This window comes from Sinohyriopsis cumingii, chromosome 12 (genome assembly GCF_028554795.1).
Source record: "Sinohyriopsis cumingii isolate HCF-2022 chromosome 12, ASM2855479v2, whole genome shotgun sequence".
Classification (NCBI taxonomy): Eukaryota; Metazoa; Mollusca; class Bivalvia; order Unionida; family Unionidae; genus Sinohyriopsis; species Sinohyriopsis cumingii.
Genome location: NC_142972.1, coordinates 63,553,865 through 63,698,043, shown reverse-complemented (window position 1 = coordinate 63,698,043; position 144,179 = coordinate 63,553,865). Strand labels below are relative to the sequence as shown.

Here is a 144,179-nt window from a genome sequence, read left to right as displayed (position 1 = left end):
GTGGAAGGGAATAAATGGTATCTGGAGGGACAATACATGAGAAATCTATGGTTGTGTATGTTAGTAAAACTTAGTGAAAGACCAAAGTAACCTACTAATTGAAAATACAAAAGAATTCAAAATTATGATCATGCTGATCATTTATTATTTTCCCGCCCTGGAATTAAAACAGAATATGATCACAAATTACTCAAAAGCTATGAAAATAATAAAGACGTCAATGTCACTGTATATTAATTGTCCATCGACTTTTTAAGCCTAAATTATACTGAATACATTTAATTATAAAATACATCTTTTGTCCCCCACCTGTTTCACTATTTTTGCCTCTATCTGTTACGCCAAGTATGTGTGGACTACTGTCCAGTTCCTAGATTAGTGAAATCAGATGGGTTGACCTATCTCTGTAATTTTATTTCTTTTTCTAAATCCTTTTATATTTCAAAGATATAATTTTCTTTCACCTTCTCAAACAAATCTTATGTTTCATCTACAACTCCCGTTCACTACAGACTAATCAAAACAAATACAGAAAATCTCAAAAACATTTGCTTAGAAGGACAAATAAAATAGCAGTGCGTTTAATCGCAGGACCCTGACACGGGTTTCTCAAAGACAAAATACTCTAAAATACCAAAAGCTGCTTTTTATATCACAATTATTTTCAATATAATAAATCGGCATTTGTAATTTTCACAAATGCTGTTAGTGATTGATGTGGCAATACAAAGCCAAATTTCAACAAAGTCATTAAAGTTGATGTCTGCAAGCAAATGCCCTTTTAATGGACTATCTCCAATACATATTACACACACACACACACACACACACACACACACACACACACACATCTGTTGGTAAAGAAGTAGCTAATTTTAAGTGATTTTTGAATACGTCAGTTCATTTACTTCTAAATTCTTACTACCCAAGACAATATTGATACGTAATTAATCACATTCAACTAGTTTGAAACTAACCCAATGATAAGTGATCCTTCTTATGATTGTTATTAATGATGTTTACTTGAAATTAGTTTCGCTCTGTAAACTGACGTTACCTGCCACAATGTTGCTTGTTTAACGAGCTGATTAAAGGATATGTTGTTTATGTACACATGTGTGTCTCTGCGGTTCGGATTTGATCTTAACGAAGCTATTCAATATAGCTAACGTTTCGGGCTATGTGTATATTCTTTGGTTTTCTTTTTATATCATTTGATTTCATCCTCCCATTAAAATATAATATATGAGATTAAGTTGATCAACTTTGAGTGTACTTGATTGATGATAGATTCATGTAACAATGTCTCTATTCTTTTGCCCAACCCTTACATCCAGGCATACTATTAATCGTTGTTTTGAAACAAAGAATATGTCTTGTTGCTGTTTATCTTTAGTATACACTCGAGTATTATGCAACCATACGAATACGGATTTCATTATGCTCGTATGTCTGCACGTCCACACAGAACCCTCTGTTTCTGAAACAAATCCCTGGTTCCATGCTAGTTTCAAGGAGGCAAAATTTTCTACCTGAACGTTATGATAAATGGTCGTAGTAAGAAACTTCGTAGAAGGAATCTAAAACTGAAGGGCAAATACACTTTGTGGAAACACTGGATCAGCCCATTTCACTTGTATCCCAGGTCAGCAGATGATGATGAGACACACTCTGCCTGAATGCTGAATTTCAATGCTTTATTCCTGATGGAGAGTTGTCAGGCAAGCTTACATTATTGACCCAACCTTAAAAAATGTACGTGTATATGTACTTACGTATTTCATTATTACATTTATACACTCAAACGTTGGAAATGAAAATGGATAGAATTAAATGAATAAAAATAAAAGTTTAAAAGTTGAAGAAGGTATTTAGTGTGTTGTTTGTTTGATCCTTTCCTCTTTCTTCCACGTGCTCCATTACTATTAATAATATTACAATTACTTTTCTCTTTTGTCACTGCAAGCAACATTATGCACCGCTACGTCCTACAAAGACAAATATTTGCGACAAACTTCGATAAGAAAATGTATTAGGATAGCAAAGTGTAGCGTGAAACATCGACGTTGATTTTCAAATAGATCACTCGGGAAGATTGAAAAGTTATTTCCCTTTTAATATTAAATAGTACATATACATTTCACAGATAAATTGTACGCAATGATGCAGACACTGTTTTCCTAACCATGTATGTGTATGCTATACAATCACTCGGAAGTACTTAGAATATTATACATATACGTCTGGAGATCTCCAAAATCCTACAAAATATAATTTGTGAGCCTTGCAAAGTATTTAATTCTTGACCATGTGAGGGATTATATTTTAACTCCCCAAACATGATTTGGATATATTAGTATTGACACTATCAAGGCATCCGCTGAAACACATACTAATATAAATCTAGAGCTGACAAAAGACTATAAATTCTAAATTAGTAACCTTCTTCGTACACCATCCCAAAGCACAATACAACCTCTTTGCAAACACTTGTAATGTTATCTGTAAGCCCCAACAATAATATCCTTCTCTGGGGTAACGAATGCATCATGTATACGTTGGAAATGGCAAATTAGATATAATCGATTATAAAAATGATTTTTTCAGATTTTTACTCTGAGTTTGTTTTAAAATGATTTAATTACATCACGTTACACTTTTGATAGCATTGTAGGATGAATGTAATAGAGAAATAATGGTTGGGTTCAATGTAATGTGTCCTAGTAATGGTTCTGATAATGGTGAACATGCACCCACAGTGCATAACCATTACTAGGACACGTATCTTTATTACACCCATTGATTGGTTATATGCTGATTCAGATCACAGTCATGACTGTTAAAAATATATATCACATTTAGTTTAGATATAAAAATCGTACCGTCTACAATTTGAACCCTGCTGAATGACAACGCTACATTCTTTCGTACAGGTTTTAGAGTCCTCGTTTGCCAAGGGAAAACAAAAACGATGTATTGAGTATAGCTGTGACACGGATATATAGGGATCAGGGAACACTTGGCTGTCAATCAGTTCTCTTGACATAATTTATGACACATAATTATTTCCTGGTGGGTTCACACGAATGTAGCCCAAGAAGATAGTTTATATTTGGCCATATTTTTGTACTGGCCATTATTTTGGCCATATGTTTGTACACGTTGGCTTATTCATACACAAAATATCCTTTGAAACATGCTAGTGATTCATTACTAATATAATGTATGTATTTCTATACCATCTAACAGTTACAATGTGGGTTATTTTTAAATTATCTCAGATAAAATATCTTTGAAATTCAGAATGAAGTGGTGTTTTGTTTCAAAACACTTGCATGTATGTTATATAACTAGTCTTATGCTTCCTATCTGAATTACAGTAGCTATTTATACACATAGTTACATAGTAAAATATCAGAGTGTGAAAATGAAAATTGTATAGTGAACCAGTCTCACGGCATCTAAAATGCATTAAAAACTATCAAAGAATTAACAGCTGTGAAAGATGTTCAAATCAAACATGTATTTACCTTCTCCTAATTACATGGATGGAAGCAGAAGAAACATGACGCATGTCTAACACAAAAAACATATTTTTAAATTTGCATAAGACATTACCTAACTGAGTGCAGCATTGTAGCAGAAGCTCATATCACATAGACTGAAGCATTCTAATTTAAGCAGTATTAAGCAGTATTATTTTTCTCTAATAATAAATGTTAACTGATCCTACAAAATACACCAAAATCTTTCGAACATATCATTCCAATTACTGTTTTACATGAGCAAATATTCATGGTTCTATGGTTATGTGGAATTAAAAATTGCACATTCGGTAGATGCTATAGGCTCTAAATATATAAATAGTGCTTACCATAAGCATTAGAAATACCCGAAACTATCATTTACTTCATTCACTTAGGTTCATGTTACAATTGCTTGTGAGTGTCACCATGTCAAATGTCAAAACCACTTCATGTGCTTGCACACGTAATGCCAGTTGAACATATCCATACCTTGCGTCTTTCCACGTGTCAAAAATAATTTATTGGTCAAATTTTGTATAGCAATTGTAACATTCCTGTTTTCAATTTATATGAAAATTAGTTTTACTTGTAATACTGTCTTTGAGATTGAAAACTTGATTGAAAATTACACTAAATCGAAATTAATAAATGTTTGTTCTTCTGGAGACACATTTCTGATACAAATTATCATTTATTATAAGTTGAATTTTAATGTATTCATATATACTTTAAGAAAGATATATCAAATTTAGGTTTTTTATGTCAAAAGAAAGTGGTCTACTAAATGAATCTTGGTGAATACTAGCACGGCATCTCTTCTGACACTACTTGTTTTTCATAGCATGAGTTAGGTGGCATGGAAATAAAACAGCTCAGCTAATATTACATATATATAATTTGGGCTACTAGGATACAGTACGACATAATTATTACTTTCTATTCACTACCCATCAATATAGTTCTAATTTATATTTTTTCCTCTATCCTTTAGTGGATATTATTTTTGAAAACCATATGATTTTCTAAGCTTTTTGACATTCCAGAAATCTCAGTTCTGACAAAATATATGTAATAAAACAAGTGCAATTCCAAAATCATGTTACTACTTCTGTCAAAGAACCTCCTTCAGAACATATTTACATCGATAAACCATTCCGTTGAGTATTGTGGGTTATTACTGGTGATGGAAAAGAACCAGCTATGCTACGAAAGAGTAATGTTTGCCAATTTCAACATATCGTATTTTTCAGGTTCCTTTGAGCTTTGCAGTGATTTTGAAACGGTATCGTGCAATGATGATTTACCATCACCATTTGTAAGTATTGTAATGTTTCTCATTTCATTGACAGAAGTTTCGTTTTGTTATCATTACAACCTGCACGTAACATTATATACTAATTCACGGAAGCGATTTTCCTATGATGTCAGCTGCATTAACATATCAAATTATTAACTGATATATTAGTCAAGACCCGTTTGTCCCATGTATATGGATACATGACAGGGAGTAGTGGAAAGAACCCACACCTTTCCAAGTTATCACTGTAAGAAATACAAATAAAGTGTCATATGTCTTTTGCTGGCATGAAGGTTTGGAATAGCCATACTAATTTAATTGTGTGAGATAAGTTTGTGAACTGTTTGAAATATAGTTGCTTCAACAACATATTTCCATATTTACATGAAAATGCAAATAAAAATGAAATGTTCCATATATATATATATATATATATATATATATATATATATATATATATATATATATATATATATATATATATATATATATATATATATATATATATATATATATATATATATGTTTGTATCCATTTATATTATCTAATGTGGCCTAACTAGGTACAGGAGGGTATAGATGTATGTATACATGCAATTATCAACATTAATTCTTATGGAAATCTAAAATATTCTTCATCCAGTAGAAGATAGTGTTTGTTAAGTTCAACTTGCATAACCAACGAACCATGTTCCGCAATATAGTAAATATATTCTTCCTCTGTAACGATGCAAAAGTAGAAAATCACACACGCAAGTGAAGCACACACCACACTGGAAGTATATATCACTAATTCGGGTGAACAAGTATACACTTATTCATACTAACAAACTAGAGTCAGAGGCAAAATATGGAAATCGGTACCTCATGCTCTGTGTTAGAAATAATACATACTTTGAAAACTCATCTCTAATATAACAAACATTATTTGCAATCAAAAATGTTCCTATATGTGAGAGATCGATGAGGGGTTCGGAATAGCAAATCTGTCTTCGTTCAAAGAGATAGGTTCAACTACATTTTTCAAAAACATAGTTGGACCGACTAGTGCATTTAAATTCTGTGAAACAGTTTGTGTTAATTGCTACGTGCATTGCTAATTAATATGTGGAGTGTATTTCTTTGTAGAAATAAATCCATAATATAAGAGATAGAGGCATGTACAATGAACAATAAATCGCACACACAAATGAACAAAACACAATCATGGGACTATACAACACTTGCTCGCTTAAACAAACTTACACTTACTCCTCCTAACTCACTTAAGTCAGAGGCTAAAGAAAAGAGAAAATGCTTTATTGATTTATTCGAAGCAACTCCGTTAGTACACACATCACATAAGTATGTATATTTATGTTTGAAAGATATACTATTGGTCTCAAATCTGTCTACAAAGTAAGCAGACACAGATTAATCCCCAAATAGACGTTAATATAAATGTATGCATACATTTTGTTGTAAAATATAAACGATACAAACATAAAGGTTTATAAGAGGAATATCGGCAATATTTAGTTTCCTTTGTAACAATCTTAATAGTGTACATTATACTTCAGATAAAAACATATTGGCAATGTTTTCAACTGTACATTATAGTTTAACAGGACAACTGAAGATAACTTGTAACAGGACAGGAAAAGATACAAGTTGTGTCACACCGGCTTAATTTTATTTATGTTATACAATTAAAATTTTTCCGGCATGTAACTTTATAACATTCTGTTTTATTCTTTGTTTAAGGCTTTAAATCGTCTAAGACATAGAACCTCCGGACTGGTGGAAAATTCCGTCAAATCGGATATCAGATATTTATATAAATCATAGTATGAATATAGCCAATAGCTCTGGTCATCATCTGAAAAGGTAAACATTAAAACAATATTTTGCAATATACGTCAACATCATTAGGTCTTATTTGAGACCCTGATACAAGTAAGCAACAGTTTGCAAGACTAATTTACAGTTTAGATAAATATGTGATTGGGACCGATGACATTCCTAGACATTTCGAATGCTAGATCATACAATCTTTTGTATACTACACTTTCAGTTCTAAGAACCTCAGAAAAGTCAGTAGCACTTCAACTACCATTACTAATAATACAACTACTCCAGTAATACTACTGCTACTTCTACTACTACTACTAATACCAGGTACAATATGCTCCATTTGATCATGGCGAGCAAATAAGCGAACAGATGGATTACACCATGGGTCATGCCATTAAAGCTGTTATTAGCATTGAAATTTACAAGATTTGCATTTAATGAATAAAAAATAATGCTAATTTAATATAAGCTCAAGAAAATTATATAATGTGAGTACATTTTACACCTATATACAATATATATATATATATATATATATATATATATATATATATATATATATATATATATATATATATATATATATATATATATATATATATATATATATATATATATATATATATACCTATTTGTACTAACTGTTCTTGCAAACATAATACATCACAATATTCAAGCGCTACTGCTTATTAGACTCTGAGCGGAAAAAAATAATTTCTAAACATTAACGTAAGCAAACTTTTCCATCCATTTCAGTGTTGAAAAGATATGATTTTGATGTAGAAATATTAGTTTTGATTGAAAAAATAACTGGGTTTTCCTGCAAATTCATAGTCAACAAATCCAACACGGACACGACATCAACTGTAACTGCATTTGCTTCCAAATGTGGTGAGCCGATATGTATAAACTGGGTGGGTAGACCTGACATAAATTAATTGTCATTGTTCCATTTTATTTCACATTGTAAATCATCAATAAACGTCCCCAAAATATTCTTACCGTGTTGACCCAAAATATTCTTACCGTGTTGACAACTAACGTGTTGTGCAGCATAATATGCATCAATACACTGAAGAATGTCTAAAATTGTTTGGAAAATGAAAACCCTTTTCTTAGACATTAACGTAAGTGAGAACCAAACATTGATCAGTATATTCGTCCAAATAAATTTTCTACATAACGGTGCAAGTCCATTGTTTGAATCGTATGCATTTGACCTAGTTAGTTGTTTTTATTGGTGGGATTGGTAATAATTGAGAACACTGGTTCTTGACAGACGTTGGTTTCATGTAAATGAAAGTCATTCTTGAAGTAATATTGTTGTCGTAATCAGCGACACATAATTGTTGTCTGCTTGCAACATTGAAAGAATGTGCAACATGATTATGGCGCTAGCGACCAAAAGTGTCTTCTCTATACTGATGTCTGTTTTGATAATAATATTGTAATGTCAATTCTCTTAAAGTTTAATTTGCCCTATCGTCACTTTCTCAGATGGTCACACCTATTATTAATGCTGCCTTCAAGTTCCATATTTTCAACACTTTTGAGAAAGCTACAAAATTATGTATAGATTAATCTAAAATCATGTTATTGTAGCATTGCCGTTCAATGTCTAGACACATATTGATAATACCGTTGTTGATGTTGTTATAGGGTTTAACGACAGGTTTCAGCACAATATAGGCTATACGTGGCGGCCAGTATAAATCATGGAGGAACACAGGAAAGGACCATCGCTCCATGAGAAACTACTGGCAAGGTTTATCATATACCCATATTGGCCGAACAAGAAACTCGAACCCACGCATACAGAGGTGAGATGGCAGTGATCCGTAATGGTGTGCGCTTTAGACCACTCGGCCGCTTGGGCCCCGATAACACATTTGTAATAAAAAACCAAGCTCGGAGCTAAAGTTTTAGTATATACCTTGAGACACGTCATTTAATAAGATATAATGGTTTGCGATACTAGCAAACACTAAATGAACTCTCGTAAACCATCCACGTAATAAACTCAAATGCAAACTTTGGCAAGATTTCATATATATATATATATATATATATATATATATATATATATATATATATATATATATATATATATATATATATATATATATATATATATATATATATCTTTCGAGAAAAGGCAATCTGATAGAAAGTTTAGTTTAGGGAAATAGCGTGAAGAGGAATAAGTAATAATTATAGTTTTGCACAATACAACTAAACGAAACTTTATAGCGCTAATATTCGTATTAAATACTTGCATTCACCTAAAGGCATAAAGTAGTTTTCTTTATTAATAATCTTTGCTATATTCGCTGAAATTGGCAATGCTAACATGCAAATGACAGAATTCGTTTCGAGAACCTGAACTGGTAATATAATAAAACAGCAAATATTGATATGAGATTTGACCTTAACTTGTATAACCAGCTATAAACTTCTGCTGTGTGCGGCAGTGTTTAATCATATTTAGATTTTATTTGTGTAGGAATAATAATCCTATAATCACACAACGACTATTTTGGGGTACTTTTAAGTGAAGCAATAAACTAGACAGTGTTAGAATATAACAAAACGAAATACCTGCAAATTATGATGTAACTTGTGACATGGTGTCTAATTGCATCATGCAACGCAATGACATTATTCAGATGTGGTATTTATATGTCATCTTCAATGTTTAGCAACAAAGCGGAGAAATGATTCAACTTTTTTTGCATTGACTGGAACAACTGTAGTTGGTCATTATTCTGATGTAAGTCTGTTTCCGTGCGTAGTATCCATGTACGAGTTGAATTTATTTTAGACAGAGTGTCATTTTTCAATGTATCAAGCCACGTAATATAATGGTCTTTAAAGCAGTCGGTTATGTAGCCTTGAAGATGATTTTCCGATATAAGTATATCTATGATTTGTTTGGTCAGTGTTGTCATCCTTTCGATACTCCTTTTCTTGGTGTTAGCAACTTGATTAATAACCCAGGCTAGTCCTGGGATTAGACCAGCCACAAGACCAACAACCCGAAAGGTTATCCTAATGAGAGACGAGTCAACAACGAACGCAATGGTCTTGCGAAATATATCATTTGACCACGTGTCACTTAGGTCTGAACTTTTTTTCAAGCTGAAACCGAGATCCAGATGATTTAAGTTACAGATCATCAAGTCTATTTCAGATTGCATTCCACTGCATATTTTTGCCATCCTGGCCGATGCCTCTTCTAGTGGGCCGGTTTCTGATGTTGCACACTCCATAATAACCCATTTAAGCCGTGTAATAATTAGTGCAGGTCCATCTTCTTCCACTTTACTTAGTTCTGGGGCAAAGTCGGTCCAATCAAAGTGTTGTCTTTGCACTTCGTCACTTTTTAAATACTCTTCCAGGTCTTGTAATAGTGATTTGGCTTCCTTATCAATGACTGCCTCAACGTCGCTGCACTATAAAAATTAAAACTAATGATACAAATAATAATAATTATAATAACTATAGTTTATGCATAGCTGCATATTTCCACATGTATTTATTTATCTTGAACTATGTACCCCTTAACTGTGATCTATGAATAAATAATGTTTAAGATCGTCTCGCACACCTTAATACATATAACAATACTACTGTAAGGCTTAAATCTTATATTGAACAGTGTTTGATATTTCAATACATTACACGTGGACAAGATGCACCGTAAAACAAATAGTAATATTAACAAAAATGCAATTGCATGAATGGTATCCAAAGTACTCACGCACATACTTCCCTGTCCTTTATGTGTTGCATTCCTCTGTAACGTGGAACGTTTCTAGATTCAGGCTTATTTATTACAATGCAAGTTCATATTCTGTGTCAAACGTCATAACTAACACATCACATTTATGAACATGTCAACGCAACATTTAGTAAATATAGTACATGATTATGACCAAACTTTGTCGTTTGGAGACGGTCAAGATGATTTACGATAACCTGTTCGATACACACACACACACATACTAACACACACATGCACACACTCACACGCACACACCATACACACACACATATACATACATATACATATATATATATATATATATATATATATATATATATATATATATATATATATATATATATATATATATATATATATTAATCTGGAACAACATTTGTAATTGATTTTTAGTGCACAATAAGTTAAGTGTTGAAATATTTTATGATGTCAATCGACGAAGCAACTGGATACGCTCGAAACGTATTATCGTCGAAATCAGTTGCTTTTCTTGGATCGCATAACTCTGGTAACAAACAATAAGACGGCTGTGTGCCAAATGTTAGGTCCTTTATCCTGTAAAACATGATCTGCCATATGCATATACCAGTGACACGTAAAGTGTCAATACACTGCCGTTCATAGACAGTAACCGATATAAGCCAATATTTACAATTTTCAGGCGCTATAAGAACATGGACAAATTAGTGCTAAAAGTTTGAGAAAACCTTGCGAGGATTTGGCTCACGTGATAGTTAAGGAGTTTACACAGAGAGTGTGAGCTACTATGAAGTCATTACTTATAGTTTGAACTCAGGCTAAAATGAACACACGATTTTGACACGCTAGTGACCGATATATACGTATGATGATGATAATCATATCACATTACATGTTGGTAACCAATGTACATGTTGTTTTGCATCTGACAGGGCGCAGGTTCCAGACCGAGGAGGTTTAATGGTGTCAGCGGTCGAAACGAACACCCAAAAGGCACACTATTATATGCTCCATCGGGCGAGGGGAGGGCAAGTGTGGACTCTTTATGTTAGAATGCATGAGGTGCCGCATCGGATAAAGTCGGTCCGTATCAAATTGCCATTGGTACATTTGAATGTATGTCGTTCATGAACACTGTATTCCTCTTTCGTCCATAAATGCGAATATCAGACAATAAAAAGATAGGATAAATATTAATCATAGTCAGATTTCATGTAAATTTTACAAACTTAGTACAGTTAATTTCTCCAATCTTTTACAATTGTTTAAACACATTAAAATCCTTCCAAGGTTTTCCTTTAAGTTTACACTTACAACCATAGGATGTAGTTTCTTTCGAATATCCTTACATATTTAAATGATGCAATAGAAAATCAAAAACCCTTTACGTATTGTTAATAAATGATTGAATATAATAATGGGTCTGGTTGGGCATTGTTTTTTTGGACAATGATGTGAAGATGGATAAGATCACACTACTAAATACCCACAACAAAACAAGGATTTGTCTCAAGACTATCCCCTAAGTTGTAATACTTGCATAGTAATTATTCTTGAGTAAGGTGGCTTGAAACAAATATTTCAGGATAAAAAGGCAGATAATTCTATTATGCGTTAGTTTTATATAGGCTGTTATTATATTTAATTGTTATTGTTATTATTATTGTTGTTGTTGTTAATATTATTGTCGTTATTAATATTTCATTTTGCATAATCAAAAAGATATGTTGTTGACTTGCGAACTGCAGAAAATAATAATTCATATATCGTTTTGATCCAAAGATGATTCATGTTTGGAACAGTCATCGTTTTAATCATATGTGTTCTTCTGTTTGTCAGAATGTTCAGACACTTGCAAGAACAGTAATTTCCAATGAACAGAAACATTATAATTAGTGGTGAGCAGCTACATAGCGAATAGGTGAAGCTTTGAGCAAATGTATATTGATAATTAAGATGAAATAATTTTGAGTGGCACACATAACCAAATCTTTACATTCAAGAAAAATCAGATAACATTTTGCAGCTGACAAAGGCGAATTATTGGAAACAAAATAAATAAGAAAGGCTTGAAGCTGGAAAAACGACAAATTGAGGACAAGGAAAAGCATGCCGCCAAGTCATTGTAAAATTGACGATGGAGAAATGATATTTGGGTAGGACAGATTGTTAGGAAACGACTTCGAACATGGACCGGTGTTGGAATATACAGAATAAATGCTATATTCGGCATTATTCATAATCGAAATTATGTATCAGAGCTGTCCTGCTCCGCATAGTTTTTCCTGTCCACTGCGAATATTCCGTGGCAAACTTGTTTCCTAATATAGAGCAAAGAAGTGTGGCTATCTCAAAAGTATAATTGCCGTCCACGTGGTTTTAATATTTTCTTGCTGTAACAATGTTAGATCCTCCATTTCTACTAAGGGTATATACATAGACCTGAACTATCCACAGCAATCCTCTGCTGCAGTGTATTTCTCCACACACATACACACACATTCGAAAATACGGCTTTTCATTTTCCTGAGAGTAAGGTCGAAGCCAAACTATATTCAAGAAAGTTTAATTTAGTCGCTCTTACATCACATTGTAAAAATATTAATGTTGAAAAACTAAAACGCATTGTATGGTCCTTCCGTAGAATGAACTGATTGTTGTCAAGTCTATAATAAAGGATACATTATATTTCCCTTATAGTAAATATGTATAGGCTAATTCATTTATCGAAAAGTATAAAGCAAAATTCAAGTTTTATTTAACATTACTAAAATGGTCATATTAATACAGTTTCGTTGAACAGAAGATCACGTCATCTTCAATCTAAGCAGTGTAAGCCAATATATACGTTGAACCTAAACTATGATGAAGCGTCCGACAGACATATACTACATTAGGTTCGAATTCGGCGGAACATATTGTATTGTTTATTGTACTACCCCTTTGAATGTGACACATACTAGATATTAATCATAAGAATTCTTCATTTTTGGGTGGATGGAGGGGACAGTATATGTCATGATAGTGCGTACAGGTGCAGGTACATGTATCTCCCTTTAGGTAAAATAGGTATCTTTTATAAATATTTGCATTTGCGTTTTCAAAAAGTTATGGAAAAGATACGATACGTGTTACAGTACTATACTTATAATGTAATTTTCTATCCATCCAATAGCATAAACAGTTTCGTTATGTCCATCGGATGACTCTCTGTATTTGAATTTTTCTGTCTCCATCTAATTATTTCTCTCTCTGTTTCACGCTGCTGATAGTGTTATAACAAACATGACAAGTACTATTTAACACCTTATTTTGCAAGAGTTCTAAGTTCAAAGGCGCACTCATGCTTCAGCAAATAACAGCTTTTGATTTTTTCCTTGACCAGTTATAAAGACTTTTGCACTCATTTATGAATGGTTTAATAGCGTTGACATCATGCAATAGACGAGTAGTTGACTATTGATAAAGCTGTCCACTCTTTACACTAGAGTGCAGGTTTACACCTGTTTAATTATAAGATTACAAGTGCAACTTCTACCTGGAAATTAAAAGTACTGCTATGAGAAAGATTACAGCTGAATTCTTAATGTACGGTATTTATCTCTTAACTGAAATAGATCATATACTTCAGTTCTCAAGTACAACATTTTAGATTTTGAACTGTCGTATTACTTTGTAGTATAGAAAATGTGTGAACATGGGTTTGATAAAACTATATCAAACGTAGAGATTTTGTTATCTTCCTCATTACACATAAACCAAAATGGCTTGCTTTTGATTTTCCTGATAGGATACAGACTACAGCAAAATATAGAAGCATATTCCCCTTTCTGTGTAAATTGTGAAGAATGAGACTCGCAGATACGCTCTAAACGACAAAGGTAGGCTTTCTAATTAGTCATATCAGCCACGATTAGCAAAGTTCCAATGAGTCACGGTTTTAATGATAAATGTGGTTGTCTTTCTTTACAGCGGAACTAACCACAAGTGTATGTTGAGTTATAAGCTTAATTTGTTCATCATACGTTAGTCTGGTTTATTTCGGTCTTTTACATGACAAGTTATGACCTTGCTACATGCAACATTATACCAGTAAAACAAATACAATTAATAATGTAATTAATAATGTAATTTTAATTTTAGTGGATAGTTTCAGAATCAACCATAAATACATTTTTAACTATGAAACATGTCCACATCTTTTTTGATATTTTAAATACAAGGTTTTCAGCACTTGAACAAAATTAGTATGTTATAACTTAAACCAAACCATAACATACTAATAATATACGTAATTCGGAAGACCTCTGGATAAGGCGCAGAATTAGATATATACCCTGATATAAATTGCAATACATTTTATTAATTACTGAATGAATATATCTAGGTTTCCAAATTAAATGTAAATACATTTTGTACATTATCAATTTAGTTATATTTTTTAAAAACATTTCGGATATTGAAATCAGATAAATAGTTTACACTAGAGAAAGTATGGCTAAGAATAAAACAATAACAAGATCCAGAACTCTACTTAGTTCACAGTGTTATGTGAGAAAATGAAGCCACTCAAGAACCTATTTTATTTTGCTACAATGCCATCTTATGAGAAAATCGGCTTCGGCTGAGGTACCTGATGTTGACAAACGTTCAGTGAGAAATGTAATTTTTTTTCCCAGGGCGTATATACAAAATTTTCTTAGTCTATTCCATGCAACTTCTTTGGCTGGTTACATGATCTTGAATAAAAAAAGTTGGCAAATCATTCGAAATGCTGGAAACAAGTGCTCATTTTAGAACAAAAGCTGCTTTTGCTCACTCTTTCCTGTAGCTACAGATGTGGAAGTTGCTCGTCCAGCATTTTCACCACGAAGAAATACACTATCGTGACTTTAATATTGCAGGTTCCACACTTGCGAAACATCATCCACACATCATAAGCCTTCTCAAATATGAATTTTTGAAAAAAAAGATGTGCACTATATTCTGGTGAATGACTTCATAGAATCAAGCAAATGTCATTGGAGTTCACTATGTACTATTTCGCCGATACTAGATATTACTTACTTTATGTGTACATACTACAGAACTGTGAACAGTGCGACCAAATCAGATTCATTTCCATTGCTAAGAATTGATGACTGCATCGGAAAAATTGGAAATGCAAAATATGTCACAACATTTGACCTTTCAAATAATTCTGTAAACTTCCACTGACAGAATGGGCAAGGGAAATGTCGCCAGATTAACTCCAAATAGACTATATCGCCAGAACGTTAAATTATTTGCAGTGAATGTCTGCCTTGTACTTGTCAAACATTTAATTACATTTGGTATATATAATCGTTATCACAAATCACTTATATTCATTTATAATATGAAAAACAAACCTCAGAGAGTATTATGGTGAAGTTTGATATTGAAGGAATGTCAAGGTACATAAAACAAAACCATAATCTCATCTAAGATGAATTTTCACGAGGATTGACGTGTTATAGTATTGCATGTATATCTAGTATAGTTCATTAGACGTCATCTTATGCAATTTTTAATCACATGTATTTTGACCAATAGTTACAATACAACTTTCTTGAAACAATCTTTATTTTTCTTTATGAGACGGAGTGTTACGTATATCTAGTTTGCATTGTTTGTTGTATTTTTCTCATAACATATATATGTATAATTGTATTTTGAAATTGACCTTATCCCTAAGTCAAGAAATTTGTGTACATGACAAAGTAAATTTATTTATAAACATCATACATGACAAATATTTCTCTGTGATTATATAATAAATATCAGAATCATTATCAATGGTGGTACGCAAGGTGATCTTAATCTGCATCTATGACATTGAAAGTCCCCCATAAAATCAATTGCAAATGATGTTTGCCAATTTCTGTATTATTATTTTGGTGATAGACCGATTTTTATTTAATAACTATAATGTTCCATAAAAGAAATTTTGCGCTTCATCTTGATTCTACGTTTGTGTTTTAGTTTTTCATATAATGTTGATTACTTGAAACTAATCATTCTTCCCTTAAGGTCTTCTATCAGAGACAAGTTGGTGTAACTAATGTTCTTTATTATAATTTTAGTAACATACAAAGTCTTTCTGACAGGTTATAATGTTTAAGAAATGAACGTTTGAACCACAGCGTTGTTCTATTGTGGTGCTTTAATTTTTTTAAATATATTATTGCTGTTTACCTGAAAGAGTACCCATTTTTGCTGTAACATCTTGACATGGATAGATTATATTGCTGTCTTGAGTTTTTCATTTGTGTGGAATTATTCATTCAAATTAATATTCACTGGAATAAAAAGTGCTCATCAATATAAATCTTGAAATGAAACAATAATTTGTAATTATAGTGAATTTATGCAACAGCATTTTAAATTATAGTTTTGTGAAATATCAAAAGAATCATCACACTTCATCACACTTAAGGCTATATCTCATTACCAATTTCGAAACTAGATGCATATCAGTACATTCAATATTGAAACGTATTCGGAATTCAATTGCTACTTAATACATTTAGACTGTGATAAAACGTTTAGGACTACTTGAGAATGAATTCACATTGCTATCCAGAAAAAGTGAGTTCTTTTCAAACGTTCGCGTTGTATTAAAGAGAATTAAATTATTGATTGAATTTTACAGAATGTGTTAGTTTTCGTTTTTTGTCTTCTGTTACTTAATTGAAGGTCATGGATTTGTAATGTGTTGAATATGTGTTGTTGCTACTGCGGACTTTAGTTTTATATGCCGAAATGAAACCTAGTTATATATTGATTTTTAAGTCAGGAAATGGCCTATCTCTTTCATTAAAGAAATAAAATCCACTTAGGCAATACATTTATTACTTAGTAACATGACAAGGGGATATTTTACATTGAGCTTCTAGTTAAAAAGGTTAAACGAAAATAAGAATCCCTGATTGCGAATAATACATCAGTCATGAGGCAACAGGATGTTGGAATTTTCTTATCCATTTCCTTTTCTCTGTAATCGATCCTTTCTTCTTAAGCTAGTATATTGTGTGTTTCAGAGCGACACTTCTTTATAGAGGTTATACCCTTCCTACCGGTAACTTCATATCGTTGAATGTATACAACGATTTTTTGCCTAGAGGAGTTTTATCTGGAACAGTATATCTTTACAGTAGAGTTCTTCAATACATTTTTAAATGGATTTAATTATTTTAATGATTTGATACATCCCGAACCTTGCAAATGTTTAAACGTTCTTTCTCATCTATGTACCTGCACTGCTAGTTTATTCTGCTGATCCCAAATTGCACCTGTTTGTAAATTATTTTATTGTATACTTATTTTAATCGCCTTTCTACTTTTCTGTCTTTCATTATTTTAGTCATTCATTCACATCATATTTTACTGCAAGTGTGAGAAAGTGTTATTGTTCACAGACAACATTGTGTTCACGACCTCAGTACAAATGGGTAATACGACTTTTGTATGGCTTCTTCTTTTCTAGTCATTTTGAGCTGAAATGTTGTATTTATTTTATATTATTTTATAGTATTAGTTTGGATTCTGTTAAATCAAAATTAATATTCTGTTCGTACATTCAGTCTAGTATTACTTTTAATAATTAGTTCGGTTTCATTTTCGTTTCATTAAATACTGTTAATATATTTCATGGTAACTCATTGCCGTAGAAAACGTACATGCAAACAGGGCAAACAGTCTATCTCCAAAATTTAGGCGTAAATTTCAATTCATTTCTTATTTATTTTAAGTCACTTATTCTGGTAATGCTCAATGCGGATAGTGTTATAATTTAGTTTGATATTGCAGTAATTGTTTGAAGATTTATTGATTGTAGGAGAAATATATAATGCGTAAATTAGAATAAAACTCAACCCTGAAAATGAAGTGAATTGCCATGTCTCATTTATTAATAACTCTTGCAATTTCTGAGTACTATTAACATTCTGAATTAATTCATCAAACAAGTTACTTTATACGGTACTGTACATGACAATGCTGTACACATTTTGTCAGCACCTGTATTTACAAAGACATCATTAGGTGTGCAATTACAAAATAAAATATAGAATTTATAAATGGTGCTGTTAATAAACCTCAATGCGGATATGCGGCGCATGAATTATTTTTTGTTCAGTAATAATTGGATTTTAAATGATAGATGGATGCTGTAAATTATACAGCTTCCAAATTTTAGTCATGTACATAAATCAACACACACATACACACACACACACACACACACACACACACACACACACACACACACACATGTGTGTGTGTGGTAAATAAAGAGAAGCAGAAGAATATGACAATTTACTTTAAACGATTTAGGACAAGACGTCAAATACCTAGGATATATATTAAAATAACACTGTATCAAATTCCTCACTTGCTATGCCGAGTGTAAATATAGTAAAAGTATCATGGAACTGAAACAATTAAAACCAATCTGTGACAGTTATAGTCTTACTTGATATATATGTCAGGAGAAATAAAAGTATGGATACTGGATTACAAAGAAAGCCTTTTGACCTTTAAATAAAATAAACAATAACGAACGAAATAATGCTTCCGATGGTGGTTACATTATATTACTATATGGTAAATTTTACGAACGTTTAGATCGAGAATAATAAAGATATAGTAGTATTTCATATTATGTATCATACAGTAATGGTATCAGCGAAGCGGCTATTGCGATGACAGTTCAGTCGTTCAGTCAATTATTTACTTTGCTTCAGAATGCGATTAAATAATGAGAATAAAGGAATTATATTAAGTATGAGAATAAAGTCCTTGATATCGGATTGATAGAAACAGTATTTGTATGAAATGAAGAATGTGCGTGTTACCAATTAAAACATGATCCCAAAACAACGGGTGTGTGTTTCTATTTTAAATAACTATTTTAATAAATACGAAGACTGAATTTGCCTGAAACACGTCCAATGCGTCTTCGTTAATCGCCTAATGTAAGACTAATCCATATATTAAAGCTGCGGTAGTTACGAAGTATATCGATACGGCTGACAGTTCTACAGTACCTAAAACGAACGAAGGCTAACGACGAAAACGTAGGTGTCAAGATGGAACTCAGGTACAAGGGGATGACAATTTGAAATTAGCGAGAACAGACTTTGTGTAACATACATTTACGTTTGAGCCTAGGTAATGTAATATTGTTAGACTGCGTTTGTTTAGCGGTGATTTAGCTTTGATTTCAAAGCCAAATGACAGACCTTGTAAGTATCATATATTCAATAGACATAATGTTATATGGTGAAATTGAATTAGATCTTGTATGCAAAAAAATAAAATTCAAGTGGGTAAACATGTTGTATCTCTTTAATTATACATTAGTAATCCTATATGAGATGTATATCGATTAATTTAAGCAGTATGCAGTTTTTCTGGACGCTCATGAAATGCTTTTAATTATTTTTTAATCTTTCTGGATTTGCAAAAAATACATTTTAATATCATGTATGTTTGTACACGAATTGTATAAATAAATGCTCAGTGCTAAAATTACTACAAGTAGGTTTTGCGATTAGTCGATTTGTTTAAAAAGGTAAGTCTCACGATTCTCTGTTTCAATATAAAAGTTAAAAACGTGTGAATGAATCTATTCAGTGTATATTTATATAACTTTTTTTCTACGTTCTTTTTCAGGTTATATAGAACACTACAGATTCAGTACTAAATCAGTCGTGCATAAATACATTACTTAAAAATATGGTCAAGGGTTTGATTGTTTATATTTCAGTAGGTACAACCTGTTATAGAGAACTGTTATTTCAACCTTCACATCGAAAATTGGTGAAGTGATACAGAATTAAATTTTGATAACAAATGTAAGAAGAACAGAAACGATATAGAATTATCAAATATAAAAGTGGTACCTTTCATCTGGCACATGCAGTTCAAAACAAACAAGATTTTAAAATGACGATCAAATGATACAGAAATCAAAATGGTTGAGCTTTAAGCATTTCAAAATTATATTATTTGTATCCTCGAATTGACAACAATTTACAAATGTGTTTATTGATATACATACACGTTCTAATCCTTTTGTAGCTAGATCAAGCTCATTTCTCGCTTCGTTTATTGCGAGCTGAATGCCCTCTTTCGATAGTTCTGCCACATTCATCCTCACTTTAATGAATCCCAGGAGCTCCGATACGAAAGTACGAATCCATCTTTAAGTGAAATGTAAGATCATAAATTCATCGGAAGAACACGAATATTGTTATAATTATTAAGATGTTATATCTGACCAATTATTGCGGTTGATACTTTGAAGGCACTAATGAATCACTCCTGACAACAAAATATATGAATAACTGAATTATTTCCAGTACGTAAAATTCTTTTAATTGCGATACCGTTTTTATCTCTTATTCCATCTAACATACCGAGAAGAGAACAGTTATATCTATCTATCTCTCTATCTATCTCTCTATCTATCTATCTATCTATCTATCTATATATATATATATATATATATATATATATATATATATATATATATATATATATATATATATATATATATATATATATATATATATATATATATATATATATATATATATATAGAGTCGATGGATCATGTATATATTTATTTACGCGAGAGTGTGAGTTAATGAAGGAATGGGTAGATGATCAGAAAAAAATTTAATAAATATAGAGATGGTATGATTAATAAAAAAAATGCCAATAAGCGATTCATTTTAAAATAAATAATAGCTGCCAAATTTAATAAAAATAAATATTTGTTACATTTTATTAGTGACATTAGTAAACATGAGAACCATACCCTTTAGCATGGCACATCAACATAACTATACGGATTTATTCTGACACTGACACCAAGCGAAGTATAGTTTGCTTTTGGTTTTTTGTGTATCCCAAAATGCAATGAATAATGGTTGTATAGTGCTAATAATTTTATTTCGGTTTGACTATGTTTTTGATATACAGGCACAGGCACAGTCGGCTAGGTGCGTGGCATTAGGCATGATTAAAGAGGAAGTTTCCAGTGCGCCTGTACATTGCATGATGACTCAGATACGTCGATACGTTGATCTTGTGCCCCTGCAGTTACAGAGTTGGCATCTTCAATTTGTCCCGTTTGTCGTTACTTCTGTCAGTCACATCCCCCGTCGCAAAAAGCTTGTGAGCAGATTTGTTCAAACAGAAGACAATTTACAAAATGATAATCATCATTGTACGAATATATACATGACATGATCAGCTGACTTAGATGATGGTCAAATTTTTACGATATTTTATAAAGTTATGGTTTCTGAACAGTCTTCTCACTAGCTCAAGAACATTATTATATTCACATTTGTTGCCTGATTTTTATTACATTTCTTGATAAGCTTCTCTTTAAGTTTTGTCTCAGTCTCACTGCTATATGGGCTTTAAGCATGTCAGAATCGCCATGCATCGGAAGGCCTTTGTACATTTGTGCATGTTGATCTTGTATTTAATTTCGACCAAACTGCATGTAAACGTTTCATCTAAGGATGATCGAAAATAATCTTGAATGTAAGCAGATATTGACCATATATTTAAAACTGCAGCATAATTGTCTTTGGAAAGAAACTGGAAATTTATGACAGAATACATGTAGAAACATGTACTGAAGAAAACTAGACTTTTCAACTTCACATATGTACATGTGGAAAAAGTATGCAATGTTGTAAACAAATTCAACGTCTGCGAAATAGAAACCAATATTTAAGAAAACAAATTGTAATTGTAGTTTTCTAAACCATATCTGTAAATCAACTACCCACTATTGTAATAATGGTTACATATTTTTTCCAACTGGGATGGAACGTCTAACGATATTACGAAAATGTGTCGATCGCTGTACAATGGAGACCAATACTGTAAACAAATTGTGAATTATCTTTGCTAAAACAACAGCAATGAGACGAAAATAGAAGACTTCATGTTCTTTCAGGGCCAGTTGTAACATATTGAAATATTGTTTAAACTTTTATTTGAAACCATAACATTACTAATACTTTGAAATGTGAATTTCTAAAACAAAAGTAGTAAGACGGATCACTATAAATTCATATGATTGCTGTAATACACCAACACCGTTGGACAAGTATTAACACTGCAGTGAAAGAACATCTATTGCAATATGTATGAAATTGTATGTAGTATAACCACTATTATAAGAAAAGTAATAATTATTGCATCAAAGTTGAACATCACGATTTGTTACATAAAGAAGGAAATAACTGCGTGTAACTCATTTCACAACACTAATCCGCTATTTTTATAATAGCACAATAATCATTAGACCAACTGTGTAATAAGAACTACTGTGGTTAAAGGGGTTTTAATGAAATTATTTATTCCACTAGGGTGAGATTAAGTATAAGAAGTCAGTATCTTTCAAAGCAGTTGTTTACTAAAATAATGAAATATTTATAGTATCTACAGCTGCCTTTTAACAAAACTGCTAATATACTATAATTTATTAAGTAATGTGGGGAGAAAATTGCTACATAAGGTGCTGGCAAATATGCAGCATTGTAGATTTTAACCACCGTCGATATTGTATTGAGTCAGATGCATTTGTTTTTTTAACAAATTTGCTGGTACAATTCATTGTATTACGATGAAAGTATGTTTTGAGCACGTATTATAAGGAAATTACTATTGTGAATATATTTATCGGAGTAATTTTGAAAGCAAAGCCATGATGGTAAGATAAAGAAATGACAAACATTTTCAAGAAAACTTTGAGTTCAAAGTCAATTTATCCCATCGATGGTAATATTAGTAAAAGTACAGTTACAAAGTATACAAAGTAAGGCTGCACTAGATGAGATGGTTGAATCTGACCGCCATTTAACTGCAGCTGCATATGCTATAACATTTTTGGGCTTATTCATGCTACATTTCAATGCAAACTATATATGTGTGTGTGTGTGTGTGTGTGTGTGTGTGTGTGTTTACGGTAAAGAAAAACTGTAGCGAATACAATGAATCTCTGTGACAATATCACACCATTTGATTAGGATCGGTTTAAAATGCTGTACACTGACGCTAAATTGCTGGTGATGCATATCATCACTTATTCTGTGTACGCGGTCATTGGAGAGCAACGTGTCGTGAAAGAATCTGGTAATAGTAAATATCCTAAACAACATCTGTTGTTTAGTAAACGAGAATAAAAGATGATTTGCAAGTTAAAAGACGAATGCTCGAGTAAACTAATCCAAACATATGTGGGACTGCGGCCCATTGTGTGCTTTACTGTGGTTGGACACAAAAACATACAAAAGACCAATGCTGATTGAATTTAAAAAAATCTCTAGCACGAAATTTTCAGGAATATTTTCTAGACCTATTTGAATACACACACACGGCGAAAACAATCTGACTCAAGAAACATCGTATGGATTTACACTGGTCCACATACGTGAGTTTGTTTTGGCTTGGTATCAAGCTAGGTATGCGACCAGATAGAATCACCATTTATACGTTTGGTCATCGTGCTGCTGTGAGCTAAGATCCGATTTATACTGCTAAACAAAATTTGATTTCAGTTCCTCATTTACTGGAACAAAGTGCAATTCCTCCCGCGCAAATGGCTCCAATCGATAAGGTGTTGGGTATTTTAGAGTATCAATCAGTTCTGAAATAGCGAATACATCCATAGACCACACGGGTTAGTTTCGTGACTTTAATTCCCACCTCCCACTGCTTCATTTGCCACCAAATAACGAAAAGGACATGATATGACTAATGGAAGTCGTGTTACCAAATCGCAAGACAAGTCTGCGGTCCGAGGTCTCTCTGGCCTCATCGAGGACCATCTGTGCATTCCGTTGACTGTATGACCTTTCTACATGAATGTGATTAAATCGTTCCACATTATCTTGATCACGATGTACATTGACATATCCGGCATGTACTCGCATATAGTGTTTAGGCAGCATTACTGCTACACATTCGAAAAATGATTCGCCAGGAACGAGATATAAAATTCGTGGCCATTAAGGCGCTCGCGTGCATCTGCGACACTAGCAGAATCTTTCAATGTCATCGGCTCTTCTTCTTTATATATGCTGGCCACATCGACAATAGTTAGCACGTACTTGTATATGCGTAATCGGCCTTGTCAAGCACATACACTGTCATGTCGAATAAAGAACCAATAAGCCTGACCAACATCATTTCGTGTTTGGACAATGAACCTTACCCGTGAAAGTTTTATTGGTACAGGTAAAAATGAAATCCACATCGTTTTCTTTTCTCTATGCTGTGAGCCAACATACAATTTATATTGCTAAACAAAACCTGATTTCAGGTCTTCATTTACTGGAACAACGTGCAACTCCTTCCGTGCAAATGCACGGCTGGGGAGGCGTTGATCTATTATGCTTATCTGATGATTATGGCTCCAATCGATAAGGTGTTGGCTATTTAAGAGTATCAATCAGTTCTGAAATAGAGAATACATCCATAGACCATGCGGGTTAGTTTCATGACTGTAATGCCCATTTCCCACTGCTTCATCTGCCTACAAATAACGAAAAGGACATAATATGACTAATGGAAGTCGTGTTACCAAATCGTAAGACAAGTCTGCGGTCCGAGGTCTCTCTGGCCTCATCGAGGATCATCTGTGCATTCCGTTAATTGAATGGCCTTTCTGCATGAATGTCATTAAATCGTTCCACATTATCTTGGTCACGATGTACATTGACATATCCTGCATGTACTCCCACATAGTGTTTAGGCAGCGTCACTGCTACACATTCGAAAAATGCTTTGCCAGGAACGAGATATAAAACTCGTGACCATTAGGGCGCTCGCTGGTATCTGCGACACTTGCAGAATCTTTCAATGGCATCGGCTCCTCTTCTTTATATGTGCTGGCCATATCGACAATAGTTAGCGCGTCCTTGTATATGCGTAATCGTCCTTGTCAAGCGCGGACACTGTTATGTCGAAAAAAGAACCAATCAGCCTGACTAACATCATTTCGTGTTTGGACAATGAACCTTACCCGTTAAACCTTTATTTGAACAGGTATAAATGAAATCCACATCGATTTATTCTCTCTATGTTTGGACAATCTCATCAGTGACCTTGACTTCACTGGCTGATTATTACAAGGCTTTACCACTCCAGTACGCACGCTGACTGTAATATATTTTGAATGACATCTGTCATGGTGGTTATATTGTATAAGTTTGCTTTGAATGAGTCGACTTTCCCAATATTTGACATGGGATAACCTGTGTTACTTGATGGAAGCAAAATATATTTTTAGCACTACTCATATCCAGGCCGACACTGCATTAAACTAAAAATAGAATTATAAGTACTGGCAACATATAGGGATTTTCGTCTATATGGGGCAGTCTTGAAAGTTGAGGGAAAACTGATAAGCGAGAATAACATAAATTACAGTGCAACTATTGTAGTGTGATTTGTCAACAACTGTATCATGGCGATATTCAACAGTGCACGGTATTCCAACGATCGAAAAGAGATAGAGTCAATTTGGGTCTCTTCAGACACAGCAAAGAGCAGACAGGAACAGCTCGCCCAACAATGACGTTTGTCAAAGATGCAACCGGTCATGCAAAAAATAGAGATAATGTAATTAGACGAACTCGAAAGAATGCATACAGTGATAACGTAGAACTAAAATAGTTCACGGTCTCTAATTATATTAATAAATATGGATTGAGTAACGTCTATCACAAACCATTGGTGCTTTATTAAGATTTTAGTGTCCCATTCCCCTCAGTCACATCTCTGAGGTCTGCAAAGATGTTTGCAAGCTTATATTTGGAGCTAAAACATGGACGCGTTATTTCATGAAAACAACTCGAAAGTGTTATTTGGCGTTATCCCCTTACCTAAGGTCATAAACATGTTTGTTATCGTGATTGAAGCCGGGAACCACTTTACCGTTGTCATGTCTCGCACAGACCAGGTACATGGGACAGTTTACTTGACAAATACGTATCCAACATTATTGAACCAAAACATGTGTTTTTGGTGTTTCACCTCAATGCGCGCGAAAATGACCACGCACAGAGTAAGATGATATTTAAAAATATAGAACTGGCCAAGGTCTCTCTGTAGTTAAACGGCCATCAAGAAACCTCTGAAGAAATTCGACTTACCTATACAGAAAAGACTGATGGAATATTTTCATTGCTTGCAGCAATTCCAGAATTGTTACCATCAGCGGTTCCAACAGTTACAAAAGCTCCAGTGGCAGGAGCTGTGGGAACTGTCAAATCGAATATATTTAATTTAATTGTTTGTAATTTGTTAATTTCTTAAAAATTTCATTACAAGATATTGTATTGCAATAGTGTATGTTGGACTTGACCTTGTCCAAATTGAATTAATTTCTGCTTGACCTGATTTACTTTTTAAAATAAAAATTGTATTTCATTCTATTTCAACAACTAATACATAGCTAATTTATTCTCTTAGCGTATGAGTTTAACATGAGGATTAGTATTAAAGTAAACAATAATGAGTAGATATGTATTTGGGTTGGTTTTTTGAAATTTCCTAAGTGAATTTAACGGGTTATTGTGATTTGGATCTGAACCGATTTGCCACTAAAGCTAATTCGTCTGGGTTTACCAGGATGGTTGTTGGCGTTGACCAGGTGATCGTGGTATTCTTAATAAACATTGTCATACAAAGTCTAATGTTGACATTTAAGAAATGATGCATTTATTGGGCAACGAACATCGTTAGATGCTGGCGGTGTGTTTTGGAATGAGTGGACCACCAGAACTCACAATCGTCGGAGATTTAAGTATTCCCGAGGCAGGTTCTTTTACAACTGTACTTATTATTACTGAGCTAGCAAATTAAATAACTGGATATAAGTCTTTGCCTATTGCACCTGACAATGAGGGTGAGACAGGACAAGGACTGTCTCTCAATCAATTAAACTACTCGATTGTATTATTAATAGAAGAACTGTAATGAGCTCTCAGTCTTACAGACCTAAAAATTGTCGAAGTGGAAGAACAGCTGCTAGATAAAAGTACCTGGAGAACCACGCTGATCGTGAAATACCAACGAGCATGTTTGAACGTAGATGCTATTTGCGATTTTGCTGCAACAATGACTGTTGGCATTTGTGTGATTAGAACCACAGCCAAAACAAGTGTCGCTAGTGCCGCAATAATTGTAATAGTTGAAGCTATATCGATACCAACCGGTGTCTCTTGTGGTGCTAGCAAATCAATTTCGATGCGAATCCATTCAACTGTGCGCGTGCAATCCGAATGGCTAGGTGCCACACCAATCAATCTCAGACTTACAGAAAGAGCAACACTAACAGGAAATTGTGTCCTCACGAGGTGAACTGATTTATCGATCTAAACATCAGCTGCCATTGTCACTTGCCTAGGCAGCGTCGATCGGTATCGTATGCATTCAAAATCCACAGAAGTATGAAAGGCTTAGGGTTTGCTGTTTTTGGAAACCATATTGGGCACTGACATTCGTTCAATACTCCTTCCCCATGATTGGCTTACACAAGTTTCTTGTGTTTCGTGTGAATGCCTCCGTGCACCAAATTAAAAGTGATCAGCATGCATGGATCACTTATAGGCTAAGTATGTCGTAGGGGTAGAATCCAGGACGGTTAGCATGGACCCAAAGGATACGAAAAGATAAAAGCATTTCTTTCATCCTACCCATGAATATGTATACTGAGTGCTTGTCAACAATTGTAATAATTTAAAGACAGAAAGCAAATAACTAATGCTCTCTTGTTCTGTTTAATTCAGCATATTAAATAACCTTTTTCACGGTGCAGATAAATTCTAACCAAACAAGATGTTCATTTACTTTTCCTTCTTTCACGGAAAATCTATTTATTTACAATTTAAAATTCATCCTAACTTCCCGAAGGTTTGCTTGCTTTTTGGGGTTTTTTGGTGGATGCGGGGATTTGGTTGTTGGTTGGTTGACTGTGGCTTTTTGTGTGATGGTAATATTTGATATTGGAACAGTATTAAAACTAGAAGACAAGTACAGAGGAAAGATGAAAGGAAACCAGGTAATGTAATAAGGAAGAGAGACATATTGAATCGAGAAAGAGATAGATCGTATTATTAATTTCAAGGTAACATATCAACATATATGAAAATAGGCTTAAATCGTAAATAAATATATAAAAGAGCTCAAAGCTTTTGCACTATTATAGATACAGCTGTAAAAATCGCTACTCATTTTCTTTTATCTTATGGAGGTTATCTCCTTTTACTATCCTTCCTAATGTGTCAGGCGGTATTTTTTTTCAGGAAATAGATGCGCTAAATCGTTATACAAGTCTTGCTATTTAAATGATTACACTGGTTGTGGTACGTGTAATGAATGTCGAACGTCCTCGATAAGAATAACTGTATTTAGCAATAAGATGTTAATCATATTGATGTTTTGTAAATACATCGAATTTTTGTATTTTGAAATTATACTGTTAAAACCAAGCTCATATTGATGATTTTGCATGATGATATGCATGGTGTTACATACATATGCATGCATGAGCACGTTCGTGTTATATTTCCAGACATTATTGATGCTATTAATGACAATATCTGTTCACATATGAATGCGTAGATAAAATGTCTCCGACAGACTCGTTAGGAATCAATTTTCTAAGGGTGACGACATCTTATTTTTTGTGAACTTCATCAAATATCTGTACGACATAAAGGATACTAATGTTTATAACTCTGAGATCATTGCGCTGACCAAGCGAAATCAATATAATAGTATAGATGACTTCGTTCGAGAGATAAATGGCTCTACAAATATAATCAGATGTGATTGGAATAATTATTGAGGGGCTGTGATGGTCTATATTTGAGGAGTTATTTCTAAACAATGTTCTTTCTTAATTGCATGTGATCTCGAAGGCTTAGCAAGATAAATATTTATCAAACGTTCGAAATTAATTTATCTCGAATTGTCTGCAATCCATGTGTATTGTCCATAGACTGGGATTGACTAAATTTAAACTGTGAGCAGGCTTCATAGTTTTTGGATCAAAGTGTAATGTTGAATAATGTTAATGTGCTTAACATTCAATATCATAATCCGAGATACGTCATTATCATACAAAACATGCGAAACAAAACTGAAACGACCAGACCGTCTAACCATTCTTCAATAATTTATTCTAAACTAATTTCTCCGACTATATACTTCTCACAAACTTGAGCTATTTCAATGGAGATCACAATAAATCATCATAAAGCAACTTGTTTCACACGGTTACATAACTATTGTACGCAATGTCTCAAGCAAGACACTACGTGATATGAAACGACCGAATTTGAAATTGTTCATATTTTAATTTAGGGCATTGATTGTCCATCTGATATAAAGAACTGTACGGACATAAACATATAAAAACATAGTTTTTATAACTTATATCCAGTTAGCAAATGAGTACCTAACATTCATGTCGGTATCTATCAGGACAATAGACGAAGATCCCTAGGAAATACATCCAAAAGTTAGATATGAAAGGTTAATCCGTATCAAGAAGTTAGCCATGAAAGATAAAATTCAATACCACTAGAATTATATATAGATAGATAATGCAAATTAAAAAAAGATTCTTAAATACGGCGGCTACAGAAAAAGTATGCAAAGATTTCGAACATGTAATTTTTGTAAGAAACTCGACATACTACCGGAAACTGATTTTCTATGTTTTGAAAGAAACTAGCGACACAACGATTCCGCCCTTTGTGTGAAAGAACGGTACTAACTACATTACATGTTCCGATGAAGAATAGGCCGACCGCTTGAGTATATCTTGCCTCAAATAGCAAATGCTGATACAAATATTAGTTTACACTTATATATATAATGTTTATTTCATTTATATTTTATATTTTTATTTTATGAAGTGAATCCAAAATAGACACTATAAAGGTCAATGAAAGTCCAAATGAATGAAAAGTCCCTTGTGACGTTGTCCAGATGGCGTTGTCCAGAATTGCCTCGAATCATTTATAACAGTTCCAGAATATCATAGTACAAATAATGCTCCTTTCATATTTGCTCTGGACAGTCCAAGCAAATGTTTTCCTCTCAAAATTATATAGATAAAACGCAAATTACGTCTGTAGACTAACAACAGGAACACAATACGTGTGAATGACTCCAAAAAATCAGAATGAATCTCACTGGTTAATTTTCTTCTTATGTATACCATATATTACTATTGTTCTACGTATTGGACCGAGCGTGACAGCATACACTATTGATTATAGGTAGAATCAAACATATTCACATAACCATGCACAACCAATGGGAAGGCACGGAACTATTTAGGTAGAATCAAGTATATTCACGTAACCAAGCACAACTATGGGAAGCCTCTGAATTTTTCAGAAAATATCGATATCCCACCAGTTACTGAGAAACTACGCCATAGGCTTGTCTTATTATTAAGATTATTCTTACTAATTATAAACATAAACTTTAACATATATGTTTAGATCTATACAATATTATACTTAAGTCACGTATGCCAGTCTTAGCTAAATATATTCTGTACAAAATAAAGCCATGAATAAGAATTATACAATTTTCAACAGAAAACGAGAACACTGTTATTAACGTAGCTGGTAACACAGCAACGAAGAAACCAAGGACTCTTGACTAAACTGAGATAACAATAGACTGTAGCGAATGAACAAGTTACTGTGTTGGTAACGAATCAGATGTCAGAATACATACAAACAGAAGGGAAGAAAATAATGAAAGCTCTGGAGTAGAAAGCAAATCCACTATGAAGCAAATGTGACGGATTTTAATTTTGAGGTAAAACACGATGAGGATAAACAACGATGAAATAACTTTATACAAAGTTTAGTACAAAGCCTCTTTCACAAATATACTACCCTAAAAAGGCAGGCACATATTGTGAATTTCAAAGTGGAGACAAGTACACTTTAAATAAACGTTTGCTAAATGCGCAAGAGGTCAAACACCCACTGTATAATGTATTAGAAGCCATTGCAACAGTACATTAAAGGATAACGTTCGAAAAGGCTCATAACCATTCCAGAGTAAGGAATACATTTGCATGCAGATGTTGTCAACATATTAAAGAATAAATAAAAAGTTATAAAGAAGAATAAAAACAGACAGACGAGTAAATACCCTAAGCACTTTGTCAGCTTGGAAGAATGGGTTGATTGTACAGGATACAACATGGATAAACAAGCAAGAACAGTGGAGAACCAAGCAATATCTCAGGATGATCAGTCAGTGGCCCTGGGAAAGATGGCACAGGTCCAATACAATGACAGTAATACAATGTATAGCTGGTTATTAATTACGAAATCGCGAGATGCTAAGTTATGATATAATTGTTTGGATATGCATTTTGTGGATGCTGTCGAACTTGTAATGATACCTTATTCACAATAGGATTGTTACAGTAAGACCAAAGAAATGGAAGGATAGGTAAATTACCATGCATGATATAAATAGTTTTTTGAATACGAGCCAATCCATCACATGACCGAGACTTTTACTATATCAATCACATTCTTTACTTCTCCATCAACAAGCTATAATCCATTTCCTACGATAATATACTTCTCTTTCATATTAGATATGAGAAGAAGCACGTACATTAGCATGACAAACTAACTCACTTGTAAATTAAAAGAAAGCGTTTCATTGTATGAGAGAAGCAATTGTAGAATAGTGTTAGAGAAGGACCGAATATTGATGAAATGGTAGATATAATGTAAGACAAAACACAAGACGTGTTATATCATGGCGTATTAAATGCATTGTGTAACAAACAGAAACAAAAATGTAATATCATTAATGGAATGAATCTTGTTGCATTTCAAATGAGTCAAACGACGTGGTAAACAAAGAATATGTTCAACACGCTAATCATATCGGAAAGCAATGTTTGTTACAACGGATAACACTCTCGTACAACACCTAACATAGTCTGAATAACGAATATAATTTGTGATGCTAATGTGTATCTCTTCATGGCTCTATCCATTGATAAACATCTTGAATATAAATGGAGAATACCAGTTCTACATCATTAAGTTCATCATTTCTCACATACATGGTTTAACGAATGAGTTATTGTTATTCCAGTTATGTGAAATATATAATGGAGGTGAATGGCAACGAAACAGTTAAATATCAATCCGTGCAAATTATATTTCACCTACCTTAATATCATTATTGTATGATAGTTGTACTTGTTCTGGAACAAATACTTCTTGTGCAGTTTGAAAGGATGAGCTCTACTTATATTTCTCATCGTGATTTATCTATTTATAATTTTCTGGTTTTCTTGGTGTATTAAACACATATATCACTGTGTATCACAAATTCCAGTAGTTGCACATTGACCAGTGGCATTCGTTGACATCATAGTTTGATGCGTTCTTTACAAATATGCATACAAAACATTGTCCAAGTGGTAATAAGGAATTCATTTGTATCCACTGCTAGCAGCTTTAATTCATTAATACATCATCATTATACTCATGATAGAAGACTTTGAGCATTAGCATTTTGATTAACCTGAATAATATAAGTCCTCTGTATACTAGCTCTGCAGGTTTGACTTTATTTTTACATGATATACTCCTGTGAAATACATATTCGTGTTGCATAGGATAACCTCTAATTAGGTTAATATGCAAGGACCTGAAGCTATGCCAGACGTCAGTCGTTTATAGAACTATTCACGTTTGTTCATAAGCAAGGAACCGTTCAGGATTTTGAAGAAGAGTTTCTCGAAGTCATTGGCTGTTTTTGTTCCAAACGAATATCCTGGTCAACTTATTCTTTTATAGATGGCTTTTGGTAACAATCACGTGTCTGTTTATGGTGATTTTTATTTTTGTTCTTGCTTTTATAGTGTCATGTATATCAAGGTTTCAGAACAACAGAAATCGTCTCATTTCCATGCTCACTCAGATCTTCTTGCATGTGTTAGTTTATAATAGTACAGAAAAAGATAATTTCAGTTGGTAGTTGTTAGTCTTCCTAAATCCAGTAGTTTCACTAAACAAGTCTCAGAACACATTCAATGTTCCTATGATATTGTTCCGACTAGGTGTGACTCGTTTAAAAGTGTTAACAGACAACGGATGACACATAGCCAAGTCGTACAACATTTTAAAACTATGATTTGTGATTCTGGATGTTGCTTCGACTCATGTGTTAGTCGCCTTTTGAGTATAATCATATTATCCTTAACGCAGTCGTTTATTACGATAGCTCTTAGTTGTATGCAAGCATCTTACTTCAATGCTAGTACTGAAAAATGGTGCGTGGAAGCACGACCGTAAGGTTGAATGCATACATTGTTAGATTCCTCTACGACTGCCACTATGAACAAAGCTTCTAACGTGAGTGTACTGGTCATCTTGATTTGAAAATTCTGATTGCATCCAAGCTGAGTAGAACCGGTATATTATTAATTTCATGGAACCTTGCAAACGAATCGACATGCATATATCTATACACATCTTTGTTCAGATACCTTCATTCAATCTTCTTGAAGGCATTTTGTAAATTTGTGCTCACTAAAATGCTTAGCCAGTTGATCAAGTGTTTCTAAGATGTGACATGTTGCATTAAAGTTAAGACATAATTCAAGTCCACACACTGTTGACGTTATGATATTAAAAATTAGTTTGGTTTTTTGCGCTCTGAAATAACATTTTTATTTGAACAGTTCTGCAGGTAGATGGGAATTTATAGCACATACAATGTTACGTATTTCTTTACAGTAGGACGTTTGTTTTTACGAAAGCGCGACGATATAGAAGCGCATACTAACATCTTGTCTTGTATCCTGTCTTTCTCTCTCTCTCTCTCTCTCTCTCTCTCTCTCTCTCTCTCTCTCTCTCTCTCTCTGACACTCTCTGTTAAAGAAACCCTATATTATATTCTCGAATAATTTTTTTTTCCGACCGGCACACAAGAATATCTTCCCATGCCCTTGCTTCATGTGGTGTGATATATTTTGAACTTAAAAGTGATGAAATATTTTGGGCTTTCAGCACTATCCATTTTCCGTTCTTTTCTGCTTTTTTCTGATCATCGTAATTTTCCAAGGATTTTGATATTTTTCTTCAAAAACATAGATTCATTTTTATGTTAATGAAATGTGTTGTATTTGTTTAAGATAATCCCAGGCAAACGCACTCATATAAATCTCAGAACTTGAGCCCTACATGCGTAATGTCATCTTAACATTCAAAGCCTTTATCTCTTGTTCGGAAAATGTACCAACATGCATGTTCAAAATAAAGTAAAAACATCAAAATTGGTAGTTTTTGAACAATTGATAATTGACACATGTGACCTAATTAACAACTCATCTCATTTTGATTGAGCCATTACAACTACTTGCCTGGACTAAATGTGTCTGATTGTATATTTGGTTCTGCGTATCTTATTGAATCCTAATGATGACAAGAGGCAGTGGTAAATTTCAGACGTAGTGTAATATTATTCTAAAGTTTCAGTTAAATAAGGTAACAGGTTTAGAAGATTAGTAGCTTTCTTAAACATTGAACATGTGATCTTACCTTTTAAGCCACCATCGTTACCATATTAAAGGCTATACTTGTATTTAGCCATTCTAAGGCGACACCGAGACAATGATAATTAGAATAACAACAATAATACTAAATTATTATTATTATTATTATTATTATTATTATTGTTATTATTGGTATTGTTATTATTATTATTATTATTATTATTATTATCATTATTACATTTGATCATCATCACTTTGATTATCATCGCTTTTATTTTTATCGTTATTATCATCATATCTCTCTTTATTTATAACATACTTATGACTGTCGTTAACATTTGTAATATCATTATCGTAGAGCCTTTATTGCATTGTCATAATGTTTATCATCGTCATGAATTAAATAACTCTCATAATCATTGCTGCTTTGCTTTTGTGACAGTTGTATAGATCTTGCCGTGAGCAAGAAGCCAAAAGCATATTAAATATTCGAAACATAGCAATCGGTACCTTGAAAATCAACTTGCCTATACTTGTCTCTCAGTCGGGTTTCTATTGTACGGATCATCAGAGACTCCAGGCTTATCAGCAATGTTTTGAAAGCATCGGTCGGATTGGCTTTCCATTCTAGAAGTTGCAGCTCCTGAAAGGTTTTAAATGTATTGTTTTAGTATCATATAAACTCTAAATTTCAAGGATATCTAATGTAAAGAAGAACATATGATATAATTAGAGCTGCCGCCGATAGTTTAATATAGACACGTATTTAAGCGGAGGTTTGGAAAGATATTACATATCAAATAAAATCCATTTAATAGGTTTTTTAAACCAGGAATTACCTGAAACAACATTCAAAACGCTTCCTTAAAGTGAATTATGTATGATGGACGTGTCCGTGATAAAACATCTTCGCTAGCCAAGGTTCCGAAAACACTATCTTCGCCATGACGAATTCAACAGATATATCGGTGCTGTGCCCTTGCGACATCTATTTGAATTTCATGTGTTAACTCTCTTAGTATGTAATGGCAACTAACCAAAAGCACGGTTCATTGTACATGGCCGAAAACAGTGGTGGCAGTGGATGTTAAATGTATACTTTGTATGATTAATATCGACAGTATGACTTCCCAGATGGATGCCGCTACAGATGCATTTGAGTGAAATGTATTTGTGCAAACATGGACCGGCAATGGAAAAGTGCTTATTTATCAGTCCATTCAAGTTGTGTTCTCCGATTGTCTCGATCAAACAGGAAGATTGTTCAAATTTGAACAACTTCATTTTGATTGGATGCGGTGGCTTGCCGCCGCATCCAATGAAATGCATGGACCCGAAACACGGAAATGTCTGCTCGATATGCCATTGTGTTTATAAGATTATTGAAACCTTGGCGAATGAAGATGGTGATAAAATAGAAATACAATAATGAATTCAAAAGTATGTATAAAGATAGCTGCACATTGAACTGAAGCGAATTCTAAAGTTTACATTAAAAACAATATAACAATAACACCTTAGTGAATACAGACAATATTTTAAATGCTTCCACGTATATTTTATGCACATTTTTGAACGGCACATTAATACTTAAATATATCTCAGATAGGTTAAGAATTTGTCATAGACTTTAATGTGATTTCGGAAGGACATGTTAAAATTATGCCAACAATAGAAAATTTACCTTTACCAAAATCGGGTAAAGCATCTTGTCGATTTGCAATGTAATGCGTGAATATAGTGTATTTCCGATGTAGTTTGAAAATAAACTCAATTGTTAATTATGTTTAATATAATCATGAACATCTGTTCGCTTCACGGAACCGAGCAATTACAAAACAAACTAAATGTACTTGTCCCCAAACGTATTTTCTGTCCTGTTTTCAAATAGTCGGTGAAGCTATTTTCCCATAAATATCACCCGATATCGAAAACAGGGTTGGCGACAACATTATCCCATGTTTTTCGAAGAATTGACAAAACTGAAAAAGTAAACATGAATGTGAGGGTATATGTAGTGCCGGATGTCTATATGGAGACTTTGCGTATGTTGTTTGCTCTCTTGTACTGGGAGAATGTCTCAACATATATAATAATAAACAACAATTGATCATATTCACCTCGGTCTATGCAATTTCTGATTTTGTTTTCTATATTAGGGACACTGGCTAGGTTGTGGATGTACACTCGGGACCTCAGCTTGACCACTACTAGGACAATTTGCAAGTGGTTGATCTGCTATGGGGATGTATGCAAATGTAACGCTAATGTTCACTATGAAGACTAATTGGAATGCTACGTTACTTTATGGCGATATATGATACAATGTTAATTTAACATTATGGATATCATTATGCACTATATCGGGAGTTTAAAATTAACAGATGGGGCTCAATAGACTTTAATAACACTATACTATAAAGATGTCGTCACTATAGCACCTTTGGAACTTTTGACAGGGTGTATACAAAGACAGAGAAACCTAATTTAATAAGTGGAACACAGCAGAATTTCTGGAAAATGATTTTATCCTTATAATATGTTTCTATGACTTGGAAATTCCGATTTTGCATTTTTACAGATCGTCATAAAGTTTGACCTTATTCCAAAAACTCAACTGCAACATTAAATCAACTTCTTGAAAGTCAACATTACAACTTATCCATTGATGGTAAAGTTTCCTAAAATTAATCTGTCAACGTGTTAAAATTTGAGTCATAATTCTTGAAGTATATAATGGTTTATGTTACACTGAAATTATCTATAGTTCTATATGAAACCGAAACATGTATCTACCGCAATCCGAAATGAAGGACTCAGGTAAATGTTAATTAAGATTTGCCTTTCGCTTCATATAATAAATATGATATAAATTTAGATTCTCACCAGATTGCCATGAAATGTTATAATCTGCCAGTCGTCCAACTGTCCGCAGCATTTGCTTATTTTTCTTCTTGTATCTTCCATCACGGCTGCCCTGTCCTGCACTGGAACCATGTCCCATTTGTTGCACACGAAGAGCATGTTGCTAAGACCCTTTATAAGACCTTCCTTTGAGGCAGATACTGCTAACGCCTTGATCCATTTTCTAATCTGAAAAAAAAAATGTATTAATTTGGATTTTTTGGAAAACACGCAACTTATCTATTTTGTAAAGTTGCAGTAGTATATCATCCGTGACATAAATGTTTAACATGTTTATTTGCCGAAATCCATTTGTTTTGACACTCATTAAATCCGCAATAAGACACTGTTGATTACAACACAACTATGTTAATAAACTCAATTTTTTCCTCAATTTGAATTTAGTACAATATGTTTCTGATAAGTATATATTCACTTAAGTTGGATTTACCGTATGAGTTAACGTCGGTGTCGTACAACAATTTCGTTTGCTTTGTTATAATAACACACTTCACGATTTCCGTTCTGTAAAGACCTGTTTATACGAATAAATGAGCAGATAGCAAGTATTCCAAATATATTTCGTGGACATGTTTTGAACAAGACGAAGAATAAGACGAAGAATATTATTACATCATCTTTACTACTGTTGATACGCTCACACAAGCTTAAATGGTACGAATCCAATATACAATGTAATGTATTCAAGGAATTTTGTAATATAGCCATCAAATTAGATATTAAATACGCAACCGATCAAAATGTTTCAAAGATAAAGATTCACGATCACTGAGAAGCAGGCATAGTTGTCAAGTCAGCATATTAAAAAATACAGATGGATACAAACATCATATCTGTGATAGATTCATTCAAAAGTGGAAACAAGATGGTAGATGCCATATAGGATGCCTTTTGTTGAATATTAACATAGAGCGAATACTGTATTTCGAAATATGTAGTGTACTGAGGGGCTAATAATTCTGCTACAGGAAAGTTAAGGATTGGTCGGAAAATACTGGATGCTTTTCCTTTTGTCAAATACAGATTTATTATAGTGAACGGTTTACCATAACCTAAAGAATAGAATATGCAGGTTTGTCCAAGGATCAGAGAAAATTACACTGGCTGAAGCATTTAATGAGGAAAACACATAAAATATAAAGTTATATATTTAGGGATATTTATAAAATATGCATAAGGTATTCATCGGTTCAAAATATATGAAAAGGTTAAATGTCAAAACACAAGACAATTTTATAAAAATGGTATCTCTCTAACTTTACTAAGAGAACGTTTAAAATCAGGCAAATAACTGTATGGAATCTATTCGTGTAGAAATCAAACTACTTGAAAGGAAATTATATACAGGGCATGCCTTACCAGCAAGAGTTACCTCTGTACGATACACAATAGACGTATAGACAATTGAGAGACGGTAACAACATAATGAACGACAAATACTACTTATAATGTCGAAACAAAATTATACGATTTTAAAGTAGACCATATACATTCTGTGCCCAAAACATGGATTGAAATTTAATAAGATGTACTCTCCAATATTAAATATTTGATGACTGTTAAGTAGTCAGTGTGTAAAATGCCAGGCATGAGTATAACTGCTGTATATCAATATAGGAACGTTAACATATTTGATGTGGAAGAAAGTGCATGCAAAAGTGTACTAAACATGGGTATGGCAACTTTGTCAGCTGCATCGTCATCTATGTATTTTTTCAGAAAATATTTTATAATATGTACATTTGCATTATTCATTAAGATCTATAGTTACAAAGAATACTTACCAAAATTAACACTTTATTTGACATAGAAAGAGATTTTGCAACACATACATGAAACACTAGGACATAGCTTTAATGGTGTGTGGATATGTCATTTTGAAATTGGAGATGACTAGAGTAACAACAATTTTATATTCAAGATGGCGAAACCTTTGCACAAGTTGAGTTCATGCTTCGAAGCCCAAACTATAAATGGCAAGCATAAAGTGTGGACAAAACCTAATTTTAAATTACCAACAGTGAATATAATCATTAATTAATCAAACAATAACTTATTGATGTTGCTGATTGCTTGAGTCGATATGGTAAACCTCTGGACATAGTTGTATCATTGCCATTGCATCTGTTACATACCTGGTCAATAATGGAAGTAGGAATCATATTTATTCCAAAGAAATACTTGTTTTCATTATTTAATTGATTTTGGTGGACTACGCTTTAGGAGAAGGTGTGTCTTAACGATTATTGTTTATGTAATAGAGTAGTAGTAGTAGTAGTGTAATTCGTCAACAGCAAGAACACATTTTATGTTTTCCTTTTAATACCCGATAAGCTTGGGTGCGAGTTTAAAATATCCCATCGGAGGGACATCATCAAAAACATCCAATACTTAGCTCTGCCTTTGTTTTAGCACGCCATATATGATATTTGGTTTATATTAGAACTTATTTATGTACTCTGTCATGATGAATGTTACTCAACCCAAACAAAATCTAAATTAGCATTGTCATAAACATATTGAGTTTGTTTAACAAGTGAAGTAAATGCCATGGCAAATTGAGAAAGGATTCATTAAAACCATAATATCAATAACACCTGATTCTGCAGAAATTAACGCATACATATAGAAACTGAACTCAGACATATAGGAATTGAATGTAAATAGAACAGAAAAATACGAATCCGTGACTATTTTAATGACAAAATGGGGTGGAGAAGATCAGTGAACTAAAATTAAGGGCAAATAAAAAATGTGTAGGTTTTGAAAACTGTCACAGTTTGTTTATAGAATGAACTGCAAGTTCACTTCACAGCATCAAGCATAATTAGATATGTGTTGTCATTTAATTTGCCACTGTCTGCACTGAATATATATTTAATAATTTTCAGACATTCACATACAGACAGAAAAAGAGAGAAATCCCCTCCCCCATGAAGTCAAACACTCCCTATCCCAAAAAAGAGACAAAATTGAAATAGATGACTAAGTTGAATATGTTTTCTTAAAACAATCGATAAACTAATCGAGTACTGATTGCCTTAGTCGTATTACATGTATGTCTATAGTACTTATTGTTATAACTTACTTTTTGGGGTAGATGATTATTATTTGATGTGGTCTTTTATAACGAACGAATTAGACAACAATACTCTACTTTGCATCATTGACGAAGTTAATCAAATTGAACGATTCAACTTTACATGTGTTTCTATCTCTTTTGATGCCATTTCATTTGCTATCACAATTCTAATGTTTGACATTTGGAAACAATTTATTTCTTTGTTAACTAGGCTCTTAAAAAATTAAATAATAAACAATGAATGGTAAGGTCAATATAAATACCATCTTCACGCTTATATTCAGGTTTAGAGAAACTTCGCAAACTTTAATGAAGCACAGTAAATCGAATATCGCATACTATAAAATGTCATGTCTAATTTAATAGTGTCTAGTACTTACATTTTACATATAATCAGGAAGAGAACAAAAGGTGGCAAGTATAGGAACAAGTGTTAGAATATTCGTTTATAGAAAAAATATAGACTTTTAGAATAATTTATGATTAAATAATTTTTTGAAAAATATACACTTCAAATATATGTCAATGAACGTTTCTCAGATTTTGATCATAGTGGTATTTTCCGTTGATTGTGGTGCTTATTTCATGCTTAAAGGTACGTTTTGAGTGTAACAATTGGTTTGGATTGTAACAAACACAAATACTGAAGACGTTGTGAAGAAGATGAAATGTCAACAATTGCATATTCGTTTACCAAATATTGTTACCCAATAAATAACAGCACTGTTCTGCTGGTAGATAACTACTTCGGGACCAATGATTGCTATATATCACGTTTGCAACAAAAAGTCATACAAATACAACAGTGGGACATGAAACGTCGAAATATATCAAGACCAATATAGTCACGAGCTGATAAAACTGGTTGTCGCTACAAATTATTTTCATATACATAAATGAATTTAAGGGGAAAAGGTAATTCAAAAATATATTGTTTATTGTCTATACATAATAGCATTAACTGAAGACTGCAAATAGGAACTAACTGAAATAAAATTTGATTAGAACGATAAAATACTATGCAGGTCTTAGCAAAGTTTTCAATTGGCCAATACTCTTTAGAGTAACTCTTGGAATCTCATTTGCCAGATTAAATGTTGCAGGGTTAAGAAATGGTGTTTATGTTTATTGGGCAAGCACATGGCTGATATAGTCTGTTACAAAATATCACAGAGAAATGGTTTTTGACATAAGAAAATATTAGTAAATGTCGCTACTTAGTTGAACTAACTGATGAGAGTATATACAAAGCGATCAGCGGCAATGATGACAACCATGGTGAGATTGTATTTATCACCAATTATTTGAGCTTGTACAAAGAACCCAAAAATAATGCTACCAGTAGAGAATGTACGAAGACAGAGACTCACATAAGGTTGGTGTTATATATCTGAACAGATGTTTGGATGTCGTGAATAATTTCACAAAGAAAATTGTCGACAAGCGTGTGAGAAGTGTGTCTTCGTTACACAGACACGGATTATCCCACATTAAACGATAAAGGTTAACATAAAACCCTAACCCTTGTTTGCATTTTTGTCTAGAGAAGTTGCGTAGCAATTAACGGATGACCTGATAGGTAAGTCTATAACATTAAAGCCAGAGATTGTGTGCAATCTATATAATTTCATATAACTAGTTTATCTGTTACGTTACTACATGCGAAATTTGAAAAAGTATAATTGACGTTAATACCTTGAAGTAGCAACTGATCATCAAGGTTTAATGGTTATTACGACCTTATGGTGTACATGATCAAAGTAAAAAAGGGATTGACAGCATATGGTGAATACTAACATATGGTAAATATTGAATGTTTATATCACTGCACATTCGGTAACACCACTCTGATGGTTCTACATTTTACAACTTTTCCGATTCGGTAGTGGTCTAGATCTACGTAGGATTTTTAGACTTTTGAAACCTGAAAAGGTTTTCATTCATCTCGGTCAAATGAATAACTCCCGAAGTTAGTCTTATACTTATTATTTTAATTACCTAGAGTCACGTCCCGTTAAAAGGCTCCATGCTCCGGATTTCATTAATACAATGTTCATAGTTCTTAGAAACATCTCCACAGAAGTACTATTCGGAACATGCACATCAACATCAAATATGAAACTTTGGTTTGATAAACGTTCACGGAATGTTTGCAGAATATGTTATCACGACAGATCAATTAAGACAATATATTTAAGGCAACATAGTGAAGTAGGTCTTCCTCTTAACACTTAAACAGCAGTAAAGGTGATAAATGCAAGAGTTCGTAATTACCGATTTAGACCTTATGAATAACTGCATTAGCATTATCGCAGGTGTGAAACAAACACTTGCTGCGTACAACAGCACAATCGTTAAAAAATATGTAGAAGTCAAAAGCTAACGCATCGATATACATGAGGATAGAAATAAGCTAAGAAGAAACTATGCAATGTGTTACTGAATGAAAATAAACAGCTATGAATACTAAAATCTGCATAACATGATACCAGGTAAGAACGAAAACATGATTTTAGATACAATATATTTATTCAGACAGAGACTCGATGTTTTATCTACCGCAATTCAGGCCTTGTAAATAATAATATAAAAAATATGTAATAACTAATATTCACCCAAATTCACATTCAATCATGAAACATAAGCTAAACTGTGATGCCCCAAAGACTAACTTTCACACATAATAACAAGAATTCTCTGGTACAGGATCGGACTTATGTGGTGGACAATACAAATTTACAAATTTACTATCATCAATGAAACAGTTACATAATGAAATAATGACTTTAGAAAACGACCAAGCAATTATCTATTCAAAGCATTATTGTAAGCGTTAGGAAATTTTTAAAGTAATGTATAATAATAATAATATATATCTATTATATATATATATATATCACAGATTGAAAGAAAATTGTCATAGGTATTTTAAAGTTATATACAGATTGTTTATAAATATTCAATGAAACATTCAAGCTTGGAAAAGGGACTTCGTCGTCATTTTGTATACAGGATTAGAGTTTAGCAATTAACCCACTGGATGTTGGAAATAATAGACTGTACTCTGCACATAGTAAATGAACATGATTGAACGTTACTTATCGTGTAAAGAATAATACAAACAACATAATCAACCGATAACTGCAACGTAGGAATAATTGTTTATGTCGCAATAGTTAACAATCTTTTATTTACAGAAACCAATTGCCTTTTCGAATTATTTGACTACAGTGGAACAGAGACCAGATGTGGACATTTACAACAAATAATATTAAAATCCTTCATTGAAGGCATTAAAAGAGAATAAATCCAGTTTTGTGGTATAATGAAGATGTATTCTCTTATTTGATCTACTAAATCATAACGAAATAAAATGTCAAATGAGCAATACACATATGAACATGAAAAGGCAGCAATGAACACAGACGGTATACGCATCATTATACTAATATCCTTAGAAAAGTTTTTTGTTTACTCAATTCATGGCGATATGACGTGTTTGATAGTTTGATAATTTTAAAATGGAAATAACAAAGCTTTAAAACTTAACATTTACTGTTTTATTCGATGACGAATAGTTGTTGAGTCTAAATCTTAGTTGCTAGATTCGACCCAGTGGATATATATATATATATATATATATATATATATATATATATATATATATATATATATATATATATATATATATATATATATATATATATATATATATATATATATATATATATATATATATATATATATATATATATATATATATATATATATATATATATATATATATATAAGTGGAGATTCTATAACGTTTCCATCGTACCATTGCACGTAATTCATAGTTACTCTCACGGAATATTTAAAGTAGCCTTCTGAACGAGGAAATAGTGTGTATATAATAATAATAATAATAATAATAACAAAATAGATAGATAGATAGATAGATAGATAGATAGATAGATAGATAGATAGATAGATAGATAGATAGATAGATAGATAGATAGATATACCTCAGATTCCTCAATTCCGCCGGCGCGAGAGCTATCGACGATGAAGATACACCCAGCCGGTTTGGGAACAAACTCAACAACTTGGGCAGTAAGCGCATCTCGCTCTCCAATTCCCGGTGTGTCAACAAGTACAACACTTTCCTGATGAAACGCCAATAATTACGTGATCAATTATATAATATATCGTACACAAATATTATATTAAACTGAAACATTATGCAGTTATTTCCCTTAAGTATATTGTTCGCTACTTTGGATCCTCGAATCCCTTTTTCACACGTAGAAGACAAAAACGAATAGCAATTACAACTATTAAATGCAGTCGAAATGTTTATTTTCCTTTTTGTTCAGCTATATATACTAAACTAAAAAGCATATAATCCGTGGACACCGAATACGCTTGGCTAAATTCATAGACAAGCTGTACCGGGATTTGTAATAATTTCTCACTAAATTTTCCGTGATATAAACAGTTCATCAAATATTTGTTGTATTGGAACATCTTGCTATCGGTTGTGAATCCATCCTAAGCGATTTGTAAGGGCATAATGCTTCCAAGGACAATTACATGAAGAAGAAATTAATATAATACAAAACTATACTTAGGTATTAAAACAGTGAATGAAATGGAAATAGATGGTTCGGCACAATCTGTAACGATACATCTTAAAAGGCAGGGGAAATATTCCCTCAAATTGACTAAGATTGATGACGTTAGCAAGTAGGACAACATTTATACATTTGTCCCATCGAATATATTGCTTTGTGTAAAGGTTGCTGCATGAACTGGTAAACTTTAAAGTTATAAAGCTGTTTTATAGCTGATGTAACTTATGCAGATATGAAATCAAATATATGGGACTTTGGTCGCTTATATTATAAATAGATTGCTATTTATGCACTTATACAATATGGGTTCCTTTTCTTTTATGCGTATGTGGTGGAAGCTGATAGCTTTATAATCCAATAAGTTTATTTTTATATTTAGTGTACATTCTTTATTTATTTACTTGTGGACGATCCAATGTGGAGTACATCATTGAAAGCGTAGGCACTGGTTTTCCTTCCATGTTGTGTTATGCTGATTTTTGGGGGGGAGAATCTTTCCAATACAGTATACCTTGTTTGTAATAATATATACAAGCAAGGTTGAACTTCAAACTGTACACGTTAAGTGCTGCACATTTCAATGAGTTTGAATTGCACAGTTTATAGCTAAACAGCATGTCATGTAGATTTTGTACAATAATTACGTTTTTTGTGTTTAATAATTGTCCAGTGTGGTTAATCATCACTGGTAATGATATGTATGCATACCAACCCCGTGCTCTGTTCCATGCAGTGGTGGTCTAAATACAATTTAGTTATACTATATAAGCTTTGTTTGATACACAACAGCTCACATACTGTCAAGATAACTATTTGTCTCTCGTCCAGTCAAAATGCTGCCGAAACCGTTGGTTCATTCAGGGGTCAAATTAACAATAAATAGAGTCACATTTGTAATAAAACCACGTGAAGGTCTCGAACCACTACTACACTATTCGACATTTTGGCGTGTCTCTCAAGATGATAGCGATTGAATCACACACACACACATATGTGTGTGTGTGTGTGTGTGTGTGTGTGTGTGTGTGTGTGTGTGTGTGCAAAATGAATTGACACAACGCTGGAGCGGAGGAAGGAAGCTAGTAACGGTTGATATGCGTTTTGTTGGGGGCGAGCAAATTTAGAGAAGTTTGAAGATCTCCTAAAAGCCATCACTGATTTTTTTATAATATAATACCGTAATGCTTTTGTATCCATTTATTAAGACCGCATAATATTCGGTCTTAAATTGCACTAAAGTTTCCCGCTTGAACAATTATACAACTTAATTGTAAAGATGGTGAACACCAAGATGGCTGCACGCACATACTTCTCATATTTCCCCTCATCAACATGAAATAGCTTACGTGCAGTGAGGATATTGGCCAATATATATCAATAGTTTTGAGGGGTTCATGATCTCCATCTTGTGACAGTAACTTCTTCCTCATTGTTTCTAATGTTCTCCTTAGGTCATTGGAATCCGCAGTCATAGTTATTTTGTCGACAATTCTCTTTTCGACGACGCATTCTATCCTCCTATTCTCGCTTTTGCGCAAACGATATACGTTTGCGGTTGTATGCAAATGGTGCGATGGTAGTATCCTCTCTCCCAGAAGCACATTTAGAAATGTACTCTTACCAGAATTTTTTTCACCTGTATTAAGAAAATGACGAAGAACATATTAGTGTAAATTCACTAATTTTTAAGAACGGGTACTTCATTTACTAAATGAAACCTAACTGCTAAATCGTGCGCATGTAAAAGACCTTACGTATTGAATTGCTTCAAGTCATAATATATATATATATATATATATAAAGTTTCAGAAGAAACTATGTATTGTGATCGAAAATGATCTAATGCGGAATCCATTTTGACAAAAGTTAAATTATTTTAGTATCTTCCACAATATCGCCCGTGAGCAGTATTAAAAAATAAATGTTAAAACATGTCGCCTCCAATTACACAGAATGATGTGTGTTGCTCTCATATAAGTTTATGATGATTTGATGATATGCTGCAATTACTGGTTGGATTGTAATATCGGAACTGTCTACAGTGTCCAGCATGATAAAACACGAGAAGTATAATGTCATGTCCCCACAATAATTTGAAATATTAAAAAGTTTGAAATTGATATTTTGAAAGTGACTACATCTGATTGTTTTTCCCTTCATGTTTTAGCGTAACTGAGATAAGCATGTATCTCCTTTTGTATTATAATTAATTAAATGCAAATTGCAACGATGATGTTCCTAACTGTTTACCTAGAACAAATAACATAACTTATCTTTCAATGAAGAACATGTAAACATTCAGTACACTACTTACCAAGGATATGCATATTGAGAATTGATTAAAAGACCCACTGCTAGTGCAAAAAAAAATTTGTGCTGCATCTGATCAACTGAGTACAATTTTCAAGTTGCACTGTCCTTATCTCATAATGTTAACGTATGTCGTAAGGAATACGTAAAAACGCGATATTAGTATTTTATTGTTGATTGTGAATGTCCTGTCATTACGAATTGGTATGTGATAAAATTACAACGAATGAAACTGTTATTTGTGCTATAAATATAGATGCCGTGTTTGATAAGAAGCGAATTATTTAGATTAAATTATGGAAACACTGTGTACAAAGTACGAAATATAAATTGGCGATTGAGGATACTCATGCACAGCACATGCGGATAATCTGTTTTATTTCTAACTAAAACGGTCAAGTGTGCATTATCATGAGTGTGCTTACTTTGGGTTTACTTATTATAAACATATTGAAATGCTTGTTTTTGTTGATTCGCTTACATTGCAAGGTTGATTATTTATGTTGTAATATATTGAAATTTATTAATTTATTAATTTTGGGCCGCCACTTGGTATTTAACTAAGTTCATTCATAACTGCGAAACTTAATGATTTAAGCGACATAAACATAACAAATATGTTGCAGGAAAAAAAATGTTCATTTTGAATTTATAAAACTATGCTTAATGTTTTAACAAATAAACTTATTTCAGTCAGTACTTATGCTTAATCACCTCGATGAATGTTACATGATTTGTAACGTCATAAGTAGTTTCCGGTTTTCGTTGTACAAAATCAATAAACGTTAGTATGTGCAACATATCTCCGTTACAGATTTTCAGTTGTTGGTTGATTCTCTGTATCATTAATATATAGAGGACACATATTAGCATACTGTCTTAGCCTATTGTTTAATGAGTGTCAATCTTATATATTAGGAAAAAAGTGTTAACCACATCTAGTCAGAAAGAAGAAATACCAGAAACAACAATTTCAAATTCCTCTGTCATGTTCTGCAGCACTGTCTTAATGGTTTGTAATTCCTCCTCATACTGTGGGAACCTCATTTATATCACCTCACCCATATTGTCCTTCAAGGATTCATTCTCAACAGTTGTAATTACGTCAGAATAAAGTTGTAGCAGATTCGTCTTTAAACCTTTGTACTTTTGTATTGTTTTATTAAGTACATCTTTAATCTGCAGTGAAACAAAGTTTAAAATATTGTCGTACAAAATAATAATATCGTTTGCAAACCTCAGGTAATTAGTACAACACACACACACATACACACACACATACACACACACACACACACACACACATACATATAAGTAATCCTGGTAGAACTATGCCATCCACTTACCCTTTTGAAAATCTGATACACATCATAACATATATCTCCCATGACGAGACAGGCGATCTGAATGATATGCTAAACATATAGCTGATCAGCATTAATAATATACGAAAAGTGAACAGAGGATGGTGATAGAAGTTTATGACGTGTAACAGAGTATAAAAGGGCAAAAATGCTAAAACGGCCAGATCAACACTACTCATACTCACTATGTACAAACCATGGAATGAATGACAAGCTTTTGAGACTGTGCAGATCATCTTAACAAATCTGTCAAATCGTTAGACAGCTAATTATGGATTGACCAATACTAGCCCAGGCTACTTATAAAGTTTGCTGTTACTTTACAACTGATTCAGGTTGCATTAAAACGGACAATCGTTCATGCGTTTAAATTAGAAGAGAGGTAAATGATTTTCATTTAATCTACATCAAAGTACAACAGCTTCTTCTAATATCAAAAGATAACTAATTAATGTCAGTGAGGGTGCTGAAATATGCAATCAGTCTACAACTGCTTATCATTACATGGGGTATATAATAGTAATGACGTATTTTTCGACATGGTTGTACAAATTGAAGAGCCCAGCACGTGGTTTTCATTTACATTCTCTATCCAATTGATATCCTTGAGAATTAGGATCCTGTACTGTCATACAGAAGATCGCTGATTCGAATCAAAGTCTGAGACAAAATATGATTTTATGAATATGGCGACTACTGGATCAGGCCGGTGAAATTGAACTCTCGTGATTATAAGAGCGATTTCAATAATAGATACTTGGCACTTGTACTTTTTGAATCGCATCCGAAACTGATCTGGATTGATCACATTAGTTGACTGTAAAACATCTCAAGCTTAAATTTATTTGCGTGCCAAAGATTAAAAACAAAACAAATAAACTAACGAATGACTGTAGCACATTATGGCGAAAATTCAGATTGATGGTATTAATATTTGGAGGGATTGTATGGAGCAGAGAAACTTCGAGCGCTGTATCATTTGAGTAGATCATATATGTTTATCTAAGAATAGCCAAAGATTATACATGCCTTTTCAGAGACAAATTCAGAACACATTGATGTAACAGTTAAACGAATGTGGCCTTAAAAATGGAAAGAAATAACCCAAGACTGGATTTTGTGGAAAACACGAAATATGGTTAAAAATAGTAATGTTTCTGAGGAGATCGCACTCCACACTGAAACAAAGTTTGACGATTTTAGTAAACGTTGCAGCTGTAAAGTTGACGACAGGTCAATTAAACATTTGTTTCGTGGTATTAGTTAGGTATGGAATCTGAACAGGTTTTCAAACAGATATACCTCGTGTCAGTTTAAAAGTAGCGCGAGCATACTTGGTAACGGCTGCTTCTGAACGTAAACAATTTAAATGTATTCATGAAATTTGCAAGACGTTTGATATTGAGTACGTATGTCTGTCTGTATGATGGTATTGTATTCATGGATGGGACATTTGAGATCATTGATGCCCACTCCTTTTCAAACTATTTTTTCTTGCGTTGAAAAGGAATTTCGCTATGGGGACAATGAAATATGTGTGCTTAATTATTTCAAAAGGGCTGATTTTCAATTTTATTGTAATTAATGCGTTTGTGTATAACAAAGATCTAGAGGCCAAAAACGAGATACACCGCCAGCGGCTGGAAGAAATATTGTCATCCACTTACCCATTGTCGGAATATTTTCTGTTCAGAGAGGCAAAATCCATACATGAGATAAACAAAACCTCCATTAGATGTAATGCCCCAAACGGTAGTATGAAATTTAATGCTATATTAAGTGATGGATGATTTGAACTTATTTCGGCCGAGATGAACGTGGGGACACATGTTCCATTAGTTTATAAATTGATTTGTTAAGTGTATTCAGATAACTTGACGGTTGATTTATAAAACCATTCGGTAGTAATTCAGATCAAGATCAACGACGAACTATCTATAATGTGTGTTCGTTTAGTTAGATAACCTTCCATATTTTTGTAAATCCCAATGTCAATTGGACTCAAATATGCAAAGGCGTATGCCTTGGAAAATATGAACTCTGCGGCAGACCCTACAACTAAGACCACAGTAAAACAAATATGTGAGTGTTACATACTGGCCCAGGCCCTCAACCATGTTTTACACCTGGAACTGGAGTCACATAATCACTACTTGTAGCCATGTGGATCTGTTCCTGAATGTTACGAGGCGCGTAAAACAAATAAACACGTTTGATTGCACATATAAAGAGAGAAAGGAATATTTGATTTAATAGATTGGACTAAAACAATTGTAGTTTCCAATCCTGGTACAAAAACTATACTACGTTACTGACCGTGCCTCATCTGTGGCAAATAGCGAAATAACATGGAAAAAAACTACCACGATGTGTGCAAAAAGCTGACATATTTTAATTATTGAGATCCATATTTACACCCAATCTAACTTCGGTTACTAATCCACCGCCAGTTGTTAGTATAAAAAGCAAGAGTACAATAACTAAAACAAAATGCATGTCAGCGTAAGATAAACCTACAAAGTGGTGGAAGAAACGCTGACATACTAGAGATAATATACTTGTTCGAACAAAACCATTGCTGTATTGAGGATGACAAACTTCGTCGTGGCATTGAACTAAACCGTCTTTTATATATGTTGCCGCTACTGCATCTGCTGCGCATGTTCGTGACAGAGCACCGAAATAATAATGACCTGAATTCAGACTTCATACGCTTAGAGATAAGTTAGAAAATCACTTAAAACTATTCTACCCACATAGAAGCTAGGTAAGGACGCTTGACCGCTGTTAACAAATATGATGTAAGGACTCACATCAGTGTCTAAATCGTGTGTACATTCTGGAGTTAAAGCAGATATTATCCTTAATATGCATATTTTATGCCGTTTTGTTGTGACAAGTATGGACTTACAATGACAATACTGTGGGCTCACAGCGATGCCCGTACAATCCTGAACGTTAAAAAACCAGCACCACTGGCGATACAATTAAAAAGAAAGTATTTAAGGAAATTTAAAGGCGTTAGAGAAACACAACAATGCAGGATCGGAGTGGATCATCGATATATGTATTTAAGACTAAGCACATTTCTCGCCATATCAAACTTTTCGTTGGCCCAATTACATACCAACGCCATAATTTGCAACTGAATAGGTAATTCAATTGGCGCTATATCCCGCTAGTGACAACAAAGACAGGACTCGATGTACGGGCAGTACCTGGGTGAATTCAACTTAGGTAAAATTGAATTCCCGTGCAAGTTGCCCCAATCCACACTGAGCACATTTTGAAACGCATAACCCGGGTGTCGCTGTTAATGAGTAACATGGACGAGTTAAGATTACTTCGTTGTTGAATGGTATGTTTGGTTCAGAAACGGTAACTCTTTACCAATGGATAAATAATCTTGCTCGGTTACTTAAAGCAGGAACATCATAACTTTCCATGCAGACGTTGCATGCACGTATGTATGTAGAGTTGAACTAGTTACAACAAAACATGAATGTTATTGCTCTTGAATCAGTGGACAACAGCAGCTGAAAAATGACTGAACAAGATGAAAACATTCTCAAATGCACTGCGGTGCAGCAAACGAAGGTTAGAATGTCTCATTGTTCAAGTGAACGCCATATTGTCGAGCCCAACAACATAATTTGTTGATCAATAACCTTGCTGATTTCGTAATATTGTATTTAGGTGCGACGAACGAACTGAGCATCCATTATTATTGCAACTTGGCAGGAGCACAGTTAAAGTATTCCTTAAATTACTCGCGATTAATGCGAACTTTATTCGCCAACAGCACTCTTCGCCGGGGTTAATAATTATGAGGCCTTGGACCAATGAGAATGTATCGAAATAAGCAAAGATTCCTGCAGTTTCATAACTTGTGTGGGTATGATAGGCCACTTAATAATGCAAGCAGTAGCCAGTGCATCAATCTCGCCGATAAGAGAGATCGCCCACAACATGGAAAAATACTGTTGAGTTGATAAATTCGTCCTTGGAAAAGTTAATTGGCAATCTAAATGAGAAGAACATGACATTATCTTGTCCTTGTGATCCAAGCAGCACATATGGCCAGAAAAGGTGTGTCTGTACGAGTACATGAGTGAATGGGAAAAATTTCTTGAATCTCAACTGCGAAGTGTTTCATAAATCCTTGGATCGAGAAGGTATCTAAGAAAACGTACAAGCATGCGAATAAGGTTTGATATGCATTTAACAAAAATGGAATTTTAATTGCACATCACATTGCTAAGCCCATAACGACATCATTGAGTCCATCTCCGTAAATCGCATTGTTAGTTGACAATCGTGCGTTTACTAACGTAACTATTACATGACCACTGTGATGCAGTGTGTATAATCATTTTTATATTACATGCTGAGTAATTAAATGTTTCAGTAACTGTAAGAAACATCGGCAATTTCATTAATAAGAGAATGACAAACTGTTACGATCCATAACACCACCTGTAAATAATTTTCGATAAATATCAAATACTTCATTAATAATTTCTGGATAATTATTTCCGAAACTTTTTCTTCCGATCAAAATTTCTCGACGGTCAAGATCGGCATGAACACTGTCAGGACAATTTCCTAGACCATTTCGTTGAGTTGAGAGATCACTTTCAGTGGAGATGGTGCCAGGATCTGTATTATAATATAATTCTTCCTCACTTGTTTTTCTTCTAGTTGCTCCTCCTTTCTCACTTGTTGTTCTTATAGTTATTCATTCTTCCTCACTTGTTGTTATATACGTTATTGTCTTAATTAGTGAAGAAGGTAATTTCTCCCTCCTTTTAGTGTTTTCTGATTTTGGTTTTCCCAATGGCTTTTTTTCTTCTTCCTTTTTATCCTGTCTTGCTTTACTTTTCAATATACTCATTCACTTCCTGTTCAAAGACGCGGAAATTATAGATATCTTCCGCAGATATGATTTGAATTGTTTAAAATTAGTGATTCGAAACTATATCCGTAACAGAATCATCAAGTTTTAGAGTTTTTGGTCTCTTTCATAATATACATAAGGAGAAATAACTATGACTCGGTCTTCGATAATGACAATACTTTTAGGCGTACATTTATCTATAATTTTAGTTATGACTCTTGGCAAAGGATATGGCTCATCAGCTTTATGTTATGGTTGAGGAGGTTGCTGTGCTGGTGGTTGAGATGCATGAAAATGGCCAGCAATATCAACAGGTAATGTTTCAAGATGTCCTTGAGTCGTCTCAGTTGCTGTAACGATTTGCTTTGTTTGTTCGACAATTAGTTGAAATAAATGAACCTTCTGCAAATTCAGCTTGTGCGTCTTAGCATTCTTGCAGTTTTTGTTTGAGAGCATCAATAAATTTTCTAATTGCTTCTACACTCCTCTTGCTAATCTAGCAGTATACGACTCTATAGCTGGTGTCATTATTGATATAATAATGGTCTAATTATAGCAATAGAGAGGGCGCGACCTCAATGAAAAGTCCAGTGGGTAAACAAAACACACAAACACATTTAGAAAAACACAAAGGACAAAACATGAAGCAACAAAACAAGTCAACCCAATTAGAGAAACCCTCGATAAAATTATAGGTTTCGCTTGGGCGTTAGCGACCTTTTTTTTTTTTTTGGTTTGTATGAAGCTTTATTTTTCAAAAGTGCCGTTTCAGGAAAAGGCCTATTCACCCTTTCTGCTGCTGTCTCATGCAGGAATCCCATTTAATTTTGTACGGCTTAAAGAATTTCATCCGGAATTGTTTGCCATTAAATCATATATATTATTATAAGAATAACAATAATTAAACACCTTGACAGAGTTTGTTTAGTCCCATAAATCTTCATTTATTCCCACTTGACTCAAACTTCTTTTTCTGTCCTTCAATTGTTCTTTGATCACTAAATCTCTCCAGTTGGAGTTATAATAATACAGCACGGAAGGTTTCTCTGTTGATCCACTGTTGTCCTTCTTCATTACAAATTTTATTAGGGGCATGGATCGACGACCAGTATTTGGGTGGTGGTGGAGAAAGTGATTCTTGAGGTTATCCGACGTCACTTTTTCTTGTTGACTTCTGGTACCATCTCTGGCAAGCATGTAATGTCCTCAGAAGTTGCTTCTATTGCTTTTTGATAGCCTTGGTAAGTATAGCTTTTTACTATCTGGACCGAGTACTCCCTTTATTCCAGAAAGTGATGCCACTTGTTGTGTTGACGCCTTTGTAACATTTTTAATGTCCTGGGTACGCTCGGTGATTTATTTTGCGGTTCTAACCAATGGTGCTCATATTTGTTCAAACCCCACCATGAGATGTAATAGTGCTCTTTGTCTCCACATATATTTGACATTTATGCGGCCTTCTATCATAACACGAATTAATTCGAGGTTTTAGAGAGCATTTCCACACTCTTATATGGTATCGCTGACATAAACATTGTATGTGATCCATGTTGGAATGTGAAACTGGCGCATCCAAACCAGCTCGATATTGACCTCCTCGACTAAACTTTCAGCCAATCAATCATGTAAGAACTATACGGGCCCGGTTATCCGAACAAACATGTCACGATGTTCATTCAGCATGTGGTCAGAGGCAGACTAAATCAAATTAATATTTCTACGAACATGCTCTTCAGTGCTACGAAATATCATTAGCATGAAGCAGTTGTCAGTGAACACCTTTGGTACATGCGTCAAAACAATATTTATTTTTATGCCGATTCCGTGAAAAATATTTCTGACCGACTGACTTGATTTTCAAGCATCACATTTTCGTCAACATTAAAATTTTTTGTTTGCATCAAATTTTAACGGTTCATTATTCTACAATTGTAGAAAAAATTCAGCGGAAGCATTGCTACCACTTCTCAACGATCTTTTCTTCCTTAATATGTTTATAAAAAAAATAGTACGGTTGATCGTAAGCTGAAGCCACAATGACGTGCAACCTATCCCAATAACAACCTCTCGCAATGACGTACAACCATAATCAGAAACAATTGTACATTCCTGTATCCAGTAGAGCCATTTATTAGAACATGCAAGGAGTGTGAAAATATTGTCCAGTCATCATGTCTAAACATTTAGGTTAGTATGTTGCGCAGAAAGTCATGACGGAAAAATCATTGCGCTTCCTCTTGAATTTTCTTTTGTGTGATGCCATTAAATAAGTATCTGTCGTATACTATGAGTATGTCTGTATAACGTGTGTAATGTCACGGAAAAATACGTAACGCAAATCCAAATCGAGTTCAAACATGTAAAGGACTATCAGCGATTACGGGAACATTTCACGTTTACAAGGAATGCCGAAAACGGGTTAGCATTAGCAAAGTCACCAGAGACACCCTGGAGCAAATACCTTGTGAAAATATATAATTAATGTGGATCTGGTACAAGGTTTGATTCTTATAACCAACCAATGCTGGTGAAACACATATCAACCGCATCGATGCCACATGATCATGACATTGCTTATATTTATTCCATACGATCTTGTCCGTAACCGACAAGGCGAATTGTGTACATTTAAATACGTGCTAACCATTGCCGATGTGGCTAGAATATACGAAGCAACAATGCCATGAAATTCAGAAGATTCTGCAAGCATAGCTGATGCACTCGATCAAATTTATAAACGTGCCACACACGTTGCCATGGTTGTTGGAAGCTGATCAAGGCAAATATATTTTAGGACATGTGGCTGTGATGCTAAACAAACACCGTGTACAATTACGGGTCTGAATTTTTCAGTTTACATCGAGAACTGGCTATAGGGGATCGAGTTAATCATATTCTTGCAGAAAGGGTTTTCGATCTGCTATGCGCACTAGAATTGCAAACTAGGCTATAGTGGCCACAGAGTCATATTTGGTATTTGTATGCAACCGGAGGTTTAGGAGTTGGACAACACCGTTCTGCAAATGACCCAGTTCGGTCCATTGATGCATTCACGATTTCGGAACGGATTAATACTCCAAGACAGCTTGGAACGTTTTCACTTGGTGGGCCAAAACATCCCAGCCGTGCATTGGAGAGAGCAGAATTAAAGGTCGTAACAGCAAATACAGATCTATCACCAGGGTATGTTATTGTTGCTGTTGTTGTAGTATGGTTTAAGGATATTTACAGCACAAGATAGGCTATACATGGCGGTAGGTATAACTGGTGGAGGAAGAACTCCAGGAAACCCCGTGAAGAACCGCCGACCCTCGAGAAGATACTGGCAGGCTTTCTCACGTACCCACCTTAGCCAAGCCTGAACCACGTTGATGCAATGTATATGATGGATTCAAAGGCCGGGTCTGCTTTGATCTTCCAATGTTTGTCTTACACACTATCACGTACATAATCTACTAGGATACGTTTGCGCAACTTCTCCATGGCTTTCCCAAACACGGTATTGTTTCTGAGTTTGTAAAAGTTCTTCTCAAACTAACTAGAGATACGTATTCATCTGAATGTAAAGAGCCATCCAGGCTTGCTGGCAAAGTCAAAGTACTCGATGGATCTTGATACACACATTATCAATCGCAAGAACAATTGCATATTTTTCACCTGCAGTTCATAGTTGTATTTGGTCCTAAGAAGTATCAATAATTTAGTGCTTTCGGTGTATTTGTAGGCGTATTTATCAATGATAGTGCACTGGTACCGACAGCACCTCAGAGATCAGCGATTAATCGTTGTTTGGCTCGTGTAAATGCTCTGCATATTCAAGAACTTAAAGCAGTGTTCGTGGTCAATAGATAAACATACACATATCAATGTCGTTGAGCAATTACTCTCGATTTTGGTTTTGAGCTTGTACACGTCCATGTCATTGTCAAGAAATTTCTCAAATATCTCACCAAACAAGAACACGTCCGTATGTTGAAGCAGTCGCCATGATTTTTGCACTCGAGTATTCATCAAACTTTCTTTGCTTCAGAAATTCTTGAACGAGAAAAGGATGAATAAAACGCTTCGATCGGTAGCAAAGGAGTTCCAGAAAATGTTTTCTATTCATTTATATAATCATAGGGAATCACACAACATTTTTTCATCGAAAGATCTGTGTTTGTTGGTCAGTATCAGCAAAGTGTTTTGAAGTTTTTAACCGTCAGACTACTTGTCAACTTGCGCATGGAGGAAAGCAGAAGCTGTATAACATTGAGCATCTGCAATTATCCCATCCAAAACTTCATGTATTATTGCCATGTGGTTGGGAATCACGCTTATCGGTTAGTTTGATGCCGTGGCTACTAATTACATTACTAATTGGACACCATACGTAGTTTATGAATCACCACTGTGATTTTGGTTTGTGTGGTATATTTTCAACTGCAAAGTACATACGTGGAGTGCAGCTGCTCTGTAAAAGTCAGTGATGTGACAGTGATCACGAATTCTGGAACCAGGACATCTAATTTCATCGTTGGTGGGGCTTTGCTCATTATCAATGAAAGGAGTTTGCTCTTTGTCAGTGAAAAATTCTTCACAAATCCAGCAGTGAGTGGCTGCGAAGAAATCATGCAGGTTATTTCAAGTCATAAGTATGCGTGCCGTAAAGAGTGATGCGGCGAAATCCATTTTGCTGTAATTTTGATGGATCTGAGAAATACCCTAGCTTTGTTTAGAGAGCTAGAACCCTGGACACGATATTAATCTGTTTTACCATCACATCGTATCACAACATATTATAACCATATAAATGTTTAGCGATTTACACAAATCGATCTATATCATGAAACATTATTTGATTTAGAATCCTTGTGATGATATATGAGATTTTCAGCTTGTATTTGTACTACAGTAAATTTGACTGATTTTACCAGGTAATGCTATGATTGTATTGTGTGGTGGTTCACTGATACCACAGCAGGAAATGCATGACTGGTGACCAGTTCTTGTGGTAAATGCTTGCATGGAACGTTTTGTGTACGTGATAATTGCGTCGGTTAAATAGATGAGGAAGATTCTTTATCCCTTCTTATGAGATGTCACTTATGCTTATGTGTCATTTCACTCAGCAACAGCAACTCAAATATAATTTGCTGATCAATGATCTCTGTTAAAGATGAATACATTATCATTGATTGTTGGGTTAAGTGTTTCAAATTTCTTTAGTGTTAATTTGGTAACCTGCGCTGGACACTCAATATCAATAAAGATGAGTTTACCCAGGCGTCGCTGATTTTCTATGGATAACCTTTGGTTGCCACTAATCAGATATAACGCCGACACAATTGTTTATTTTGTCATAACATATGTTGTCACTATTTTTCACATTTGTAACTCACCTTGTTGGTACCAAGTTGTGGTGTTGCTATCTAACTGTATCCGCGAAAGGGCTGATACGGTGACAGAAGGACGCCGACTTGAGAGTCCAACAATCACTGAATATAGCACCAACATCAATTTTGTTAGGATGTCATATGGACAGAATAATGACAAATATCTTGTAAATTTTGTTCACATCTTTGGGTGATTACAATTTCACAATAGCGTTAGCTTATGTTCTTATGCACTCGCACTTCCAGTCTTGTGCATAGTCCAATACTGCTCTGTACAATACTATGACCCAAATAAATTGCTTAATTAACCTGCTCCTTAATATCTTGTTAATAATGTAATAAATTAAATCATTCGATTCAGACGTAGTGGGAAAGTTAAGTTTATGTGGATGGTGTCCTCTTTAATGCACTATATTCTTCAGAGTATTTTTAGGTTTGTTTGCCTCAAAAATCTGCAAAACATTATTTCGTTCTAGTTGTAAGGTTACTCTGAGGTCGAGGAATTGATCAGTGTGCTCTGGTTTGGTTTTCGACAATGTGTTCATCATCATCTGTGTTTCTGTAATAAGCATGTATGATGCATTCGAACGATACAACGTTCTATAATTTTAATCTACAGTTTCGATACTCCAATCATTTAGCTGGTTTATGCCACTGTTTCTAACGTCCATAAAGATTTGCACCGCTAATTAAACGAACACAAAAATGATACACGATGATATTAAAATGGCCAAAGACGAGTAATAACGGCAGAAGTGTCAACGCTGATGGAATCATAAGAATAGTCAAGCTAGGAGGATAGCTAAATGATATCAAAATGCAACAAGAGAAACCGCAGCGACTATTACATACTTGCCTCAGACGACTGCTGAAGACAACGAGGTAGTTGGTAAAATTAAAAAGAGGACAATATAGCAAATAATCTAAGATTTCATTGAAAAGATGCAACGACCACCAGAGTATATTTCAGAGATGTGACCACAAAAGCAACATTTTTGATGACTACAGTCAACATTAGAACTTTGAAAATTACATAAGTAAAGTTATTTTTATACACCCATGCTGGGGACAACACATATTATGAAAAAGGTATGGACCAAGTGATTATACAGGGAAATGACTGGGTTTTAACAATTATCTGGTCAGATGTTAAGTTCTACGAAGGCATGCCTCTATTGGTTAAATTAGGAGAACTTAATGAAGCACTTGAAGCGATGAAAGATTTTATGAAAATCAGGTAAAGGTATCTTCTAGACCGAATAAAGCTTCCTCCTAAACCAGAAACACGGGAATCAAAGTTTGCATTTTACCCCAACCTGAATAGTATGAGCCAATTAAATAGACATACACGGATCAAGCAGGGAAAAAATTCATCCTTGCTCTTTGATGCATGAATTTGTTAATACAACGAAGGAAGTTGGTACACAGATGATGAGTTCTGGAACGACTGAGACACTCCGCGTCTTACATGAAACTTATGCTGCCATTTAACAGGTTGTTGTGCATTCAGCCCAGAATGGTATAACCATGATTAGAATCTCATCAATAAATCCAGACTTCCGTGTGACCTTTCTGCACGCTGGTGAATCACACTGACTTGGGATGTCACTAACGTAGCTGAGAGTTTATTAGCCTAATATCCAAACACAATCGTTTGCGAGTCTGACAGAAAAAAACTAATTTATGTTTCAGCAGACACTAATGCCATTTGGAATACTATTGAAATGTCTGCCGGCGCATACAAAATGAAATAAATCGAGGAATTTGTTTTTAGGAAGAATCAATTTGGTTCCCGACAATTACTCTAAATTTTCCATTCGAGCCAATGAGTCCACACTTAGTTTTGTCATCGCAATAAAATTTGCCGGGTGGTTAAAACGATCAGTTTAATGGTCAGCCTAACGAAGTTTCAGATGTTAAACCATCTTTGTGCGTCTTGGAAATTGTTGGTTTGATATAGATTACGCAAACAACACCTGTTTACCTTTCAGGTCATACTCTGTGATGTGATGTGATTTCGATTTTTAACGTAGCTTTAACAATTTTTCAGTCATATCGCTACGATATCTGCAATGTGGCAGTTTATAGTGATGTCTAGCACTGGGGCATCATGCCGCAGACATGTAGCATGATGTCCCACCCAGTCACATTATCCTGACACCAGGCCGACCAGTCCTAACACTAACCTCTTAATGCTGAACGCCAAGCGAGGCAGCTGTTAGTACCATTTTTTAAGACTCTGGTATGACTCGGCCGGGGATCGAACCCACGACCTCCCGCAGCCGAGGCGGACGCTCTAACCACTAGACCACCGGAGCGGCCATGTCAAAATCGGTTGATTCATATTAATTATATCATTGTAGATCAAGGCGGACATGTTATTGATCTGCGCTGTGCAATATGGATGATACAATCAATTGGTGCAACATATTTATGTAACTGGTCTCCACAACGTTATTCGTAGATTGTTTAAAGGCGCACCAAAAGACATTGGCCTTGCGTGATGCACTAACAGCTAAACAAGTTGCAGTGTGTGGATTAGACGAAACAACTGGGATCAAATGCGGCTCAATTGTTTTGAGACGTACTACGGTTATTAGTGACTTGAACGCCATAAAAAACGGGTAAGCCGTGGTTTGATTCTCAATTAAGCATAATTATTAGGTATAAAGACAGAAAACGCAACGGTGCTCTTAATCATGACCAGTCAATCTTTTGAAATAATTTTAAATAAATCGAAAAAGAGTAAATAAAAGGATCATTATGTGGATATACCCGGTACACCAATTCTGGTATAATTAAGAATGTTTCCTTTTGCATCTACAATGAAAAAGAAAATACCGACTCATGAAATAAATATTTCACTTAGACATCAATTGAGTATAATAGCTATGCCTCTCTCCCAATTTTATATAAACCTTCTGCGATGCTGGAAAAAGAATTGCAAACTTGTAAAACGGAAATTGAAGATAATAACATATATATTCAAGCTACTGTAGCGCATAGTATATGTCAGAGACTACCTAACGGCATCCGACAGGATTTAGCAGCAACATTCATAGCTTGTTTTAATATATTTGTACATGAAAATAAATTTCTTAATACGTGGAAACTGTCAACTGTTCATCGCAATTGCTAACGTTGATCTTACTAAACAGCTTATTACAAACCAATATATATACTTAGCTAGCAAACGTATTGTAAGATGCACTGAGAAGTATTGTCATTAAAAAAGAGTGTTAAAAATTACTTTCTGGTCACTCCGATTTGTTTTAGATTAGTAAACTATATCATGATATATGTAATTGATTGAAAATATATCAATATTATTGATTTTCATTTTGTGAGTTATGAAAAACATTGTATATCGGCGTACAAAGGTGGGGACAATGACTGACCTAACATTATGCTCTGTAAGTTTAATATAGAAATATGAATATGTACCAGAGGGAAGCCATTACAGGTGTATTTGAGTGAACCTGTTTTGTGCAAAAACGGAACGGCACTGGAAAAGTGCTTATCTATCAGCCCGTTGAAGTTGTGTGCTCACCTTGCTTCGATCATATAGGAACATTGCTCGAATTTAAGCAATATCTTTTTGATTGGATGCGGTAGCTTTCCACCACACCTTAAGCACAGAAATATCTGCTCGATACGCCAAGGTGCAGATAGGGTTATCACAGCGCAGCTTCAGTAAGCGAAGATTCTATCTCTCTATCCAATCAGTTTTTAATAATCACTTTTACAACTCTCATGTTGAACTATATGACAATAAGTGTATAATGCAGGGCGAGAGCTAATTCTGTTACATGAACTTGTGGCTCATATCATTATATCATATATTAACATCTACATATGTTGAAACTATAATTTAACAGCTTTCATACATGTGTTTATCCATTAGCCTTTCACGATCTATACGTTCTCATTGTTTAAATTCAATATATCTTATACTTCATTTCTTCTCGCATACATTGGTAACCGCAAGGTTTCAAACTTCGCGACAATATCAGAATCATTCATATGAAATATATCATCACTAACTTTAGTTGCTTAATAGGTATTCATCAGAGCTTCTTTGCAACTGGATTGTTCTCCTTTGCTTTTATATCGTTTCCATCATATGACAGGAAAGAGCTACCCGGTACAGTTACAATGGTTCCTCCGTGCCTTTCTAACATAAAAATATTGCTAAAGTTTCCTATTATCTGTAATATTGATCCCGCAGTTTTGTTTTAAAATTGTCTACATTTTGTTCTTTTTAATTTGTTCCCAAACGTTAAGGATTAGGCTGGATGAAAGCATATATGTCCCCACAATTTAGCCATAAATTAAGGTTGTTATAACAATATTTGCTATTATATCAATTTCAAGATTAATTTCTAAATGTATTTGAAATACAAACGAGTTCACTTTTCATCTATGATTGCATTTAATAGGGCCACATGCTATCAATATATAATAGATTGCCTATTAGCATGTCCGTCAGTTCAGAACGTTAGGTCTTGTAATAGGAGGAATTTTATTTTTCTACAAAAAATAATACTAAAAACTCAGAAAAATATAAAAGGCACTTTTATTTGATATTGTTTTCCTGTGCGATTTATGACATGGTTCAGTCATTGCATTTGTGTCTGTAACAAGGAGTCATCGAACTATGTAGTTTTGTGTAAACAGATCAAGTCGTTGATGATTAGATGGTTCCTCTGATGGTGTCAGATTACAAAGTGTGAGCGATCAACATTGTTGACTAAGGATTTAGCCAAAAGGGAAGGTTTTTGAAGGATCTCTCGGCAGATTGGGAGGAGCTCATATACACAAATTAGCTTCTTATCCATTAACCGGAGGCATTGTAATTGAAATATCATGCCTTTGTCTGGATGTCAAGAGATAAATATCGGATTTTACGCGATTCCTCAGTACAATATATTTGGTGGAGGAAGAACTCGCTTGAGCAATCCCCTGAAACAGCCAATGACCAACATGACGTTACTGGCAAGATTTGTCACATACCCACTTTGGCCGTGCAGGAGGTTTGCACACATGCAGAGATGAAATGTCAGTAATCTGTAATAAAGAGCTCTTAGAGCACTCTTTCAGCCGGGACCACATACACTGATAGAACTTGCAATTCAATGTGATAGAGATTACATTCTTATCCTATATAGCCGTGACTTTAAAAGCTTTATATTATAGAATAGTTCATATGCGCCGAATCGCGTAAAACCTAAGTAAGGGAATAATACGTCTATTACTCAAGGCCGCAGAAACTCCTAGAATAACAGCTGCAATAACTATTCAAACATAAATATCTACCATCCAAGAAGTTCTTTTTATAGTTGTTTACTTTGAATATATAACACATACTATACTATCAAGCAACTACTAGAATTATACAGAAATACATATTTTATTCTGGAGTAGCACCATGTACTACGAATATGTAAGTAGTCAGTAGTGCCGTTTTCAAATTCGTGTGATCGATTTCCAAGTTGTTTATCAAGTTCAGTTTTACAAAGGCCTTTTACTTTAAGGAAAGGTACCTTCTCAGGATTATTAGAAAGTTTAATTTCTGCTCAGTTTTTCTTAAATCATATTTCATTTATTTTCACCTTGGTCGCACTTTATTTCTAAAATAAGGGTACCTAAGAGTGTTCAAGTTAGCACATTATACAAAAAAGTAAACGAATACTAAAATATATAACTCTATTAAACTATCATGCCACAGGTGGCGTTATGTAGCCTTTCTTCATCTGTTTCTTTTATTTGCTTAAGTTATCGATATCAATACATTTACTCATCGAATATGTTATTAAAATTAGTATTCTGCTTGACAATGAATTTAATGTTTAGCTGTAATATTATGTTATCGTAATGTGTATTATATCCATTTACTCAAATATCTTGTCAATTAGATGTTTTGAATTATATTTTGAATGTTACTTTAAATACATTAATTGTTAATTACTGTCTGTATGCTTTTCATTGCCCTTTCTTGTATAAGGTACCGGTGCCAATATTTTGATTAAATCAAAAATAAAATTTATATTTTTTCGAAATTTGATTCACTTAAATACTATAAAATAGCAGAAGCTGGTTTTATTAACTGGAATACAAACGCACTCTTGAATTATTAAAAGGAATGGTACCTATTTATGATGGCCCTTCTAGTGATCGTACTCCAGAATTTCAACAAATATTTATTGATGAATACAATAATAGGGATAGAACTATTTTAAGGAATGAAAAAGAGGTATTGTAAGTAATCCTTGTTTAAAACCCTACATTGTATTAGAAATGAATTGGCAATAATGAAAATCCAACTCTATCGATGGTAAACTGTGAACTCATAAATAAAATATTATGTTAGAAATAAACCGGATCTCTTAAAAGCAAATTCACTTTGATTGACAAATACCCCACCAAATTTGTATTTTAACACTACATTTACGAAATAATGCCGAAGTACATTTTCGAAATCATTTAGGATGCAAAAGAGACGGACATAATTAAATGAGTCATAAGATAAAATGAAATGAAACAAACACAAATGATTACGTTTGAACATAATAGATTTAGTCAGCAGTTAACGTATAGTGTTGCTAAAATAAATTTGGTGGAATATTTAAATGATATAACATAATTGCTTGCAAATGTAAATAAGGATAATACTGATTTTAAGAATCAAAAATGCAAAATAAATAATACCTAGAAGAATAAATGACTAGAAAACGAAACGTTCATGTTATTGTAACCTATTATAGTGAAATTATTCGTTACGATTTTAATGGAAATAAAAATATGCCTTTATCTCAAGCTGCGTAATCCTAACAGTTGCTTTTAAAAAGATATTATTGAAATGGTTAAATATGAATCATAATCTCATTCAACTGAAAATAAATATTCAATGCATTTTCTTAATTCGTCCTGAGCAATACATTAGGAGGCCACAATATATTTTTGTTGTTTCTGTGCCATTTTTTGTGAATTTATTTTCAATTTTTTTCCACCTTTAGGTCTATACCAAATGTATAAAAGTGAGATATCATACCATTTTGTTAATTGAATCAACCCTCTGTCCACTGAACAATCTCTGCTTTAGTTTGTGTTTGTCGTCTTGAAGTGATGATGTGCTATTCATGTTCAAGTCCGTCATTAAATGCATTATCTCAGTGTAGTTCATGCGGTCAATTAAAGTTGCCTGTGGACGGATGATGTCTGAATATTTCTAAAGGTAAAAAACAATGTGAATGTTCTGCTTACAAATCTACAAACACATACAATTTTCAATTGTAAAGTCAAAAAAAGCTTTGAAAAAATGTATTCATACTTTAAGCGTTTTAACCAATGATGGTGCTATTTAAAATGTACAGAATTTGAATTGTTGATTTACTTAAATAAATGGATTTTCTTTTAGACAAGCACGTAATACATAATAGTCATATTTAATTTCAATCGTGAAAAAGATTACTAATATTTCCGATCATATCTTCCTCTTTTATTAAAATTCCCTGTAGGTTTAACAACAATGTAATGGTGAACAACAATGAATTGGATACGAAGACGAAAAATTTGATTCATAAAAGAACTTTTGATATTTCTACAAGGTCAAATATATAATGAACTCTATATCTGAAACACGGAATCGCTCTCATTTACTATTATATATTTTAGTACTATATACAACTGTCAGAAGATAAAGTGAGAAACTTTTCAATATTGTCAGTACACTGAAATATTAGGTACGTCTGTTTGATTATGGGTGTTTGTTTGTCAGTGTACTACTCAAAAATCACCGAGAATGTCTTTCTGGGGATATTAAAAAGTCAATTTAAATGAATATTTAAATATGTAAAGTATACTATAGGAGATATAAATCTATGATCTATGTTAATATGTGCGGGTATTGCTAAGTACCAAAACAATGTTTATGCCTACACTGATCACTTGTTATGTGCAATATTCAAATGACATTTTTAAACGGTCAAGACAATTGTAAATATAATGGTCAACCGTAACAATGTCTTCATTTATTCATAATACTAGTCATGACTTGTCGATACGTATAACAAAACTATGTAACATTCAGATATGTTGAATCGGCCACTATAAAAAATGCCAAAAAATATCATAAATTAGATACCTAATCGATCTAGCCTACAAAAATATATGGATAGATACTAAAAGTGCATTTTAAAAATGGACTGCTTATTCCATCCGTTCCCTGTTGTAAACATACTCTAAAACTATTTCCACAAAACCGAAAAAATAGCTATATGCATAGAAAATTTAGCATAAATCCTATCCAAAGGCATTTTCCTGTTTGTAGACGAGCCAAACGGATAGAAAAAAGAGCTTTGAAGAACGTTTTGATGCTGTAACAGTACGTTTAGGATGTAATAAATAGTTTGCCCATTTAATGTATATTTATCAAATAGTATGAGCTCTAAAGGAGAATAGCATATTATCAATGCCATACGTACAGACTTACAAGCGTGTCTAGTTAAGTCGAAAGTCATTAATTTCTACTGAAGACATCATGGATTATATTTTAAAAGTGTACTACTGCTATTGTTTGACCTATGTAAATATTACCTTTTCCAAGCATTGCTCTATAACGTCACTCCCGTGTTCAACTTCGTACTCCTTCTGTAGGCACGTGTCATCCCTCAAGTGTCCTTGTTTCTACAAAACCCCGACATAATTAAAAACATAGTTGCTGAACAGGTCAACAGGTGCATTCATGAATAAAAGTACATCCGTTTTATAATTCCATGTATAAACGTCATTAATTACTACGGGAGACATTATGCATTACGTCAGAAAATTGTACTACTGCTATTTCTTGAACTATGTAAGCATCACCTTTTCCAAGCACTCCTCTATAACGTCACTCCCGTGTTCACATTCGTACTCCTTCTGTAGACACGTGACATCCCTCAAGCGTTCTTGTTCCTACAAAACCCCGATATAATTAAAAACATAGTCGCTGAACATGTCAATAGGTGCATTCATGATCTGATAGTATAATTTGCCACCTCTTAAGAAACATAGCTCTGTTTTATTAAGTCAACTATTGTCTTCCAAATATGCGTATAACAAATGTATGAAGAAATGTGCTATCATAATGGTTTTTACATTAAAATGTTACAATCAGATGTTAAGCCAGACTATCGAACCTAAAACATCTGTATAGATATGTTTTCAATACTCTGTATTTCCTACACAAATACATGTTCATGTCACTACAGCAATTTCATACGTTTTTTATATTACCGAAGTGTAATTAGGTCACATATTAATGTTGTCCAATAACGAACACAAAACTTCGCACAAATTAATTAAGTATAGCTCAGAAGGATCTTGCATTGCATATGCCAAATTACTTCTTTTGATAGTAAGATAATCGAGAGTTTCGTGGTAAATGTTCCAATCTTTTTTGGTTAAGAGCTACTATACCGTTTCGCAAATATGACAACGTTTATTTTCCATTCTAGTAAGTACTATGATTAATAGTACATCCGTTTTATAATTTCATGAAAAACGTCATTAATTACTACGGGAGACATTATGCATTACGTTTGAACATTGTACTACTGCTATTTCTTGAACTATGTAAGTATCACCTTTTCCAAGCACTCCTCTATAACGTCACTCCCATGTTCACCTTCGTATTCCTTCTGTAGACACGTGTCATCCCTCAAGTGTCCTTCTTCCTACAAAGCCCCGACATAATTAAAAACATAGTTGCTGACAAGTCAACAGATGCATTCATGGTCTGATATTATAATTTGCCACCTCTTGAGGAACATAGCTCTGTTTCATTAAGTCTGCTATTGCCTTACAAATATGCGTATAACAAATGTATGAATAACTGTGCTATCATAATGATGTATGCATTAAAATGTTACATTCAAATGTTGCGCCAGATTATCCCATCTAAAACATCTGTATATATATGTTTTCAATACTTTGTATGCCCTCCACAAATACATGTGACTACAGCAATTTCATACGTTTTAATATTACCGAAGTGTAATTAGGTCACATATTAATGTTGTCCAATAACGAACACAAAACTTTGCACAAATTAATTAAATATAGCTCAGAAGGATCTTGTAATGCATATGCCAAATTATTTCTTTTGAAAGTAAGATAATCGAGTTTCATGGTAAATGTTCCGATGTTTTTTGGTTAAGAGCTACTATACCGTTTCGCAAATATGACAACGTTTATTTTCCATTCTAGTAAGTAATATGATTAAAAGAACATCCGTTTTATAATTCCATGAAAAACGTCATTAATTACTACAGGAGACATTATGCATTACGTTTGAAAATTGTACAACTGCTATTTCTTGAACTATGTAAGTATCACCTTTTCCAAGCACTCCTCTATAAAGTCACTCCCGTGTTCACCTTCGTAGTCCTTCTGTAGACACGTGTCATCCCTCAAGCGTTCTTGTTCCTACAAAACCCCGACATAATTAAAAACATAGTTGCTGAACAAGTCAACAGGTGCATTCATGGTCTGATATTAAAATCTGCCACCTCTTGAGGAACATAGCTGTTTCATTGTGTAAATTATTGTCTTACAAACAGGCGTATAACAAATATATGAATAAATGTGTTATCATAATGGTTTTTACATTAAAATGTTACAATCAAATGTTACGCCAGACTATCCCATCTAAAACATCTGCATAGATATGTTTTCAATACTTTGTATGCCCTCCACAATTACATGTGACTACAGCAATTTCATACGTTCTTTATATTACCGAAGTGTAATTATGTCACATATTAATGCTGTCCAATAACGAACACAAAACTTCGCACAAATTAAATTAGTATATCTAAGAAGGATCTTGTAATGCATATGCCAAATTATTTCTTTTGATAGTAAGATAATCGAGAGTTTCATGGTAAATGTTCCGATGTTTTTTTGGTTAAGAGCTACTATACCGTTTCGCAAATATGACAACGTTTATTTTCCATTCTAGTAAGTAATATGATTAAAAGAACATCCGTTTTATAATTCCATGAAAAACGTCATTAATTACTACAGGAGACATTATGCATTACGTTTGAAAATTGTACAACTGCTATTTCTTGAACTATGTAAGTATCACCTTTTCCAAGCACTCCTCTATAACGTCACTCCCGTGTTCACCTTCGTAGTCCTTCTGTAGACACGTGTCATCCCTCAAGCGTTCTTGTTCCTACAAAACCCGACATAATTAAAAACATAGTTGCTGAACAAGTCAACAGGTGCATTCATGGTCTGATATTATAATCTGCACCTCTTGAGGAACATAGCTGTTTCATAATGTCAATTATTGTCTTACAAACAGGCGTATAACAAATATATGAATAAATGTATTATCATAATGGTTTTTACATTAAAATGTTACAATCAAATGTTGCGCCAGACTATCCAATCTAAAACATCTGTATAGATATGTTTTCAATACTTTGTATGCCCTCCACAATTACATGTGACTACAGCAATTTCATACGTTTTTTATATTACCGAAGTGTAATTATGTCACATATTAATGCTGTCCAATAACGAACACAAAACTTCGCACAAATTAAATTAGTATATCTAAGAAGGATCTTGCATTGCATATGCCAAACTACTTCTTTTGATTTTAAGGCAGTCGAGTTTTTCATGGTAAATGTTCCAATGTTTTTTGGTTAAGAGCTACTATACCGCTTCGGAAATATGACAACGTTCATTTTCCATTTTAGTATGTACTAGGATTAATAGTACATCCGTTTTATAATTCCATGAAAAACTGCATTAATTTATACGGAAGACATTATGCATTACATTTGAAAATTGTACTACTGCTATTTCTTGAACTATGTAAGTATCACCTTTTCCAAGCATTCCTCTCTAAAGTTACTCCTGTGTTTAACTTTACACTCGTTATGTAGACAAGTGTCATATCTCAAGCGTCCTTGTTCCTAAATAAACAACATATTTAAAGACTTAGTGGTTGAACGGATTAACAGGTGCATTCACGGTCTTGTATTATGTTTTACCACCTAATGAGGAACATACATCTGTTTCATTCGGTCAACTATATTATTGTCTTACCAATATGTGTTTAACAAATGCACGAATAATTGTACTATTAGAATAAAATATAAATTAAAATGTTACAATCAAATGTTGCGCCGGACTATCCCATTTGAAAGATATGTATGTATATGTTTTCAATACTTGGTATGACATCCACAATTACATGTTTTTGTGACTACAGCAAGCTCATATGTTTTTATATTACCGAAGTGTAATTAGGGTACATATTATTTTTGTCAAGTCACGAACACAAATGTTCGCACAAATTAAGTACGTATATCTCACGAGGATCTTGCATTCTATATACCAAATTAATTATGTTAATATTAAGGCAATGGAGAGTTTCATGGCACAAGCTCCAATATTGTTTTATTGAGAGCTAATATTCCGTTGCGCAAATATGACAACATTAATTCTCTATTTTAGTACGTAATATGATCATATGTTTATAAGGTTTATACTTTTCCGGAAAACATCTGTACTTTCATAGCTTTATTCAGGATATAGATTATTTCAACGAGATTATAATGAAAATATGCGTTTACTCTATCATTACGACAGAACTTTCTCTACTTTACGTCTCCTTTCACCATAAACGTTTGCTTGCATATTTTATTATACTGACTTTAACAGCAATTGAAAGACATCATACAAAACATTATACATTAAATTCGTTCCATTTCCTCAATAGTGGAAATAACTAGAATCGAAATTGTTTATTCAGAAAAATAAACAGTGAATAATTAATATTTAATGCTCTTTTTTATGTCTCTTAATATGAACTATCCAAGTGGTGTTTCCGCAGCATTTTAACACGAGGCATACTAGATCAAAGTGCTTAATAGTATTAACAACCATTGCATGCGCTTATGTATCTAGATGATATATGTTTTTGAAATTAGTATGGTTAGTGTGTGTCCAAAATTGTTTGATGCCCACGGCTGCTGATGCTGCTCAAGATTAGTCTCTAATTACATAGTACATTCTCGAAAATATGTTAATACTTTTTAATATACTAGCATTTGTTGTTTGACCAATAATTTAAGCACATTTGAGAGATTCTTATTGCTGATAAGAAATGTTAATCCTCATTTTGCAGGAGTTTTAAGCCAAACATTGTATACCTGTACTTGAATCGATTGAATGTAGTGGATAGTTTGCTCAATGGGATTTACTTTGATGTTAATGAGTACTAGATTGCAGTGGTATGTGCTTCGTGATGAATTTGCTTCTTTCAATATAGGCACCCTTTCACAAGTACAACAATACAAGGCCCCATCGATTTAGCCTTAGATGATTATATTATGCATAAATGATAATTGTTAAATGTTGTGTTGAGAGTCTAATGATTTTCTATTATTAAGCAAACGTATCAGACATTGAAGCAGACTTGTATGCTGGTCCAGCGTGGCACAAAACACGGTAATTAACTATTTGCATAATCAGATATGCACTGTTATCATTTTGTGCTATTTGTAAAAGAGACAAAGAAACGTGTCTATAGAACACGGATGCCAACCTCCACTTGGACTGAATTAGTAGAGCATTATGTAAAGGAGACCAAACATTTCAACAGGATTGTATGAATGTATACATATAAATATGAACATACATTTGTAGTAAACGAATCAGATAAAATCATAAATCTTTATTTTGCATTTAAGTTACACATCGATAGTGTCAGGGTAAATAACCCAGAACTATAATGAGGCTACCTAAAAATATGTGTGTATATTATAAATATTCTAGAGTAGATTATGAAGGCGCGGCCCTGTTGAAATATTGAATAAAAGATAACAGCAGGAATGTATGCATATAATTATTTGTCTTCAACAACGTCTTCCATATTTTAGTGCAATTGATTAAAACTGTGCGGCTAGACGAAAGAACAAGAATTATCTTTTATAGAATACACAATGACGAACACATTGGACTTACATCTCGAACAACTCAACATAGCATGACCGCATACATACATATACATTTTCACCTGGTGTAAATAATATCAACCTCGTTTCAAGGCATTTGATCGAAAGGTTTGAAGCCAATTAGCTTGATTAAAAAGGCTGCATATCTATTTCAATACTTGTTAGATAATGACCACATAATTTTGTGTGCATCTTAAGCTCGGAGCGAACACAAAACTAGCATGCAGCATATACTTAACAGTACAAAAGCCTGAAGACAACGCAGTGGAGCGCAATATATTATATGCATCAGTTCACTGCACTAGCATAATAAATGTTTCACAGAAATACATACAGGAGTATCGGGCTATCCGCATACGTAAGAATCATAATATGGCGCAAAATATGATAATTCTGGAACAACGTTCTGGAAATAAATGACTGTGCAATATGGGTATGTTGTCATTTCTTCAACACTATATGCCAAATGGCATGGCATACATCTGAAACTGTGGAAATATTTGAAATAATTGACACTTATGGTAATATACATTTTGCACCAACAGGAAATAAACGGAGAAAATAACTATAGCGTGACGACATAATGATAAAAGTATTGTTTCATTTAATTTAACCCCTATGCTAGCTGTAAAGATTTTAGTTTGAATATAGCATATATTTTATATCTATATTGTTTACATTTTCATAGTTTAACTTCTTTCCTTACGTTTGGGACATAACAATGCAAATCTTTGTTTCCTCGCATTAGATTATTTTTTAAATCACTTAATGCATCATTCTGATGAAGTAGTATGATAATAGAAATTGTGTATATTGCTACTCTATTTATATACACACACACATATACACACACACGCATACACACACACATACACACGCATACATGTTTCAATAATGGTGTTGTTCTACTTATTATGTTGCAAGATATTTTACATATGATGTCCTATTGAGTCTGAAAAACCTGACACAAGCTAACTTTGTTGTCTTTCATTACGTAATATTTGGAAATGCATAGCTTCAGCATTTTTAGGAAATATTATTGGATTAAAACAAAACGTTTGTTTTATTTTTTCTAGGCACATGATATTTACCTTTAAATATCAGAACATGTCTGATGTTCCAAACACTTTTAAAGTGCAACGTTCTTTCAGTATTATTTGTATACAATTGTGTACATGTACATTATTTTCTTGGCTGAATGTTATTTTACAGCATATGCCAAAATATTGTCAGACCTGCCGAATTATATTGAAAAAAATTATATATGTTTCTTTCATTAAGGAATATTTTGAATTTATAAATCACATGAATCGGCATATTGATGAAATTATACAATGCGCCTAATCTGTACTTGCTCTGTGGGCTAATGAATTTAAATCGTTTACTACAATAAAGTATATATTTGTTATGCATACATTTATGTTTAAATACCTTTTCCTGATGTTAGCCTGTGAACCAATGATATCTGCATATTAAATGAATGCATCATGTTAGTTGTACTGTACCTGCGTACCGAGAATAGAAAGCTCCTCATATCATTGTTTTCACTTTGTGCATTACCATGCGCTTGAAAGCTTCGTACTCAATGTTTCGTACCCTAGCACCCTTCTTTAATTAGTAATTTAATTTTCTAGTCAGGTGAACAGTTATTTGAAAGGAATGACATTAACATACTATGTGATTATAGCATTTAGTTACTTTCATGTAGTAGTGTCTGTATGAGGGGAGAGTTGTGTAGATAATTAACCTTAGGAATTTTGCCTGATACACACGCACACACACACAAACACACACACACACACACACACACATATATATATATATATATATATATATATATATATATATATATATATATATATATATATATATATATATATATATATATATATATATATAGATAGATAGATAGATAGATAGATAGATAGATAGATAGATAGATATATATATATATATATATATATATATATATATATATATATATATATATATATATATATATATATATATATATATATATATATATATATATATATATATATATATATATATATATATATATATATATATATATATATATATAATATATATATACTGTACAGGATGTTAGTCAAGCTGACTATCATAGGTTTGGCCTATATGTCTGATTAGAGGTACGACTATATTGATATATCATCAATGTGACAGAGAATATTCTATTGTCGTTTCTTTGAGGTCACTCTCCCGATTACATCATCTTTCCTTTATTTATAAGCGTTGAAGTCATTGTTTTTTGGAGATTACTAATTAATCAGGTTGTAAGCATTTATGTATCACTCCAGTTACATATAAAGATATCGTAATGAATCGTGAATAACATTTACAATCTATTGGCAATTATATTTCCATTACATGTTGAAACATAAATACTCTCTTTCGCATGCAAATTTCAAAAGAGAATGCAGTGAATTTAAAATTATTAAAACTATTGACCGGTTTGAACATTGTAATAAAGATGGAATAACTATGATAAATACATGTAGTTATATAAAATAAGAATAATTGTCATTGGTATTTAAGAAAAACATTACTTGTAAACCACATAAATACAAAATCAAAATATGTGTACACTATATCTAGTGTATATAGTCTATATATCTGCTTTTTGTGGCCATTGTATGTTTATCATACTGTTCTTCAAAACTGTTTTAAAATTTCACATCATCTGTAGATGTTGCAACAGATATACCATCTTTCTCTGATTAATTTGTATTTCTTTCTTAACATTTCAAATATATTTTCTTTGCTATCATTTTTGTTTTTAATACCGGGGGCCAAAAAAATTCACCTAGGTAATATTGGATTTAAACCAATATTACTGCATTCATCTTGTTAGATGTAAACTTAGAATTTTCGTCTACATGTATTATCCATTTTGCCCCAAACTTCCACATCTGAGATTCGTCTAATCTTTATAAATCTGTGTTTGCAATATTCAGCTATTTCGTTCGAAATTTTGTTCTTTGTTATATTTTTTGTTGGAAGATTAACGTAATACGTTTGCTGAAATTTGCGTCAACATTGAATCGCAATGTGACACTTTATTTGGTGTACTGCATTTAACAAGATGGAACATGACAACCACTTGAAAGGTAAGTCTCTAGGTACATAATTCAGGATGTTAGACTTTACAATATGTGGTTTTATTTATGTTTCAGTCTTTAGTTTGTTTTTATTTTATCGCTATATTTGTTATTTGTATTTGCATTAGTTTTAAGGGTTGCATTTAATTTATTAGTTGTTTCTTGTTCGGTGCTTTGGTTCTTTTATTTCTGACTTTACTTTTGAATGTTTGTCGCTTGATTAGAGGTCTGTTTTAGTTTATTATGCCGTTTAACTTGATGTCTTTTTTGTATTTTGTTCTTTGATGTCATATATTTTGGGGAGGATGGCGTGTTGTTACATATGTTGTATTTTGTGCGGGGTTTTCGCTTCTTTTTTGTTGCAATTTGTGACTTTTATATTTTTCTAGTTGTAGTCATTATGAATTTGGAATCATTTTATAATTGTGCTTTGTACGTTTTAAGTCTATGTTGATTTGCTGCATAATATGCAACATGTGTATCGTGGTTTTAAAATACACATTTTCGTATTTGCTTTTGTGTTTCTCAAAAAGTTATTATTTAAAAAGTTGTTGAAATTTTATCGGGGTATCCATTTGTGGTTTTATTTGTGTCATCCACAAGAGATTTGTTGTTCAATATTATGATTATATATGTCTGTGTTTGTCTGCGGTTTCGTCAATCAATTACATTTTCAGTTATTACTGTGTTTTTAGTATTTGAGGATTTCATAAATATTTTAAAATGTGTTTTTGTTATGCGCTTTTCAATATTTTTGAGTGTGTTTTAAAATACAGTATTCTGACATTAGATACGTAAATAAAGTAGTAGAGATACTTTAAATACATAGCACGCCTGAACTAATGTTTACCTTGAGGAATTTAATTTTCGATTTTCACTTCTTCACATATTTAAAAAATATCCCCTTATAATTCGCTGTTAACTTTGGATGTCCGTTGCCAGTGGATGGTTTAAATGTTAACTACGTTTTGAAATAACATGTGTCACACAATTTTTTAGGTGCAAACATTTAGCTTGGTAAATTCAGTAAGCACGTTCACAAAAGATATTTGAGTAACACGACTCTTTGACAGGTTTGTATTTAAGACTTTATATCACTTTTTTATTTTAAACATGTGCGACGTTTTGTGTGTGTGTGACATGTTTGTAGTAATGTACTTTCTGTGGCTAAATTCTAAAATTCTGATTACAATTGTACATCAATAAGCATTATTACCAACCAAAACATTTACCAACACATGTTGGACAGTACACAACAAAAACACATATTATATATAAATTATTTAAGGACATCCATATTATTTTCCTAAACAAAATAAGAAATAAAAAATTAAAATAAAAACGATTAACCTAACCTAAATCATGTAAGTCTATATCAAACATTATTTAGGAAACTCTTATAAGAATACATAATTTCAAGACACATTTAACAACATGCACCAGGTAAAACGCATTTTGAAGCTTTATCGAATAAAGACAAACACAATTCATAATAACATTTAAGAGGAAATGCACATTTGATCCAAGCATCTGTACTCGTCTTCAGAACACAAATAAAAGATTTTAAGAAAACATTAAAATTAAATAATAAGAAAAGCTCATTTTAAATTACTCAATGGTGCAAATATCGGATTTCATACCAGATAATTACTGATACACCATCTAATTTGTCTAATGAATCCTTTGTCTAAATAGTGGATGCCAATCGTCTTGTGGTCTTACAATTATACAGTGAGTTGCAATTTTAATATAAGTGAACATAAGCAGGTATACATGCAACATAAAACCTAAAACAACCAATTCTGTAAGGCTAGTAAAGCATATTAAAGTAAATAAGAAGAATTATAACGCAAAGTAACCTTTTAAATGGTCACTGGAATCAGCTCAGACACATTAGTTACATACTGGATTTCAGCTCAAATAATCTGCTGCAAGGTTACATCCTAATATATATGGATCGTGAACAATATAATTTACTAAATTTCAATATATAGTTGCTTGCTTTATGTATATAACATATCGTTTCCACTGTAAGAGTGTCACATAAAAAGATATACAGCATGACAACTTCGTTATGTAGGATCATACGTAAATTATACGCTACAGACACTTGCCTGTGGTACACAGACCCTAAACCGCTGGCGAGGGATAAATTATAAACTTGTGAAGTGATTGTCATCTGTATACACTATGACAAAAAGATAACTCAAACAAGGATATGCATTGGGTATTATCGTTACAGGAGCTAGGGTGTTAAAACATTCATAATTCACCATTAGCTCTTGATGAACGCCAAATAATGCTCAAACGCATTCGTTCTTATGACCAAACAGCATTACCGTCACAGCGCGTTACAAACTATTGATGTTTAAACCGGAAACGTTATACATATAATAAATTAAATAACAGGATAGGCAAGTGAATTCAATCACAACTGCAATGTTTTGTCATCTTACACTGAGGACGCCCACAAAAATAAATGCTGCTGTATATTTCAATACATGTTCTCCTGTTAGGGAATTAAAACCTGCGGTAGGTTCAGTTAGAGGAGATAACTTGTAAACTTACGATTTGAACGATATCGAATAATTAATGACGACTGACACATGACTAAACATAACGCCACTGTGCTAGTGGATACCATCGAGCATCTTGTTTTCAGGTAATGTGAAACTGGATGAAACAAAATGAGGTAAAGATTGAACTTTTCAGCAGCTCTAGTTAGATTAATCGTCTAAGATAAAATCATAAAATGATATGTTTCATTAATTGTGGGAAGTAAATTTCAGCATCAAGTACAAGCTATATTTTCATAATGGGAAATAATGTAACGCTTAAGGTTTGGTGCATCATTCCTAGCCATTGTTTCGGTAACAATCTGCATGATACAGTCTCTTTAAAATTGTACAAGGGAAATATGATTTTAAAAATGTCCAATATTTGTAATGCTTATTTTCATATTTGTTGTACATATTACTAAACATATGTATGAATATACCTATTTCACATGCACACAGCTATTTGAAACATTGTGAATACCCTGCATATACTATTAAAATAATTGTATTATGTGAGAGTGTGTTCCTCCTTTTGATTTATAACAAATACCTTAAAATCAAATGACTGGCTTTCATGTTTCCCTCCTTATCCGTTTGCCTCTTTATCAAGTTTATGTGGCGGAAGGCATTTGAAATTACAATTACTGATCATACTATATTACAGCTATAATATCCTGCACTGTGTTTATGTCACGTATGCAGCTCCGTTGCACTAACACCAGAATTTATTAATAAGAACAGATTGAAACAAACTAACCATAATGAACCTAAACATTCAATAAGGTGGTTATATAGTGAAGACTAAATTATAATTTATAAAAACATAAATACACATACAATGTAAAAGAAAATGTGATATAGTCTCCTTATAAGCATACAAAATGATCCTCTAAGTTGAGGATTAAAATTAAAATCTGTTATACTCTTCCACAAACGTTATAATGAATAACATTCATAGCCAATACTTAACATACCTGGCCTAACTTGCCATATAAACCAATTCCTACAAAATAATCCAGGTCCTATTGTGAGGGTTTATTATGGAAATGCACCTTAACGGATTTCACATCTAGCAACTTCTGTCCTTTGGAATGGGCACTGATACACAAGAATGTGTTTTTCGGCCAATAGACCCTGCCACCTTTTTCGATGGTGACATGCTAACATATGATACGTTTACTTTCAGTAGTGCGTTTTCGCTATGCTCAATACATATGACTGAAGCCTTTATCTTAGTATGTGTATGTTTTTCCTATACCTGTGTATTTGCATCATTTAATCAGATATTGAATAGTTAGAAATATGACAAAATTAACCTCGCAGGCTAAATTTGTCACGTTTTATGTAAGCGGACTTTTAACATTTGCAAAACAACTGATGATCCGCCTCCAAATATAACCGCAGTTACTCAAAATAATAACTTTTAAGCGATTCCTCACCCTAAAAGCTCATGATTTTTTAACAAGTCAGTAGATGGTGTAAAAATATTTTAGATTGTATTAATAATGCCGATACGCTCTCAAATATTGTGTCTGTACTGAAATAGAATTTCTCCGAAGTAATTACTTCAAAATTATTCTAGAAATAGAATTACTGTAAAGTTTACTCCAAAACCATTTGATAGTATTTAATATTTTAACAAATCTGACAGAAAGCTCTCTTAAAGTAGAACAAAATGATGTTACTCGCCTTCACGTAGGGACTAATTACTAAAAATAGAAATTCCCGTCCGTAGTCCGATGACAACTGCTTTTTAAAAACTTTTTTATAGACCTTCAAATCTCATTGCAATTAAGTTTATCAGAGTGGATCGTCAGATAAAGCCCTTTCAATGTTGTACAAATGATGTCAATCCGTCATTAAGTCAGCTGCTGTCCTAATAAATTACTTATGTACTTAAAAGGTGAAAGCTTAATACTAGTGTTCAAGTAAAAATGCTTCATGTATACTAAGCCGTGTCTTCAGAAGATGTGAAGAACTTGCAATAACTAGTTGACATTAATTCAAAGGATGTGGAAAACTTGCCGTGATTCAAACAGGAACATATACAATTGTTTGTCTAAATGATTACATTAGTAATGTGCCTTTAATACACATACATCTCTGATCATCTCTGTTTCAACAAAGTTGCCGGTAGAAAGGAGTAGCAGTCTCTGGCATGACAAATGCATGTATGCTCGAATTTGAGAACGGGTTAACAATACACAATGGACATAACTCTAAATATAGTTATCGCAATGTGCTGGCGCACATGTTTACATGTTGTCAATAATGTCTGTCTAGTTTCATTATATTGGTTCAAAAACTTTGGAACTATTTGCACCCATATTATTCTTAATTAACACATAATGTATTCTTCTTCACTCTGCAAGAGCTTGAAGATTAAACGATATCTGCATATTCATCTGAACACAATAACGATTGCAAAGTTTCAGGGCAGGCGATTTTTGCTCCTGTAAGAATAATAGTATATAGTAAATATTTCTAACACAAAAGAATGGCGTCCCGGCAGAAGTAATCAAGTGCGGTTGTAGCGAGCTGCTCACACAGCTGCACGACCTCCTGTGCCAGTGCTGGGATGAGGGTGCAGTGCCTGAGGACAAGAGAGACATCAACATCGTAACCCCGTACAATAACAAGGGCGACAGAAGCGAGTGCAACAACTACAGGGGCATATCCCTTCTCGGCATTACGGGTACATACCGAGCTGCTCACACACCTGCACGACCTCCTGTGCCAGTACTGGGATGAGGGTGCAGTGCCTCAGGACATGAGAGACACCAACATCGTAACCCTGTACAATAACAAGGGCGACAGTACGGGTTCCGCGCAGTTAGGTCCATATTCGACATCATCTTCTCCGTCAGGCAACTGCAGGAGAAATGCAGAGAACAACATAGTCCCCTCTTCCTGGCCTTTATGTACCTCACCAAGGCTTTCGATCTGGTAAGTAGAGACGAACTCTTCACAATCCTGGCGAAAATTGGATGCACTCCAAAGCTGTTAAGCACGATCATGTCCTTCCACAGTGTAGTACGATGGCTCAACATCCGACCCCTTTGACATCCAGAGTGGAGTAAAACAGGGTTGCGTCATTGCCTCCGTGCTCTTTGACATATTCTTCGCCGTGCTGCTCAAGCACGCCTTTGGGACGTTCGCAGAAGGGATCTACCTGCACATACGATCAGACGACAGACTGTTCAACCTGGCATGACTGAAGGCAAAGAGCAAAATGCGTGAAGTGACCATCAGGGACATGCTCTTCGCAGATGATACTGCTCTAGCCACCCACGTATAATCTGAGCTACAGCGCCTGATGGACCGCTTTAATAAAGCATGCGATGAGTTTGGGTTGACCATCAGCCTAAAGAAAGCAAACGTGATGGTTCAGGATACGACCCCCCCCCCGCCCCCGCATCATCATCAACAAATACGAACTTGAGGTGGTCAGTCAGTTGATGTACTTTTGCCTTACCACCACCAACAACCTCTCACTCGATGCTGAGCTCAGGCAGAGGATCGGAACGGCATCAAACACTGCAAGACATACAGGTCAGACATCTTGAAGAACAAGACATACAGGTCATGTAGGCGATATTGGTGAGATGACCCCTGCGACTCGGGTGACCTGAGGGACTATCCATTTTGGATGTGTGTTGGGCCACTGTAGACCAGTCGATGCTGTCCGTCTTTGTGTCTGAACTTTACTGTCTGTGATGTGATGTGAAGAAGCTGATGAAAAAGCCAGTGACTGTCCTTGTTTGTTGGGCCACTGTAGAGCTGTTGGTGTTTGTGTTGTTAGCTGTGAAACTGTGTTAGAGGAGAGGTTTTAGCCATCGTGCTGGTTTGGGTGTTGAGTGGTATTTCTTTGCAACTTGATATATACCTAGTGTGCTGCTGTCGGTGGTGACGTAAGGTTCGTAGGGAGATTGTGGTTATCTCGTGTAGAGGAACCAGTGCTCCTAAACCAACGGGCTTGCGAGATTTTACACGGAGATCAGTAGATAACCATCTGTATTAGGAAGTATTAAATGTGTTCGCATTGAAAGACCTCGGAAATATATTTGATATAGATTGACGACTAAGTGGGAGAAAATATATATAATGTGGTTTCTAATGACAATAAGTCAATTATTCAGTATCAATACCAGAAAACACGAGAAGCCGAGAAAAAGTTTGCGAATAAATGTGAAAGTTTTCAGTATGTTTACCATTATACTTGTAAGAATAAATGGCGTTACACGTGCAAGGAGTGTGACCATATCTCTCTGCGTTTCGCAAGATAATTTGAAACGAATGGCGCTTGCCCCAATAATAACTATTGCTGTTGACAGCATGAGTATCTGTAAGGAAGAAGGTTTTGAGCGTGATAATTCGGAAATGAATAGGGCGATGCTATTCAGATGATCTACACTTGTTTTCCCCAAGGCCAATATACCGACAGCTAGTGGTACCGTCAACTATCAGGAAGTTACAATATTGCGAGGCATCCGATGTACAGGCATCATCAAGCAAAGTTTCGTTATGGGTTTGGGTTATCAAATGTTTGGTTACAGATCTTGTTGTATATTCTTTAATCAAATGATTGATTGTTTTGCCATTACGAGAAATTAAATCGGTACACCTTTTATCACTGGAATTTTATAAGCGCAGAATGTAGACTACACCGCAAAAACTCTTACGATGATTCTTGCAATTTAAACTATATTGCAAGTCTCTCACTGGCAGCGTATCGCATGTGGATCAGTGCGTAGAAATAAACCGATAGTTCTAAATTGTTAACGGAACGAATAATAAATTCACGGTTAAAGTTCAACGAGAGAACGAAATATTGTACTTCACTGATATATGGGATATAAGTAACTCGAACACACAATTCAAGGCAATCTTCACACCCCATTATAAAACAAAAACTGGAAACACAGTTATAAAATCACTGAAAATTAGGACAAATAAAACTGAAACTTAATGTTTACATTACTCAGCCACGATCGTAATCAGAAACTCTGCAAGGCACTCTGCTCAAGTAATCGGCACTCAGATATTCGGATCAACTCATTGACTCTATCCAGCAGCAATACGGTTGCAAAGTCAACGCCAAAAAAAGGTTTGTGCAAAATGTTCGTATTCATAGCATCAATGCCAAAAACTATATTATCCCCATAAAATAAATGATGGAAGTAGCTGTTTTGCACTGATTTTTTTAGATCGAAGCAAATTATTATGTTGAATATGAACCGGTTCCATAGATAGAAGACCTTTTCAATTTGGTAGGGTACCTATTCGGTAGTATATCTTACCAAAGTATATTGACAATTGCTCATAGCTGACAATGTCCGCAGGTTGCGAAAATTTTAACCCCTAAATGTCTACATCAGTTTCACGTCATGCCTTTTGATTTGGTCACTGCAATTCATCATCAGGAATATTTCAATTATTATAACATATGTAATCAAATATTGTTAACCAAAATAGACTCAACTGGTGTTTCTTTCCTCAAAAAGCTTCATACAACCAACTGCTTACGGATCGAAAACATTAGCTGGCAGTGTGTTTGTTGATTACCAACACAGGTTTGCATAAATAAGTACACCTTTCTTCAGGATATTCATTTCTAAAATCACAATACTGTATGGAAATATATCCATTGCCTCTGAAATGCCTTTGAGTTACTTCCATCCGGACGAGACTCTACCACGCAAGACTAGCTTCCTTGAGTTGTCTGTTTACACTCCGCTGCAGTAATTACAAGTGAATAACAGGCAACGTTCGCGTGTGGGCTAAATGTGTCATGTGGATGGGGCGAATCCAAAGAAAAGTGCCACAAAGGAACAAAACAAAATAAAACTCGTCAGTTTTATACTACTCATACAGTTTGTAAAGGGACGCAATTTCTGCACGCATGTCTGCACATCCAGAGTTAAACGTACCTAGCATTAAAATCATATTGTCTACGCCGTTGCCGATAAGTAAGCATTTCTAATATCTGGAGATTTACAGTCCACCTTTTGGTTTGTATCCTTACCCCAGGCACACAGGACAGATTTGCATGCTCTGAGTGACAACATAGCTTAAGACACTTGTTTTCATTGATTGTTTGCCATGGCTTGCTAATGTCAGTCTAAGTTATGCCTTGTTTGTATTGTACGCAACGTAACAATTTGCAGGACAACACTTACCTAGAGTCAATTTTAGTAATCAGGATTCAGACAAAGCACCTGCCTATCTATAAAGCTCTCCTTAATCAGCAGAATACATATTGTTCATTCTGATAATGATGAGTTAACCAAATAGATAATATTGAGTTTTGCTCACGTTTTCTTTTTAACCCTATTGTATCATAATATTCTGATCACTGTAGAGTGCATATATGGTAATATCAAAATCGCCTGTTAGGACAGGTCTGAACCCTAGCACCATCATCTGAATATTATCCATCAGCATTTCCATTAGAGTTTTCTGGCTTTTTAAGCAGAAATAAATACATTGATAATGCATCTGCACGAAATAAAACTTACATGACTTAAGAGACTGCTAGCCATTTTGAATTAAATTATGCGGAACTTAGTCAACAGCAAATTTTTAATTGGCTGTTATTGTTATTTTATGAACAATTGCACTGTTTGGTTGAGAGTATGCTGTTTTGTAGTGCGTAAAAGCGTCATTACGCACATAACGCATGTATAATGATGAATATACTCATACACCTTTTACTTGTCACCTGTTAGTATTGCCGCCTGTGTGCAAAACCTCAATAGGAAACTTTATTTTTCGTTTCAGCGTATAGTTTATAATGTTTGCTTTTTTAAATGCTACAATGCTGCATATTAATAATAATATAGTAATTACAATCTGGGTCATTAATGTATATTCGTCAGATCTACCAATCAATGCGCAATTCTCCACATCTCATCAATGTGAGAATGAAGGTAGATTCTTTATCACCCTTTCATACGAAGAAATCGAATGATTTTTTTTTAAAACTAAGATATATTAATCCAATTATATGTAACCAATGTTTGAGGCACCATGCCTAGCCACTATGACAGTTCTCCATTCTCTTGCTATCAATATACAACAATGAAAAGGAAAATAGTCTAGTATTTTCAAGGATGGCAAGGAAGTATATAAATCTTATTACATCGGAATACGAGCATGTGCCGTTGTTAATAATGTTATAATGTTTTTCCTGGGTACGAAAATCAAAATAGAGGTCGCTGGTTTGCAAAATCTTATGAAACCAAAATCAGATGATCTTAAGAGTATAACTTTACTATTGTTATTTATATTGTAACGACTAAACCCATACTTAAGTTTCCAGGTTATTGACGTTGTACTCTCATATGGATTTTGATGCATCAATTACAATTTTAGCATTTACGTTGTACTCTCATATGGATTTTGATGCATCAATTACAATTTTAGCATTTTCATTACACGAATATATTCTGCTGATCGTAGAGGATTTTGTCGATATTCAAGTTCTACCACGTGGCCAAAAAGTGGGGATTGCTATACATATTCAAAGATAATCAGTCAATTGATCCATGTTTATCTCACCTCTCACATAAATTGATATATTTCTGAATAAATTGTTTTTACTGCCTTCTTGTAACAAACCAAACAACTTTTACAAGTTTAACATAATCAGTAGCAATTCGGCTGAGGCTAATTTTTGCAAATTCCTTTCCCATTTCAGTGCCTGTTCAGTTCACAGAAGCAAGCGGACTATGTTCAAATGACAGAATGTTTCCGTAAGGAACAATCAAGATATTGTAATATAAACAATTACATCGATACACCAATTATAAGAGGATTCACATAAACTTTATGCAAGAGTAATAATTGATGGTTGATAACTAGGGTCTTTTGGTTTAAATAGATCATAACTAGTTGCTTCTTGTTACATTTATGCTACTCTCTACTGAACGTTGAAACTGAATGTCTATCAAAAGTATATTCTTCATCGTCATTCCCTGTCTTTCTCTTAAAGTTTGCGTCATAAATAAATTGTATGAAGGGAATAATATTCTCTTCATCATTGTTTCAACACTATTCCGCTTAATATCAACATAATTATATTACAAAACAATAAGAGGGTTTCCTTGTTCTTTGATTCGGTTCGTAAACAGAAACCATCTTAATAATGTACCTGTATTTTGCATGCAATCATCATGTGTCTCTGATTTTTCCAATATTCAGTCTACTTTAATGACATCAATCTGTTCAAGGGTCAATTCATTATATGTTATATAATTACCATTGCAAATCAAAAAGAGCAAATAAGCTATGTTATGCTTATTGTACATTTTTGTATCAAATATCCTTACCACTGTTGGTACCATATAGAACCAAGGACGGAGTGAGAACTCATTCTACTTTCTAAGCTAGGCCCTCTAAAAGATAGTCGTTGTTGACTATTGTAAGACAGAAATAATCATAACCATCTATGTACTGTCTACTCGTTTCCAAACAAATTTTGAATGTCGTAACAAAATCTATCGTAATAAATAATCCTCTTGATATGAAGACATACAACAACGCATTCTCGATATGGAAAGTGAAAGATTAGCTTAACATAAGGAGATTTTACCATATAGCAAATTACATATGATCAAAACATTTAGCTAACAAGCCATCCACTTGTCTTTCATCGTGTTCGTTGTAAGCCTAAAAGACGTCGATAAAAGCATGTTGCAACGAGTTTGGGAGAGAGAGATTTGATCTAACACATCTCTCTCTCTCTCCAAATAATATATATATAAAATACAAGTTTAGAGCAAGGCCGATGGTACAGCAAGCACATATATTTTTTGAGATACACCATTCTTTAATGTATTATTTATAAGTGTTGTCAGTGGCAGTATTACTCATTGAGGTCTTCTTATACTAAGTGTTGTGTCATTTTCATATTTAATAATCACATGTTTCAAATTGCGCTATTAGCTTATTCTCCGAGGTATTATACTGACTACAGTTTAAAGATTTAGTTGACTTAATATATACTCGTCGAAAGCTATGATTTTCGTATTGCCAGTACGTCATAAAGAACGCAATTGCTATTGTATTACGGTTCAAAGTTCAAATCCGTTTATAAGTTCCAAACTCCCATACTTAGACCTTGCTGAAAATGACCCGTCTGCCGGGTTGGATGGAAGTAGCTGTGATGTTGATTATTACCATTGACGAGGCGGTTGGGGAAGGGCAAATTATATAATAAACTAGTTTGCAAAATGGAAAGATGCAGTTTGAGATATATTACAAACAATAACATTTATTGAATATATCAAAAATGAAAATGAACAAAGTAAACCAGCGAGATGAAATTGAATCAAGTATCAACCTATTCAAAACATTTATTGATAATTCGACAGTTCAAAAAAGTCGCATACCTGGCGATAATGACGTCAGTTCATTTTTTATTTCAAAACGGTCGTACACGTAACACAAATGTATGTCGTCCTCTTCGAAAATATGTTAGCACTAAATGTTGATAAGATTAGAAGAAAAAAAAACGTTGAATAAGTTTATTTGAGTAATCAGATATTATTGGTTGCATTATGCGTCTCATTGTGCAAAACATTAATATCCACCCTGGACGGAGAGATGACTTTGTGGAAAGATGAATGCAAGTCAAGAACAATTATGAAATTAAATAGAAGAGTACGAGTCTAATGGTAACACGAAGAGAGAGGTGCGGTTACAAGATAAATGGGACCCACAATAATTTCTAGAGTGAAACCAGGCACATCATAGGCGTTATACAATTATTCATATATTCAAGTATCTAGGTATGTATGTATTTCTCTACATATTCATATATTTATGAAAAAGAATGGACATGAACATTTGCATTATAAATACTGAATTACCTTAACAATATTCTTTCTTTTGTCTTCCATTTGGAAGCTTCCCTTCCTCACTTTTCACAAATTCGTTTGATGTGCTTTACATCAAGAAGCATTACTGAAATAAAATACATTTTGTTCAATATTCTCTTTCTTGATGTTTGTGCTCTAGACGTAAAATGTTCAATAGCCATTATTGAACTCTATGTGCTTTGTTTATTGATCTGTTTTGAATATTTGAGATGATAGCAATGAACATAACTAAAGTTATTTCACTTGAGGTAAATAAATCATGGATATATAATACAACTCCAAGAAGGAGTAAATTGCAACCAGAATTATGCTTTAAAATGATGGCACTTATCTCATTATGAAATGTAATATATATTGATTAATTATATAATTTTACAGCCCCGATGCAATTAACACAGTTTACTCTTTCATATTGTTACGTGTATGTGCTCTTAAAATAAGTAATAAAAAAGAGTGAAGACAAAAAGCATTGTAAAATTTAACTAATACTTTATTTCCCTATAATGCAAAGTTAAAAATGAGAATACATAACTAGTCCTAATAACAAAGACTCTGAATAAAACGCAGTTCATTTCCCGAAAGAGATCCAAAATTAAAGGCGATGACGCACCTGGTATGGTCTACGAAATGATGATGTGTTAGTTTTTTACTGAATCACTTAAATATTAGTCCAGGTGTGAATTCAATATAAATTCCAGTGAATGCCGTTATTTAAGAAGTTTGCCAGAACACTTTTGTATTTCCAGAGAAAATATTCACTTGAATTCAATAATTTAAAGAAAATAAAATCCAGCCCAAAATGGTCACAACATAATATAACTTATTGGGCTAGATGGTAAAGGACGACTGGTAAAATCATCACAGTCAAAGTATGATATAATTATCTGCTTGACCCTAGGTCATAAATTAGCATTTTCTAAAAACAACCATTACCTAATGGAAAATAACTTTCTAGAATGATCTAATGAGCCTTGTTTGCTTACAAAGCAATATTCAAGTCACTTTTGTTTACTTGAATAACAATGTTAATTAGCGCCTGCACATAGAGAATAATGAAGCTATCTTTACTTGTTTACATAAATAGAATACAAAGTCAATCAGGTCAAGTAGAAATGAACTTACCTTTGGACAAGGTCAAGCATTGCAAAGAATATTATATTACAATAACATGTAATGAATTAAAAAACTAAATCTATCCGAAAAAAAAAACATTAAATTAAATGTACATAACACATGTGACGATTCCACTATTATCGCGAGTCTTTAACAGTAGCTAAGATGTGGTTATTTAATATATAATTATCAGTCCACTTATATAAGCTCTGCTTTGTACGATTTGACAATCAGCGGCACAAGACTGTGTAAATAAGTTACATAATCTTAAAATATGACTGGTATACACGGCTAGTAGTGTATAATAGAAAATTTGTATTTAGGTAACGTATCTGTACTTTTCTAAGCCAAAGCCTTCTTCACCGCTCATATTTCTTTACTCAATATGGATTTTGCCAGACACGTTTGCGATCCTCTCATATAGGCACCGCATGGTATATATTGTCATACTACGTTGTGGCGTGATAATGGTGGTGCCATATCCCGAAACAGTTATTATATTGATAATGTAATCACGTATTATATTTGTTTGACACTATAGCCGTCTTCAGATGCAACCATTCATATGTTTCTGGTTTAACCAATTACAGAACTTTACTGGTATAAATGACTTATAACCATGCAAAACAAATTTGGATGGACTATTTAAATTTTGACCGATTGTGTGTTATTGAGACCTGACATTACGTTAGTATAGACCCAGAGTGATTGTGATATTTAATATTGTCTCGGCCAAGAATTGCTAAAGGGACAAGTGCGTCCATGTCAGATAACATTGATGGTGTTTCTCGTCTTCGCTGAGCCAATTTGTGCACATCAACGGGGGAATTTAATTAGTTAGAAATTGTCGGCGAGCACAACCTAATCGTAATACAAGCAATCTCTTGATATTTTTATATTTGGCATTGCATTCGGTGACCGGGAATTTTTGGATGCTAAGGCAATTATTCAAAGCTGACTTTGAGTTGGTTTTGGTACATCAGTCTGTTCCCGGCTATTTATTTCTAAGTGATCCTTAATAAAATATATTCCAGTGTATATACTATGTTATTTTAATGCTATGATTTGTCGACGGATATACGTCATCAAGAGGAAAGAAATCGCAAACGGTTATGGCGCCACTCTTTGCCACATTCCAAATCAACATATAAATTTGATCTTGAAAACATACTCCGAAGGCAGTGGAGCACCTGTCGTTATCAAATTTCAATTCTGAATTGTATCTCTGGCAACTAATGACATTGGTACTATGTAAAAATCTCTAACAATATTGTCTAAGTTTATCAATATAGTGGATTGATAAAAAGAAATTGAGAAGCCACTTATTATTTTGTCAGTCACATCATTATACCGCATCAACGATTCAATATATATATAAACAATTTATTAACTACTTGGAAAATGTAAAAGAATAGCTGAACTACTATACAAATATAGAAACAATCAAAATATATGGGATAAAAAAAGGTTAAAACTCTAAACAATATAGTCTGTCAAGACAAACAATTAATATAACTAAAATACCCAAACCTAAATTGGACATTAATATGGAAAAACTTTGCAGGAATAAAATCACAATCTATACAAGGTAGACTATATTTATATCTACACGAAAGCTGGATGACAGGTGAGACTGCTTTTGTTAGACATATAATAAATGCGGTACCACAATGTAGACTATGTAAAAATCATATAGATACAAAAGGACACCTGATGCTACGATGTCCTAAAAATTATGCAGAAAGACAACTTTTAGAAAATAAAATCACAACTAAATATGGAACATTAAATTCACAATTTTTATTTACAAATAACATCAACTACAAGAAAATATATAACGAAATAATACTATATATCAACTCCGTTATTAAAACGAGAAGGTTAGATTTTTAACTTTAAACCTCAGAATTCATTTTTTGGCACGCCTAAGGAGATCCTTGTATGACAGTATATACTATTATATACCTGCTTATTCATCTTTCTAACACAACAAAATAAAAGGAACACATTCAAAACCTTTTCACACACATATATACCTACTATCTTCCAACCTACTATCTACACTAAAATGCTTCTAAAAACTCCAAGAAAGCAAAATAAGAACTCGATTGAAATTTGATCGTATAAGCCAGTCCGTACAAATGCACAAAGGGGTAAAAACGTACAAACAATATAGCAATAAATACATAGCACACACCGGGCACCATTGATCCATTGGCCTGGATCACTTGTACAATTAACTCCGAAAACCAGCCTGGGTTGACGAGAAATGACACACTAGTTAGGCAGGTGTCGAAATCCTAGATCAAAATATTTCAAAATGAAATTTCTAAAATAAATAAAACAAACATACACACTATGGAGGGAAAAACAAATAAACATAAAAACCTTTTAACTTTCGGAACTTAAGGGTCCGTCAAATGATGTTAATTCTGAGACGGACCACACCAATAAACTTCAAGGACTTGCACATTTTCAGCTATAGAGGTATGTAAATGTATTAATTTCTAGTCTATACGTTATAACTACCGTATACCACGTTTAGTTTTGAATGTGTGCTATGTAGCTTCGGTTTACGCAGTATAATGCACATATTTATATTCTTGTCTTCTACTTAGCAAGGGATTTATATCAGTAATGTAAAGCTACATTATTTTTAAGAACTGTTTAATATAGTAGGATTCTTATCGAGCAGGATTAGGTTTATTTTTGAACCTGTCATTTTGTAATATTGTGTTGATAATGTAATCTATATAACTTACATTGTAAACGTCATTGCGTTGTTATGACAGTGTCTCTATGAGTTTATTTCGCTGAAGTGACCAGGGTGTCTAATGACCGTAATGTCCAAAGGGTCTAATGTTCGAAGTGTTACGAGTGTTTCGAAGTGTTCAGAGTGTTCGGAGTCTGTAGCAGCCGTGGAGCTGAAACAGTGTACTGATGACAGAGTGCATCTCCGTACATGTCATTTGTTAGCCGTGGGTTAAGTTTGGGGTTCGTAAAACCCAGTCTTTCGGGACTGTAAAGATAATAAGTTGTATATCTGTCCCTCTTCTCCACCACCATACTTTCGCTCTCTGAATGAATGCATTTTACAAAATGAGTAAACTTTTACATCGTTTACTACCCGATTAAACGATATCCATCGTTTGATTTTCAAATCGTTGTGAACCATTCATCCCTTGTCTTTGTATTTGCTAAATTAATTTGTGTTTTGCATCATTTAAGTATGTGTGTTCTTGTGTTAATTAAGATTTTGGATTATATATACACGCACATATTCATAATTAATTGCTCATGCAAGTCAATCATTATTGAACATTGTATTTATATCATCGTCAAAATTGTTCTGTTGTGAATTCGAAAACCCCACCCGGTTATCTTGTTACACTAGGCTTTATTTCAGATACCACTTATAAGGAGTGATTGAGCACCATACCGCATATGCATGTGTCGGTATATGACTTAAAATAAGAAAATCGAATTTATATAATATAATAATAGGGAGTTCTACAACCAATCATATATTAGAGTTAAATGATAGTTTTTGAATCAGGCCTTCGTAAATAAATATCTTTGTTCTTTCTGAGATCATGAAATTAGCTTGCAAGCTTAAATAGCTTATCTTGCAACGCGTTGCCAGACCAAACGGCCTCAAATTATCCGCTATCAAGTAATGCACGAAATTTAATCCTTATGCAACAACGTGGAGTACTTGTAAATGTCCGCAATATTTTGTGCCAATAGCGTCCGAGAATATATCATTGTGTTTGATTCTGCAGCGTTGTTGTGCATTTCATAGTTGAAGTTGAGTGTGAATACGATTATTATATTAATACTAAATTTGTTTCTAATTGATTTCCTCGTTACTATATTCACTATCTCTGGTGCCAAATTTAATAATGATTTTATTTTATACGTAATTTTGGTACATATACTAGCGTAAGCAAATGAAACTTTTGTTCATACAAATCATTCAATGCTTTTTCTGGAATTATTTTGTTATCAATGTGATCGATTATACGTCTTTGTTCTTAAATTAGCATCTCTAACTAGTTTATTTCATTGCGTACTGAAAAGGAATGCGACATCATTTAAACCTCTGTGACAAATCTGAATGATGAATTAAGAAAAATAGCGACTCAATATTTATGTGACGTTACAAGCAGGTCATCTTTCAGGCAATATGTTTCCCCTTAAATACCTTCTTAACTCGATTCAAATACTTCTCACATCGGTGAACTTTTCACCACTATACACATACAGACACACAATCACACACCCAGGTGACCCGATTGAAGACTTTACATATGGATAGGTTGTATGTATATTTCAATTGCAATAATAGCTTGTTCACCAGGCAAGCCCTGAAATAAATCTTGACAGTGGTAGTGGTTAGTCTACATTGGATATAGAGTGGGATGATAATCGCGGCTTGTGTGGAGTATCCCTCATGCCTTTGTTTTCCGGTAACGCACGAAGCTAATATCAGGTCCCTATGGGAGACGGTTACACGTATGTACAGAAGTCCTTAATTGAGAAAATTCTAAGTTGTGTAGCAGCCTTCAAAAAATGCATTACTAGTTTTCCTCCCCACATTGCCAGATCATTAAACATTATTGAAATTTCTTCATATTTGATTTATTCGATCACTGTATCACATAGTTATACAATATACTTTATAGGTAAGTGAAGTTTGTTTTATATTGATAGGAAAAATTCACAATTTCTGCTAGAAAAAAAACATAAAACGCATCTGCTGAATGCTGTAATTCTGACGATTTATTGACACTACTTCCGAAAGCGTATCTTTGAAATTATTAATGCAATGGCTATATGTAGTTTACAAAAGGATACATTTTAATCATGTGAGATAAGGTAATATTTAAAATATACATACCCATATATCTTTCTTGATATTCATTCAAAACGCCTGGTGCAATAAAGAAAACACCCAAGGCAGAGTCCTTACACGGTATCTCAAGTCGAGTTACGTCTTGCTGATGAGATATCTATGCAGTTCCTGTATGTATAAGGTATAAAGTTCGGTTAGATAGTGGGGGGGATACAACTATTCGACAAAAGTAATAATGGAAAAGAGGTGATCCGCAGAGACACGACAGACATATTTCTTTGAAGTGTATCCATTCGTAAAACATTGCCATACAGTCCAGTCCCATACAATACTGTATAAGCGTCGTCACATTCACGCCGTCAAATTCAATGTAAGTAATTATATCAATACACAAGAGATCAGACATATTAAAATTTATATTTTAATATCATTGTATATATATGTACTAATTAAATTTAAGACCATTTCAAAGATTTTCCGTAAGTTCACTTGTCTGACTCTTTAGAACTAAACTGCAATATAATAACTAAGTTTACTCACATATGTGTAGTCATAATTGGTTATAGTACAACGTCGTTCAAGGTATAAAAGAGTCATTCATTAATTGTGCTGAATGAAATTGTATGCTGATTGTTAAACAAAGAAACTTTTTTACATTTTATGTTTATAGAATGACATATCCTTCTTGTAGGAGACCTAGCTCTCAAATATTTTCCCAGCATTGGATATTCACAATCGGACAATACGTTTTAATAATTATATACACACTATTTTCGTTTGTGTGTTTCTTTGAAAACAATGGCATTTACCTGTCACTTAACTGTATCTTTACTTCATGATGTTTTGATTGTTTTAATTGTCATTTACTGTCACATATTATCCAATATTCCTGCATTTTACATATGCAAACTCCATTCGATCGGAAGTAATTTTGAATTGATTTTGAGACAAATGTAATACTTGGTTATAACCAGATTGTTTGAATCATCCTTACCAAAATAAGTGTAAATGACCTGTCCTTCGATCAATTGTTGTTTTCAGAATAAGACAGTGTTCAACATGTCTTGTTGTTTAAAGGGATACACCAAGCGGGTTCAACCATACAGCTTAATGTTCAAGTTTCAACGACTTTACCACTTGTTTCCTTATTAGAGTGATGATATATAGATTAATGCTAATACAGGAGAAAATGACAGTAAACAAAAGAATATTACAAAACGATTTAAGGAGTCCAACTTTTGTGTACTATGAGTACTTTGATAACCAGCTAGTTTGACAGCGCTTTACCCATCCATACATTACTCTTACATTGTTACAAACCTGAAGAAAAGCTGTGAACAAATATCGATGCTTTTGAATTTTAATTATCTTTTTCTATCACTCTTTTGAATCATCTAATATTTGAATTTCGTGACCTGTTGTAACTTGTGCTGTTTGTAGCTAGAATGAGGCCTACGCTATTAAATCTACTCGAAGAACAAGTTGGCGTGTTATTAACATTAACGGTTTTATTCGCCTTTAAACACTTCAAAATGAATTATAAATAGCGGGGTGTGATGTACATAATCTTGATATCTAATGATTAATGTGACCAATGTCAACAATTAACAAATGCCTAATACAGACACTCGCTGGAAGGTTATAATAGGGTATGATGAATCCTGATAAGATATGTCCTGAGTGGTACAAGATTGCTTCATCCGACATTTTATTTGTTCAAGGTTTCCTGTTTCCTGAATGTCATAAGATTACTTAACTCGACATATTGTCTAATTTTTGTCAGCAGTTGTTGTTAGTGTTTAGAGTTTTAAAAAAATAGGGTATTCAGTACGCTTTCATGTATCCCCCACCATAGTTATGTAAATGAATATAACACTAATATTCAGACTCCATCTATTTTAAGATATTGAGAGTGTGATTTAAGGAACCCTAACCGGTCGATTGTATTTACTCCATAGAGCCAGGGAGGAATGTCACGGTGGCAACCTAATCTGTTTTAAGCTTTATTATGAATAATGCAAAATTAATTATTTTTTAAAATAAGATAAAAGCCATATATTCATTCTCCTTTTATTTCGCTAATCATACGCTTAGTCGCAAAGTTCTTTTGGCCCAGAGAGGCTGCATGGTCAAAAGCGCTCTCCGTTACGAATCATTGCCATCTAACCTCTGTATGCATGGGTTCGAGTCTCTGATTCAGCCGATGTGGGTGTGTGAGAAAGCTTGCCAGTAGCTTCTCTTGGGTCATTTGTTCTTTCCAGGGTTTTCCTGGGTTCTTCAGCCACCATTTATACTGCCCGCCACATATAGCTTATCGTGTGCTGAAAAATGGCGTTAAACCCTACAATAACAATAACAACAACAAAGTCGCAAAGTTGTAGGATATGTTAGAAAAGCAATAGAATTAAATCTTACAATGTGCCTCTTTTTACTTTATGATGCCACAAAATTAACATTTTGTGTGTTTGCCACTTTAAAGAGGCGCCCATGCTAAATTAGATAACGTGGTAAAATAGAGGTTCAAAAACATTGTATCGTTTGTTTAATTATTTCTCAGATCGACCTCGCACAAAGATGTATTATCAGGTCAGATGCATTATGAAGAATTCTGTAATCGTGCTTGATCTCGAGAAGGGTTTCTAATAATCAAAATATATCATACTACCTACAGGAATAATCAGTATTTAATTTGAAGCGTTACTGGTGAAACAAGTTAACTCAGTTGATTATGATTATAGTTCCCACATATAAATGCCTTCACTTTAGTTCGTAAATATGACACATACATTATTTCTCCTGATTGCAATGTACTTTTAGCAACACATACACATATGCTAATATGCCTAACCATAAACGTATCAACATAGTGTAGAATATATTTATAAATAATCTGAAATCTAAATGACCTGAGAACAGTCTTTATATGTCAACAAGGGTGTATGTGACATTTCGTTTAGCACTCATCCTGTACACTGACTGAAATGCGCATTGAACTGATTTATATTGGTAAACATAATTTACAAATTTACCATTCAGAATTTCAGAAAAGAAATTAGTCCGTTTTCGCCCGCGACTTTGAAATTACATTATATTCTTTAAAATTCCAAGAAAAAATTAAATAATTTTATGGAGACTTATTTGTGCACAATAATTTATGCATAAAACTAAGGACGCATTTTCTTTTCAGTATTGGTGCACTTCCGGACAAATGGTTCAAACTGAATCAGCATCAATCATCGTAAGTACGCGTATATATCTATATTAACGTTACGACCGCCATGTCATTAAACTGAGAATGGTAACGTTTAAACAAAGGTCTATAGATGTAGCATGAGTATGTCCGAATATGGCGACAATTGAAAATTAACATTATGATCCCACCGTTTCATTTTATACTAAAGGCGAAAGAAGGGTGTGATTCACTATATGGACATATGCAAATATATTATCACATCCACTGGTCGGAGTGCTAGCGTACATACCATCCCCATAAACTCAAACACTACCACCCTTAATCGCCCCATTCCTAGCAAAGGGCAGGTATATGCACACAATATACATACAAACACAGTTATATACAATCAGGCACAACGGTGGTTCACACATAGAGAGCTCCTACTGACATACTTTCACAGTGGGAAATTGGGAGGGTAAATTGAAGGCGAGAATCGGCTCAAAAAACAGCGGACTATGCGTTCAGAGCTTGCGAGACTGAGACGTTAGAGAGGAGAGCAGAGTAGGCTAGGCAGGAATAATCCCGCTCTGGCGCAATTGAACCCAAGCCAACTGAAGACCGTGTTGATCCTGATAAAGAATTGGGACCAATAATTCTTAAGGTCCCAAAAGCAGAATCAAATTTAAAGAGTATTGATGTTGGAATTATCTCAAATTGTGAAAGTAACTTATTTGTATTAACATAAATAAATTTGTAAAATTGAGCAATATTGTTACAATAAATAAATATATTCCTACCAATATAAGGGTGTGTATAGCTTAGTGTATATGGAGTAACACACAATTACATATGACAAGTTTCTAGCTACTCCGGGTCTTTTTAAAACCGTTTATATACAAATATGAGGAACCACATTTTAATCAAGCTTCTTTCTTCATAGACCACCGCTGAACTTGCGAATTCAAAATCACAGTACAATGAAGGACTATATACAATTCATTTACATATACGGAATATCGATCAGCAAGTAGGTCTTTGCTTTGTGTCACATTTTATAATCACCGAGTTCTTGTGTTTATCTGTTTGTACAAACTATTATGCACTATTGTATGCAAACACAGCACACGTTTGACGTGGTAATCGCTGCAGTGCGGTACGAATCACTGCTGTCAGGCATTGCTGCGCAACTAAGGTTTTCCTTTTCAATATTGAAGCAAAACGCATACCGAATTTGAGAGATTGACAAAAATAAAATATAGCAGTGCTTACCATTTGAAACAATATTCTGTTCAAAATAATATTAATTTTTGACACAGGGGATACCATCCACCCCCCTGTTTTCCTGACACGCGATATGTCGGCCTATTCTGCGCACAGCTTTGAAAAGATGTAATGTTCATCCATTTTGATATAAAAATGAAATATATTACTTTGGACTGTTTTCGTCAGAAGTTCAGTCGAGTAATTAAGTCAGGTTTATAGCTAGGTTTACAAAATTCAACGTAAAAATGCCAATAAATGGCAAGAGATATTAAGCAAACTAAACCGATTTTGTAAAACAGTGAAGTTCAACATTTTATGAAAAATAAGTTATTATGTGGAAGAGAAACAACAAATAATGGAATATTATGTGTTTACAACGTCTTGTTCATGGGGAAAAATTAGTACAGAATTTAGAAACAGATTATACGCCGGGGGAATTAGCAGCAAATTTATGTTCTAGCAGCAAGTAGACACGTTCGGTAGCAGACGATTTTGTAAGTGTGCGGCAAATTCTTGCAAAATTGGAAACTTTGATTAAAATTAAGTTTTGTTTTACGGTACACATTTCCATCTTTGATATAATGTATTTATATGTATGGTTCTAAAAGATACATAATAAATCGAATTTTCTGGGTTACAGGTTCAAGAAGGTCATGGAGTAGGTCTTTAAGCTGCCATTTACAAATCACATTTGTATGTGCATTTCGAGTCTAAATTTGGGATATTGTTGTACACTTTATAAATATCACTCTTCTTAATTAATGTACGATTCTTATTTCTGGATACAAAGTGGATTTTTGACCCAAAATAGCACGTGATAAAATGTTTAGAGACATGAAGTATTGTTGTGCAGAATTACCCGACGCGCAGAATAGGCCGACATGGCGGAATACCATATATTTCGCATGTATTGTTTAGTCTATGATATATAAATCAAATGGCAGCATACATCATTAATATCCCAATATCAAGGTAATGCGTTGAAGACAATTTGGATGGGATGGATGCTTATTAGGATCAATACGAATAGATTATCTTACAAGTATTGAGGGGAGATTTAATCAAGGGCAAACCTGCCAACGCATTTTATATTAATACGGGTATATCAAGAAGAAAGATGTCAGAAAATATGTACTATCTTAAAGTGATTAAATATATTAATAATGAAATTTAGACCAGTATATATAACAGCTTCAAAAGTCGGATTGAAAAAGTGTTTTGTTAATAAAGTTCCATTTTTTGTAAAAGGTCTATAATACTCTTTTCATTTACATAGAGACTTCCCTTTCTCGTTCCTACCTCTTCCAAATGCAACAATTCTCTGTTGTATATGCCATTTAATTGGATACGTATGCATGTAATAAGCAGCAATATGCAGTTTTAAATATCGACATTCACCCGCCTGTGTGTGTGTGTGTGTGATTTGGATTTTTAACGTAGCTTTAACAATTTTTCAGTCATGTCCATACCTTATCTGCAGTGTGGCAGTTGATAGTGATGTCTAGCACAGGGGCATTATGCCGCAGATATGTAGCATGATGTCCCACCCACTCGCATTATCCTGACACCAGGCCGACCAGTCCTAACACTTACCTCTTAATGTTGAGCGCCAAGCAAGGCAGCTCTTAGTACCATTTTTGTAAGTCTTTGGTATGACCCGGCCGGGGATCGAACCCACGACCTCCCGCATCCGAGGCGGACGCTCTAACCACTAGGCTACCTTAGCGGTCTTCACCCGCCTGTGAGTTGTGTGTGTGTGTGTGTGTTTGTGCGTGTGTGTGTGTGTGTGTGTGTGTGTGTGTGTGTGTGTGATTTGGATTTTTAACGTAGTTTTAAAAATTGTTCAGTCATATCGCTACAATGTCGGCACTGTGGCAGTTAATAATGGTCTAGCACTAAGGTATCATGCCGCAGTGATGTAGCATGATGTCCCACCCATTCGCAGTATCCTAACACCAGGCAGACCAGTCATAACTCTAACATCTTAGTGTTTAGCGCCTAGTGAGGCAGCTGTTAGTACTATCAGTGAGCTAAGTTAATATGAATGGTGTGAATCGTTAAAATATACCATACTAAAAGACATGTACTTCGTTGTAAAATCATATAAAGAGGCTGATACTTACAAAATATCTATACATCCATTAAACTTTAAAGTCTCAAAACAACTCGTCCACTCCGTTCCATATGATACCTGCTTAATGTACCCAGATAAAGTCTTGTCGTCATATATAAAACTACCAATCACTGCAGAGAAGTTTGCAAGTACTTTTACACAGGTACTAGCTGCAATATATAGGTTGACCTTACGCAGAAAGATTTCTTTATCAGCGCAGGAAGTTGTATGCAGACTAAAATTATTACCCTGGACAGGTGCATAACGTTCAGGACGATTCGTCTCGTCGTTATATAACATAGGTCGATAAATACACAGTTACACGGTTACAAGTACTTCTACATCTAACACTTCGAATACTACTACAATTACTACTGCTCATGTTACTACTATTCGTGTAAACTCTGCTGTTAGCAATTCTTATTTCATTGTCTGCTAAAACTACTGCAGTTGATGCTGTTACTACAAGGTAATAGGTTTGACTATTATTGCATCTGTCTCATTAGTAGTACTACTCAAAATGTGATGCGAAGGACTAAAGGTTGTTCAGCCTCTAAAATGCAACTAAGTGACGTGTTGCACACACACAAATTAGAAATTTAGACTAAATCCTAAGTAATTACAATTAAAGAGTTAGTTTTCTTGTTTAACTCGCTTATTTGGTCCACATTTTAAAGGCGCTGGCTTCTCTAAAACTTCGGACTATCAAAACGAATGCATACGAAGTCATTACAATTCATGTCCCCGGCGTTACACTGTCGGATTAGCAATTTTGTCCTCTTCATCCAGAATTAGTCCTGAAGTACAATGAGAATATGAGCCCTTCTCTGAGACACCGGAAGCTAATTCCAATCGACGTTATTGATCTTAAGCAAATATAAAGTAAAATAAGTATGGTGTCAATTAATTTCCATGGATCAAAAGAAGGAAAATAAGACGAGCATCGCCGCTGGTACTTTCAAGTGCAAATGTAATTCTTAACAATGTTTAAAAAAATAGTCGTGAAATGTAATTGGCATTCTTGTAACAGCAACGAAAACTGGTATTCAGGGCAGATCACACATATAATTAACCTCTAAATGTAACATGTCAGTTACTACTCGCGTCACAAGTGACAAATGTAACGCTTCAGAAAATATACCGAATACATTTGAAAAGTAACGCGTTGTTAATGAATTATTCCCTACATGTCTTATTTAACAAAGAAGAGTTCATTTAAGAACGAAGAGCGCTGAAGTATACAATATTTTAAATATTATTTTAGCAGCAGGGAAGGCGAATCCTACAATAATTACAGAAGCGTCCAAATGTCGAAATAAACCTTCCTAAAAAAAATATTAAAAATCAAAATTGAGGGGTTCCTCTTGTAAGTTCACGCTATTTCTCCTACCGTAAACCCGTCAATAGCGATTATATCACAAAACTTGAACCAACTTGAGTTCACACACCCTCTGCTGCTGTAATTAAATCATTATGTTATTTCAAAATAATGGTATATCCGGAATCTCATACTGCAAGAATAGCTCGAGAACGATTAGAAGCAATTAAGAAATTTCTTCCTATCAAAGATTCATTCAGAGAAAACTTACGAGCGCAGCAGGAAGCAAAATGTTGAATACGAAGAAGACACTAAAAAGTTATTTAAACCCGTCACAGAAGTTACTGAGAAAGTTACAACTGTCATCAAAGAAGATCTTCTTCCGGTATCAAAACGAACTGCAGAACAAACAGAAAAAATAGGAAGAAGAACTAAACAAACAAAAAAGATTTTACGAGATCTTCCAACTGATATAGCTGCAGAACTGATTGAAAAATTTAGGGAGGAGTTTATCAAAGATATTAGAAATACTGAAGAAGATGATTTACCTGGAAAAAAAATTGATTTGGTATATATAATAAATCTAAAACATTAAAACCAGGCTATGAAAAAACAAGCGATTAAAATTGTATTAAGTGGATATATTGTGTGTATTACAACATAAAATAAGTAAAAAATAATGTGTATAGATACGATGCACTTGTTAGAAAAATAAATAAAAATTTGATAGAGAGAGACTGGAAGAAAAAGAACAACAGCAGAAACTTTTATATCAGCTTCCTCCACCGCAGCAGCAAATAGAACAACAACAATCACCACAGCCAAAGTTGATGTCAGAGCATAAAAGATCTGAAGAGCTACTTAAAAAAGCAGGGGTGGAAAGATCATCCTCTTGACTCTCTGAGAAAAGGGCGGAAACATGTTAGAAGGAATGAGCAACGGGAAGTGGTATGGGAAATAATCTTATTTGTCCTGATAATATCTTCAATGACGTGTTGCGGCTAGAAGTTTTCACAGGAGGAAAACGTACCGGAAATAACGCACCAGAAATAATTAATGAAGCAGCTGATATTTGTCAACGATTATTCCAAGGTGGCATTATGGATATCGGCGTTTACCGAGAACTTATCGATGAACTCGTTGATGATTACAGTGACTAGTTGTCACCATGATTATATAAATGATAAATAAAATAAGATGATTGTACACAATAATCATCGTAAATCCGTACCTGTCAGAGTAGTAAACTCACGATTACTAGTCTACAAAGTAGTTTACGGAGATGGGCTTGGTGATGTTGTACAGGGATTATTTTCAAGGATGGCCACAAAAGTAGCGCCTATTGCAAAACAATTATCAATGAAGGCTATTGATATTGTTCGTAAAAAAGCTCCTGGTGCAATTATCAATGTTGCTGGTAAGGCGTTCCCGGCAATCAAAGAAAGACTAGCACGATTAATAAGACGAAAATCACAACCAGTAAAATTACCAAGTAATGAAATTATGCCCGCAGACGTGAATAAAATAATAAATCAAGCTGCAAATCAGAGACTAGCAGCACTAGCAGATCAAGGACTCGGTGAACCAAGGAATAATATTTCAAGTTTAATGTCAGGAAGCGGAATTTCCCGAACACGATGATTCTCGTGTTAGATAAAAATAATTATAATAAGATGTTCAAGCGCGTATCAGAAGAAGCATTTGACATGGAAGCACCTGTCCGTAAGGATGAATCGGTACGTGATTATCAGTTTTATTCTTATGACGCATGATTACCAGATCAGCGTGGAAGAATTGAACTACAAGTTCATGATGCAAGTAGATACTTTCTATCCTCTGATGCTTTTATTGAAGTAGTATGTGAAATTATAAAAACTGATGATACTGCATACGTAGATGCAGTAGAAGTTGGTTTTGTCAACAACGGCATTATGACACTGTTTGATAGCGCCACCTATATGATTGATGGAAAAATATCAAGACGATTCAGAAAGATGTCGACGTTGCTACAACAATAATAGGGTTGGCAAGATACTCTGATGATTATACAAGATTGACAGGTCACACGATGATGTTTGTAAAAGATAATTCTGATTACCCCGATCATAATCCGTATAATATAAGACGACCAAGAAATTTTGCAGGAAACGCTGACGTTGATGTGGCGCCAGTAGTTCATGGTGCTAACCCAAATTTCAACTTGTTGCTGACACTCCAAAGCCCCATCCCAGTACATACAGCTGGTTAGGGTTTAGAAGTGACACCCTGTTTGGGATTTGCAACAAGCCGATCAATGTTGAATACAGGAAGGATACATTGTTCGTGTGCTATTCCACCATCACACATTGTCTGATTTTGTAGAAATGTTAGAAAAGTTATCTTTGGAGCTAGACACATGGTTGCTCTCGTGAGAAAAGTTACAGACGACGACGCTCTCTGGAGACGTCTTGGTGATGCTGGTAAATTAGTACTAAACAAATTATCGTTGTGGATGCCGGTAATGACTCCAACGATCGCAGAAGAACAAAATTTGCTTTCTTTCATGGATACAGGTGGTAAGTCTCTGTTGTCGTGGTTAACAACAACAACGGATAGTACACAAACTGATACTAACGGTCAGTTTACATAGCATATATCATCACAGAGAGGTGTTTCTGCACCGCGACATATTTTTATTGCGCTGGAAAATTATAATCGATTAAACTCACAAGTTCGCTCTCATATGATATTTGACCAACTAGGTGTCACCGAGGTTTCTTTACGGATAAACGGACAAGAACCAACAGAAAATGCACTACTAAATTATGAACAAAATAGTATAGCACGTGTATATTATCGTTTGATGTCATTCATGGGGCGTGATCAAAATGTAGATACTGGGTTGCAAATATCACAACATGATTTTAAAACTCGGTATCCCATCTCTTACTTTTCGCTGGAACATCTTGATTTATCGAAGCAATCTGTCATTGATATACACTTTAAAGCCAGCGTGAACACAGAGGGTGGTGGTGTTAATTACAGAGCAATCGCAGTTATACTCAGCGACAAAGCAATGTTACTTGAAGGAGGTAGCGGTCGAATGAGATTCGTTGATGCACCGGTGGAAAATCTTTAATCATTATTTGTAGCGTGGTAAGCATTTATCATAAAATGTCGTACAGTCATGTTAATGGCACTCTGACTCCCGTCAGGTAAAACAATTACAATCAAATTCAACAAAAAACTGCGGAACAAATCAGATTTCTAGTGGTGTTCCAAATAAACTGTCACTAACCAAGAATCAGATTAAACACTTCAATAAAGCACTGCAATCAAAAGCTGAAGTTCAACTTGTTCTTTCTCCGAGCGCCATTGAAGATATGGTTAAAACAGGTTGCATTTTCCCACTTCTTGCAGCAATACTAGCGTTAATAGCTGCGGACGCTCCAGCCGTAGCAAAAGCAACTGCGTTAAGTGTTGTTGGAACCGCTGCTGGAATGGCACTAAAGAAAGCAACAGTAAAATGATACAAAAAGCGAAAGGGTCTAAGATTGCCGGGAAGATTGTTGGGGAAGAGGTCTGAGGCTTCCAGGATCACTTCGTTAGACGTTCCAGCATCAAATTGTGATTTTCTTGATGCTTCTAATCGATTAAAAAAAAATTAGTGGTGTTTTTATGCGAGATCAATTACCGAAACAACCGAACGAACTCGAAACGGATATTATTAATCTCGACTCACATTCCGGACCCGGTGCTCATTGGTACTTATTTTGATTCGTACGGGTTAGCTCCACCGCGTGAGTTTATCAAGTTTGTCGCGCCACTTCACGCGCTAGTTTGGTATTCAACGCTACCCACACAAACAATAACAGATCCGCCAATATGCGGCAGTGAAGCAATTAATGTACTTAACGCTAAATCAAAATCATCCAAACCGCCACATAAAGTCGTGCATGATTATACGAGTAACCGCTATGTTGCGCGCAAATCGTTTTAAACAGATCTTTGATCTTATGTAATGGTTGATATTTACGGCAGAAGATCTTCTTCTACCGGCGTTAATAAAAAGAAAGATGATATTGATCTGTCGAAGTACACGATTGAAGATGAACTCGCTGATATCATGAATCTTGCTGGAGTTGACCCAGATGAGGTTGTTATTTTTCATGATCGATATGGTAAGCTAAAAACTAGCAATATCAGGTGGAATGATATAGTTCGACGAGTACTCGGTGTGGTCATGGATAACATCCCTGTATTTACTAATGACGGAAAAATCAGGGATTCAAGTATGCCGTTTGCAACCATCAGAAATGAAATTGCAAGAAGCATTGCTAATCGTTTGAGAAATACTGGCGACACAATGACGGGCGAACTCAGTATGAACGGGAATAAGATAGTAGTGCTCAGAGATCCAACATCCGACGAAGATGCCGCAACGAAAAAATATGTTGACAACATCTACAACACCGTAGATGGTAAATTATCCACGTTGGGGGCAGAGTATGACGTTCAGGTAAACGCGTTTGCAAGACTTCGTAGAAACTTTCAAAAAATTAATTAAACAGCAGAGGAATTTTTTGGTATTCCGCCCGCTGCTGATATGAAACTCTCTGAGATCAAGACGAACATCGACACGATTAAGAAAACACGAGAAGACATCGTAGCGGGGATACCTGAGATCGTCAACAAAGTTAGTCTAATTAAAATTTCAGCGGGAGTAACTCCCGGGCATATTACCAACATCGTATACACAGTATCATCTGGATTTGCAACGTGGTCACAGCAAAATAATACTATCAAATATACCGCAACAGTCACAGTTGTGTACAGACTGTGTTCAGTGCTGCAAAATGTGTGATATTTACAACGTATCCATGGCGTCACTCAACTGATAAGCTTTCTGGAATTGTATCTATCATATTAAACAAGCGAAGAAACATTTATTCTGAAAACAGCTGATAAGAAATTAACCGCAACATCTTACTGGTGGTATCTGGAATTTGTAGCCGAAACAGTTTAATTGGTTACTGCATAAAATATAATGAGTACCTCAATCGACGTTCAAAAATTTAGGTATAATCAAGCACGTGAATGGCAAACAGCGTTGGAAGATATCATCGAACAATATAATGTAAAACAAAAATATCGACGACGACTAGTTATCGTAGACGTGATTGTTTATTCAGTGTCCGCTGTTGTTGCTGAGACCGGTGTGTTATTATCAACAATGACAATGATTGCACCAGTAGCCGTAACAATCTGCATTTCAGCTGCAACAATGATTGCAGATGTTCTTAATATCTTCGCAAAAATATGTACTTGCACGAATGAAAAATTATCCGATTACATGATAAAATTACATACAGCGACAACAGCATATTCCTAGTCATCTTCGTTCCTATCAACAATTCTCAGTGATGGAATAACTTCTGATTTCGAGTTTTTAGAAATGATTAAAATATACAACGGTGCTGGTATTAAAGTTGCGAGTATTAATAATGGCAACATCAGTAGAGCTACTCCAGCAGATCGTGACAAACAAAACTCCACCAAAAACAACGATGATCTCAGTAGGTTCAACTAATCCTGAATTTAGCATAAACTTTCTAACTGCAATTCCAGTAAAAGAAATTACACTAGCACAATTACGAGTATATCATAGTTGACCAAACATCAGATCGAAATTATTTAATGGTACACCAGCAAATAATTCACTTGTATTTGCTAATAAGAACAAACCCGATGGTACTCCCGATAGGCTGGTTGCTGGAATAAAAACTGTTAGTTATGAGATTGAAGAGATCAATGAAGAATTTCAGCGTAGAATAAAATAAATAGCAGGAAAATAATTAAAAATATCGATTAACGTTCATAAACCGACTTAATCTTCTGCAATTGAAATACACTCACAAGATTAAGTCGTTGATATTTATCAATCATCGATAAGAACCGTACTAGGTTGGCCTGAAATCCTGATAGAGTACCATGAACCACAAGAACCGAAGCTAAATGATTTTCTCACGGACGAAACAAAGTTTATAACAACTCCAGAATATCGGAAGTTGTATCCGTGGACTAACAGGGATGAATATTATACTCATCATGGTCTTAAGGTATTTAGATCGCCGTTTCCCTTGGTTAATCTTAATCAAGAAAATACAGCTCTCCTTGTTAATGAAGGAGGTCTCAGAGGAACAGCTAATATAATTAAAACCGAGTACACAATACATCACCGACATTAATACAGTTGTTTAAAGATTATATCCTGGAGTATCCTAACGACGATCTGAGAAGAAAAATCAATGAGACAATACAAAATCTAAATCAGATTATTTCAGATCTTAAATATGCTAATCATGATATTATTAAGAAAATAAACGCCGATACTCGTATATTCGATTCAAAAGAAAAAAGTATGAAACAAATATATCTTGATCATTATAAAATAGCTGAAACAGATTTATTAAAATTTACACTACCAGGATTTGAAACGCCTAATTGGTAAAATCACTCAATGATCTTATCAACGAAAACTTTCCTAAAATTGTTGAGGCATGGAGAAAAATAGCTACACAGACTGATAATATCCTTAGATACAATAATGATCACCGGGAGTAGTTAATACAACATCAACGATCGCGGTTAATCTCGTTTGTGATGTAGTCGATGGTATCTATCAAAAAGATCTTCGAAAGTCGAATCAGGCTCAACAAGGATATATTTTATATACGTTCTCACCACAAGTTCACCCTGGGGATTTGATCGTGCAAGAACCAACCAGTCCTGTTTATCTGCGGTGTCATAATAATATGTTAACACGAAAAACTTTTAAACTCAAAGACCACCTCGGAAGCTTGATTTACCTACGGAGAGAAGAATAGATTAAAAATCTATATGTAAAGTCTTAAAACTTTTATCGTAATGATCTTTGATCAGAAATATTTATTTATTCTGAAATATTTTATTTTATCAGAAATATTTTATTATTATTCTGAAACATTTTACTTTATCAGAAATATTTTATTATTATTCTGAAATATTTTATGTATTCTGAAACTGATGGTAGTTAGGTACTCAAAATCCCGTAAATCGATCAGATTGTTAATTCTTTTGGGTAGTTAGGTACTCTAAATCATGTAAATCGATCAGTTTGTTAATTCTGATAGGTAGTTAGGTACTCTAAATCATGTAAATCGATCAGTTTTGCAAAAACTACTACAAAAAATATCTTATTATTATTATAAAATATCTTATTATTATTCTGAAATATCTTTTTATATTCTGAAATTGATGTGTAGTTAGGTAGTCAAAATTATACAAATTATCAGTTTGTTAATTCTGATGGATAGTTAGGTACTCACAATTATACAAATCAATTAGTGTGTTAATTCTGATGGGTAGTTAGATACTCAAAATAACACAAATCGATCAGATTTTATGATAAAAAGTATTTCAGGATAAAAATATATTTCAGAATAATAAAAATATTTCAGAATAATAAAATTGTTCAGAATAATAAAAATATTCAGAATAATACAAATATTCAGAATAATAAAAATATTTCAGAATAATAACAATATTTCAGAATAATAAAAGTTATACAAAAAATTTCAAAATGATAAAAATATTCAGAATAATAAAATTATTTCAGAAAAATAAAAATATTTCAGAATAATAAAATATTTCAGAATAATGCAAATATTTCAGAATAATAAAAATAGTACGCGTGCTCTGTCGTTTAATGATCTGACATAATTTTTCTTAATTGTCTTATACGAGTATAAATTTTATTCTTTGCCTCGTATTCGCGAGATAACTCCAATCTAATTTTCTCTACTGCGGCAGAGAGAGGGACGAATTCCTTGACCAGATCATCTTCTACAATAGCTAGTGACTGGAACATCACCGCCTGAACTCGTTTTATAAACTTGTATTCAGACGGCAGTTTGTATCCTTTCTCAATTTTACGTTCTTCTAAAATTTCAAAATCAAAAATATTTTTTTCAGGATTCAGTTCATCAGATATATTAATTCTTTTTTTATTTTTTAATAGCAGAAATAATATCATTTATTAATTCATGGTTCATTATATAGTATATACGTATTTAAAATAAAAAAGTGACGTCATCATTGACCCTTGAAGCTATTTACAGCATACAGCAGCATATTTACAGCATATTGTAGCATATTTGCAGCATATAGTAGCATATTTACAGCATGCAGTAGCATATTTACATCATTGTATTTACAAGGACTATTTATAACATTGTATTTACAATATAGCGGTATATTTACAGCATTGTATTTACAAGGACTATTTACAACATTGTATTTATAAAGACAATCACAACATATAAACTCGTAGTCTGTCACCGCATTCTATCAAGTTTAGAGAATACACGAAACACAACCCCCTATGAGAGCCCCTAACCCGTCAAACAGCGGTCTAGCAGGCTCAAGAGGGCGTGTTTGGTGAATGACGACACAGACAGCACACCATATATTTACAATAAGGACATCATAAACATATAGTATTTATAATATTTACAGTAAGGACAGTACAAACATATAGTATTTATAATATTTACAGTATATAGTATTTATAATATTTACAGTAGGGATAGTACAGACATATAAATCATAATTAAGGACAGCACCAAATTAAGGAGAGCACAACATATACTGGGCAATAATCAGCCCGTGGGTGATACAAAAACATGTATCCACCACTTTGTGAACACATGGAAGGGTGTGTTTTTTATTGAGTTTCGGCAGAGCCCCAATTAATCATAAAAATCGCAAATAAGCATAACCACCGATAGTTGTCAGTCATGGGATTCGATCGGATCTCGAGTTTCATAGTTCAACGCTCTAGCAATGAGCAACGGAAACATCTGATATATTTATATACGTTTCAGAAATTATTATATAGTTACCTACATATCGATTTCTGAATAGATTATAAACTATATATATTTCTGCATTAAAACAGCGGTTTCTGAATAGATTGTAAATATTTCTGTACTAAAACAGTGGTTTCTGTCTTGTAAAAATGTAGTCTTTTATCATAATAGCGATAGTATCCCAACATTGAGTTATTTTCACCAGAACTCTAACCACTGCACCATCAATCGTTTTAGAAACTACTATACAGTTACCTACAGATCGGTTTCTGAACACACTGTAAATATATAAATGTAACAGTGTGTTCTGAACAGATCTAAACTAACTTGCTATATTGTACTATGTAACCACGTTTATTTTTCTGTTTTGTAAGTTAGAAACCATAAATATCCTTCTATTATCACAATTATGTTATATCATTGATATTAATTACGACCTAGATAATTAATTCACTAATTACGACCATAAAAATCACACTCTACGGAGAAATATATGTTTACAGAACTATCTCCCAATTACTGCCTAAATATGATAGTTTATCTCTCTAATGATACTGGAAAATTAATTTTTAGTTTATAATTTTTTGAGAATGCAGATTTGGTTATATTTCCTGCTTCTTTTTGTACTGAATACTAATGAATATCAACATATTTGCCAGCTGCATATATCGATTGAAAAATCATTTCATCACCGCACTCTACTCTTGTTAATTGTCCTATATTTACCAGTCCCACCCCGTGCAGATTTCTAACTCTGTGTAATTGCCTGAAGGTTGGATAAATAATTATGGGTTTTATACCGTCGATTTGATCGATCACAAGACCGTCTTTGATCAACGCGAAGAAACACTCGTATATAAATCGGTGACTGTAATATTTTTTCTTCCCATCAGCAATAAATCTTAGATAACCAGTATTATTAACAGTATCAACTGGTTTCTTCAACGAACAATTTCTAATCACGCCATCACGATTTGCTTCGTATTTCGTTATTATACGATGCTTTACAAACTCCTGGTTTATATTTTGCTCCATATATGTAATATTATTTGTTTAAATCATAATTTGCCAGAAAGCGTATTTAAATAGTCCTCTACAGATTTCATAGCTACGTCCCCGACATTATTTGTTAATCATACTATCTGTTAAGTTCTCTGTATCTTATACCACCACATTGTGCACACAACTGTATTTTATTTCTAACCCCAACACTACATCGCATACATGGTAATGGTCCTAAGCTTCCACCACGAACGCTCTACAAGTGTTGGCCGCAGAATTCCTTTTTACATGATTTATTGCAAGGAACTAGTGAATCGATCATCAACCATTTGCATCGAGACATTGTATACATAATATTTTCATTTAAATATTTGTTTGAAATATAATATGAACGGATTCGATATATTATCCAGAATCAAGCCCTGGAAAACATATAAATTTAATATAATATTAATATAAATTTAATTTCGACAGGATATTTCACGACCTACCAATAAAAGATCTGGTTAATAAAAAAAATAAAAGTTTGATTAATAAAATTCACGGCGCCAAGAAAGCATTTCACACAGATGGTGCATGTCACGTATGGTCAACGTTCAAGATTATACGCACCACGGGAAGTGTTATCGACGCTATGATGAACGACAAACGAGCAGCAACTATCATTAACCACCTTGACAGTCGAAAATATCTTTTCAGAATAAAATTTGTCGTGCTAACAGAAACAGATAATTGGATTATCCGTGACAATTATTATGTACTCCATGGTGAAAAAATTGGCATATTGAGTAGAAATTCCAAACCAGGAATGGTGACTAGTATTGACAAACCGTATAATGAACGAACGTATCCTGTAACAGCAGTTATTTATGGAATCTATCCGATAAATGAAAAACCCAACGTTGATTATCTGAAACCGATGAAATTTTCAAAGATAAACTGTGTAGCTGAAAGGGTAACATAACATATTACAAACGCGGCCCGTGAAAACGGTCTAGCAGCTTTACGACTTGTAAAATTAACCAATTTGGTTGAATCGATCAAGGCCAAGGTCGCCACAATAAACGATGTTGCCGAGTTAGAAAAATATTAAGATTTCCAATAACCGTAAGCACGATAACCGGATAAGTATTGCACACATCGAAATATAATCGGAACAGAGCTTTGATTGAAATTATTTATCATAACGCGCACGCGTGAACTAGCGCAGTAACGGTGTTTCCACGAAATCGAACTGTAAAATTTTACCCGGGTAATTCTGGGTGGAGAAATACGTTCGATTTTATTGATGAAATAAGTAAAAACGATCCTGTGTCAGTTTGGTTGTTTAAAAGTTCGGACGATGAAAAATATGATCAATTAGTACGACCTAACGGTGAAATATATCTTAAAGAATCTCCCCACGAAGAAATGAAGAATCTTGCGCAGACATTCTCAGCAGAAAACACCGACGAGTTGACGAGTTGCTCAGCAACTGTTTTACCGTTCCGTCAGTTGCAGCCCACGCTGCCCGAGAAAAATTCGTGGAAACCAACACAATTTAAATTTCTAGAAGACGTACAGGCAAGTTGTGAATACGGACACGGCGGATTGTGGAATACCAAGTATAATTATAATGATATGATATCTGTTGATATGATTGAGTGTTATCCCGGAAGTTTCCTTTAAGCGGGTGAGTGTTCTGGATACTTTAAAAGATTTGGACAACCCACAAACGAGATGACAAGAGTGGCCATTGATGGATCACTGCCTGATTTTGATCTAACTGGATTTGCTCATATTGTGTCATTCGAGTTTGCTATGGGTCTTCATCCGGTTTGCTATGTTTGGTTTGGCAGACACTTTTCAGAAAAACGCTGGGTACCAATAGTTTTATTACGATATATGATTGATTATAAAATCTTAATATCGCTGACGGTCAGTGAGGCAATTGTATCATATCAGAAGCAGACCGAAGTTTGGTTACCTCCAAAAGAGTGTATCAGTCTCGATGAGGTCATTAAAGAATTTAGAGAAAAATGTCCAGATGCTTCCGAGGATGATATTATCAATGAAGCTCCCAAAATTCTCGATATTAAACTTAACAACGGTGATAAAACCGCAAAAGATCTCGGTAGAAAATAATCAATGTGGAGCATATGATCATAAACGGCATCATGCACGATTAATTTTAGATGATGCTGACTACGATTTTAATTTCTAATGCAACAAAGAGAGACATATTTGTTAGCTGAGAAAACGTTTATTTATCCGACGGAACACGGTTGGGTACAATTGTTAGTTATACTGATGGAGAATCACCTCAGTATACTCATTTAATATCCTCAGTGCTCGCTTAGTTTTCTATTAATTTATTATCGATGATAAACAGATTCCCTGACACTGCAGTAAGAGTCGCAACAGATTCGTTCTACATCGATGAGAAATATGCAACGTTGTTAACCGATTTTACGAACACTGATGCATCATGGTGTTCGTGGATTATAAAAGAGGAATTATTATATGACTATTCCGAATCCGCAGATGTTACGATTAAAGATATTTATTACAGCAATCAGATATCGAAATTATCAACTACACCATCTGTGTACGATCCAATAACCAACACAAGACCGTTTATCTAAACGGACCGGGATGTTCGGGTAAGACGACTCGAGCAATCGAATTATTTCAGAATTCAGAAATGATTGTTTTAACACCTACACATAGACTCGCGCGAGAGATGAAACAACGAGGAGTACAATGATGTACCTATCACAGCTTCTTCCGATGGAAGGGTGTCGCATGGACTTATTCGGGGATGGGAGATAAATACATTCCAAGGATTATCGTTTGGGATGAAATATGCACTGTACCGCTAGAAATATTAAAAACATTTATGGATTGGTTGTTATTGAAAAATACAGCTGTGATAATGTGTGGCGATCACGGTCAACCACCACCGTTTGTTGGACCATCTCCATATGATTGGCTAAAGAATTTTGTAGATTACTATCAAGAAATAACCGATGATCATCGATCTCTTGATGCAGAATTAAGCGAGTTTAAAAAATTAATCAGACTACAACCGAATAAAATTCAATGTGAAATAATGCGTAAAATAATTGCAGAAACTCCCATGAACGACTTCTGGGAAACATGGAACCAAACGATTTGATAGTGGCAAGTAGAAAGATAGTCAGAAACACACTTCAGCGGGAGTTGTTTCAGTTACATAAAGAAAAGTTTTCAACATTGCCAGTTCCGTTATGTTATCGACAAGCAGATACACGAAGACGAAATATTGACGTTGATATACCAGGACAGACCGAGAAACAGAATTTAGTATTAAATGATATTGTCGCAGTTGATGTCAATGTTGTTGAAGATGCTCTACGCGCTGATAAATACCCGTGGACGCTTGGATACGCGATGACGATTCACACATCTCAAGGATTAACTATTACCGATACGGTTGTTTGGATCGTCGATGATCGTATCGAGTGGTCAAATTTAGTTTATCTCGCAGTGTCCAGAGTCTGAAGAATATATCAGCTGCGGAGAATCGTCATGAACGTTACAGAAACCACTGGCAGTGTCCTCGATGACAATGATATAATAAGAAAAAAATTAGCTGGTTATAAACAAAGTGACAAAAAAATAAAGGCGATTTTGATCTTGATGTTGAATTTATTAACACGCTGAAACAACAGCATAATAATCTTTGTGTAAGTTGTAATTGTATAATGTTGTGGCAGTACTCGAATAATAATCCAAGACAATTTACCGTAGAGAGAAAAGACAATCGTCTTGGCCATACACGCGAAAATGTGATGTTGACCTGTCTTGTGTGTAATCGGCGTCGGGGTGCTGCCACCATTGGTGCTAGTTAAATGATTGCAGTGGTAATTGTGTATCCTCGGGAATTATTTTTAGTTGTTCACGTGTAAATCCACGTTGAGGAGCAATTGAATCCAGTCTGTAGATTGCAGGTCTACCAGTAGATCTTGTTATACTAGATATCTCGTGCGTTGTAATACTCCAGATAGGATCAGTAGCTCTTTTCTTACCACCTTCTAGTTCACCCGGTTCATATAAATATCTTACAGTAACATTACCTAATACTGGTTGCGCTGAAAAATCACGTCGTCGTATTGGTGTATGCGCTTTTGTGATTGCATTAACAGGTTTCATGTTGGTTGTTCGAGTAATCTCATTATTTAACGCGACTATCACACTTGGTAATCTTGCAACCCATTCGCAAGATCTTTTATCTTGAAAACATTCCTTCGCGTATTGATATCCAAATAACCGCTCAGCAAGTATTCGATTAAATCGTTCAATAATTTCCTGATCACGATGAATTGCATTATGTCCTCGTCGTATTTTGACAGTATGTCGTTTCATCAACGATGATACTGGACCAAGAATTTCCTTGCCAGAATCAGCCTGTAATAGATATGACCATCGTACACCACCTCGTTGAAAAATTCGTTCAAACTCAATAGCTATTTCAGATGCTGTTATAGTTGATAGCGGTTCTGCATCTTTATATCTATTGGCAACATCAACAACAGTTAGTGCATATTTGTATGTTATTTGACGTCTACGTGCTTTAATCGTATCATGAAATAAAAACAGAATATCAGCCTCATAAACTTCATTAGGAACACTAACATCGAAATACGCTTTCTGAATTCGTTTCGGTGGTGGTAGGTAAATTTGCCATATTGCTTGTTTGGATAACCACGAATTAGCAGTAGAATGTTTGACTTTTGCTGCATCAGCGAGTTTATTAATTGCTGCTTTACCCCTCCAGTATCTTCCTGGAGAATAATAAATCGATTCCATTTATACATTAGCAGCCCCTAGCGCTAATTTACCTTTCATCGCGGATCTTAATAACCAATTAGCTAATGATTCTCTTATATTTTTATTTTTTATAGAATTTAGCGCATGAATTAATTTCACATATGCGATATGTCGCTGCTGCAGATCTTCACTTGTATACGCTACATCATGAACATGACACGCTTTATCAATAGCGTTTATTGGATACTCACCTGATTTTGATTGATCCTGATCATCAAGCCTGATATCAAGTCGAGTACCAGGACCGCAATAATTATATCCTGGTAGATGGTTTTCTCAAGAGTATTTAGCCCAGGGAGTTCCCGGTAACTTTCCTAATTGTGCTGCAATATCACCTCCTTGTTTTTTTTTTTTTTTTTTTTTTTTTTTGTTTTTTTTTAACGCTGACTTTGTCCCTGACTTATCACCGGGAATAAATTTATATTTCTTTGTACCACACCGCGTACACTTACCCGTAACCGCTGACCTGTTATTTTTTGTGGTAACAGTTGTTAGTGCATCCGCCGGGGTACGCGTCCTGCATTTCACACAATATAAATCCATAATTATTTTATACAGCATGGATATAATTGATTTCTCAGCGACAAGAAAAGAGAACCTGTCAAGCATCATGCTGCGTTACCGAATTTCATCAGAATGATAATAACAGGACCATCCGGATCGGGTAAGACGCAATTACTACTCAATCCGATAATGAGATGTTTAAAATGGTATAAGCTGTATTTAGTAGCCCGTCTGTAGATGATCAGAGAATCAACGATGTGCTTAACGATTTTAATGAAAACGCAAGATTACTGGATGACGACGTTATCGAGTTTATAACCAATATTGATGAAGCACCGTCCGTAGATAATTTAGATGAATTTATTAATAATTTGGTTGTATATGATGATGTGATGCTAGACAAACAATCAAATCCAGCTAGGATTTTTCTCGACGTAGACATGAAAATACTGATGTGATCTATGTTACTCAACGACATGTAAAAATACTAAAAGTGATAAGAGATAACTGTAATATTTTAGTTGTGTTTAATGGAGTCGATACGCATACGTTGCGAAATATTCATCAATCTTGGTGTGGCGGTGACATAGATATAATTAAATTTAAAAACTTCTTTTCATGAGCGCAAGCTACTCGACATGGATTTATAACAATAAATCTACATGATACCAGAACAAGATATCGTGTAGGTCTAGATAAAATATTTGGATAAATTAACAGCAGCAGAGGGGGTGCGACCTCAAGTTGGTTCAATTTTTGTAATATAATCGCTATTGACGAGTTTACGATCGGAGAATTAGCGTGAGCTAACAAGAGGAACACCTCTATTTTGATCTTTAATTTTTTGTTTTGGAAGGCTTATTTCGACATTTGGACGCTTCTAAAATTCTTGTAGGATTCGTCTTCCCTGCTGCTATTTTTGGTGACTTTTGGGGGCAAAATGGTAGACATTATAAAATCAACTTATGTATTTAGCATAAGCTTTTATATCTAATTGAATACCTTTAGAATAATACAAGCTGAAAATACAAATAATTTTAGTACAGCATATATCGGTGCCTCTATTTCAACGAATGTTCTACAAAATAATAACGTTAATACTGACAGCAATACATGGTTTTACTGTCTTGGGTGACAATCTACAGCAAATGTTGAAATGGGAAATGTATAGTAACTGGAGGGATAAGAAGGCTATTACTACGGAAAGGGCAACGTGGTCAGCAGGAGCCTTGCTGCATTAAGTGTTTTATAATCCGTGAAATATGGCTCATTGTCTCACTACTAAGGTCAAAACAAGGCGTCTGCAACCTATAGCAGTCGTTGAAACCATAATACTCCTGACTCGTTGCAAAGACACGCGATACGAGTTGTACTTTGTATTGTATGTACTAAGAAGAACTTAATTTAAAGATGGCAGATACCTTGTCTAAACTTTGAGTGCAAACTTTATTAAAAATAATTAAGGTTGTGCGTGTGAAGGCTGGGGAAACGTTCCATAGTATAAAGTTTCGCTTGTATTAAAACCTAAATTGGTTGGTCAATATCATTGGTTTCTAGCTGTCACTTTAATGTTTCCCAGTTCGTTCTTCAGTGACATCACATCATTCAATCAGAGTCCTCGTATGTCTCTACGAGAAAAAAAACTATTTCTCGAATGTATGTCGACGTAGTAATTTATATAAAAAATCGCATAGTATATTTGCCGAAATTTCTCCGCAGAAAATAATTTGCAATGTAATTGGACTACGTCTGCTATTTCTACGAAGAATTTGCGAATGAAGAAAATACGTTCATGCATTTGAAAGCTTTAGGGCAATTCACGTTTCGCAAATAACATGGATAATATGAATGCAGCTATCGGTGTACGTTCGAGGCATGATTCGCAAGCTTGACTTCGAAGTTTGGTTTGCACTAGATTTTAATTATAAATTGCTAATGAAATACATGGCTAGATGCATTACTAACTTCTCCGTTAATACTTGCTTCAAAATAACAGAGGTCGACCGAATGGCAGTTAAAAGCATATAACAACATAAATTCGATGTGTGATCATAAGGGTTCACCACCAGCTTGAGATTAATCCCAGCTTTGGAAGTCATCTCGTTTTTTTGTAAAAGTTGAAATTGCCCAGCATACCTTCCGCACACCGCCATATTGTTTTCATAAAGGAATAAAACAACATTGAGCTGTCGTGAAGTGCATTTTAAATTATGTCATAAGTTCTTTGTATGTTTCAAATCTTTGATATTATTGGTATGGTAGTAAAGCAATATGGGATTGTGTCGTGGGGAAAATAAAAATCTCACCCCTATGCATACCGAAAAGAGTAGTCATTCCTGTCCGAAAGATATGCGAAAAAGAGAAAATCTGGACAGATTAATATGAATCCATTGTAACAAATAGTATATAGCCGGTGTATTAGGATCATAATTTCCATACTCCAGCATAATAGACTGTTACACATCTGAAGCTTACATGAAAATCACAACTCAGACAACAAGATATATTGATCTGTGTAATTAATCTTGGTAACGTATACAACCGTGATAAATGCACACACTTAAGACAGGCAAGGGAAAATGATTATACGTATGGTTCTGAGATGGGTGTAATGACACACGTCTGCTATTTGAGTACTCGACACAGCAACAACGAAATCACAATAGCATCAAGTTCAAATTTATTTTCACATTAACAATGGAACGGGAAAGGTAATACTTTTTTCATAAATGCAAGCTTTTTTCACCTTTTTAAACGAGAAAATGTTATTTCATGTATTTGATATTCAATTGCATTAGAGTGAAATAAGTGATTTTGTATTATCTATGTACAAAATGGTTTGCATTTTTGAAGTCGAAATTCCCAAAAATCAAAAATAATTTTACCTATATGAAAGAAATATTATGTGTATAAATATTATGCCAGATGTAGCTGCAAATGATCATACCAGATTTGTCCTAATTTGATTTAATCCGCATTAGAGAAGCAATGCTGTAGGGGTGCAGATTTATGTCGATCTATAAAGAGCACATTACTTTGGGCAAAAAGACAATTAATTAGATTTATGAGGACATGTGCGTGGTAAACCGCCATTCCGCATTAGTTTTTAATGTCTGTGTCTTGAGAGGAAGTGATTCTTAATTAAGTCTTTGTTTATTTAACCGTCAGACAAACTGCAAGGACAATGTTAACTTCGATCTTTGTGTCGAGCATGTCAGGATTGAAATTGTCCATACTCGGTTATTTGGAAATCTAGAAGTCAGGCTGACCGCAATTGTGGCGCATAGTTATAAAAGCCGGTAGATATTTTTAATTCTGATCGATTACGCTAATTAACGGGTGTGTTTCCCACACGAAATTGCTTGAGTTTTATATGCCTCATCGAACACATTTAGTCATTCTACATCTTCTTGCAGGAGAAAAATATAAGAGACTCCTAGATTGAATTTAGAAGAAATTCTCTCGTAAAATATTTATCAGAGGTGTCGTATGTCTGGAAAGTCGACGAACACAATTCTGGCGGTAGAGGCGAGCAAAGATTAAAAGCACAAGGTATTTGCGTCAATCTCATGTTATTCATTGGTACCAGTAAAATGATTTGCTTGAATTTATTTGCTAATATTTGCATGAATTTATTTCTTTTCATACGTAAATCAATTTTCTTGATATCAGTATAAATGTGTTTCAGTTCATCTATCTGAATTCGTGCAATGATCTTCTTTATATAATTCTGACGAATTGTTTGAATTTGTCGTCTTGATTGTTATACGAAGAATTTCATGCATTACCTTAATTGACATGAGTTGCGATAATCCGTGTGAATTATCCAATCTCAGATGATTTCACTTATGATAAAGACTTTAGTTCGTATTGACTGAAGTTAACGTTGTTAAGTAATGTAGTGAGATTTCATGTATGCTAAAGATCTGAATGTGTGTTTTCGCTGAAAATAACGTAGTTAATCCATTTAATGAAATGCATTCACTCCTTAGTATAATTGAGACGAGAACGAAACTGATATGTCTCGTGTGATATTAATATTAATGAGTCAGTGATGAAATAGCAGTTAGGAAGTACATTAATCTTATGAAACTTAGTTGTCGTTTTTTATAGTCTGCCGTGTTTGGCTTGACCAGATATCTTTTGGTATCTGTTTGAATTCCGATAGGACTATATCTGACATAACGAGAGGGGAGTAATGATTTATTCCCAGTCGGATATCTGATATCTGATATAAAAAAAAAATGTCTTTTCTCGAGTATTCGTGTTTCAGATGATTCTTCACGCACGAGTGTATTTCACAAGTTTGGAAATTACTATTTCAACGTAATGGAAAATGTTGCTTGTTCTTGTAGGAACATCTGGACATAAGTGCTCATATTCAAATAATAACTGTTTGAGTTTATTTCTTTCTTGCACTTGCGAATGTGAAAGTTTCTGGACCGGATCTTTCATAATTTCTAAATTTCAAAGATTTGTCATTCCAATATTAGTAGAATCCGATGATATCCCATCAATTAAATCTTCACTGAGACGTACAGGTACAACTACATTAATCGCATGTTTAACCTGGCTTAGTTAATTCTTTCAATATACTATTACTCCTATACTTTATTTAAATCCCAGGAGCACTAATATTATTATTTAACTCATTCATTTTCTACTTAACTTTGTAAGGGCCGTAAACCATAATTTCACTTTTCAATGCCAAATATCATGCACAATAGGCTGGAAAGTTTCAGACCTAAATCTTGAACCTTGGCCCAATTGAATAGATTTGGCAAGGCCAAACTGAGACAAACTTTTGATCAAAGTTTTAATATTTCTCAAAGGAATTGCCTCTGAAAACCTTGTTGACGCACACATAATGATCAACAGGTACTGGTTATCTGACTTGGTCTTAGTTAAAAACCGATACAATCTACCATAATTCTACTAAATGGTTCGTCAAAGGAAAGAATAGGTTGCAGATGAGTCTTAGGTACATTCTGATTGGGTTTTCTTACCATTGGACACGTAGGACAAGAACTACAGTATTTACCAACATCACGTTTGATTTTTGGTCTATAAAAGTGAGTCAAGATTTGGTGATAAGTCGTACTAATCCCTAAATGACCAGCCAAAGGGATTCAATGTATCAGACTAAGTATTTTCTGTCTGTATAATTTGGAGTTCTAATTTGATAGTTCACTGACAATTCATCACTAGCAGGTACCTCGGGTGATCAATTTCTCATAAGAATTCCATTTTTAATTAAATTACTTACAGGAACTTCAGTGGCTTCAGTTTCACTAATGGCTTTTTCAAAGGAACAACAGTTCTCAGGATCTTTTACTTGTTTGAGTGATCCTTGTTTGCCAACCTGATTAGAATAAAGCAAATGAGTCGTTAAAAGATGATCACTGTGATCAATACCTTCTGATTGACCCAAACGAGGAATGAAGTGACCTCATCATTAGCCTGACCAATACATGTGTCAGCTAAAGTAATACTTTTCCTATCAACATCATTCATAGGAGCTTTCTTTGCCATAACTCTGGTAACTGCACAAGTTGTGAATAAATAGGGAATTATTTTTCAATTGGATCCACTTTCTGATCCAAGCAATACTTGCCTGTTACAGGTGGATTTACCACAACCTTGTCTCTAGCTGGGTCGTTGCCTAGTAATAAAACAAATGCCCAAAATGTTTAAAACAAACAATGGAGAGGAACACTAACAAAGCCGAATTCTACTCCCTGAATTGTTTTATTATACATTGACATCCCCTCTCTTTCTCTCTTTCTTCCATATCTATTTGTTTTTCTTGTAACTGCATTTGCATCTGTTCTCTTGTAACACCTTTTGTTTTTCTTTCTCTATTTCATCCGATCACTTTTGTTTTTCATTCTCTCTTTCCTGTCTCTTTGCTTAATCTTTCTTATATTGTAACTGCATTTGTTTTGTTCTTTGTAACTCCATTTGAATCTCGCTCTCTTTACCTCTTTATTATTTCGGAATTTCCAGCTTCATTAACTCCAATTCCGTCTTGTATTTTAATTATATTTCCTTTACATTTGTGTCTGAGTCTGATACAGACTTACTGATCGAAACCAAAGCACTTTTATCCAACACATTATATCCTACCAAATACTGAACCATATCATTTCTTATTTCTGTTTCATTAAGGAGGCCTTTATCTCAAAACGATCGTATCTTCTGTCAAGTTGAATCAATTCATCTTGTTTGAAAAGATCTGATTGTTCTTCGGTAGGATTTCAAAGAAAGTTTTTCACTTTTGATGACATTTTTAAAAAGGTAGCCGATTTTACTAAAGATTTCAAGAACATGGGGAATTCAAATTCGAAAAACAGTTTTCTGAAATATTCTATCCAAATTTCAAATATTCCGGACGAGCCCCAATTCTTATGTTACGTGTTTAGGCTCGAATAAGCAGTAACAAAGGAAAGAGTGAAAACAACAAGCTTTAAAATATTTAACAAATAATTTATTTCCCTGGAAAGAAATGTATAAAATGAAAACATAAGAACTTACGGCTTTAATGATCAAATCCAAAAACTCTCCATGATTAAGCCACGAATACAATTTTAGAAGTCTTAATAATGAAATGTTCTAATTGATTCAAGTTCCTTGTAAAAACACAAGAAATAACACTTCAGTGTTGGAACTCCGAATTAACATTTTAAGAAATGTCTTTCTTCATGATTTCTGTATGAGCACGCAAAGTATTTCCATAGAAACGAATTAATCTTTTAGAATCCAAATAAACTGAAGCCAAATTAAGATATAGCTCGGAAACTGGCCACAATAGAAGAAAGCTACTTAATATCAAGTGTTTTAGCACAGACTGACATTATTTCTCTAAAACAATGGTATAAAACCTGAATACTGCGTAAAACAGTCGTGCTGATGAGGCCACGTGATCATATTTACATCACGTACACTCAAAATGGCCCTAAGAAAAACCAATCATGTCACTCTAAGAATACAATTTTAAAACTGTTGTTTACTTCACTAGAAACTATTCACACGTTTAGGGTCACGTATCCAATACAGCCTCAATCTCACCCTTATTACTTCCACAATAAAAATAAATTAAAAACGATCTTGTTCACATGGCTGTTAAAAAATTTAAATTAAGGTCGGGTACTATATCAGCTTTAAGTGCTTGCAAATGAACTGTCCAGGTCAAACTATTTTCTGGAAAATAAACAGAATCACTTAAACAAGATTATATTATAATACCATGTATTAGAATAAACGAAATTAAGGCTGCCAAACAAACAACAAAATTAAAACAACATTTCATTTCCTCAAACAGACTTGTTTTCGTGCAGCAACTGGGAAGATTACATTTATTTGAGTCGGGCAGATTTTCGGCATTATGGTTTGCATGCTCTTTGATCCATGCCATAGCTGAAATAATTCTACACATCTCCTGCCATAGCGAAATGATGTTGGCTCAAGCACCTTCTCTTGGTGTAAACAAGAAACGAAAAAGATTGTTATAGCTAAAATGTTTCTCAATATGTATCATGTAATGTATGGGTACAGACTATGAGACTGTCATATCTATCAACCTGTCATATTTTTTCCACTTGGCATGGTTTCCCAATTCTTTGATAATCGTAATACCTATAGTAAGTTTGGGTTATGGGTTCAGTACCTGCCCATTGCTAATTAGGGTCATTGATCTGTGTCTCTTTGGGCATAACAACATATCTTTCCAAATTTGTAAAATCATATAGTCACTAATATATTTAATCTTATGCAGAAGAAATTCAAAACAAAGTCAAACACTCATACATTAGCTTCATACTCATAACATATAAATGACAATCTTCAAAGAAACTAATGCTTAATATGCATAAAAAAATGGGAATAAAGAGGTTCATATTCCTTATACTTAGTAGAAAATTTCTTCCATATAGCGTTAACAGTTGAACTTGGTATTCCAAAAATTAGCTGGAAGGCCACATAACATAGTTTTTGTTCCATTAGCATATATGAATTTCCAATTCATTTCGTTTAACTGTATCTTAAATAAGAAAAACAATTAAATAGCAAACATATGAATAAAAATATTATCTTTTTAATTTCAGAGAATTTTATGCCACCCAGCACCCTACAACGGCATCTACCTGGGAAAAATCCACTAAGGTTTGTAGCATTATAAAAATCCAAAATTTATATAAGATGAGTAACAACAGAAATAAATAATAATTGACAACCATACACACTAAAAAATGATCATGTTAAGAAAGAATCAGGGCACGGTATCACTAAACATCTTAAGTGTGTATTTCGACTCAAATTTTGAGATTTTCCTGAATATTTGAGATTTTTCTCAAATCTGGTTTCACAATGAACAAACGAGAAAAAATCTAAACTCAAAGTTGAGAACTGTCCTCATTTATCTGAGGTTAAGGTTATCCTCCCTCAAGTGGAGATGCTCAAATATGGCGCTTGAACGACGTTATCGTCGACGTCATCAAAGGATTCGATTAGAAAGGAGAATTATAAGGGACAGAGGAAACCCAATGGACGTCGATGACACTGTTTTGTTCGCTCGCTATAGATTTACCAGACTTACCATTTTATTCACCTTAAATACTGTTACTAAAAAACTTGATTCGGCTTTTACGAAGCGGAGCATGGTGTTACCACCCCTCCACAAGGTGCTTGTGGCCTTACGCTTTTTCGCCACTGGCGCTCACTACAGGCTCATGGAAGAGTCGTTGGGTGTGAGTGTAGCCAGTGCAAGCAGATGCATATTTGAAGTGGCAAGAGCATTAGTGAGACAGGCAAAGAAGTTCATATAATTTCCCAGACATGAGGCAGCATCAGTTGTCAAGCAGGGGTTGTACAGGATTTCTGGTAAGGTATGTTAAATTTATTTTATTTTACTCAAAATATTTTCAACAAACAAATATTCGTGTTGATTATTAGCAGCATCCGCTCATTATACGTCATATGGCCATGGCCTCTAGTAAAAACAGCTGATAATGTCGGATAATGAAGTGCTGTCAAACATGCGGCCAGCGGGATGATATTAATTGGCCAGCCAGAGCTCTAACAGCTATATACTCGTTGCTTTTGAGTTTTCTGCTGCAGATCTCGGCATCAAGAAAAAAAAAACAGTGACCAATGGTATAAAATAGGTTGGACATTACTGTGATAGAGTTTGCACAGAAAGAAACAATGCCGTATTATTTATTCATAGTTATTACTACGAAGCCTGCAATATGTGTTATTCGGGTACAAAGTAAACGAGTTAACTATAGGTAGGACTGTGCGATTAAAAAATAGATTAATACATTTATACGGGCTTGACGGAATTGTTGTCAATATTATTATTAGTATTTAAATTAATTATTTATAAAATGTCAACATAGGATCCCGGATAATGAAAAATTCATAGCACTTACACCAGAATAGAAACACTACATGTATACAAACATACAGGCGACACATTGTCCTTTTCTGTATATATATATATATATATATATATATATATATATATATATATATATATATATATATATATATATATATATATATATATATATATATATATATATATATATATATATATATATATATATATGTGTGTGTGTGTGTGTGTGGTGTGTGTGTGTATGTGTGTTTGTCTGTGTTTAACAAATTTGTAATACAAAATTTATTCAATTTTTGAGATTATCAAACATGGTGGAATAAATCACATTTGTTGCTTGAAAGTTACATTAATATATATCTTTAATACACCACATTTTATAATACATGCAGATATTTGTGACAAATAACAAAGACAAATTAAAGATAAATAATATAATTTATTTCAAAAATTGAGTAATATGATGTAAGGCATTCATTAATGTAGTATCATAACACAATTTCATTTGCTAAAGGATATCTTATAGATTTTGATTGACTATACCAGTGAAGAGAATATAGTAGATAATTAATATACTTATAATCATAGCTGTTCATAGAAGTAAATAGGCATGATTATATGAATAATAAAATGTCAAAATCAAGATGGTGGAATGGGAACTAAAACAAAACTAATAAATATATGTCTCCTATGTAGTTGGTTTTAAATTAGGATAAGTGGTCTTTTGATTATTCTTAACATTATATATATATAAAATAGAAGTTTAATTTTATTTTCTTTTTTTATATGATGGGAAAAGCCACTCGAGTCAGCAATTTGGAAGCAAGGATAGTCAGCTGATAGAAAACACGTGTATTTGTGTCTTTTTGGCATAAGTGCCGTTGTGTTACAAAATATTACATACGCCTAAATTGTCTTCAAAATCACTGTCATCATTTTCATGATGTGATGCACTGGAGCTTTCCTGAAAAATTAACAAGACTTTGTAACATGATAAGTATAAATACATTAATTTATACTGCATTATACGATTGTTCATATTTACTTTGATGAAATTATTTATGTTACACTAACAACTTCATGTTTAAATTAGTAGTCAGGATGGATGTATTGTACCTGATATGTTACTATAAATTATCATTGATTATTATTATTATTTTAAATGATAACAGTGATTTAATTTTGTTATAAAATCTTTAATGTCAAGACTATTACAACTCTTTTCAAACCACAGTTTATGTCTTGCTCATTTCAAATATATATTCATCCATGCGAAACGTACGTTCCATAAACCAACTGTGAATCTATGGCTTGATAGATGTATGCTATTATTTTAGCTTATGTTTTTCCCAAGTGTTCATTAATGCAATTACTCGCTTACAAGTCAAATCTTTAAACTACGAAGATATGGATCTGCTGTATCAGAATGTGAGTGCAGATTAGGTCATTTGTTTGGTCTAGTGATTACTTCCAACAAATGTAAATAACCAGCTCTGCCGGTGTATTATGTAACAACGGACATAGGTCAGTACAGTTTGTAATTTAACTAATTTTATAAGCGGGTAAGTATGGTACTTACTTTTGCTGGGTAATGTATCTTCACCTATTATATCTATGTCTGAATCTTCACCCATGCTTCCTATTTCAGGCTCTGGTTCAAACATTGATAATACATAACTGTTGTCCAAAATTATATATGTTCCCGAAATATTTTCTTTAATTTTCCTTAAGAGAAATCTGCTATTCAACCAATATATGAAACAGTAAGTGGAAACTTTTTTGTTTACACTTTTATGCCTTATTTTTTAATATAAATTTATATCAAAGAATAATCAAAGTGATACGGAGAGTTATTATTTAAAATACTTGATGATCATAAACATGCAATGTATGTATTTCTGATGTCAGAACTCACATGACACTATTTAAATTGGTAAGATCAGACATATATATTACTTTTGAAATACACATGGAAGGAACTCACTTGACATTTTACAAGGTTTGATTCATAGACCTAAAATGTTGGAATGCTATACATGTTCTAGTTTTATATCTTTAAAAAATCAATAGGATTCAAGGTTACAGTGATGTTAAATGTGATGGAAGACATTAAAGGCAAGTGGAAATAAAATTAATTTAACTGGTATTTCTTATCATTCAAAATTCTAAAACAATTTACACATACACAAATACATGTAAACACAAACAGCATGACCTTATCTTGTTGCTTATTTGTTTTCTCATGATCTTACCTTCTACGCTTCAGTTGACAAGTATAAATAGCTTCATCATTAAATGATGCATTATTAATTGTCAGAGTATGAATGGCACAGTCAAAATCACTTTGTAGCATCTCACCAACCTTTAACCAATTGGGTTCTAAATTCGGTAGGTCAACTTTGCATGTGAACTTAACTGTTCACCCCGATGTCACTTCCTTATCGAAAATCTCCTCCTCAATATTTAACTGATAATCTGCAATTTTAAAGACAAAACTATTTAACAAAAATCTATTTTTTCATGAAAGTTATGTTAAACTATTATTTTTTATATAAATTATCATCATTTTATTTAAATAAAGATGTTTGATTTAAATTATTTGGTACTGTGAAATTAATAAAGTCATGTGAGAGAATATTTTAAGATAATTAGAATTAGCTGTCCATACAAACTTTATTTGCCGATAATTTTAATGAGGATATCAAACTTTTGGAACAAGTATCAATAAATACAGCATTATGGTCACAAAGCGCATTCTTCAAGCAATACCAGGTATCGATTTAATAATAGTGCAAATGTATACACCAATCATAATCATATTTAGATATATGAATTTTGTATTAAATAGGATTAACTTAAATGTTCTTGCTTGCATGTGGACACGTTTTGTCTAAATATGTAGCATGAAACAAATCACATCGTTTTCTTTGAAAATTAATTTTAAAATAATATTAATTGAATAATCAAATTTATCGTTTAACGTAAAATAATTTTATTTTTTATAAATATTTTATATATTTCAGATAAATCAAATTAATCTTCACATGAAGGAAGACAAGTTGAATTGCCTGTTGGAGGGGATACAATGGATACTGATGTGAAAAAGATGCTGATATTTCATTAACTGGGACGTTGCTAGGTACATAATCGTATGCATTCTTGTTTATATGACAATACTGTTTTTCTAATACATCTATAACCAGTCATATAATGATTGAAAAGGAATTTAAAGGAATGTATTTACTCTAACTATGTAAGCAATAAATAGGAATCATATAGACAATGTGAAGCTTTTGAAAGCTGGATTATAATATATATAATATATTCATACATGTATGATGTGTGTACTTTAAATAATTAATACGATTCTATATGTAACTTTAAAATCACTTTATTTATTTCAGGTCAATATGAGGTTACCATAGATGGGTGACAAGACCCTGATGAGAAATATAAATGCAGACAAGTGAAGGATGGCTGGGTATGATTGAAATAACCATTTACAAAAATATATATAATTAGAAGAATTTTTTTGTCATTGACAAAAGGATAACAACATTATTATCATGAATTAGTTTTCAACGTTATATCATGAATTAGTTATCGATTCTGCTACTATTAAAATATTTATCCAAATAGTATACAATGTACAGACAAAAATTCATTTCAATATCTTTAATGGCAGGTTTAATAAGTCATGCAAGATAATATGCAAGTGAGCTGTTTCATTTTATTGACCATGGTTTAATTTTTAAGCATTATTTTCGTTAGCAAATATCATTAAAAACAATGCACAGTTCTTGTGTTATAAACAATATATATATTAAATCCAATTTTACCAACGATTGCAATAAAGATATTTTACTAAGAACAATATATGAATGTAAGGAACAGTCATATATATATCCTTTTTAATAAATATTCAGGTTGAAATTATCAAGCGGAAAATTAGAGCACACCCAGCCCCAATGGCATTAATTTTGCCAGTTTTGGTTGCCCCAAAAGAGGTCATTTTCAGGTCATTATAGTTTGGGTTAGGTTTTGCTAATAGTAGTAATATATTGTTATTGTACTTTTTGCTAATAGTAATAATATATTGATATTGTATTTCCTAAAAGCAATATTTAAATTTGCATTATGCTTTAATAATTTAATGAAAATTTGGATGCATATTTAAATACAATTTCCTTTACAGTTAAATGATCGTGTTTATATATAATTTAAAATTGTATTTCTAACAATTGCAGTGAAATTAATGTTTTAATGCAATTTTTACAGGTGTGAAATATAGAAGATTTTGATGTGCAAAAAGTATATACATACACATATATGACTATTGGTGGAAACCATCTTATGGGATGCAATTAAAATTGCAGTGGAAGAAGGTGAAAATATAAAGGAAATTATTAGGTAAGAATGAACTTAGCATTCAGATTTCTGAAAGAATAGTTGAAATTGTAAATTTGATAAAGTAACATCATTTTACATTATTCAAATAGTTATTTTTTAATTGACATGTTACCTTGATGGCATATGCCATTCATTGTATTAAAATATATTATAACGCAAAACGATTATGGCAATATTGTTCAGATTATATTAATTACAATCCTTATACATAATGCACAAGAGACCAATCAACAGCAAGTAATTATGGATGACATGTAGAGTGTCCCATTGCTGAGTGCATACAAAATAAATTGTCGTTACCTGCTTATCACACGTTCCTCCAAACCAGGGAAATTCGGGGATAAAGAACATCAAATACGGTAATAATTTTAGATGGCATGCGGAACAAAATGTATATAATATATAGCTCAGTAGTGTATGAAAGCCATAATGATTATGGGCAATAAATCGTATACGAAATATTATGTAATGATATAAATCAATATCTGTTTTGGTCCCATTAATATTTAAATCCATTATGACAATTAAATATTCTGCAGAAATGAATATGTTGAAAGGCAGCTAGATAGATATAATTATATGTGACAATAAGTGACATAATAAGTGTAATTTGTTTCAGGAAAATAAATGTTTTGGTTTATGCATCACTAACTGAGGAACAGGAACGAAACATTGGACATGTGCACAACATAAAGTAGTGCAAAACATTGGATTTCACATTTCAAGTAAGTTTGTAACTGATCAGCCTAAGCTTCAGAGCAACTTAAAATACTTTTTGTAATTTATTTATTTTTTACAAATGTGTTGTTATTTTCTTTACATCTTTGTATTCCGTATTTACAACTACCACATGTGCAGTCTTGCATTCGTTATATACAATACCGATTACAAGGAGATGAATGAATCATATGCAAAAATTGATGAACCATAAGCAATACATCTGTGATTTGTACATTGTCAGCAAATAATACAATAAATTGGCTTGGTAACATAAATATCATCCACTATCAGATTACAAAATACAACGTGTTAATGCAAGGGGACAGAAATGTTATATAAGTTTGAATATTTACTAAACGTTGTTTGTTTGTAATTCAATTTCGTTTAGACATCATAAAATATCCCATTTGTTTAACGTTGCTGCTTCAAGTCAAAACGGTATTACAGGAGTAAAATTCTTCACCCCTTCCGCATATAATAATTACGTGAACGCGTTGGAATAACTACTTTTGTCTACGTCGAAATAAAATGGACAATCAATTCTAACCGCGGTGAAAATTGTGACGTTAAAAAACGAATTAGTTCATCAGCGCAAGAAGGAATTAATAAAGTAGATCCAAAACATCTATACATAAATCTCCGTGACGTGGCGAATTTCATTAAAAATCAGGAAAAGCACAATACAAAAGCAGCGAGGCAACAAGATGTACAAAAATGTTCAGCGATGGCTATTGATAGGTGGATAAGGAAAGAGACTAGGAATAGAGAATGCTTATCCACACCTGTGGAATATCTGTGTTAGTGAACGTTTTGTTTATATGTGCAAGTATGAAGGTTGGATATAGCTCTCGTCAATAATTAAACTTTAGGTAAAAAAAATATATAGCCACCACCAAAGTCCCAGATTTAAAATTACAGTAAAGAGAGAGAGAGAGAGAGAGAGAGGAACAGGTCACACTAACCTTTGATACACTGTATAAATCAGCCGGTTCATGAACATGTTATGTTTCACATAAACGATGTACTTTTAGTCATTCAGAATAAGATTGTTCTATCCCATACATGGAATATCGTAAAACACATGGACTTCAAAATTGATACCAATCCTTATTTTGAGGTAATACAAAATATCAATTAGACACATTAACTTGGAAACATTGATGGAGGTTGCTGCTGAGAAGCAGCGAACTATTGATACGAGAACCAGAAAACTGTATGAGGAAAATACGACTCAATGCATTGATGGAAACTGAAGTTACAACTAGGAAAAGATTCGAAACGAAAGAATTCATCGAATGTTGTCATTGTGGGTGACTATAAGTCAACTTTAGATGATGCTGTGTTTTAGCCGCTTGCTTATATGTGGCGGTCAGTGTGTAAATTTGGAACATCAGGATTGAAGAATATTTATTCTGTTCATGTACAAATACTTTAGAGTAGCAAGCAGCAAATGATGAATTATTTGTATGTCCAATGCGTTGCAATATTCTATTCGGCGGCGCTCAGGCTTTTGAGAATTTGGTAGATCTGTATTTCGTTTTCCTGTCGGAATGATTCTAGAATCTATTCTGATGCCCCGCATTGTCAGCAGCAACTTTCATCAACGTTCCTAAGGTATATCCTATCAATAAACAGATAACTGTAAAATTAGAACGATACATTGCATAACAACTCTAACATCAACAGATTTCCATGAAACTGAATAAACCGTACATAATATGAATACTAGTCATATCAAACACATCTGCATAAAACAATCAAAAATAGAAAATGAGGTGGGAAATTAAAATTCCGTACTTTAATGTTGTTCTCTTTCAGAAACGTTCTAGCACTAAACCCTGTCGTTTCTTACAAGACAGCCATCTGGTCCCTTTTTCTTGTTTATCGAGGAAAGCACTGTTCTTTTTAGGCTCTCTGGGAGTCAAAACAATTCTTCTCTCTCAGGAATTTTAAGACTAAATAATTCCGACTAAGGTCGTCACTTCAAATTGACATTATTTTCAAAGTGTACGCCTTACTTTACTCCGCCCAACTGTAAGCTGCGGTTCCTAAATTAACCCAAGATAATCATTTCCTCCGTCATATTTCAGGCAACATAGAATCTGTGAAGTACGGGGCATATCAATGTCCATTTGATAATTTGACATGCGTTCCTATCAAGCGATTATGGTTGGTAGCTCTAATGTTTACTGTCTCAGAACAACGTAGCAATGCCCTTGTCAATCTCACTGAGTCATAAATCATAAATTCTAGCTTTTCAAGTTTTAAACACTGACTAGGGGAAGAAAAGAGGTAAAGTCAAAGTGACCCTTCAGAAAGACTGTTCTGGCTTAAATGTGATAAAATTTAATCCTCAATGCATTCAACTTTAAGGTTCAATACAGTTCAAAATTCGACACTATACAGGGTTGTTGACACCTTTAGTGTGTTGTTGACACGTTTAGTTCTCCCTAGCATTTTAGCTGGTTTGAGCTTTAAGGTGACACCCTGGTGTTCCAGAATAAGTGTGTTTCGGTTTGGCCTTCCCTGTCCACGCAATTTGTGCTACGAGTTTTTGTGTTTCAAATAATAATACAATTTGTATAAAATAAGTAGAATTTAGTCAGGGTTGCTCTATGTTTTGTTCATCAAATCGTAGAGTTAAAATTATTCTTAAAGCTTGGAGGTATGTTTCGTTTCCTTTTCCTGGGCTGGCAGTGGGCCTGGATCCTATCCTCCCTTTCTCAGAACTTAGGATTGTAATAGCTCCCCTTAGGGCTATCACATCCCATGATTAGGTTCCATTCCTTTAGGTCCCAGTAGTTTTTTTATATTGACTCTGCCGAAGGCCTTTTGTCCTTGTGTTATGCAATTGTGAGTGCTTTGTTGTAAGTGTTCCTTTTGGTTGTAAGGACAGCTATGTTTAGATCAAATATAGTATAGTTGTGTTCCTTATCTACACCTATATATGTTAAAATAAATTTGTAAACAATAAAAAAACGCCGAAAATACAATATTTAATGTTGAAAAACTATAAAGTGTCTAAGTGTTTTGTGCTTTGTTTAGTGATTGCATGTATTGCGTTTTGTTAATTGTGTTCTGGTTAATTATATCCCTTAACATATTGTGATCAAAGCGTTCTATTGCCTTATTTCACCATTGTGCAAATAGCGGGTTGAAATTTTTCATCACGCTGACGTTATATAAAACACTGTTGTTGTGAAGTTTTAATTTTTAATTTCAGTTAGCAGTGTTACTAAATGAAGGGTGGTTCGTTCCAATTTATACTTTTCATTTTGACAACTTGGATGGTAATACTTATATTGCTTTCATATAGCCATGTGTGAGGATTTGTTTTAAGTTTTACTCGTAGTTGCCTTAGCCACCTGGAGGTATAAATTATGTTATGGACTTTGCTACTTCCAACCACGCGGACGTGATGGTAAATGTTGTGTTTACGTTTTAGTTGAAGATGCCTTGGCACCTGTTCAGGAGTGTTACTTCTCAGCATGCGGACTTGATTAAAAACTCCTTGTTCTTATAGTTCTCAATATTTACTAAGCTTACAGGTATTATAATTCTGCTGTTTTATCAGTACTAACTTTGAAACAATTGTAAAAGCTTTAAAATCTAAATAACACTGCAACAATTACTAATTCCTTTGTTAACCACATTTGCCGCCTATTTCCTTAAACAGGTACTAGGAAACATGCTAGATTATACCTGTATTTAATCCACACAAATAATTTAGCACTTAATAACCCCCGTGTGATTTTTAATTATATGAATAAATTACGACACATTTTACCCATTATTTAACCTCCTTTTAACATTTTTTAAACATTTTTAACTCTTTTAATCACTCAAAACCTTTTTCAATTTAATAATCCTTTGTTCAATATTCTGGCGCCAATTTCCTGAAACCAGGTACCAGGAATCATACTATTATACACATGAGCAGAATCCTCACAAGTTATCAAGCACAATAAAACCACTGTGAGCTTTTATGTTGAAGGAAAATAGTAAATTGGACACTCTATTCTCACTCACACAATACGGTTTCAAGTTTTGAACTTTTTAATCCTCCCTTATGCTCATCAACCATAATTTATTGTATTTAAAAAATCATAAAACAAACCAAACTCAAAAAATTTAGTGATCATACCAATTTAATTAAACCACAATACAGACAAATTATATAAATGGCCCAACCACTCGCCAACAAAATGTCCATTAAAGCCAGGGGCAATAAGAATAGACTAACATGTAAATAATCAGCTTTATATAAACTAATTGCAGCTTGCAAGTTAAGCACACTAAAAGTACAGCAAACGCTAACCATTACCAGCATTGGACAATTAGATCTTACACCTAAACCCGACTGTAGGGAGATATGCGCCAAAGTATTTATTAACTACACATCTGCACTAGAAAAGAAAAGTCTCATTCAGGAGCAAGTCAGCATATGAAATAAATATCCCCTGTGGAATTTAGGGACATAACCAAAATATTAGGAATTGAGGATTTGAATTCAACCATCATTATGCTGGACTTAGAAATACAATCCCGCAACCCAGCAAGCAAAGTAATTCAGGACAAACCACCCACCCCACCTATATGAAATTAACACAATCTCCACCAAGAAAACCTTATGGAATCACAATTTAGCAATCCAACAGACCAATTAAAGCAAAAACAACCTCAACCACACACACTGTACCAACCTAACTGACCAACTCCATGTAGCAAAACTCCATGTTTCTGTTTTCTTAATGTTTATGTTGCTGACCTTGCTTTTGGGGAGATCCGGTATGACCCGTACTAACACACGTTAGTCACGTAGCTTAGGCGTCGTACCATCATATGTTCCATAGTCAGCAAGGCTTGTCCCTTGATTGTTTAATTGTTGTTCTAAATAATGATTTTCATACGTGGTATGTGTTATAGATAGTTTGTTAGTTAAGTAGAAGGACCTGTTTAAGGTATACTATAATCTAAATTGCTTTGAAGGTGGATATTTTTTATTTTAAAGTCTTCCCTTACTATCGTCATTATGGACTTAATATAAGTTATTAACTTATTATAAATCTTCCTTTTATTAATAGTATTTGTAAATATAAATCGGGTATCTCTAGCATACCGTATTTATTTAAAATTGTATTCTTTAACTCCTATCTTTCTAAATTTGTTTTAGGACATCTCAGTATTAAGTGATCCTTTGAATCCAAGTGATTGCCGCATAATCCAAAATGCGGTATAACACTTATAATTTGCCTCTTGAAGGCAGATTCACATGTCAGTCACGTATCGTGCAGGTAAAGGAAGAGTCTACTTTGTATGGAGGCCGATCCTATCCCGCCCAGTTTTTCCATATGGCCGACCAGTTTAGATTTGGATAGCGAAATTTTATATCTTGTTTCTTCTGTGAGGCCATATCATTTAATATAGTATAAGTGTTCTTCCCTCTATCCCATATTCGTAAATTATCCCTGTATATATGTATCAGTTCACTGATTCTCCCACAATGTCCAAGAGATTCTAATAGTTTAGTTAATTTATTATTCTTGTAGATTGCAATGTTAAAACGACATAGATAACCATATATGTAAATATAAATTGCTTCCCATGGTAATTTCGGAGAGTTATTCAGCTGTTTAAATCTAGTTAAAATAATGGATTTTGCTTGTATACTTAATCTAGGTAGGGCTATCCCTTCTATCACTTTCGATCTGGGAAGCAAAAAAGGTAAACAGACCTTTTGCTGGAACGTTATTTTTGAAAACAACAAGGCTTCCGATGAAAACGACACAATAGTTCAATAACACCAAACTGAAGCATCTAACTTAGAGATTCTCTAGTTGAGATTGTCTTTTTATGTTACTTTAACTTTGTCGTTTGCGTCTTTTTTAGATTTGTATATGCGTTCGTTTACCCGCCGGACGTTTCATTGAGGTCCCACCTCCTCTGGTGCTATAAAAGTGTGAGTAATTAAATCATTATTATATCAATAATGGGATCATACACTAGTAGATTAGCAAGAGAAAGATTAGAAGCAATCAGAATATATATTCCTGTCCGTGATGATCTAAAACAAAAACTGCAAGAATACCAAGAAGCGCGAGTTGAATATGAAAAGGTACAAAACAATTATTTAAACCATATGTCGAACAAAGAAAATTGTTACAGCAACTGAGGTGGCTCAAAAAGCTCTTGAAGCATTACCTGTTGATACTGCTGGCCGTGTTCAAGCAGCTCAACCAGCACCCCAGCACCCTTATCAACCACAACCTGAAGTTCAACCAGAACCTCTGCAAAAGAGTTAGAACTAACATCGTGGAAAAAAGTACAGTTGCAGGTATTGCCGCTATCAAAGACCCAAACCAAATAACTGATATTGCTGCATTTGGATATCATGATAGAGATAAGTATGTAAAACTCAAATATATTAAAACTTTAAAAAATGCTGATTGGAGAAGAGATGTATATCGCAACGCTACTGATACTCCAAAAATCAGATTTGAGGAAGATGTTAATAATTCTGACATTTTTAACAAGACAGTAGATGAGCATATTAGACAAGCAATGTTGGAAAGGAGACAAACAGAAGAATAAATGAAGTTGCAACTTGAAAAAGAAAGAAAAAAAGAAAAGAAAAGACACAAAGAGAGAAAGAAATGAAGTCGAAACGTAAGGAGATTGAAAGAAAAGGGAAACAAAAGGACGAAGATTTATTATCTAAAATTAGACGATGGAAGAAATTACGTTGTTCATTAAGTATAGAAAAAGCAGAAGAAACAACAAGTAAGAAAGAAGAAACAACCGGAAGTGGTCTTGTTACTCGAAGAAATGGTCTTATTACTCCATTTCCTAATAATGTTCTTGCCGATGCTGAAAATCTAGAAATTCTGATTGGCGGAAAACGAGCTGGTAATAAGTCACCAGAAATCATTAATGAAATATATGATAATTGTCAACGATTCTTTACAAAGGTTATCATGGATAATAATGTTTATCGATCTCTCATTGATGAAATCGTTGATGATTATCACAGTGATTGAGGGCGTGTAATTAAATCAGTGACAACAAATTAAGATGATCGTAGATAATGCTAATCGTGGACCGATCATGGTCAGGGTGATAAATTTGTGATTAGCAGCAGATAAAGTTACCTACGGAGATGGATTCGGTGATGTTGCTCAGGGTGTGTTCAGAAGGATAGCCTCAAAAGCAAAACAATTATTAATGAAAGCTATTGACGTTCTTCGTGATAAATGTATTGGTGCTGTTGATGGTAATGTCGGTAAAGCATTTTCAGCAATCAAGGAAAGATATCGAGAAGACTTTCCGTTACACTCTAGACTTCAATATCTTTATCCTAGTTCTTTAGTCAGAAGTGATGAAAATTATGTGTATGTTGTTAATGAAAGCATATTCAAATCATTATCTAGTAAAATTAACGATGAACACACAATTATATCTGCCGCATTAGAACGGTTATTTAAAATTATATTCTGGAGTATCCTAATGATATTCTTAAAAAACAAAATCGTTGAAACAATACAAGATTTAAATCAAATTACATCAGACCTTGAGTAATCAAGCAACTGTTGATATTAAAAAAAGTAAACCAAGAATTACATCACCAGCAAAAAATATATAGTTATCAAGAAACATTTCTCAATCATTATAAAATATTTTTGAAGCAAATCTAGTAACGTTTATGATACCAGGATTTAATACTGACGAACTAAACAATAAACGATTAATCCGGTCTATTTACGATGCCATAATCCGATAATAACAAGGATACATTTCAAACGCACTAACCAATCTTGGACAGGTACATGACTTACAAAAGGTCATTTTGAATATAAATCTCTACGTAAAAACGATTTCATGGGTATATTCAAATTATCAAACTATTTCAATAAGATGGGATGAATCAAAATAAACTCATCGAAAAACTTGTATAACAATAATTTCATAAACAAATATAAGTCTGTAACAATTTATTTCTTTTTACTGATTTTTCGTTCATTTGATGGGATAAATAGTACTAAAATAATGAAAATCAGTTAGATTTTATAACTTTAATGAGGTAAATAGTACTAAAACATTAAAGTCTCATCAACAACAGAAAAAAATTGCATAATAATAATAAAGAAGAATTAAAAAAGTCTGAATAGATATTAACTTTCACCTTCACAATCACTAGGCACGACAGGACCCCCAGTCGTCAACTTTCATTTTCATCAGTTACATTTTCTCTACTTTCACTTTCAAAATCCCCTTTACTAATATTTTCATTAATAACTTTGTCATTGATACCAGAAATAACCTTTCTGAACTGCCTCACGCGCGTGTTACCAATTGTTTTGTTTCTTATTTCTGAGCTAATTCTGATCTAATGTTCTTAATCACGCTTGAGAGAGATACGAATTTTTTAACTTCTGTATTTTTCAGACTTGCCAAAGATTGGAACATACATAGTTTGATCTGTAGTGTAAATCTACATTCAGCTGTTTGTGTACATCTATGTTCAATTTACGTGCCTGTAATAATTCAAAATCAAAACAAACTAATTCTGGACCAAGCTGTACTTTTATGCCGTTTTTTTTTAATTTTTTAATTACAGTAATAATATCATTAATATTTTCGTAATTCATTATGTGTATATATAGATAGATAGATATGTAGATAGATAGATAGATATATAGATAGATAGATAGATAGATAGATAGATAGATAGATAGATAGATAGATAGATAGATAGACAGATAGATAGATAGATAGATAGTTAAATAGATAGAGAGAGAGATAGATAGATAGATAGATAGATAGATAGATAGATAGATAGATAGATAGATAGATAGATAGAGAGAGAGATAGATAAACATACAGACAGACAGACAGACTGATAGATAGATAGATAGATAGATAGATAGATAGATAGATAGATAGATAGATAGATAGATAGATAGATAGATAGATAGATAGATAGATAGATAGATATTCCTCAACCAAGACAAATATAATACATTTGTGTAATATAGCGCAAACACAACCTCTAGATTACCAAATAAATATTTAATCTCACCTCTGTTCACTCCAGAATTTACGTTCAGACTGAGATAAAGCGATTCTGAGCCTTTTAAGGTCTACGCAAAATATTCTGGAAATCCCGGTCTGGAAATCCCCGTCATCCTAGAATATGCTAGAAATTCAGGTGAATGCGTTATTCTGGACATTTCCGTCATTCTAGAATGTTCTGCATAGACCATGAAAGGCACATATTCGCCTTATCTCAGTTTGTCTGGAAGCGCATTCTGGAATGAACAGAGTTAAGTGAACTATTTTCTTAAACTGTGTTGTGTTATTTATCACGCAGATAGTTAAATTATTGTATATTTTTAATTAGTTCACGATAGCACAAAATATCGCTGAGGTCAATTACGCAGTAACAAGCAAAATAGCTACTTAATTACGCTACCGGAGATATCCTAGCTTGACAGAATTATCTCCCCTTAACAATACTGAAAAGTTGTTTATACTTTTTCGAAAATCTGGTAATATTATTTGCGAGGCGCAGAAGGGGAGGCATGCAGATATCAAAACATTTGCCAGCTGCATAAATCGATGAAAATATTCTTTTCTTCGCCAGACTCTACATTTGCAGATACAACTGATCTGGCCATCTTACTAGTATAGCCAGTATTTCCAAATTTACAATTTCGCTCTGAGTAAAAGCTCTTAAATTATGTAATGAGTTAGCGTGTTCTTCTCCAATAATATGATCGATCACTAGACCGTCTTCGATTACCCCAAAACATTCGTACACAAATTTATGTTAGTAATATTTTTTTCTTTTTATCAATACCAAACATTAGATAACCATTATTATTAACAAAACCGACTGTTTTTTTTAAATCGGCAATTTCGGCAATAAAGAAAAAAATCACATCTACCCGTACCGTTGTGTTATCGACCAGCAGATACGCGACGATAGAATATCGACGTTGACATGCCTGGATCGTCAGAGAAACAAAATCTTGTATTAAATGACATTGTTTTAGTTCCTGTCAGTGTTGTTGAGAACGCGTTAACTATATTCAAAACTCCATGGATACTACAATCCGCAATGACAATTCCTGCATCACAAGGATTAACCATCTCTGATACAAATGGATGGATCGTCGATGATCGTATTGAATAGTCAAACTTAATTTATCTCGCAGTGTCTCGAGTCAGACAAATATCTCAGCTGCGCAGAATTGTCATGGACTTCTCAGAAAATAATGATCAAATTCAGGAAACCATTTCGCGCAATAGCGATGATATAGTAAGAAAAAAATTAGCTGTAAACAGTGTGACACAAAAATAAACGCAACGTTGATCTCGATGCTGAATTTATCATGACATTGAAATGACATAATAATCATTGTGCGTGCTGTAACACAGTAATGTTGTGGCAATATTATACAAAAAAAAATAATCCAAGACAATTTACCGTAGTCAGAATTAATAGTAGTCTTGTTCACACACGCGAAAATGTTATGCTGACCTGTCCTGAATGTAATCGACGTCGAGGTCCTAGTTTACAAAAGTGAATGAGGTGGCAATTATGTGTCTCCAGGAATTACTTGTTATTGCTAGCATACAAAGTTATGTTCAGGAGCAGTTGAATCTAGTCTGTAGATTGCAGGTCTACCCATAGATCTTACCACGCTAGAAATTGTATGTGTCGTAATACGCCAGTCGCTCTTTTTATTCCACCTTCAAGTTCACCGGGTTCATATAAATATCTGACAGTAACATTACATAGTACTGGTTGTTTTGCAAATTCATGTCGTTGTATTGGTATGTTGGTGGTTTTTTTTTTTGTAATCGTATTAATATGTTTCATGACATTTGTTCGAGTACTTTCATTATTTAACGCAATCAAACTTGGTAATCTTGCAACCCATTCAGGAAATCTCAAATCTTTCTGAATTATTTGTTTTGCATAGTGATATCCAAATAACTGCTCAGCAAGTGTTCAATGAAATCGTTCAACAATTGCCTGATCACAATGAACTGCGGTATTTCTTAGTCTAATTTTGACAATCTGTTTGATCATCAGAGATGATATTGCACTTAGAAATTCCTCGCCAGGATCACTTATAGTAAATGTGGCCATCGCAAGGGGCCTCATTGATAAATTCGTTCAACAGCAGATACAGCTTCAGTTACTGTTTTAGTCGATAGTGGTTTGAATCTTTATATCTACTTGCAACGTCAATGACAGTCAACGCGTATTTGGATGTACGTGATTAACGTCTACCAATTTTAATATTATCGTGTGGCAAAAATAAAATACCTGCTTGATGAACTTCATTAGGAGTGCTGACATCAAAATAAAAATGCT

General features: G+C 33.7%; 1 protein-coding gene across 2 annotated transcripts; it reads right to left on the bottom strand.

Moving 5' to 3' along the window:
- Positions 1–47,168: 47,168 nt before the first annotated feature.
- LOC149786590 (uncharacterized) lies at positions 47,169–101,787 on the bottom strand. 2 transcript variants are annotated; one of them, XM_089978224.1, is made up of 11 exons: positions 101,720–101,787; positions 95,204–95,326; positions 89,182–89,275; positions 70,743–70,832; positions 69,989–70,078; positions 69,238–69,327; positions 68,477–68,566; positions 68,207–68,296; positions 66,663–66,839; positions 48,935–49,154; positions 47,169–47,301 (listed from the first exon to the last, which is right to left on the bottom strand). In XM_089978224.1, the coding sequence occupies exons 3-10, from the start codon at positions 89,209–89,211 to the stop codon at positions 49,023–49,025; spliced, it is 789 nt and encodes a 262-aa protein (XP_089834350.1). In that variant the 5' UTR covers positions 89,212–89,275; positions 95,204–95,326; positions 101,720–101,787; the 3' UTR covers positions 47,169–47,301; positions 48,935–49,022. The 2 variants fall into 2 exon arrangements, with proteins under 2 accessions (XP_089834350.1, XP_089834351.1); XM_089978225.1 differs by lacking the exon at positions 69,989–70,078.
- Between the last annotated feature and the right edge of the window lie 42,392 nt (positions 101,788–144,179).

Excerpts from the sequence above, each read along its gene's own strand:
- LOC149786590 (XM_089978224.1), bottom strand. The coding sequence starts at position 89,211 with ATGGAAGACAAAAGAAAGAATATTGTTAAG. Across the intron at positions 70,833-89,181 it reads AAAGAAAGAATATTGTTAAG|GAACAAGAACGCTTGAGGGA; the intron begins GTAATTCAGTAT and ends CGGGTTTTGTAG. Across the intron at positions 66,840-68,206 it reads TAGAGCAATGCTTGGAAAAG|AAATATTCAGACATCATCCG; the intron begins GTAATATTTACA and ends TTTTACCTTTAG.